The 118,471-nt window shown below is 41.7% G+C and overlaps 16 protein-coding genes, 1 long non-coding RNA gene and 1 other non-coding gene across 35 annotated transcripts; 8 read left to right on the top strand and 10 right to left on the bottom strand.

Annotated features, from left to right (window-relative positions):
• The first annotated feature begins 970 nt into the window (after positions 1–970).
• On the top strand, positions 971–6,799 carry LOC127782785 (uncharacterized). Its single transcript, XM_052310053.1, has 14 exons — positions 971–1,367; positions 1,629–1,774; positions 2,286–2,389; positions 2,512–2,578; positions 2,806–2,898; positions 2,978–3,142; positions 3,241–3,381; positions 3,473–3,550; positions 4,577–4,689; positions 4,780–4,840; positions 5,463–5,630; positions 5,722–5,823; positions 6,291–6,380; positions 6,462–6,799. Exons 1-14 carry the CDS (start codon positions 1,091–1,093, stop codon positions 6,522–6,524), a joined length of 1,668 nt encoding a protein of 555 aa, XP_052166013.1. The 5' UTR covers positions 971–1,090; the 3' UTR covers positions 6,525–6,799.
• Positions 6,800–15,356: 8,557 nt separating this feature from the next.
• On the top strand, positions 15,357–16,289 carry LOC127781620 (serotonin N-acetyltransferase 2, chloroplastic). Its single transcript, XM_052308606.1, has one exon. It carries the CDS (start codon positions 15,484–15,486, stop codon positions 16,084–16,086), a length of 603 nt encoding a protein of 200 aa, XP_052164566.1. The 5' UTR covers positions 15,357–15,483; the 3' UTR covers positions 16,087–16,289.
• Positions 16,290–16,598: 309 nt separating this feature from the next.
• Positions 16,599–17,399, bottom strand: LOC127781369 (casparian strip membrane protein 2). Its single transcript, XM_052308316.1, has 2 exons — positions 17,044–17,399; positions 16,599–16,956 (listed from the first exon to the last, which is right to left on the bottom strand). The coding sequence occupies exons 1-2, from the start codon at positions 17,397–17,399 to the stop codon at positions 16,599–16,601; spliced, it is 714 nt and encodes a 237-aa protein (XP_052164276.1).
• Positions 17,400–18,754: 1,355 nt separating this feature from the next.
• LOC127781119 (uncharacterized) lies at positions 18,755–23,704 on the bottom strand. The gene is made up of 2 exons (XM_052308025.1): positions 22,930–23,704; positions 18,755–20,240 (listed from the first exon to the last, which is right to left on the bottom strand). The coding sequence occupies exons 1-2, from the start codon at positions 23,263–23,265 to the stop codon at positions 18,837–18,839; spliced, it is 1,740 nt and encodes a 579-aa protein (XP_052163985.1). The 5' UTR covers positions 23,266–23,704; the 3' UTR covers positions 18,755–18,836.
• A 5,179-nt stretch (positions 23,705–28,883) lies between these two features.
• On the top strand, positions 28,884–29,898 carry LOC127781595 (ascorbate-specific transmembrane electron transporter 1-like). Its single transcript, XM_052308576.1, has one exon. It carries the CDS (start codon positions 29,002–29,004, stop codon positions 29,716–29,718), a length of 717 nt encoding a protein of 238 aa, XP_052164536.1. The 5' UTR covers positions 28,884–29,001; the 3' UTR covers positions 29,719–29,898.
• A 3,878-nt stretch (positions 29,899–33,776) lies between these two features.
• Positions 33,777–37,912, top strand: LOC127782310 (single-strand DNA endonuclease 1). Its single transcript, XM_052309463.1, has 14 exons — positions 33,777–33,999; positions 34,101–34,258; positions 34,341–34,402; positions 34,492–34,625; positions 34,690–34,741; positions 34,827–34,899; positions 35,036–35,109; positions 35,657–35,716; positions 35,867–36,014; positions 36,127–36,226; positions 36,449–36,531; positions 36,651–36,751; positions 36,824–36,954; positions 37,219–37,912. The coding sequence occupies exons 1-14, from the start codon at positions 33,932–33,934 to the stop codon at positions 37,895–37,897; spliced, it is 1,923 nt and encodes a 640-aa protein (XP_052165423.1). The 5' UTR covers positions 33,777–33,931; the 3' UTR covers positions 37,898–37,912.
• Positions 37,913–37,957: 45 nt separating this feature from the next.
• LOC127782311 (molybdate transporter 1) lies at positions 37,958–39,466 on the bottom strand. The gene has a single exon (XM_052309464.1). The coding sequence runs from the start codon at positions 39,323–39,325 to the stop codon at positions 37,958–37,960; it is 1,368 nt and encodes a 455-aa protein (XP_052165424.1). The 5' UTR covers positions 39,326–39,466.
• Positions 39,467–41,121: 1,655 nt separating this feature from the next.
• LOC127782393 (uncharacterized) lies at positions 41,122–47,301 on the bottom strand. 4 transcript variants are annotated; one of them, XM_052309569.1, is made up of 11 exons: positions 47,146–47,299; positions 46,881–47,078; positions 46,514–46,612; positions 46,254–46,342; positions 44,093–44,209; positions 43,714–43,819; positions 43,476–43,560; positions 43,274–43,383; positions 42,631–42,761; positions 42,274–42,370; positions 41,122–41,596 (listed from the first exon to the last, which is right to left on the bottom strand). In XM_052309569.1, the coding sequence occupies exons 1-11, from the start codon at positions 47,224–47,226 to the stop codon at positions 41,303–41,305; spliced, it is 1,407 nt and encodes a 468-aa protein (XP_052165529.1). In that variant the 5' UTR covers positions 47,227–47,299; the 3' UTR covers positions 41,122–41,302. The 4 variants fall into 4 exon arrangements, with proteins under 4 accessions (XP_052165529.1, XP_052165530.1, XP_052165531.1 ...); XM_052309571.1 differs by lacking the exon at positions 42,274–42,370 and having other exon boundaries at positions 41,422–41,596; positions 47,146–47,301; XM_052309572.1 differs by lacking the exon at positions 41,122–41,596 and having other exon boundaries at positions 42,294–42,398; positions 47,146–47,301.
• Positions 47,302–52,477: 5,176 nt separating this feature from the next.
• LOC127782498 (high mobility group B protein 7-like) lies at positions 52,478–53,885 on the top strand. Its single transcript, XM_052309702.1, has 5 exons — positions 52,478–52,638; positions 52,730–52,812; positions 52,900–53,026; positions 53,116–53,287; positions 53,378–53,885. The coding sequence occupies exons 1-5, from the start codon at positions 52,541–52,543 to the stop codon at positions 53,510–53,512; spliced, it is 615 nt and encodes a 204-aa protein (XP_052165662.1). The 5' UTR covers positions 52,478–52,540; the 3' UTR covers positions 53,513–53,885.
• Positions 53,886–57,623: 3,738 nt separating this feature from the next.
• LOC127783361 (B3 domain-containing protein IDEF1) lies at positions 57,624–61,635 on the top strand. Its single transcript, XM_052310620.1, has 9 exons — positions 57,624–58,032; positions 58,399–58,755; positions 59,155–59,273; positions 59,371–59,493; positions 59,803–59,895; positions 60,003–60,103; positions 60,447–60,493; positions 60,575–60,651; positions 61,180–61,635. Exons 1-9 carry the CDS (start codon positions 57,909–57,911, stop codon positions 61,225–61,227), a joined length of 1,089 nt encoding a protein of 362 aa, XP_052166580.1. The 5' UTR covers positions 57,624–57,908; the 3' UTR covers positions 61,228–61,635.
• Positions 61,636–61,777: 142 nt separating this feature from the next.
• Positions 61,778–61,850, bottom strand: TRNAA-CGC (transfer RNA alanine (anticodon CGC)). The gene has a single exon. It is a non-coding gene; the product is annotated as a tRNA-Ala (tRNA).
• Positions 61,851–61,866: 16 nt separating this feature from the next.
• Positions 61,867–66,700, bottom strand: LOC127783362 (uncharacterized). Of its 3 annotated transcripts, none has more exons than XM_052310623.1 (8): positions 66,200–66,700; positions 66,015–66,114; positions 65,569–65,634; positions 65,114–65,231; positions 64,087–64,163; positions 63,926–63,987; positions 62,891–62,987; positions 61,867–62,433 (listed from the first exon to the last, which is right to left on the bottom strand). In XM_052310623.1, exons 1-8 carry the CDS (start codon positions 66,448–66,450, stop codon positions 62,410–62,412), a joined length of 795 nt encoding a protein of 264 aa, XP_052166583.1. In that variant the 5' UTR covers positions 66,451–66,700; the 3' UTR covers positions 61,867–62,409. The 3 variants fall into 3 exon arrangements, with proteins under 3 accessions (XP_052166583.1, XP_052166581.1, XP_052166582.1); XM_052310621.1 differs by having other exon boundaries at positions 61,868–62,433; positions 64,087–64,178; XM_052310622.1 differs by having other exon boundaries at positions 61,871–62,433; positions 64,087–64,175.
• A 284-nt stretch (positions 66,701–66,984) lies between these two features.
• On the bottom strand, positions 66,985–71,287 carry LOC127783360 (uncharacterized). 3 transcript variants are annotated; one of them, XM_052310618.1, is made up of 9 exons: positions 71,070–71,287; positions 70,715–70,997; positions 70,128–70,253; positions 69,862–69,904; positions 69,651–69,733; positions 69,193–69,270; positions 69,037–69,090; positions 68,783–68,917; positions 66,985–68,699 (listed from the first exon to the last, which is right to left on the bottom strand). In XM_052310618.1, the coding sequence occupies exons 2-9, from the start codon at positions 70,985–70,987 to the stop codon at positions 67,230–67,232; spliced, it is 2,262 nt and encodes a 753-aa protein (XP_052166578.1). In that variant the 5' UTR covers positions 70,988–70,997; positions 71,070–71,287; the 3' UTR covers positions 66,985–67,229. The 3 variants fall into 3 exon arrangements, with proteins under 3 accessions (XP_052166578.1, XP_052166577.1, XP_052166576.1); XM_052310617.1 differs by having other exon boundaries at positions 69,862–69,907; positions 70,715–70,992; XM_052310616.1 differs by having other exon boundaries at positions 69,862–69,907; positions 71,070–71,286.
• Positions 71,288–71,521: 234 nt separating this feature from the next.
• On the bottom strand, positions 71,522–78,396 carry LOC127782436 (uncharacterized). Of its 3 annotated transcripts, XM_052309619.1 has the most exons (9): positions 78,292–78,396; positions 78,047–78,209; positions 77,328–77,451; positions 77,164–77,207; positions 75,403–76,976; positions 74,609–75,281; positions 73,517–73,621; positions 73,224–73,398; positions 71,522–72,486 (listed from the first exon to the last, which is right to left on the bottom strand). In XM_052309619.1, exons 3-9 carry the CDS (start codon positions 77,436–77,438, stop codon positions 72,271–72,273), a joined length of 2,898 nt encoding a protein of 965 aa, XP_052165579.1. In that variant the 5' UTR covers positions 77,439–77,451; positions 78,047–78,209; positions 78,292–78,396; the 3' UTR covers positions 71,522–72,270. The 3 variants fall into 3 exon arrangements, with proteins under 3 accessions (XP_052165579.1, XP_052165578.1, XP_052165580.1); XM_052309618.1 differs by lacking the exon at positions 78,292–78,396 and having other exon boundaries at positions 71,523–72,486; positions 78,047–78,285; XM_052309620.1 differs by lacking the exon at positions 78,292–78,396 and having other exon boundaries at positions 71,525–72,486; positions 77,328–77,468; positions 78,047–78,269.
• Positions 78,397–79,114: 718 nt separating this feature from the next.
• LOC127782435 (ENHANCER OF AG-4 protein 2-like) lies at positions 79,115–89,258 on the bottom strand. 2 transcript variants are annotated; one of them, XM_052309615.1, is made up of 13 exons: positions 88,751–89,258; positions 88,581–88,657; positions 85,386–87,278; positions 84,799–85,303; positions 84,584–84,692; positions 84,394–84,506; positions 84,136–84,323; positions 82,814–83,462; positions 82,250–82,727; positions 82,086–82,181; positions 81,797–81,899; positions 81,441–81,637; positions 79,115–79,969 (listed from the first exon to the last, which is right to left on the bottom strand). In XM_052309615.1, exons 1-11 carry the CDS (start codon positions 88,859–88,861, stop codon positions 81,829–81,831), a joined length of 4,290 nt encoding a protein of 1,429 aa, XP_052165575.1. In that variant the 5' UTR covers positions 88,862–89,258; the 3' UTR covers positions 79,115–79,969; positions 81,441–81,637; positions 81,797–81,828. The 2 variants fall into 2 exon arrangements, with proteins under 2 accessions (XP_052165575.1, XP_052165576.1); XM_052309616.1 differs by having other exon boundaries at positions 81,578–81,637.
• A 2,495-nt stretch (positions 89,259–91,753) lies between these two features.
• LOC127783354 (probable E3 ubiquitin ligase SUD1) lies at positions 91,754–99,007 on the top strand. The gene is made up of 8 exons (XM_052310610.1): positions 91,754–92,574; positions 93,128–93,724; positions 93,819–94,024; positions 94,114–94,407; positions 96,780–96,937; positions 97,025–97,188; positions 97,271–97,417; positions 98,348–99,007. Exons 1-8 carry the CDS (start codon positions 91,843–91,845, stop codon positions 98,732–98,734), a joined length of 2,685 nt encoding a protein of 894 aa, XP_052166570.1. The 5' UTR covers positions 91,754–91,842; the 3' UTR covers positions 98,735–99,007.
• Positions 99,008–99,493: 486 nt separating this feature from the next.
• Positions 99,494–108,020, bottom strand: LOC127783356 (uncharacterized). Of its 6 annotated transcripts, none has more exons than XR_008019298.1 (5): positions 107,821–108,020; positions 106,177–106,275; positions 100,283–103,722; positions 99,994–100,182; positions 99,494–99,891 (listed from the first exon to the last, which is right to left on the bottom strand). It is a non-coding gene; the product is annotated as an uncharacterized LOC127783356 (long non-coding RNA). The 6 variants fall into 6 exon arrangements; XR_008019297.1 differs by having other exon boundaries at positions 99,494–99,888; XR_008019300.1 differs by having other exon boundaries at positions 99,494–99,888; positions 100,283–100,386.
• LOC127783355 (zinc transporter ZTP29-like) lies at positions 101,221–106,708 on the top strand. 3 transcript variants are annotated; one of them, XR_008019295.1, is made up of 13 exons: positions 101,221–101,364; positions 101,565–101,623; positions 101,754–101,846; positions 101,915–102,001; positions 102,088–102,184; positions 102,976–103,037; positions 103,554–103,610; positions 103,871–103,911; positions 104,005–104,072; positions 104,291–104,347; positions 104,428–104,545; positions 105,744–105,846; positions 106,112–106,708. XR_008019295.1 is itself a non-coding variant. In XM_052310611.1 (12 exons), exons 1-12 carry the CDS (start codon positions 101,301–101,303, stop codon positions 105,787–105,789), a joined length of 849 nt encoding a protein of 282 aa, XP_052166571.1. In that variant the 5' UTR covers positions 101,221–101,300; the 3' UTR covers positions 105,790–105,874. The 3 variants fall into 3 exon arrangements, 1 of the variants encoding a protein (XP_052166571.1); XR_008019296.1 differs by having other exon boundaries at positions 106,060–106,708; XM_052310611.1 differs by lacking the exon at positions 106,112–106,708 and having other exon boundaries at positions 105,744–105,874.
• Positions 108,021–118,471: the final 10,451 nt, after the last annotated feature.

Here is a 118,471-nt window from a genome sequence, read left to right as displayed (position 1 = left end):
TGATTACACAACCGGGACTATAAACAGTTGCGAACCGGGGCTAAAGTCCCTTTCTCCATCAGCGAGTTTGAAAAGCGTACTAATAAAAATCGAGAAGTAGCTAAGCTGAAATAGCTGAAAAGAATACAACCTAGGGCATGCACTAGGGTAACTCTATTCACTGCTTGCATGTTTTGCAAACGTGACGGTGCGAGTGATTAAATTACCTTGTGTTGCCTTGTAGCTACTCTCTGACACTCTATCTCTCCATATCGTCACTAGATTATCGTGGTGACCCAATGTTTGTTGTTTATAGAAAAATAATTAGGAAAAAGTATATATAACCGTTATTGGGGTTGGTATACTTAACCCCATGAAGTATGGAAACTGGATCAAATAACCTCCTAGAGTGGTTTTATAGGTAGTTTTAGTATGTAGGTGGTGACGTGGTATTTGTTTTGCTTTCATGGCACAAATATTAGTCAATTAAATTTAAGTTGGCCCACCAACTTCTTCTCATTGATTGACATGGATAAAAGTTTCATAGTAGTACCAGTAATGTATATTATTATCAAGCCACTTTCACTTGGGAAAAATAATTACTTAACCGATTCTCTATCGTTATATCCATTACCCTCCGTTTCACGTGGCCAAAACCATCGCCACATCATCGCGTACATAGGGAAAACCACATTATGGGTTATTTAAACTGGTTTTTATATTTTAAGGGTAAAACATATGGTTTCATTTAAATAAAAGAAAGTATTGGTTCCATAATTAGCGAGGTTAAGTAAACCAATCTGAATACTTAAGGAGACTTTTTTTTTCAAAATGATTAACATATACAAAAACAAACTGTTTTAATTTAATATTATAGACGTTAATTATATTATTGTAAGAGCAATTCCAAAGAAAAACATGTTTTGAAATGAGAGGAGGAAAGAAGAAGAAGAAGAAAGACTAGTGCAATCTAGAAGCCTTTCAACGGGGAGGAGAGAGAGGGTAAAATCCGGGGAGTAGGACTAGACTACTACTACTAGTACATGAGATCGATCGATCGGCATCTGCATCTCCGCCCCCGCCCCCGTGGATCTGAAGCGGCGGAAGAGGGATGTCGTCGTCGTCTCCCTCCGGCCACCTGCTCGCCTCTGTCTCCTCCGCCCTCGCCGTCCTCCTCCTCCTCCTCGCCTGCGTCGAGCTCGGCGACGCTGCTGCCGCCGTCGGAGTCTACCGCCTCATCCAGTACGACCTCGCCGGCGCCCCTCTCGGCTCCCGCGCCGCTGCCCTCAACCACCACGCCGCCGCCCTCCCTCTCCCCGCCGCCGCCGACCTCTCCCGCTCCGCCCTCGTCGCGCCGCTCCTCGATCTCCCGCTCGCCTTCCTCCGCGGTACATCCCTCTCCTCTCCTCTCTCTTCTACAATTAATAATTGTTACCCACCTTAATTCCCTTCTCAAGTCAATTCTCCATCTCATCTCATCTTGCTTAGTATTACCGATCCTTCCTCTAATTTACTCTCTACACTAGATAGATAGAGATCGGATCTCGTCTACCATGAGCTCACCTCTGCTCTGTTTGGCGTGCGCTGTTTGCTTTAATGGTCTTTGTCACTGATGAACTGCTGCTCAATTTCATTTACATCATACTCAGACTACTTGGCGGACAAAAAATATCTGGGAGGCTTGCTCATTCTACTGCCTAAAAAACTAAACCATGAACCCAACAATGAAGACAAGGGACAAGTAAAGGCTTCTCTGGCTGAGCTGGAACAGTTGCTCTTGCATCAACAAGTGCCAGTAAGTCTTAACTTTCTCTCTCATTCATCATGCAACCAATTCAATACTATTCCATACTCCCTTCTTTCCTACACTTACTTGCCAACTCTTCTTATGTTTTACCAATTCGGTTTGTAATTACATACAGTTTTGGTTTCTTCGAGGCAATATTTTCAGCCGTGCTCCCTTATCAATTGATTGCTAAATGGAGTAGGCATACCAACAGCAGCCACAAATTGCACCAAAAACTATAACCTATTAAATGCTTAATCAGTGTGCCTGATGAGCTCTACAACCACAAATTACCTTACACTGGAGATAGTATCTGCTCCATGTAACAACACTACAAATATGCACATATGGTCTCAGTTATATGTATGACTGATACGTTATATCATCCCCCCTACGAATTAGTTTCATTCCAAGTGTTTTCTTCATGCTATCCATTATTTTCTACTCCACATATGTCTTGTCCCCTCTTTGTTTAATAACTATTCTATAGTAGCTAACTTATTTCCATTACTCCGTGCAGTATCCGGTCTACTTCGCTTTCCAGGATGACCACTTTGATAACCTGCTGGCAGATATACGTAAAATTGCCTCTTCAGGTCAGCCAGCCTCAGCAACAACAGGAGGGTAATACAAGAATAAGAAATCGAGCCTACTTTAGCGTGTCTGGCATGTTGTACTTTCAACAGTATAACATGATACTACACTGCATGTTGCCTTCTTTTAATTGCCTTTGTCTGCATTTGTAGTTACAAGCTTGTCGTGTCTACGCCGGAACCTAGAAAAGTGGCATCTCCGACCATTTCAAATATCCAGGTACCCTCCTCGTACCATTAGTTTACAGTTTGGTTCAGTGTTTATTGTTTGATTTTTATCTACATTATACTTTAATGTATCGATCCTTTTCTCTTTCGGAGATGACTGGATAAACCATGGCCCTGTGGCTATTTGTTGGAAGTGATTGTTCCAGCTGATATTTTACTAAAGTAATACTGTTTATCTGTGAGAACGAACATACCTGAGATGAATACTTTGATCTGCAGGGATGGTTACCTGGATTGAAAGGAGAGGGTGAAACTGAACAACTTCCAACTATTGCCATTGTTGCAAATTATGATACTTTCGGTGCTGCACCAGTACGTCTTCGTGAAAAATGTTTCTAGTGCCTTCTTTAATATTCTTCTAGATATTTTGCATAAATGCATATTTTCTCAGGCACTTTCTGTGGGAAGCGACAGCAACGGGAGTGGAGCTGTGGCTCTTCTAGAGATTGCAAGACTGTTTTCACGCCTCTATTCAAATCCTAAGACCAGAGGCAAGTACAACCTTCTGTTTGGCTTAACATCTGGTGGACCCTACAATTACAATGGAACTAACAAGGTTAGTTACTCTCTTCAGTTTTTTTTTTAAAAAAAATCTGCTTTGTGGCATCTGTTTTTATCAACTCATGGCTGTATCTTTTTTGAATTTTGGTACAGTGGCTTAGAAGTTTCGATCAGCGTGTGCGTGAGAGCATTGACTATGCAATTTGCTTGAACAGCGTTGGTTCCTGGGACAATGAACTCTGGATGCATGTGTCAAAGCCACCAGAAAACCCCTACATTAAACAAATCTTTGAAGTATGTTGACCATTTCAAGCATGTTGGTGCATAACAGTTATTAGTTGTCAAGGGCAGTCACTTTTACACCTCTGAATTCTTTTGCTTTCAGGATTTCTCTGATGTCTCTAAAGAGATGGGTGTTTCAGTTGGAATCAAGCACAAGAAGATTAATGTCTCAAATCCTAGGGTATGCACTTGTCACCTTTTTAAAGAGTATATATTACCATTAGTTCTGATTAGGAATGGACATGGTGATGGTACCCACATAATATATTTATGATCCTTATAGATTTTACTACATTCAATGCAATGTGTTACATGTCTATCTGTTGGACTCTGTTGTCAACACGGCACTCTAATATGTACCAGAAGTATTATCAATTGTTGATGATGTTAAATACTGTACATATTGCTTTTAATTGTCATGTAGGCTAGTATTGGACTGTTCATCATAGTTTTTCTTACTCAAATGGAACTGAATGATGGATGAAAACCTTGTGGAGGTGCATACAAAAGAAACAGAATTTTTCCACGAGAACTTTTGTGAAAGCTCATCGTCTTAAATCAAATTTGACTCAGAAAAGATTGCCACAAGAGAGACCTCATTAAAAGAAAAATGTATTCTAAGGGCCCCTGTGAATTTTTTATTTCTTCCTGCAGTGCCATTACATGGTTTTATTTGTTTGGCCCTCATATTAGCTTCCCTTGTTCGACTGTCTGAATGGTTCTTAGTTCATATGTCCTAAGTATGCATAATTAAATATTTATTCTGCCCATTGTTTTCTCAACCCACTGATTTGTAACAGCAGAACTTTACTAACTTGCCTGTTTCATGACCATCACAATCCTCACAACCACTATTGCATTTATGCATCATACTGTGCAATCTTCAGCACATAGTATGTACCAACATACTAATTTAGTTTGCAACTTTGCATATCTTCTGCTGGATGATTTGCTCCTTTTAGCATAGTAGTAGCATGGCATGGAATAAAAAAAAATGCATGATCAAGAATTAACTGGTAATTGGCATAAGGGCCAGTTTATAAATTAGTTCCAAACAAGATAATATCACTGGATGTTATCCTTGTTTACTACCTACCAATTTTGAAGATGTAATTTTGGAACTGTATTATTTGGACTGTTCAGGGGTCCTATTATATTTAGTCTTATGTTTGTAGCTTGCCAAGTAACATGCTTTCAAAACTTCCAGGTTGCGTGGGAACATGAGCAGTTCTCAAGATTTAGGGTGACTGCACTAACACTTTCGGAATTGTCCTCTCCTCCTGACTTTTTAGAAAGCACCGGTGGCCTTTATGACACTAGGTAAAGCACTTATAATGTTTTCCTTTTACATCATTAATTTATGTGTCCATTTTTTCTAACCTTTTGTTTGTATTTGACTTTTCACTGCAGAGAATCAGCAGATGCTGAGTCAGTAATTAGAACTGTCAGATTAGTTTCTGAAAGTCTTGCGGTAAGCTAAATCATTGCTTGTAGAAGTTCTTCATTTTGCTTTATACACTAGTTCATTGATGATGTTTGTTTTATTATTTGTTCTAACATGCCCCCCTTGGGTCAGTCTATTATATACAGCTGAAATAATTTTAGAGAATGTAGGTTATTTCAGTATTGTATATTTACATTTATTATTGTTTTCTGGATGATCTGTACTGTTTGTGGGTTTCTGCTGTGTAAGAACTTGCAAAGCTGATCAGTGGTTACTTGTTTTAGATTCTAGTTGTTGCTTGAACCTGGTAAGTGCTTTTATTCTGATTAAAGAATAGTTTGACTGTCCCTGTGGCATGTAGGGTAGAGTGTTCAACTGATTTCCCACTTTGCATAAAACTTACTGTGTAGCTTTGTAAAATGTCAATGGAGAACCTCACATGGTTATGATGGTGCATCAGTTTTACATGCATATTACAATGCTTTTCTGTTCACGCTATTTAGGTTGCATTCTTAAATGTGATAAACACAGGGCATCGTGGCTTCAAAATAGCTACTATGATTAATGAGTGATATTAAAGCTGACTAGTTGCCTCTTTGCCTTTCTGAACTGAAGTTGACCAGTTCTTATATACTAATTCCATTTACAGAGACACATCTATGGACTAAAAGGAAAGAATATTGATGTTTTTGCGGAGAACAGCAGTTTAGCCATCAACCCTCACTACATCCAGTCCTGGTTGGATCTTTTATCACGAACACCACGGGTTGCACCGTTTCTTCAGAAGAACGATCCCTTTATAGCAGCCCTAAAGAAGGTTCGTTTGCCTTCTATCAAATAGAGTATTCATCTAGTTCACCTAGTTCGTAGTTTTCTTGCAAACCATGACATTTCATGCCCTGTTGCAGGAACTATCTGAGCACACTGCTGATGTCCACGTTCAAAGCGATGTTCTTGATGGCATGTTCACTTTCTATGATGCAACAAAGGCAACTCTAAATGTATATCAGGTAAGTGTTTAGGCTTTGTGTCATTTGTTCACGTTTGAGTAGAACAATTAAACCTTGCAGCAGAATGGTCTAATAAGCTTATTGTGAAGAGCATATGCCCTGCTTTGTGATTCCTTATTTTTATGCTCGTCCGTCTCAAAATATAGCTACTTATGCCTCTTTTTTGGAGGGATTAAGGCTGAGATTGGAAATGGTTGTGATTGATTAAGATGAGAAAGTAGGTGAAGAATTAAATCAGGGATAGTTGTGATTGGTTGAGATGGGGAATTAGGTCGAGAAGTACATTATGAGAAATTTGAATGCTAGATGTAGCTATATATTGAGACAGAGGGAGTATTATAATATTCTGCTCATGTATTCTGTTATGAATTGCTTAACAGCAACAAAGAATTCATTTTAAAGGGACTTATGCAAGATATGAACACATTGAAATATTCTCATACATTCTTCGAATTATCAATTCACAGGTTGCAAGTGTTACTTTTGATTTACTGTTCCTTCTGGTGATTGGCTCCTACCTAATTATTCTCTTCAGTTTCCTAGTAATCACTACACGGGTATGTATCATTTCAAGCCTTCAAATATAAGACAGGAAGCTTTGTTTTTCCTGCAGTTGAGAATTTATTTTTTTTAATCAGGGTCTTGATGATCTCATCAACATATTCCGGCGACCACCATCACGCAAGGTCAAGGGGGCATAATAGAATAGATTGTGCTTTGTGTATTAGTATCCAGGAACGCTGCTAGTTAGAAGAGCTAGACACCAGGACGACAGGCGAGACGACCCAGCTCTCCACAGCAAACAGACTTGTAATTTCAAAATTTTCATGTTCGATAGCCAATGTGAGTGGCTTCAGATACTGCAAGGCAGAAACATCACGAATTTTGACTGATGAAGCTGCATTTTGTTTTATGTTATTTTTGCTGGTGCTCGCCATTTTGGCTACCATGGAATCAAAGGGCCTCTTTTGCAGAATTATCGATCCTGTCTGTGGGCGGGCTCAAGATTTAGAGGTTGGGTATTCGAAATAGGTAAGGGGTAAAACAAATTTACACCCAAAAGTCTAATAATTGGTTTGTGTAATATCATATACAAGTAATATATTATATGCATGTAGCCCAAAATTATATACTTAAAGTTCATTAAAAAATTTTAAGTGTTAGCAAGACCATGTGTGATAGTGTATGACTGCTGCACTGCTACCTGCTTGTTTTGGGCTGTTTACCTGCCGGTTCTGGATTGTTTAGGGGAATAAGTTCATCCAAGGTCCCTTTTTATACTTGTCAACGAATTTGATTTTCATCCTTCAACCACAAAATCAGATACAACGGGTCCCTCAACTATCAAAACCGGTGCAATATAAGTCCCATGGTGGTTTGGGTGGCGGTTTTGGCTTACGTGGCGCCTATGTGGCTAAATTGATCCGGTCTTCATCTGACGTGGCATCGATGTGGCATTGACGTGGCAATTTGATTTGGAAATTAATAAAAAGAGTGACCCCACATGTCAGCTACACCAAAAGAATTAATTAAAAATGGTGGGGCTCACGTGGGCTCCACTTGTCATTCACTCCCCTAATCTTCTTCCTCCTCTCTCTCCCCATCTCCCCTCTCCTCTCTCCAGGAGCTGGCGGTTCGGCGACGCGGCCGGCCAGCGGCAGCGGAGCCAGGGATGACCTCGGAGACGAGGACGCCGGGGAGTTGCGCCTGGACGGGGACGCCGACGGTGATTGTTGTTACTGGACTCAGAGTTGGTGTTGTTGTTGAGCTCACCGTGGTAGGAGCTGAGAGTGGGAGAGGGAGAGATGGGGCGGCCGCTGTGCTGCGAGAAGGCAAACGTGAAGAAGGGGCCATGGACGGCGGAGGAGGACGCACGCCAAGCTGCTAGCGTACACCTCCACCCATGGCACCGGCAACTGGACCTCCATTCCTCAGCGAGCAGGTCTTGAAAATCAACGATATCGCCGTTGCTGCTGATGGGATCGAGCTTGAGGTGCATTTGATCATATCAGATCAGATCAAAATATGGTGTTTTTGTTTATCTCTTCTTTTGCCCTTTCGGCGATGCGGCGTCAAGGGAGGTTCGGCGGCCGGCGACGCCGCGGCGACCCCCCGTCCGACCTCCTCGCCAGCGTCGAGTCGGTCGCCTCCGCCACCTCCCGCGGCATCCACGTCTCCAAGTTCTCCGTCGGCTTTCCCTGACGACGAACCGGACTCCGGCTTCTTGCCCGACGACCCGGACCTCTTGCGCAACCGCCCCGTCCCCGACCGGCTCCTCGTCGTCTCCGCTGGCGTCGCCGCCAACCTCCTCTTCGCCTTCCTCATCGTCTACACCCAGGCGCTCACCGTCGGCATCCCCGTCCAGGCGCAGCTCCCCAGCGTCCTCGTCTCCGAGGTCATCCCTGGCTCCGCCGCCGCCGGCCGGCCGGCCGCGTCGCCGAACCGCCAGCTCCTGGAGAGAGGAGAGGGGAGATGGGGAGAGAGGAGGAAGATGATGAGGAGAGTGAATGACAAGTGGGGCCCATGTGGACCACACCATTTTTAATTAATTCTTTTGGTGTAGCTTGAACGCGCAGAGATGTAGCCTAGAGGGGGGGTGAATAGGCTTTCCTGAAATTTTCTCAACAATCGCAGCGGTTAAATTAACAGGGCCCGGAACCTCCTGGTGAAGAACACCGGAACTTCCTGGCAGTGATGAGCAGCCCGGAACTTCCGGAGTTCTTTGTCACGCCCCGAACTAGTCTCGAGCGGAACTAGCCCGTGACGCTCCAAATTAACCTGTTAATCGATAACAGTCCCAGGAAACAGTGCTGGTATCACAGGAAGACATAATATCACAGCATCAGAGGTCTCTTTATTATAGAGTAGGAGTACAGTCATGTTGGGCTGCGGACAGATCCCGAGCTCACAACTGCATTACAAAAGGGAAGCGGAAGCCAAGACTTGGACCAAACATCACAGGCGCGACTTGGGAATTAGGCCGAAACCCTAAAACTCATCATAGCCGGCTTGTTCCTGGAAGAACTCCTCGTCAGCGGGATCCGCTTCATCTTCTTCAGCAACTGGGGGGGATTATTTATATAGAGCAAGGGTGAGTACGGGAGTACTCAGCAAGCCATGGGAAATAAGTGTTTAATGCAGGCTTCAAGGAAAGGCTGTTGTTTTTGCAATTGATTTTATTTGAACTCTTTTCTGAAACAACTAAGTGAGTGCTTCTCAAATGACACGGATGAGACAGTGCGTCTCGTCCGGTCGGAGTATGTGCAATGTATCAGTCTTTTGAGTTGATTAAGATTGGCACCCGGCCAACAGCTTTCAAACGGCCACCCGGGCCTGGCTGATCCCATCAGCCGCAGATTTTCCAAACATCAATCCCGAACCACATCAGCAAATTTCACAAAGCAGTAGTCAAACAAAACTACGCTAGGAATCACCTCACATCCGCCCATGACCGTGGGCACGGCTGTTCAAACAGTTTAATAACCTCTGCAGAGGGGGTACACTTTACCCACACGACATTACTAACCCGGATCATCCAGCCCGTGCAGAACGGCCACGACTAGAGACCTTAAGGCTTTCATGACAAGGCATTTCGAAAGCCGACACAGGTTCACCATATGCCAACGAGAGGAGTCCCAGACCAACACCAGATTAGGTCTCAGACCATACTGTGCCAGGAAGCCCAGGGGTCCTCCCCGACACCACCCCGGCGAATCCACATGTCTCTTGGCATCAAGGCTCCCCCGATTAGCTAGTTACTCAGCCAGGGGTGTCCCATTCCACCCATGTGGTTGTACTTGTCTTATGTTCGGATGAAATTCCAAGGAAACGGTCCTTAAGTGCAAGAGCGGGAAACCGTACACCCGGTACGTTCCCCGGTCCGCGACTTTGGAAATTCATTTAGTTCGCAAGCACCGACCCAGGTGTCGGGTTTTCCAAGTCTTTTGTAAAACCCAAGTTTTACCCAAGATGTTTCTCAAATTTTAAGTTTGAAGGCGACCGTCGATACTCGTGCGGAGTGCATGATTACCGAGATGCAACTAAGTGGTTACAAGGGGACATGGTATAACAATTAACAATGGAAGGATCAGATGCAACAAGTTAGGTAGGTCCGCCAATCTGCCTTGCAGACGGGACAAGCAGATTAAGTGGAATCCTATCAATGCATAATATTTTTCAAGCAACATAATTAAGTTCAAATATAGGCTCAAGATGTTCAAAGGTGGCTTGCCTTGCTCGAGATCTTGAGCTTGATCCTCGAAATCCTCGCACTGCGGGTCTTCGGGCTCCGAAACTACACGCAAAACGGGACAACTCAGCAAACGGCGAAAATAAAGCCCTATTATTGACCTCTAAGCGTGCCATTGGATAGATCTCGAGATTTGAGGAATTTTGGAAGTTGAACGGAGTCAAACGGACTTACGGTTGGGAAGATATTGAATTTCTAAGATTATTGGATTTTTGGTCTAAAGGAAAAGGATTTATTTAAATCCTTTTTGAAAAAGAAAAGAAAAGAAAAGAAGGAGGGAGGGAAATTAGACTTCCCTCGAGCGGCTAGGGCGCGGCCCGAGAGAAAGGGGCGGCTCGGCCGAACTTAATGGGCCGGCCGGCCCAAGAGGGCGGCCCAAGGCACGCGCGGGCGGGGAGGGGAGAGAGAGAGCCGCTGGGCCGGGTCCATCCCGCGTGGTCCCGGGTGGGACCCGCTTGTCAGCGACTCGGCTCACCGTGAGCGAGGTGCACGCGGGGCGTGCTAGGGTTTGGGGAGGGAGGCACGGCGCATGCGCGCGGTTCGCGGAGGACGCGGTGCGGCGGGCCCACGCACAACCTCACGGCTCGCGGTGGACCGCGTGCACGGGGAGGGAAACGGAGGGGGGCGGCTGGCCGGGTCAGCCGATCCGGTCGCGGCCGAGGTGGCGCCGACGTGGCGCCTACGTGGCAGCCACGCGGGCCGTCGAGAGGAAGACGAAGGCGTCGGCCGCGAATGGACGGCAGGCGGCGGCGGTTTCTCCGGGACGCCGTGCGACGACAAGGGGCGACGGGGTGTACACCGGAATGACGAGAGAGAACGAGAGGGAGCGAGCCAACGGCTTGGATTCGCCGGGGGATGCTTGACGGCGGCGGATTGCGGCGGCGGCAATCGGCGGTGGGAGAAGGGGGAAACGGCGATGAGGTCACGAGGGGCCGATTCCCGGCGGTGAGAGCATCTACGCGGCTACGGGAATCCACCCCTTGCGCCGGATTAGGAGGAAACGCATCGAGGGAGGCCGGCGACGAGAGACGCTTCCGAGCTCGGGCGGCGACGGCAGCGAGCACTCGGCGAGCGACGGCAGCAGTCGGGGCGGCGCCGGCTAGCTACGGAGAGGCTACACATGCTACTACCGGAAACTAAGGGGAAGGGATGGATCGAGGAGGGGGAACGGGGGGAGACACTACCGTGCGGGGAAGGGGCGCAGTGACGATGGGCCGGCGGCACGGGAGCGATCTCTCCGGCCTCGGGCCGGGGAAGAGGAAGGAGAGGGTACGCCCGGAGCCCTCTTCCGCGTCCTAGCGCGCACCGGCTCCTCCGGCACACGCGACGGCGGCGGTCGGCGAGAGAGACGGCAATGGCGCGGGCGAAAAACGGGGAAGATTGGGAGGGGAAAAGGAAGGGAGGGCGCCTGGGTTTATAGGGCGGCGATGTCGGTTTGGAAACCGACCTTGGGCGGTCAAGGCGCGAGCTGGCGCTCGGCACTCGCGGCCAAAACGGCGACAGAGGCGGATGACGCCAGCGATGAAGAGAAAAGGGGAAAAAGGAGGAGGGGAAAGGGGGCTTGCCCCCTTGTCACTTCGGGAAAAAGGGGGAGGGAGAGAGGGCGACGCGGCAGAGGGGGCGGAGGGCTCTGCCTCCGTCCCTTGGAGGCACGCGCGGGGAGTGGCAGGGCCGAGTCGATGTCGACGGCGGTGACGGCGGACCGGTTTGGAGTGGAGCAGCGACACGGGCGGCAGACGCGGGGCAGGCGCGGCAGGCGCGGCAGAGGCTAACGGCGGCGACGACCAGGCGGTCGGCCACCACGGCGCGCGCGCGCGGGAAGCAACAGGCGGCGCGGCGATTTGGGCGGCGTCGGCGGGAGGCGGCAGCGAGGGCGGGGGCGCTCGACTCGGCGCGGCTCACGCGCACGCGTGCGCAGCGCACAGGCAGAGCGGGGAGAGGGAGAGAGAGAGAGAGAGAGAGAGAGAGAGCCGAGGAGGGAGGGGGAGATGGGTCGAGAGGGATTCGGCCCATCGAACCCGAGGGAGGCAAAATAGACTTTTGCGGAGGGATTTGATTTGGGAAGGATTTGGATTCGGGATTGAACTTGACGATAGATCAGGGCTTTGAGATTTGAGATGGCACGGACACTAGACAACAAGCAAAGAAACAGATTTCGCAATTAGGGCTTTTAAGAGATAGTTTTCCCGCTAGGCGCCACGACGGAACGGGCGCTACATTCTTGGGCCAGGAACTTCCGGGCAACAGAGAAAATTGAAATCGGGGACGTAAAACAGGTCCTAGCTAGAAACAATCAGGCACAAGGTAGCACAAGATGCAAATCACAAGATACCAGCAGATTCAAACACAGATCATGCACAAGTGAGACAAAGGCGATTTTTTCCCGAAGTTCGGATCACACGGATCCTACTCTCCGTTGAGGTGCTCAAAGAGCCGGGTCTCGATTAACCCCTTGCCTCACTTATGCAAAGATCCCAGAAGAAGTCCACAGCCTTCAACTCAACACTTCTAGATCATTTTCTAGAATTGAGTGACCACCAAGATCCAACTCACAATTCCTTCTAGAAAAGACCACAAGTGCAAGTTGCTCTACCTAGGACAACCTCTGAAAACTCAGCACAAGATTCTTTACTCACTTACCTCGTTTCCTTGCGGAGATGAGGAAAACCTTCACAAACTTTCCCGGAACATCCACAAGATCTTTGGAAGCTCACGGGCGACACCTAACCGTCTAGGAGAAGATCTCCAAGAGTAATAAGCCCAAGTGACAGCCCACAAGGTATCCAAAGTGCTCAAACAAATCTAATCTTCAATCTATCTCCAAAACACTCCTACACTCTAATCTAATCTCTCAATCTCACAAGATAGGCTCTAGATTTGAGTGGAGGAAGCAAAGGAAACTTGGGAGTGGCTAGAAAACCCTAGAACATGAAAGAGCTGAAGTGGAATGGCCAAAGGGTGACCTGGGGACGAAATCCATATATATAACGGCTAGGTGACGTCATCTAGCCGTTACTCACAAGTTTGAACTGGAAACCTGCCAAGAGGTTCCGGGCAAAAGTGCCAGGAACTTCCGGGCAGCACTTAGAAAAAATCTAACTAAACTTCGGTGCCCGGAAGTTCCGGCCAGAACCTCCGGGTAGCCCTCTCTGTCCCGGGGAGAAAGTAAACTTTGGTGTCCGGAGGTTCCGGCCAGAACCTCCGGGTAGACCTCTCTGTCCTGGGGAAAAACATTTCCAAAAAAATGATTCCAAAAACCTTTAGACTCATGGATATGACTCAGAGCACTTTGAATACCCTAGAACCACACTTGAAACCCCTCTTTATAGTACGGTTTTTCCTAAACTCAATTTCGAAAGTGAAAGACCTAGTCTAATCACCTTTAGTGTTTTTCGCACTTAGGAACATTCAAATTGGGGGGTCTCCTTGCATTCTTAGCCATCACAACTTGCTTTGAGACTAAACTCCTGTGAATAAACTTAATAAACACGTTAGTCCCCTTTAACCACCTTGTCATTAATCACCAAAACCCACTAGGGGGTTTAAGTGCACCTTCATAGCTGACATGTGGGGTCACTCTTTTTATTAATTTCCAAATCAAATTGCCACGTCAATGCCACATCTATGCCACGTTAGATGAAGATAGGTCAATTTAGACACGTAGGAAGCCAAAACCGCCTTCCAAACCTCCATGGGACCTATATTGCACCGGTTTTGATAGTTGAGGGACCCGTTGTATTTGGTTTTGTGGTTAAGGGATGAAAATTGGATTCGTTGACAAGTTAAGGGACCTTGGATGAACTTATTCCTTGTTTAGGCTAGTGAATTGGGCCAGGAAAGCAGGGAGGAGGCAGGCAGGCCCAAGCAGTGAAGAAGATGAACTGAATATGGCATTTTTTTCATTTTCTTCATACACATATACATAGTACATACTATATATACATATTCTTTTGTCAAAAATCTTGGGTATTCATCTGAATACCCTTGAATTGAAGTGGGCCCGCCCCTGGCTGTCAGTGTGTGTGAGACGGGTAAAGAAGCACGATGTAATTCTCGCATCACGACTTTACTTTCCCAGTGGAAAACAATGTCTTTATAAATAAATATGCGGAAGGCAAAAGTGCATGTTTTCATATGCTTACACACAATAATAACTTGCTGCTGTTGGTCGTCAAACCCCCCATGCCTTCAGTTGCATATATATTACCGTACGTACTTGTGTAATATATATGTGCAAGATGTTTGATCTGTAGCAATTTTACCATTGTATTGCTGGGTGTTTGTTTCCCTTGGTAAGGTGTGAGATGGTAAAATATGACGTGCAGTGAAGTAAGCTATTGTTGGCAAGGTTTGCTCAATACGGTATTTGCAGTTGAGGCATCAACAATCTTCCTACCGATCCCGTTTCCGATTAATATTTCCTTCCAATTAATACCGATGATCTTCGATTGTTTCCAATTAATACTCGTCCAAAATATTAGGCCCAAAATCTTCTTATATACTATCCAACAAGAGGATATTATATTACTCCACCATTTTGAAACCCAATTGAGAATAAATTTGCAGTAGGGACTACACTTACTATGAAAACGGATGGGGTGTCTTTTGGTCCAAATTGGAGCTACCGGAACCCAGTTCATCGGTCATCACCACGGTACAATTTTTCACAGCGCTCCGCACTATCCTCCTCAAGTTTTGGTTGAATCGATCTGAGCTGTTTGGTTGGGTTTCAGTTTATCCAAGACACTGGGTCAGTTTTGTTCTAGCCACACTTTGTCACCATTTGCCAATAAATGTTGTTACACTTGTCAAAGTTGAGGCGCCTAAGAGAATCTTGCTACATTTTTATGAGCCAATGATGCGTGGGACCTAATTTGTTATAAAAGACCCTTGCCACAATGTGGTTACAAATCAAACAGCTATTAACGTGATCAAACATGCCTAATCTTGGAGGTGGCAAATTATGGTAAAATGTGGCTAGCAACCAAATACCTTGTAAATGTTGAGTTGTTCTGTGGTGAAAATATTTTTTATTACCGATGATGTATATAATATAGAGTATGCTCAAGGAAAATGTCATTCAGTTTAAAAAAAGAAGCAAAGCATTGGAAGGTTGAAAATACAAATTCATTGATCATTGGTAAACAATATGTAGGCCAGTAAAAGAGCACTAGAGATTAGATTAGGATTAGAGAGGGATGAGCATGCCATCCATCCATACATACATGCATAAAAAGAAGAAAGAGTGTTTGTTTGTTTGTTGAAAAACAAGAGGATAAGCAAGCCATCCATGGCCACCCAAAATAGTTGTTGTAACGCACACCCAGCCCAATGGGTCCGGTGATCTGAATTAAGGAGGTGTGTTGTGTGCACCACAGGACATTGTCATGCAGATGCAGAGGTAGAGGCAGATGCAGATGCAGGCGGCGCGGCCCCGCGTTGGTGTCCGTCCTCGCGGTGGCATTCGGCCGTTTCCACTGCCCACCTTGAGCTTCAACAACAACTCCAACAGGAGTGCGTGTGCGTGTGCGTGTGCGGTGTCGGTGTCGGACTCTGAGCTTGCGGCGCGCGGGTTCGCGGTGCGGCGCAGCTCGACGGGGCTGGACGTGGGGGCGCTGAACGAGGTGTTCGCGCGGGTGGGGTTCCCGCGGCGGCAGGAGGAGCGGCTGCGGCGAGCGCTGGAGCACAGCGAGGTGGTGTGGCTGGAGGACTCGGCGTCGTCGTCGGCGGGGCGGCCGGTGGCGTTCGCGCGCGCGGCGGGGGACGGCGTGTTCAACGCGGTGGTCTGGGACGTGGTGGTGGAGCCGTCGTGCCAGGGCCTCGGCCTCGGCCGCGCCGTCATGGAGCGCCTCGTCGCCGACCTGCGAGGCAAGGGCGTCTCCAACATCGCGCTCTACGCCGAGCCCCGCGTCGTGGGATTCTACCGCCTCCTCGGCTTCGCCATGGACCCCGACGCCATCAGGGGCATGGCCTTCTACCGCTCAAGGCAACAAATACAAAACACCTCCTCCTAGCTCCTTTTCTATCTTCTTCTTCTCCGATCAATATATCCAAAACACATATTGGATTGCATTTTAATTTGCATGTGTATGTATGTATGTATGTATATTCAAGCTGATTATTATTGTCTAGACACACACACACACACATGCAGAGTGAAATTAACTCATCAAATACATATGTAGTTGCAGCTGATTGCAACCAGTAATCCATTCCATTCATCACACTTGCTAATTACACTTCATTCTTGTTTCACCTCTCTCTCTCTCTCTCTCTCTCTTGAAGAAAAGAAAAAAAAACAAGAATTTTCTGCTTGCTTAGCTTGTTGCACATTGCAGAAGAATACATACACATATATAGTATAATGCACACAAGGAAGGAACTAAAACAGGACACATGCAGCACATACCGGAGGGAACAGAGAAATGCAATCAAACCACCAAATCAAATCAAACTTGACGCTTTTGCTCTGCTTGCTGGAGCTCGTCATTGGATCGCGCGGATGAAGAAGCTAGAATATGATGTATTATGAGGCGGTGTGGTGGGTGCGGCGGGGCATGGTGAAGGCGGCCATGACGATGAGGACCATGAGGACGAAGACGGCGAGGAAGGAGGCGATGACGGCGCCGCTGGTGCGCTGGCAGAAGCCGTGGAATTGCAAGCATATGGGCACCCAGTTGGCGCGCAGGTTGCCCTCGTGCGCCACGTACACCATCGCCGCCGCCGCAGACGCTGCCGCCGTCAGTAAACCCACCATGATGGTGTCGCAGATGAGCAGCAGAAGCTTGACACCGGTGGCCTTGGAGCTCATGATGGTGGCGGCGGAGAAGGGCAGCGACAGTACCATGTACCCCGCCGCGATCGCATTCGCCACAATGAAGAACCTGCATATATATTTTTTCATTTCATTGATTGATTTATTACAGAATAATAGTAATAAGCTTAGTAGCTCAAATATATATGATGATTACTCGAAAGCCGGGAAGTCGTCGAATCTGGCGCGGAACTGGAAGTAGTTGGTGAAGACGGAGAGCCTCTCGTCGGAGGTGCCGATGGAGATGGCGGCGGCCAGCGTGGGGCCGAAGGCAGCCACCCTCAGCACAAAGTCTATCAGACCCAAGCACCGCCGGAGGCCGTCGCCACCGCTGCCGCCGCTGCGCAGTAGGAACGGCACGTCGCTGCTACCACTGCCAGCCTTGCGATGCCCCTGGAAAGGCGCCGGCGCCGGCGCCGGGGCACCAGCACCGTCGTATGACGATGAAGCCTTGCCGTGCCCGTGCCCGTGCTCGTCGACGTGGACGCTGCCCGAGGTGTCGCTCCCGCTCATGCTGCCTGCTTAATCAATAATCTCTTCTGCTTTCTTAATTTACTACTGCTACTATTTGATCGATCTATATTATCTTGGTGTTGGCAATCTATCCCCCTATGTATGAAGGTATATATAGAGTGCCCTCTGCTATATATACATATTACTCTATTTGCAGAGGAGTTGTAGTAGTTGTTTGGGTCATCAAATCATACTACTAACTGCTTAATAATCAAATATTATCATTGACCTGAGATCTTTGCTGGTTGTATATATATGTAAGGACTCAGCCTAAATGATGAGTTTCAATTCATATATGTGAGTGAAGAAAAGAAGTTGAGAGTTGTTGTTGCGGATGAAGTTTGCTAGCTCCATTACATTCAATCCACTATACATTGGAGCAGTTGTTTCATTGCATTAGCTGCCTGTTTGTGCCTCCTTTCTTTCTAACTGCTCACTCACTCACTCACTCTGCCATTTGCAATCCATCATGCATGCTGCACCATTTTGCTTTCTACCTGATCGATCAATGTAATGTACTACCAACTCCCTGCACTAATTATAGACTTCTCCGACGTTACCCAAAAATGTCCTCCCAAGTCCCAAGTTTCAGTTCTGTATTGTATTTCTTCAGCATTCTCAAACTATCAGAGATTCAGAGACGGCACTCCAACCCATTACCTGAACATCAATAAAATCCGTCACGCCAGCTGATCCCCGGGAGCTACAAATTAATCATTTCATCACACTCCATGTAGTAATTCAACACTTCACTTTGGGCAGATTTAATTTCCCTTTCTTCCAAAAATTGATTTATCGGGATAACGACATTACTCATAAACCATATTTGTATATTCTCTCCGGAATATTACATGACATTCGCTTTATTTAAGGAAACGGCACACAACAGCACTCATACCAGTGGCACAAGACAAACCCCCAGCTCATCATCAGGCAAAACCATCCAATTCATGTGCAAGCACAACGGTACAGAAAAGTCTTAGCCAACACCGGGAAAATGATTTCATCTCTCGAGAAGATATACACTCGTTTTGTGTATGCCATCTAAATAATCAATTAAAAATATGAAAAAAAAATTGGTAATATAGATTAATATGAAATATATCACTCCACAAACATACAAGTTTAAATTTAACTTGTACAAGCTGTAAGAAAAATAAAAAATATAGTTGCGAATGTGCGAAGGAGCTAGCCAGATCTCGGACTCTGCTTTATTGGCAAACTAGCTAGCTATTGTACTCCGCTTTAATTTGTTCTCCTCTGTTTAATTAAGTGTGCGCGCCTACATGATACAATAACTGAGAATGGATATTCAATTTGTCATGCTAAATCAACACTAGTACAGTAACAGCACGTGGTAATATATCATATTTATTTATGAAATGAAGGAAACAATTACAGCAGCAAGCACATAATTAAGAAATATGTTATTATTGGTTAATTGTGCTTGTCCTCCGTTATGATCATCTTGTCGATGTTGCTGAGCACCTCGGCATCCCTGTGGGCCATGTTGGTGGCGTCATCGGCGGTGAGCGGCGGCGGTGGAATGGTGCAGGGCTGGTAGTCGGCCACGTACTGCTCCCTGGACTGCATCATGAAGTCGCGGTCGCGGCCTCGGCGGGGGCACGCCATGGACTCCGGGCACAGCTCCACGGCGCGGTCCGGCACGGTGGGCTTGTAGCGGAGCAGCGAGGCGTAGCGCGTGAGCACGTGCAGCATGTAGTCGTAGACGTAGTCCATGGCCATGTCGTCCGTGGCGAAGGCGCTGCCGGCGAGGCCCATGCGCTGCGCCTGCGCCGGGTGGGCGTTGCCCCATCGCACGGCGAAGCGGATGTCGCGGCACAGCTTGGAGCGGGAGGGGTCGATGGGCCAGTAGTGCTTGCCGGCGGCGAGGCCTCGGGAGAAGAAGTCCTGGTAGGGCGTGGCGACGGCGAGGACGGGCGAGTCGCAGGCGAGGATGTACTTGCGGCTGACGGACCAGGAGCGGCCCTGCACGTACAGCTTGTAGCGGTGGCGACACTGGCGGGCCAGGTTGGAGTCGCGGAAGGCGTTGCGGTTGGCGAAGCCCCAGTCCTGGCGGTACAACCTGACCGTGTCGTCGGGGGGGAGGGAGTGGTTGCAGCGGAGGAGCTCCTGCCGCAGCGGCGACACGTCCGGGTTGCCCTTCCAGTAGGCGTAGGGCTCCCTTCGGCTCCACGGCAGCCGCGCCTTCTCCTCCGCCATCTCCGCGAGCAGCGGCGCCCATGGCCGGATGTTCACCTCCGGCCATCCCCAGAAGGACCAGTCCGGGAAGAGCACGTCCAGGGTGGAGGGGTCCTTGCAGTAGCGGAAGAGGGGCGGCGCGGCGGCCCGGTCGGGGTAGGCGGCGGCGCGCACCTCGGGCATGTCGTCGCAGTTGAACATGAGGTCCAGGTCGGGGACGCGCCCCGGGTAGCGGCGGAGCAGCTGGAGGATGCCCCACTGCGTGAACACGTCGCGCGTCTGGAACGCACGCCGGTACGTCTCCACGTAGGCGCGGCCCCCCACCACCAGCAGCCGGAAGTGCGCCTGCCGCCGCCCCCGCTCCACCGCCTCCCGACTGATGCCTGACGCCACCCACGCCGCCAGGTCCAGCTCTATGTGCCGGAAGTAGGACGGACAGTAATCCACCGTCGACGTCTGTGGTGGCGGCGGCGACATCGATGCAGGCGCCGGCGCCGGAGCTGACGCCGCATAGCGGGGGCATGTGCCCGTGTCATTGCCGCTGCCGCAGGTGAATGGAATTGGAATGGAAACGAGACTAGTGCGGTGAGGCCTGTGGCGCCGTGCACCGTCACCATTGCCAAACTGCAGGAACGACGACTGCTCCATCCATCCATCATGCATGTACAGTACAGAAAATGATTAAATTTATTAATTAAATAATATATAATCGGTCAGATACTAGCTAAGTATAGACGATTAGGTAAAATAACCAGTACTACTATTTATTACTTAATTAGTGAGGAATGAATTAATAGTCTAGTTGTAATTCCATTGATGCAAAGCATGACGGGCGACCAAGACTAGCTAGTTGTAAGGAAGAGTGGTTGTAATTCCATTGATGCATGCACGACCAAGACGACGAATCGACGAGCAACAGGTACAGCTATACATCTCCATCAAATTTATTAAGTTGCCGTATGGAAGCCGTTGTTTGTCGATCTCCATCGGAAGCGCACAGCTTCAAATATTGTTAAATTAAAATCACTTTAGGTCAAGATGATAATGGCCTAATGTATGTTTATTCAACCATCATCGATTGTGATGGATTGGACACGTACTCACTAGCTCGCTTAGCTATCTAGTTCTTCGATCGCTCAAAGTCTGCGAGCCAAATTAAAAGTCGAACAAGTTTTTCCACATGTTGTGGCGCTTAATTTCAACGCGCGGTTTTGTTAGTAAATGAATTATTCCAACCTGAGATCGTACAGCGGTGAGTAGTAACGTCATGCATCCTTATATATTCTATGTACTTACAACGTACGCAGTTGACTCAACTCAACAGCTAGCCTCGAAGAACTTATATCATTCATACACGTATATATATACTTATGCCAAAAAAAATCAGCTATTTTACGATGGCTAAAAACAACCAACCATATACGCGCATTACGTAATTATTATACTACCCTTAATCTTAATTTCACTATAAATTCTAACTAATGAGGGGTTAATTAGTCATAAGTAATGAAGTGTCTCCTTTTAATTTTGTATCTCTAATGGAAACATATACTCCTAGCTCCGTCTTAAATTATAATGTCTATATCTTTTTACACGATCTTTAATAACATACTTTGACCATTAATTTATTTCAATCTATGTTTTCAACAAACATGCAACTAGCATCATAAGAAAGTACTTTTAAAATATGAATCTAGTGATATAACGTGCATAATAATTAGTATATGTAGTACATAGTTAGATTATTAGTTAAAAGTTACCGAGTTTAATTTTTCTTAAAAATAGGACGTCCTACAATTAGAGTTCTATTTTTTTAATCAATAAATATGTGTGTTCAAAATTAAGTAAACTACATGCATGCATATATGTACTACTACTGTTTTTGGCGATTTATAGTGCGTTGTGATGCATGATCATCTGGTTTACTTTCCTTGTGAAAAACCAAGGCGCGCGGCCGCAGAACCATAGAACCACTAGTAATAGTAACATAATTATATGTACTAGTAGTGTTTTTTCGCTCGTTATAAATATATCTGATGCAGTAGCCTTTTGATAGGATTAATATATACTCCCTCCGTATTTTAATGTATAATACAATTAATCTTTTATCAGTGTTTAACCATTCATTTTATTTAAAAAAATTATGTAATTATCATTAATTTTATTGTGACTTGATTTATTCTTTAAGCATGGTATTTTTATATTTGTAAAAAAAATTAAATAAGATAAATGTTAAACATTGCTTAAAAAATCAACGGCGTTGTACATGGAGGGAGTACTACTAAGCTTAATATCCCCAGGAGTTAATCAACTACTCCAGCTTAGCTTAACAAACTAGCTACAGTGCCGTGTATCTCGTGATCAAGCACTTTCGACGTGAACACGGACCATACTGCTTGCATGGCTTTGCTTGCTTTCTACTGGATCTATATATCCATCTAGCTATCTATATTATATTAATTGATCTGTCAGTCGTCTACAAGTACAGTTATAAGCCCAACTATATATGCATGCATATATATGCATACAAAATACAATTTGGGTGAAATTAATTAATTTAAGATGCATATCCATTGATCGAAGCGTGTTGATTCAGGTGTATACATGTGTAAATTAATATAGAGGGTGGAAAATGGAAATGCGCACTAACAAGCAGCGCTAGCTAGTTTCCGTGGATCTGTAGCTAGCTATATATGATGTGGTCATTTGTTGGTGGAAAGAAGAATTAAGCTAGTCAACATTCAATGCGTGACAGCATGAGCATGCTGTAAGTTAGTTACCACTAGTAATTAGCTAGTAATCCAGGTGCTAAACCAAATAAAACTAGCTAGATTGTATTGGGTACGGTGTTTGACGTCAAACTTGGAAATTATGGCCGGCCGGTCGGCATGTGTTCACAACTTTACCAAATTTCATCGTTACTAAATTTTGGTAGAGTAAAAAAACTAAATATAATCTCGATCACAATTAATTATTACATACCTTATATAATATAATTTGGAAAGTTCTTTCTCTCAGAAGAAAAAACTCCACCAAAATAAATTTGTTAACCCCAATATATGTTGAAATTTTAATTGAGGCTGATTTGAGCGACAAATTAAAGTTTCGTATATACTAATTTCAATTTCATCAACTAATAAATAAATATAACTCCTGGGCCTGTGGTCGTGCGTCGTACGTGCATCGTCGCTAGCTGCTAGCGGTAAAAAAAAACAAGTGGATCGATCGCATCGGAGTTGAATGAATGAATTATATAAGGTATATGCATGCACGATCGAATTGATATATTGAAGAAAGAAATGATAATTGAGCGAGGGACTTGACTTACAACGGCGCCGGTGAAATCGACGAGTTGCGGCCAGGTGGTGGTGGTGGTGGTGGCGACGGCGGCGAGCAAGGCCAGCAGGACGAATCCGCCGACGACGACGACGATACCCACGCGACCCGGCGCCCGCACTCGCTTCTTCACCGCCGACGACACCCACGTTGACCACCAATTGCTGTAGCCGTAGCCGGCCTCCTCCTCCTCCTCCTCCTCCGCCGCCTTATTTGAGTCCGGCTGCTGCTGCTGCTTCGTCGTCGTCTCGCCCTCTTCCGCTACCTGCACCAAGGCCACGCCTTCCTCCTCCGACTTCGACTTGTGATTATTGCTACTTCCCCTCATGATCGATCGATATATTGTATTTGATCGATCTTAATTTGGTTTAACTAACTATATATTAGTAATAGTATCCCGATCGATACATGCATATGCATGATGCATATCTAACTATAAACCGGCAGGCGATCTATATCGATATAGATATGTATATATGAGATGACCGGAGAGGAGAGGAGATCCAAGTATATATGCATACATGAGTGAGCTCTACATAGATAGATAGATCAGCTGCTTCTAGCTGCTGCTCATCTCTCGCCCTCTCCTAGCTAGCTAACTCCTTCGTCTTCCCTCTAGCTAGCATATATATATATATATATATGACTTGAGCGGCTAGCTAGCTAATTAAGCTACATCTAGCTATCTATCTCGTCTCTTCTCTTGCCATCCATCAATATATATAATCAGGAGGGAGCTAGCTTAATTAGCTCTGTTTATTTATATGTTTATATGTGGAGTAGCTAGGAGCGAGTCAGCTATAGCTTGCGCGGTATATATAGACAAGTCTCCAGTCTCAGTAATAAAGTCAGTCGTACGTCGTCGTCGCCTGCGCAGATCGTCGATGTACCAATTAGGAGTACTAGACAAATTACCTTCTGATGATCGATTTCCTTTTTTCTTTCTTCAATTAATTATTCCATTCCCCTCTTATCGATGGATTGACCGGCTGGCCATAAGGAGGATGTTTCCTAACCCTTAGACAAAACCAAATCCTATTTTTTCCCCAATCTTTTTCAACAATACTATATATGTACATGTACTATATATGTGAAGCAGTAATCCAATATTAGTATTACAATACTAGAGAAGGGAAATTTTAATTTTGACACAGTGGCCGCCCGGTTTATCCATTATCTTTAGAAAAATATATAAATAAGGGGAAATTAAATTGGCGAATTGTTTACTTATATATAACACTCAACTAATTAAGCTTGCGCAACTATTAGTTATTGATATCTCAGTCAAAATCCAAGTCCATCATGGTAGCATATAGTTGCACCAATATGCAGTGAATATTTTTTTTAATAACAAATCTCAAATATAATTTGTTTGAAACTTAATTTAGTTCACAGGTTCCGATACAAAAACATTGACTTACACAATCCATACATAATTCTACGCTAAACTTACACACGTACGATCGAAATATTAATGGAATTGCTAAAAAGCGTTTGACAGTTTCTGTCGTAAAACTTTTAAATACATATATGTCATCGTCAGATTGCCTTGAGATTTGTGTGGCATGCAAGGAAAAAATAATACCCTCAAAACTTTAGAATTTGTTAACATCGGAGGATTGCCACGACAATCAATTTGTGCGGCCTGCAAGGAAAAGTGGGTTGCAAGCTTAGCTTGTGGCGCTAGGCACAATGTCCACACGTGAGTTTCGATAAGTTATATACAAGTTATCTATAAGTTACATCCTAATTACAATAAATTATAATGTAATTATATTATAATTATATCAATTATAATATAACTACATTCTACGAGGATGAGCTGCTGGTGTTCATGATATACAGTACGTGGTTTTATTTTATTCTTTTTTTTCTAAACCAAAGCCGCCATGCAGTACTGTATATATGTAGGAAGGTTGATTTGGCTCGACGGCCTGGCAATCAATTTGACTGCAGGGTCAAATTAGCTCATGTGCTTAATAATATAATTATCCACTCGACCGATCGGCAAGGTTACGCATATGTTACGGCTGTGTTCAGCACCCCTTTTTCCAACCATTTCCTTCGTTTCCTGTGCACACGTTTTTTCAAGCTGTTAAAATGTGTGTTTTCTAAAAAGCTTCTATATAAAAGTTGCTTAAAAATTAAATTAATTTATTTTTAAAAAATAGATAATACTTAATTAATTACGCGCAAATAGACCGTTCCGTTTTTCATGCGTACTGTTTTGGTTGGTAACAAGAAATTGCGAACACACACAAATACATTGTCCATATTTTAATGTATGACGCCGTTAACTTTTTAACCAACGTTTGACCCTTTATCTTATTCAAAAAATTTATGTAATTATCATTTATTTTATTGTGACTTGATTTATCATCAAATATTCTTTAAGCATAACATAAATATTTTATATTTACAAAAAAATTTGAATAACATGAATGGTCAAACGTTGTTTAAAAAGTCAACGGCGTCATGCATTAAATATGGAGGGAGTAATATATAAATAACCAACGGGCTTATTTAAGTTTGTCCATCTATATGATCTGGCTTGCTAGCTTATTTATGTGGGTTTATTAACTGTATTATCTTAATTAGGTATTGGTTTCGTGCAAACGGCGAAAGGTACGGATGTTACGTTCGAAACACGTTGCGTACGTACTGTGCTATCTAGCTAGCCAAGTACTCCCACGTACTACTACATGTGCCGATCCCGATCATGCATCCAGCTCCCTCAAATTTTGACAACTTGATCTTTTAAAAAAAAACTATTTTTACAAATGAACTACCGCCAAAACTTATTTCAAAACCGACCCATTTGTTCAACACTAAATCGTGTGGCGCTGAATTTAGACACCTTAACGCTAAATAGCATGGCGCTGAATGTTCATTGGCACGCTGACTTAGCCTTTTATCCGTGGTAGCACGGCATTCAGCTCCAATTGACGTGGCGTTGAAGTGTTTATGTTCAGCGCTACATGATTTGAGGCTGAAAAATAGGGTCATTTTTTAAATAAGTTTTTGCGACGGTTCATTTGTAAAATTAGCTTTTTCAAAGGGATAAATTGTTAAAATTTGTGCATCCAGCTACCTAACTAGCTACTCGTCTCATCTCATCTCTATAAGTATACTCCATATAACTAACAAACTACAGTAATTAACTAATTGTCTATGCCTACATGTGTACGTACTACATAAATATAATAAGCAACTGATCATCGAAGAAGTTGACAATTTATCGAAAATGATTCTAATAGGTCACCCGATCACACAAATTTTTGACAATTTGATACTTTAAAAAACTAATTTTACAAAAGAATCGCCATCAAAACTTATTTAAAAAATGACCTTTTTTCAGCACTAAATTGTCAAAATTTGTGGCCCAATCACACATAAGCACATATATGCTCTGTCATCTTTTCATGCACGTACATTTAACTTTGAATGGATTTTTCTCCCAAACTATTTATCTAATCTATTGCTCTAATTTATATCATTGTATTTATTGTAATTAAATCTTTATATTCCGATAAAATAAAAACATACGTTTCAAACCATTAAAACTTAATGTTTCATATGTTATAGCGACATGTTTCAATATGTGTTTTATCATGTTTTACAAAATTCACACCACTACCTACCGCTCAGTGGCGGAGGCAGCGTGGGGGCTGGGGGGTCTTTAGACCCCCCTACCCCCTAATGAATCATTAGGGCCCCTATTAATACCCCTACAATTTAAATCCATATATTTATTGCAAGGGGACTAAAATAGATTTTGTCTGAAATTGTTAGAAGGCCCAAAAGGCTAAAGAGCCTCCACTATAATTTTATCCTGGCTCCGCCACTGCTACCGCTACTCTGATCTCTCTTCTCTCTCCACTCCATACATGCATACATTTTAACAGAGCAATATATTCCAGCAGATCTCGTGCTAGCTGACGGTTTCAAAAGGAAAAAAGAAACATCTAAGCTACTCCCTCTGTCCTAAAATTTAAGTAATTTTGATTGGATGAGACGTATTCTAATATTACGAAGGGATTCGTAATATTAGGATGCATCCCTTTCATCCAAATCTATTATATCTTTGGGACGGACTGAGCAGTGAACTTATTTCGCGACGAAAGCTTAGAGAATGGACACGTCTTGGGCACTTAACCCTCCCGTCATGCCTACATATATACGATGAAGCAAACAAAGAAAAGCAAAGCAAAAGCTAGTCCAATCGATCCAATTGATTGATCGAGCGAGGGACTATATATGTCGCTATACCACGAATTAATTGAAAGGTACGTGTTGAAAATCAACATTGACTGTATAATTGTTGCTTTGTGTGCAATAGCTTAATTGGCCAAGTATTAATTAAGAGTAGTATTTTTTTTTAGACAGTGTACACTATAGCTAGCTAGTCAATTAACACAGTCTCTATAAAGTGCAACTAATTTGATAACTAATTACTACTCCACATGATATATGTAGACTATTACAATAAATTATTATCAAGCATCTTGATTATACATATAAAATACAATTTTATTTCGTTTTTATTTCTAGGCAAATAAATCGAAATTTTAATTTGCTGCATATATACTCCCTCCGTTTTTTAATAGATGACGCCGTTGACTTTTTCTTATATGTTTGACCATTCGTCTTATTCAAAAATTTTTATGCAAATGTATAAGATATAATCACACTTAAAGTACTATGAGTGATAAAACAACTCATAACAAAATAAATTATAATTATGTAAATTTTTTAAATAAGACAAATGGTCACACGGCGTCATCTGTTAAAAAACGGAGAGAGTAGCATGCAATCTATGTTTAGTTATAAGTAGAGCTAGCGTGGTGAGGATGCGGTGCATGCAGATAGCCACAGCCACACCAACGTATGGTTGCCTTCCTATTCAGGGAATCTAGATAGATACCTCATATAGATGTATCACAATTCGATTAGCGTTCATTTGGTTCAAAGGATATAATAGGGTGTGGATTGGTTTGGGTCAAACTTATTTTTCAGTCTGTTTTGTTTGAGAAACGGTGAGATGAGTAATCCCTAACAAGGAATATTCCTAAGTTAGAGTTTAATATATAGGCTCTGTTTTTTTTCTCCAACAAAAGTTGGATTAAATTTTGGATACTTGTGGCACGCTTTTCAAACTGCTAAATGGTGTGTTTCGTGTGAAAACTTTATATATGAAAGTTGTTCTAAAATATCAGATTAATCTATTTTTCAAGTTTGTAATGATTAAAACTCAATTAATCACACGTTATTACAACCTCGTTTTGCGTGAAATACTTAATATTTGTCTTCATCTTCATCTTCAGAATATTCAAACACCACCTATATATTCTTTTTTTTTCTTATAGTTTATACAGATAGAAATTGGAAGTAGTAAAAAAAATTGTAACTTAAAAAAGAATGAACATACCGTATTGTTGTGTCAATTTTATTAAATATATAGTGAGAGAAAAAACAATATTTACATATTCCCTCCGTTTCAAAATGTTTGACACCGTTGACTTTTTAGCACATGTTTGACCGTTCGTCTTATTCAAAAAATTTTGTGAAATATGTAAAACTATATGTGTACATGAAAGTATATTTAACAATGGATCAAATGATATGAAAAGAATAAATAATTACTTAAATTTTTGAATAAGACGAATGGTCAAACACGTACTTAAAAAGTTAATAATGTTAAATATTTTGAAACGGAGGGAGTAGTAACTTTAGTAAGAAATGACTGGAGATGATCGATCGAGGACATATATCCGCTCGAGGGCTCTAGGGGGGAAAAATCATTGTCAAGAGATGGCCGGGGGGGAGCGGGTGATATGATATATCGAGTTGATGTGGATGGCTTGGCTGGCTAGCTGTGGCTGCGGCTGCGGCATCTGCGCGCGCGGCGGCAGGGCGTCCACGTAATTGTAACCGCCACCCAACTAACTAAACTAAACTAGTGCTTTCTTTTCTTTTCTTTCTTTCTTGCAGTTGAGTTGGGGAACACATACTAGTGCTACGCACTAGCTACTCAAGTGCATGAGCTAGCTCAAACAATCGATCGATGGCGATGAAGGCGGTGATCAAGGGCGGCGATGGCGGAGGCGGGTGCATGGTGGTGGTGGCGCACGTGCTAGCGGTGGCGGCGACGGCGATGGTGTTGGTGTGGTGCGTTCACTTCCGCGGCGGACTCGCCCTGCGCTCCCACAACAAGCAGCTCATCTTCAACACCCACCCGGTGCTCATGGTGCTTGGCCTCGTCGTCCTCGCCGCCGAGGCCATCCTCTCCTACCGCTCCCTCTCCATCATCGTCAGCAGCAGGGACGCCAGAAAGAAGGTGCACCTGGGGCTGCACGCCGTGGGGCTCGCCCTCGGCGGCGTCGGCATCTACGCGGTGTTCAAGTACCACGCCGAGGCCGACATCCCCAACCTCTACTCCCTCCACTCCTGGATCGGCATCGCCACCATCTCCCTCTACGCGCTCCACTGGCTCCTCGCCTTCCTCACCTTCTTCTTCCCCGGCGCCTCCCACGACACCAGGCGCTCCGCCGTCCCGTGGCACGCGCTCCTCGGCCTCCTCGTCTTCGCGCTCGCCGTGGGCAACGCCCAGCTCGGCTTCCTCGAGAAGCTCACCTTCCTGCAGGCCCCGCCGCTGCGCCTGTCCAGGTACGGGGCGGAGGCGCTACTCGTCAACTTCACGGCGCTGGTGGTCCTCCTCCTCGGCGTCGCCGTCGTCCTCGCCACCGCCAACGTCGACTCCACTAAATACACCGCCATGTAATTCCATTTTATTATACATATATTTCATCATCTTTTCTTTATTACTCTACATATAATCGATCGATCTAGCTACACACCCGTAGTACGTAGTGTCGTACCATATATACATGCATCGCGCTGAGTGTGTGCGCGCGCGTGTCATGTGGCTTTGTGTAATTAATTAATTATTATTATTCCTTAATTCCATCGTGCATCTTTAATTACCATGCATGTATATATATCTGGCCGAGTGTAAATACTATATATATGTATGTATGTATGTATGTATGTGTGTATGTATGTATGTATGTATGTATGGATACACACTTACGTCCTCATCTGTAAAATACATAATATATTGCGTCTCATCTGTGTACGTATATATAGCAAATTGTTTTTGCCGTCTGCTGTATAGCTTGTTATATATCGCGATTATACTATCATAATTTTACCGTGAAATATAGGAGTATATATATGGGCGGGCCTTGGCTTTAATTTCCTTGCTTTTTTATACAAAGCAACATATATAATATAATGTTCTTTTTTTGTTGCACGGAAAGGATTTACTGGTTGGGCTACTATACCAGCATCAGTATGAGATGCAAAAATAAATAAAGCAAAAAGAAAACGACAGCCTAATCGAGAGAGATGTATCCCCAAAAGTTAAAGCTAGGAAAAAAACAGCACTTTAAATAGTCATCAACAAAATATTTTGTTAAGTTAAAGCTAGGAAAAAAACAGCACTTTAAATAGTCATCAACAAAATATTTTGTTTTCTACTTGAAAACCCAAACAATTAACCTGCATAACATGACTATGAGACACATATGCATGTTAATATAACTAACTAGTGTTATGTCCGTGCGTTGCAATAGGATTTTTTTCTACAATGTTAATATAGGTTTTTTTCTATATGTTTCTTTTTGTTGATTTTCACATGAATACATACTAGTTATTTTGGTGCGGTTGTTTTTAGAGACAGTTTTTTTAAGTGGGAAACTATGATGATAGAGAAAGAGTTTAAAATACTGACAATTTGACATTCTCACTATTTTCTAAAACTTATTTTACAAATAGCCGTAGCAAAAACTTTAACTAAAACAACAAACGCCCTTTGTCTCAGCGCCAAACACCTTACAAGTATATTGATTATTTCCCCAATAAACGAAAACTTTTTTTTTGTAAATATTACGTATTTAATTCCATTCCATATATGCATCGCGCTGGGTGTGCGTGCGCGCGTGTGGCTTTGTAATTAATTAATTATTACTCCTCAATTCCATCGTGCATCTTATACCATGCATGTATATATATATGGCTGAGTGTACATACTATATATATGTACGTACGTACACATCTGAAAATACATAATATATATTGCGTCTCATTTGTGTATGTTTATATACGGATTAAGTATAGCAAATTGTTTTTGTCGTCTACTGTATATCTGGTTATATATCCCGATTATACTATCATAATTTTACCGTGAAATATGGGAGTATATATATGGGCCAGCCTTGGCTTTAATTTCCTTGCTTTTTTATACAAACCAACATATATAGTCCCTCTCATTCATATTATTCATATTGATATTAATGAATCATCAATATGAATATGGAAAACACTGGAATGACTTATATTGTAAAACGGAAGAAGTAGTGTTCTTTTTTGTTGCACGTACGGAAAAGGATTCTACTCGTTGGGCTACCAGCATCAGCATGAGGTGCAAAAATAAATAAAGCAAAAAGAAAACGACAGCCTAATCGAGAGAGATGTATCCCCAAAAGTTAAAGCTGGGAAAAAAACAGCACTTTAAATAGTCATCAACAAAATATTTTGTTTTCTACTTGAAAACCCAAACAATTAATTAACATGTATAACATGGCTACGAGACACATATGCATGTTAATATAAATAGCTAGTGTCATGTCTGTGTCAGTGCGTTGCAATATGATTGAAATTATATATAGGTTTTTTTTCTATATGTTTATTTTTGTTGATTTTCACATGAATACGTACTAGTTATTTTGGTGGGGTTGTTTTTAGAGGCGGTTTCTTAAGTGGGGAACTATGATGATGGAGAAAGAGTTTAAAATAGTGAAAATTTGACATTCTGAAAATTTTCTAAAACTTATTTTGCAAATAGCCGTACCAAGTACTTTAACTAAAACGCTAAGCGCCCTCTTTCTCAGCGCCAAACGCCTTGCACCGAGATCCAACGTCTCAGCGCTAGAGGTCTTGGGGCGTAGAGCATCCGCCGTCTGTTTATAGACAAACCAATGACCAATCATTTCGAGTAGCTCAGTTGTGGTACAATGATTTCTGTGCTTTTGATGGTCCAAACCATCCAACATTTCCCTTATTTTCTCCACAAACTAGTACCTAACCAGAAAAAAAATATAAAAAAGCCAAAAATGTGTCGCTGCTGTTAAGATGCAAACTAGGGTTGCTAGCGCTACCGAAGGCAAGAGCTACCATCACACCGCGTTCACTTCCATGCTATACAAGGCATGTTAATTCTTTTTAATCCGTGGATGCATGTTAGTGCCAGCGAGCTCAAAAGGTCCCTGTGTTGAGAAGTTTGCCCTTAGCACCAAGAAGTTTAGCGCTAAAATTTGGTTCATTTTCTAATATAGTTTTTGCCATGATCTAATTATAAAATAAGTTTTGTAAAAGGGGTAAAATACTAAATTTATGGTTTAAAGTAGTTGAGAAATACTGGGTTTTGGGTAGGGTGGTTTTATTATGAGGCGGTTTTTTAGTGGGGATTTCGATGGCGGGGAAGGATGACGATGACTCTACTTTTAAATTAGTATACTAGTGTTGTGACCATGCTATTTTACTGTAATCAAAACAATGTAGAATACATAAAGCGTTGATACATGAATAGCAGATAGTGGGGTCATAGCAGATTCTCCTGCGAATATTGTATAGCAAGCGATATGGCGAACGTTATATATTCCGATAGCGAAATAAGAAAACCACTCAATTCTGCATATTTGTGAGGTAGAGTAGTGCTTAATTTACAGAAACAATATCATATTATAGGCGACATATGAGTTATGGAGATAAGTAAAAAAATGCGGTACTCTTCCTTCATGTTGAAAATAATTATCTATTTAGACAAAACTAATATCACACTTTAAAAACATTGACTACCAATAACTTCTAAAATATTTGTCTTTATAATCATGGAGACCATATAATACACAGATTAATCTTCAAATATACTTAAGTAAAAGCATATATTTATTGATATTTCTACATACATTACATACATTGTAGAAGATCGCAAGCCAAAGTCATCTGCCACATTGTCGGGAGCATACCTCTCATCAAGTTATCACATTTCATATTGTAGCCTTTAACAGAAATTAGGAGTTAATGCATTTTTTTCACCGTGTACCTATCCAAAACAACAATTATTTTTAACAATTATTTTTAACCTAAAAGGATTGTATTTTCTATAATATGTACCAAATAACACCTACTATTTTTCACATAGCAGACGTAATATTCCTCCACCATTTTAGTAGCACAGCATCACCATGGTAATATAAAAACCACGATACTGCTATTTAGTACCATCATGCATGGTTATAACATAGGGGTGTATGGGGATAGTCATGCTATACATATAAAAAACTTACTTAATACTAGTTAATTTTCTAGTATTAGTATAATTTTTATTTAGAAAAATAGAATTGTGATAAAGGGCTGGTTTGGTTTGTGGCCTAACTTGACCTTACCAATTTTTGTCAATACCAAATTTTAGCAAGTTTTAGCATATGCAAAGTTTTGTTTGGATTGAAGCCAAAATAGCCTAAGTTAACTATTAAAATGGCCTATTTTTCTAGGTTTGGCAGAAATTGGCTTCAAACCAAATAAACACTTAACACTATTGAAATTATCAAATATTGGTAAGGCCAATTTAGGACAAAAGCCAACAGCTCAAAACTCGGCTGGAGTGTTGGGCCGGCGTGGGCTTGTTATACGTAACCGTGGTTAGAAAGCGTATTTTATGGGTTAAGGAGGCGCACTCGAAGAAAGGCCCCTCCCCCCGTTTTCCCCTTGTCTCAAAGCGCATTTTGGAGATTGGAGTTTGGAGTTTGGAGAGAGAGAAATGCAAATCGGAATTTGAAGTTTGGAGTCACCGCCGCCGCCGCCGCCATTGAGGTCCGTCGTCTCGTCCGAGTCCGGTCCGGCGGAAGTAGGGGCGGAAGTGCGGGCGGGAGATGGGGGTGAAGAACTTGTGGGACATCCTGGAGTCGTGCAAGAAGAAGCTCCCGCTCCACCACCTCCAGTGAGTCCCCGATCGATCGATCGATCGATCCGCCATTAAAATTAAAATTAATTTCCGGGGAGGGTTTGCTAATGGATTGGGAAATGAAATGGTGGAGGAAGGAACAAGAAGGTGTGCGTGGACCTGTCGTGCTGGCTGGTCCAGATGTACAGCGCCAACCGCTCGCCGGCCTTCGCCAAGGACAAGGTCTACCTCAAGAACCTCTTCCACCGCATCCGCGCCCTCCTCGCCCTCAACTGCACCCTCCTCTTCGTCACCGGTAATCCCATTCTCCTTTTCTACTTTTCATTTCTAGTATTTCTCACACTCAGACGCCAGATTGAATTTTTTTTGTTTGTCAGATGGGGCTATACCTTCACTTAAGTTGGCCACTTACCGCCGTCGCCTCGGATCCATTTCTCATGTCTCTGCCACTCACTCTCTACTTCTGCACTGCAAACAACCTTTTGCTTAATTACTTGTACTACATTGCTTGCTTCCCCTGTTGTTTAGGCTGCTAAAGAATCAGATCAGCCCAATTCACACCCATCCATTTCACTGCGTCGCAACAAGGGTTCCGATTTCTCCTGCATGATTAAAGAGGCCAAGCGTCTCGGCATGGCCCTCGGCATCCCTTGCTTGGACGGGTACATACATGCTTTCCATTCTCCAAATAACTAAACATGGTCTCACCTTTATTTTCTTCAACAGATTGGAGGAGGCTGAAGCACAGTGTGCATCCCTAGATCTAGAGTCACTCTGTGTAAGTATGATGATACTTGTCCTAATCACATCAATTGTACCTGCCCCCTTCTTTATTTATTTATTTATTTCTTTTCTTCTTTCAGGATGGCTGTTTCACTTCAGACTCGGATGCTTTTCTTTTTGGCGCTAGGACTGTTTATAGAGATGTTTTCATAGGTGAAGCTGATTGCTTATTGGCTTGCATCACAACTCATCAACAATTTTGTTGCTGCCTGCTGCCTTGTTCTATTATCAACTAGTCTTTGCTTATATATTTATCTGGAAATCCTACTCATGTTCTCAATCAAATTAGGGGAGGGTGGCTATGTCATTTGCTATGAAATGGAAGACATAGAGAAAACTCTTGGCTTTGGCAGGAACTCGCTGGTAAGTTGCAATGAATTTGTTCTGCCCGAGTTTCAACTTATGGGATCTCTTCTGAACAAATGTTTTGACTGCTTGTGACATATCACAAAGATGTAAAATAAACTTACTTAAATATGCCCCTTATGCTCCTAGAAAGATCACTTAGACTTTTGTCAGTTAATGGCTTAACACGGTCAAAGCAACTAATAGATAAAGACCTTTAAGAGTAGACTGCACTGCAGGCACAACAGCTTAGTAAGTGAATGCAATGTGCTGATTTAAAACAAGAACTTGCAAGTTGTATGCATAGAGCAACACCATTTTCTCAACTCTGATATCACAAGAAAATGTCTCAGCGCACTCTTAAAAATCCTTTGGGTAATTATCATGTATTAGTCAGAGATTACGGGATGTTGCATGTAATTGCTGATGACTTGTATGACAATATGATGCAATAACAATATTACATCTCCCACCAATGACTTTTTTTTGGGCTTCTGATTCTCAGGATTTTTTTTTGTGTGATAATGCGTAAATTCTTATTGTCCTGACTTGACAACCTTTCCAGATATCACTTGCAGTGCTCCTTGGTAGTGATTATTCTAATGGAGTTAATGGGTTTGGCCCAGTAAGTACAAAAAAAACTGTCATTTTCATTGTCTTAGTATAACATGCATCTGTTCTTATATGTTTCTATATGAAATCTGACACTCGACGACAAGATGGGAATCATGGAGCTTATCATTATATTTGTAATGACGCTCTTTTAATGTTCCAGGAAACAGCATGCCGGCTTGTTAAGTCTGTAGGTGACAATTTAATTCTTGATCAGATTTTGTCTAATGGAGTTAAAGCTACTAGAAAATGTAAAGGGAAAAATAGTGGAAACAAGGTGGACGACATGTGCCCCAAAGCAAGTTCCTGCGGTAAGCAGACTCTGTGGTGCTTTTCTCTAAAATTTAAGTAATTAGCTATGCCATAAACATGTTGTGGACAGGGAATACGCAACATCATTTATGTAATATCCTTGTTTTACAGAGGTTGGCATGACTCAAGACTCTGATGGTCAATTTCGTGACGTCATAAATGCATATCTGGAGCCAAAATGTCACTCACCTGATTCGGAAGCTGTGCAGAGGTAAAAGAGTTAGTGGAAAACTACTTCGCTGTATAGTTTATTTGTCTCGGATTTTGAGGTTCAGCCCCAATTGCTGATATGATACTTTGCTTTCAGTATGTGTTCACCTTTTTATATTTTTCTTGTCATTTTTGGGTGATTCTGTGGAAAATTGATCAGGGTGTTAAAGATAGGGGTTGCTTAAATTGCTTTTCTGAAGGTTCGTTTGTTCTATCTCCATAGGGTATGCGGACAGCACCCATTTCTTCGGCCACAGCTTCAAAAAATATGCGAGGAATATTTTGATTGGAGTCCAGAGAAAACTGGTACTCTCTGAAGTCCTCGACTGTTATGATGATTAGCATTATTAGTATGTGCAAGAGGAAGGCAGTAACATGTTTTAATAGGTATGGATCCTGACTTGTTTTCTTCTGTATGTCTGCAGATCAATATATACTTCCGAAGATTGCTGAGAGAGAACTTCGGAGGTTTTCAGACCTTCGCTCTGCGTCTTCAGCACTAGGAATAAAACCTTTGTTGAGTGAGGTAAAAACTTTGGTTTGTCTGAAGCAAACGTTTTACATGTACCTTTCTCAAGTCTAAGTATCTAATTTACAGATACCAGTACCATGCCCTGTACTGGCGATTGTGAAGCAGAGGAAAGTTCATGGGAATGAATGTTATGAGGTTTCATGGAGAAATATAGAAGGGCTCCAAGTTTCAGTAGTCCCTGGGGATCTTGTTAAAAGGTAGTAACACTGTAACAGTCCTCTCTTATCCGGCAATAGCAACAGTGATTGTGTGCTGCTGGCACATTTTTCTGAATATTGCGAGGTGCGATTATGCACAGAAAGCATGCATAAGACACATATTAGGAGTTCAAGTAGAAGTCTATTGAATCCAGAAGTTAGTTGCTTGATGCAACAAACCATTGCCGCTCATGCACTTTTCATTTTACTCTTAAGGAGGAGGATTCTTGCCCTTCCTAAATGCTTTTGCCTGTGCAATTGCAGTGCGTGCCCGGAGAAAATAACAGAATTTTTGGAGAAGAAGGGTGAAGAGAAGAAGCAGAAGAGGAGAGCAAGGCCAAAGAAATCAGGGCAGGCTGCAGTGAAAGATGTTGATGAACAGCTCCAAGAGTTGCTGCTTGGTATTGAAGCTGATAGTGGTGGCATATTGGGTGCTACAGCCAGTGTGTGTCAGACTCTGACAGCAGCCTACACTGTGGCTGTGGAAGATGTAGTTGATCTGTCGTCTCCTTCTCCTCCTCTTCGGAAGCTCTCCAAGTCCCAAAAGAAGATGATGGCCGAGGATGTCAATGTGGCTGGTATGAACATGAACAAGATGGAGTCAGAAAGTAGTTTTAGCACGCAATCAAGTACTAGTGATGTTGACAACCAGCTGATTGATCTGTCTTCACCCCTGGCTGGTGGTGATAATGGTATGAAAGGTGGAAGAAGAGCCCTGGCAGACATAAGCAATGTTGGTTCACACAGCACTGAGACAGACGGAGGAGGAGGTGGTGGTGGTGTGGCATCGGTCGGCCATGGAACCACCATCGACCTATCTTCTCCGTCGCCGGCCATAGGCGACAGATCAAGGGTTCATCACGATGATGATGATGTAATACACGAGAGGAAAGCAAGGGACCTGAGAATGTTCCTGGACAGCATACGGAACGAGCTGTATTGAGTGATTATTTATGAATGTTTGGCTGGCGTTTTTTGAGATGATGGTGAAATGGAATTGGAATTACAAATCCGTTTGAGATGAGACGATGCGTTCCCTGAGCGCGCAGGCCCTGAGGTAGAGAAGGGCGTGGGCGAGCATCCCGCAGAGGAAGCCGAGCGCGGCGCTGGAGCCCACCAGCGACACCGCCGTGCACAGCAGCATCACGAACGCCTCCGCCCTCGTGGACATGTCCCTCGCCGCCGCCGCGAGCTCCACTCCGGCGAACAGCAGCAGCGCGCCGAGAAGACCGACGGGGAACTGGACGAGGACACGCAGCATGGAGCCGCCCAGCAGCAGGCCCAGCGCCAGCTTCAGCACGCCCAGCGCCGCCACGCACCCGCCGCTCCTCCCCCCGAACTTGTACTGCCCCGCCAGCCCTCCCGCGCCGTGGCAGCACGGCATGGCGCCGAACCAGCACCCCACCAGGTTCATGGCTCCCATCGTCACCGACACCGACGTCGGCGACTCCTTCCGCTCCGGGAACAGGTCGCGCGTCAGCTTGCACACCGCCACCACCGAGTTGAGCACCGACAGCGGGATCTGCGGCAGCGCGCCCTTGATGAACCCTTGCTTCCACGCCTCCCGAGAGATGTGCACCACCCGCATCCGCGACGGCCCAGCGCGCAGCTCCCTCACCGCCGCTGGGTGACGCGCCACCGCGAACGCAACGCCCACCACGAACACCACCACAGCCGAAGGAACGGAACCCAACCGACGACGCCACCACTGTTGCTGCTGCTGCTGCTGCTGACGCTGCTCCTGCTCTTCTCCGGCCCCGTTGACGAGCACGATGAAGCAGACCGCCGCGATGGCGAGCACGAGGCCGTCGAGGCCCACCCAGGGGCGCCGCCCGAGGGACTTGCCCTTGCCCAAGTCCTGCTCGTAGCGTATGTACTTGACGGCGGCCATGGCGAAGTTGAGGCCCTGGGCGAGCTGGATGCCACGCACGACGGAGAGCGGGACGAAGCGGTAGACGAGGTCCATGAGGCGGGTGAGGCCGAGGAAGAGGACGAAGGCGGCGGTGAGGATGCCGGCGGCCATGATCTCCGGGATGGCGAAGGAGGGGTCGGCGAGGGCGGCGGCGGCGATGGACTTCATGGGCTGGACGGGCATGGGGACGCCGTAGAGGAGGCCGGTGATGGCGTTGTAGATGCCGGTGAAGACGAGGGTGGTGCCGAGGTCCAGCTGCCGGGACAGCGCCAGCGACAGCACGATGGGGATGTACGTCCCGAGGTCGCCCATGGCGCCGTTCACCTCGCCCCACACCGACCGGAACCTCAGGTTTTCCACCGCCCGCCGCGCCAACCCTTCCTTCATCCGCCCATCTCCACCTCCATCTCCACCGCCGCCCACCGCCTCCGGATCTACTACCACGCCCACGCCGGCCATCACCGCTGCTCGTCTCTTCTCTTCTCTTCTCTTCTCTGCTCGCCGCGCAGGATTTATAGGATCCTACCTGTCTCTAGTATTTGTCACTGATGATGTATTTCTGCCATGGTCAACTAATACAGTATAACTTCTCGTCAACTACACCCTCCAAACACAAGTATGTCCTCCTAAATTTCGTGAAAATGCCGTTAACAAATTTATTATTAGAAAAACTCTCATAACTGTTACATTTATAGAACTACTATTTCCAATTTATGGGAAATGATTTAAACGGTGAAAAAGAGTTTATATATGTATCATAAAGAATATTTTTTTACCTTAAACTCGTTCGTCCATCCATCCCATGCCCTCGTACTCTCAAAATGTAGATCGAAGATCTTAGAACTTGTTTAGAGCATGTTTGAGTAGCTTCTGGCAGCTACAGTTTAATCTCTAGCTACTAGAACCTTCTTTAAACAGTCTAGATCTTTATCCAGATTCTGAGAATACGTAGTTGTGAAATTCAGCAAATGAATTAAAAACCAGAAGTTAAGTTTTCCGGCTTCTCCAAATTAAACTCTTCCAAACAGCTCTTAAGTGTGTTATTTCGATCTCAGTTTACCATGATTCCAGCGAGATCTTATGTGGCAGCGCGGCGCTGATGTGTCATGTCAAGTCGTGGTTGGAGATGGAGGGCACGAGGATGTGCATGCCGAGGAGCTGATCGTGGCCGGAGTCCAAGGAGGGATTGGCCCCAGCGGCAACAGTGGAAACTGGAAAGGAGGATAATCTAGATTATCCTGTCCAGCCGGATAAAATGTCAAACGTACTCCTGTGTAGTAGTGTCTACGTAATTTAGAGTAGCAGTATTGTAGTGTCCCATTCATGCAACCAAGGGACGAATGAACAGACCGGCCTCATTCTCTCAGGTAAAATCTTAAGTACTCTACATAAAATATTGTCTTTAGTACTTCCTATGTTTATAAATATTTGACACCGTTGACTTTTAAGCACACATTTGATCGTTCGACTTATTCAAAAAATTTTATGAAATATGTAAAACTATATGTATAAATATAATTATATTTAACAATGAATCAAATGATAGGATAAAAACTAATAATTACTTAAGTTTTTTAATAAGACAAACGGTCAAACATATTTAAAAAAAATAACAGCGTCAAATATTTACATATATAAGTATGGAACAGCATTGTCCCTTTCCTTTCAGTTTGGCTGCAACGGCATGCACCGAGATTTATCCAGGTCATTGTCAATATATTCCTCTCTTCACATCTCGAAATCCTAACATATACAGACGACATGATGGTAAGCAAGCAGCTGTTTGCTCGCTGACTTTTGATGCCAAATTCCCCTATCAATTCATAGCTGAGAATTGCTTCTTTCTCTAACATATTAATGTTATCTTCCGATACAACTAGATCAACGTGATAGAGATTATCTGATACCGACGGACAGCACCTTCAAAGGAAGAAGATAATTTTAGGGGAATGCATTTCGATAGCAGCTTCCCCAAGGTGAAAACGTCACATATTCCTTGATTATTAATTTAAAATAACCAACAGAACTAATGCAAAGATTAGGAGGGGGACACATTCGATGCCAAAAGACAATCTAACTAACATGTGCCGTCCATCTCTTGTCCGGAATGAGTTGGGTGGAAAGAGAGCCACACGAATCTTGCATTCTTGCTACTTAGGACCAACCTAGCGAGCTTATAGTAACTTACTAGTACACAGTTGTCACTCTCATCAAAGAGACGGATCATCGATGTGCGGCACATTCTACGGTTCATGTTATGGGCATTAATTAGATTTCACCCACAGCTGTCACACAAGATAGATAATTGTTGAACACCGCACAAGAAATACCAGATTTTTAGCGATCTAGACGTCCACTATTTTCTTCATCATACTCCAGGAGTTAATTCTTTCTGGACAAAACAGAAAATATGCCATATCGGTCGATTTGACATGATCAGGTCTTCAAGGTGGCAGACAATGTGAATATGCATCCAACCAACACGGCAATCAGTAGAACTACAAACGCCATTAGAATGCTGAAACTGCTGCCATGCGTCTTCCTCGAGCCATTCTGTCCAGAGTTCATCTCTTTCAGACCAGGCTCTGAAGGCGCTTTTGACAAAGCTCCAGGGACCACATCCCAAAACGATCCTAGCGTCGCAGCCGATGCACTTTCTGGTTCTACGATCGAATAGTTTCCCATATCTGCTTCAAGCGACATCACTTCCTTGCAGCGCTCCATGGCATCCTGCACATGTCACACATAAGGGTGTCAAGCAGCCAAACCAAACCTTATCATTTATTCTAGCCGATCATGGATATGTTAGACAAACTAACATACCACAAACCAACCAGCAAACAACATATAGAATACTACTTCCTCCATCCCATAATATAAGGGATTATGTAATTTTTGGTAAAAATTAAGGAAGTAGTGAAATGACGTGATAGTACAAAAGGTGAGAGGTGAAAGAATAAAATAGTATAAAAGTTGGTAGATTGGGGAATAAACTAGTATAAAAGTGGATGGTGGAGAATAAAGTAGGGTCTGGTTTAGTTCCCAACTTTTTCTTCAAACTTCTAACTTTTCCATCACATCAAAACTTTCCTACACACATAAACTTCCAACTTTTCCATCACATCGTTCCAATTTCAATCAAACTTCCAATTTTGTCATGAACTAAACACACCCTAGAGTGCATAAAAGTTGGTAAGTGGAGAATAAAGTATTGACTCTGAATCCTAAAATCCCTTATGTTTTGGGATAAATTTGAAGGCGAAATACCTTATATTATGAGACGGAGGGAGTACTATATAAGAATAATGTGTTCTAGAAGAATTGGAATATTACTAGTAGGCTTTGACAATTAAGACAATTAAAAGGCCCCTTGTGCATTCAGATTAGCTACACGAAAAAACAAATACCTCCATTGTTTCTGATTGTTGCAAGTAGTCACAAATATAGGAGCCAGCCAACCAAGGTATCAGAATTCTACTAGGGAATGGAAAACTGTAAGGTGCTCTGTATGCGAAAAGAAGGATGTAATCAGCTGCATAAAACATTGCAAAGATCATGAAGAAAACAACAGACTAAGTGGCAACATATTTGTTGTTCTATCTATTGTAAATACAGGAAAGCTTAATGCTTTAATTTAATATCATCAAGATATGTTCCATTGGACCATAACACCAAACAGGCCTGACTTCTTGAAAATGTAAGACATGGTTTGTGTACTTTGATTCACTCCAAAATATAAATGTCCCATGGAAAATATGAAGTACCTCAACTCATGAAAAACAACTTGAGTGGCCTTCTGAGACAGTGAATTCTCCAAATTGTTAGTAGTAGAGTCATCATCTGCCTCATCTAGTATGATGTCCAATCTGCTTCTCAGGCTTGTGATGATGTCCAGCTGAATACGCACAGGTCGACAGACAGCACAAAGCACTAATTAGTTTGCTGAACAGCGACAAGTGTTCGAGTAGTTCTATAAAACGATGGTTGGGACTAGAAATCAACCAATGCAAGGGAGATTCATGATATGAACCCTTTGGACATTATTCACTATTCAGTACCATATAAGGGAATCCCATCTTTAAAAAAATTATACCTCAGAATCAAAATTCCAGTAGCCATAAAGCTCCTTAACTCAAGACATGTAGCTACATTACAGTCACAACTCAAGTTTCAGTATTTTTTTTCCAGGATCAGATTCTTGAAATTCCCAATCCAGTGCTGAAATCCTAACTGAAGAGCTTGCTCACATTTTCACCACTAAATGCATATCCACTTCCTTGATAATCAATCAGATTCAATCATAGAAGCTTAGCATGTGAAGGTGGTTATAAAGTTCTGGCTAGTCCATCATGGGAAAAAGTGACAAGGTGCAGTGATAAATAATGGAAATTAGTATATTATAACTACCTTTAGATCAGATATAACTTCTGCAATGGACTCTTTTGGGCCCAGGTATGCCAAGGCGCTGACAGATCCAGCAAAGAGAAGTAGCCCAGCAACACCCTCTAAACTGCACTCTTTAGTGCAAGCATTTACCATAAGGCTCCCATAATGACATAAAGAGAAACTGATCATCCCATATAATAGGAAATAGCATTAGCTAGGGCACCTTCGGCAGGCAAATTGTTCTTGAAAGGCACAAGAAATTCAACGTTATGTGGCCCCTCCAAAGTGTTGTCCATGCCATCCAAAAACTAGTTGAAAATACATTATAACTATGAGAGGATGTCAAGCACAAACAAAACTAGAGGACTCCAAAATTCTAAGACAATGCAAATTATTCTGACTCATAGTATCTTTTTTTTCACTTCTCCAGCTGAATAAGGGCTAAGAAGTTGTGTAAATACCAGGACTCCATCAATCAAAGCTTTGGCATTCTGCACTTGCTTCGTGAGATGACTGATTGCCTTCGAAATAACCTTCTTAAAAGGCTCAGCTTGAACAACTGGCAGTCTATGGCAGTATGCAATGCAAATTGTATGTCATCAGTCAGAATGTGACAGAAGGGATCTCATTGCAATACAGGGAAATGTACTATTGCCAAATGCATGGATTAACTAAAGTGCATGTGACACATTAAAACTGATATGCATAGTTGATTTTTTATGTATCTTTAATGTTTGATAGTCCAGAACACTTCATCGAATGGTGTTTTTCTAGCTCTGTGACATAAAGTAGACAAGAATTGTTGGATCTAAGGATGCGTCAGAATTCAAAAAGCAGTACCTTATCTCAAAATTATATGTGCATCTGAAAGTTTGAAGAGAAGCTAATAGTTTACTATACTTGAAGTCACATGGCCTTAAACGTCCTGAGCTCATATCACATATACGACAGGCCCACCTGTAACACATCAAAATTTTCATTTTGTATTATGAGGTGTGCATGTCAGCATGTACTGAGAATTTATCCTAAAATATAATAGCTTAACTCAAAATGCAGTTGAGCAGGGCAGAATTTGAAGAGCAGCATCATCAGTTGGCATACAAAAGAAGGAGAATTGTAATACCAGAACCACCATAACACTGAACTACACTAAATTTTCATTTATGTCAACTGATTTGGTGACGACCAGGCTCACCAAGTGATAAAGCTTGATTCAAGTGCTAAGCGGACAACTGACCCCATATAACTTACTTGGAGAAGAATACAAAGTACAATAAAATCATCAGGCTTTAGGCCCAACCAAGTTGGGGTAGGCTATAGACAGAACGCAAGCTGAACCACATGAAGCAAAAGGAAAAAAGAAGAACTAAGAAAGTAGAAATGGTACTAGTTAAAGAAAAAAGTGATTTTCTAGCTCATGGTTCTAGAACATGGACAGTTAAAGAAGGAACCAAAGTAATGTAGGAAAAAATAAGGGAGAATTGTATTTGTACCCCCACTTTCAATCTCAATTGTGATTTTGCCCTTACTTTTTAGGGTTTGCATATTTACCCCTGTTTTTTTCTAAACGAAGTCACTGTTTGCCCCTACTTTAAACGGTAGTTTGGTGGTCCCACAATATCAAGTTAAAGAAATATAAATGAAAAGGGAAAAAATATTTAGGAAATATGGGATTCCCAATCTACCCTTGAGTAAATATGTTTGGTCAGATTTGTTATCCCACACCAAGGAATCCCCAAACTCTAGGGGAGAAAGAGCAGGTGGCGGAGGCGGCTCCGGCGAGCTGGCTCGACAACGCAAGCAGCAGGCAACAGCGGCGGCTTCTCAGCGTGCCTCGACGCGAGCAGCAAGCCCCAGCGGCCGCTCCTCGGCGCGGTGTCACGAGAAGCAGGTAAGCGCACCTCGATGCAAGCAGCAGGGCGCGGCGGCGGCTTCACGAGCAGAAGGCAGCAGCGACATCTCCCCGACGCTAGCAGCAATTTGCAGTGGTGACTCGCGGCGGCGCAAGAAGCAGGCCACGGTGGCCGGTCGTCGACGCGTGCAGAGTAAGCCTCCTACTTCTTCAGTCTTCCAGCTGCTATTTGTTCTCTTTTTCTTCCAAACATACTTTCTTGTGTGCACATCTTGATTAATCTTAAGAACAAACAAACTATAATATTGATGTATGTATCAACATGGTTTTGCAGTTAGAGAAGCATTTGGACCGGCAAATACGGCTTGGAGTGGAGCACATGAGCAGGATGTAGCCGCATCGCGAGATGACAAGAGATTAGTCAAGAAAACGTTGTGTACAAGTTAGTGTGGAGATTATGGGTACCCCATACCCGGTTATCTGACTGGTTATAGGGGATAACTTATATCTATGAAATATGTAACGGATCATGACTTGGGTATTATGTTTCCTTGTATATTATGGAACGGCCTAAAATCCTGGTTTGATAATATTGTAAAGTAGATTTAGGAAACCGATACCGTATTGGTTAAGGTTTCTATCTTGTAATCCTGCCCCCCATCCTATATAAGGTGGGCAGGAGGCCCTCTAGGGGGCATGATTCACAACCAGATCGTCAGATCAATACTACATCCGGCGGATTCAAATCCTCAAACAGGATTAGGGTATTACCTCTCATTGAGAGGGCCTGAACCTGTCTAAATCCTTGTCTCCGCATCCATCCACTTTTAGGTCTCGTGCGCTACCCCTTTATATTGCCGAAATCTTGTTTCGACAGTTAGTTCCAAGTTTCATGTATAAGGGGTAAAAACACAATTGTTTGTTCAGAAGTAAGAGAAAATCTGCAATAGAAGCAAGGATATAAATGTCTTTTGGTACTCGACTTAACACCGTTAACACAGCCATCCAAAGTAGGGGCAAATCTATTCTTCATTTCAATAAAAAAACAAGGGTAAAAATACAAACCCTAAAAAACGAGGGTAAAATCACAATTGAACTTCAAAGTAGGGGTAAGAATGCAATAGCCGCAAAAAATAAATAGTGGAGCACCTTCTTGGGCTGTAAGAAATATGAATGAGCAGCCTCTCATCAACACCAGTGCCATACAAAGGAGCTACCTGAGAAACAGCTCTAAGAACCTGGAAAATAGGAGAAGCAAACTATCCTTTACATTACAGGTCCATGCCACATTACAAGGCATCATTGGGAAAAAAAAGGCGTGGATGCGAAAACAAAAGAAAATGGCATGATATAAAGATGAAACCTGACTCCCAAAACCCATATTATCAATGGAAGGAGAAGGTTGGTACCTGTGATAAAACAGCAGGGGAAGTCGCTTTGAATGAAGCTTCTGACGCCCATATGTAAATACCTATGACGGTCATTCCTCCAAGAAGCATCCTCGAGACCTGTGATTGATAGAAGGTATGTATTCAGATGTTTCCAAGACAAAATAGGGAAAAGGGGGCTCGCATCTTACCCACGTAAAGTTCATGAGTGAGAGAGACTAAGGGGGTTCCGATTTGCAATACTATTATGGGGGTTGTGATTGTTACATCAGATTTTGATATATGAAAATATTGGGTTTGTGCATCTGATATAGGAGGAAGACAATAAAAGGATTTGGCATTGTGATGAGGTAGCTTAGCTAGGTTGGGAAGGAACGTTAGTTAGTACCTGGCGCGCGTGCTCGGCGAGCCAGTCGACATCGAAGTCGAGCGACGAGGACGCGCCGGAAGAGGCAGCTTTGGCGGCGGGCTTGGCGCGGAGGAGGGAGCAAGCGGGAGCGCCGGAATCGGTGGGCGGCGTGGGGATGAGGGAGTAGGCGAGGGCACGGTCGGAAGAGGCGCTGAGCTTGCCGACGACGAGCCCCACCTGCGATCAAGATCAAGATGAATCTGGCCATGGCTGCGGCTGCCGGCGATGAGAGAGTAGGGTAAACCTGAGCTGGAGAGGTGGAAGCGGAGAGGGTTTCCTCCGATGCCTTGACCTGCGCCTCGTCGCCGACCACCGTCTTCACCATCCTCGATCTCCACAATCCAGATCCCGCCTCTTCTCTTCTCTTCTGCCGTTGCCTTTTCCCTTCTCTCTTTTTTCCCCTTTTATTGTAATTAACTACTCATAATAATAATAAAAATTTTAAAATAAACCCATATATATATCAAACTAGATCATATATTTTTTTAAAATATGATTTCACTTAAAATTTATTAAATAGCTGTCTCATTGTCTTAAAACTTTGAAAGACCAAACCTTATCATCCTCGTGTTTCTAATTATATACTCTCTTCGTTTCGAAATGTTTGATGCCGTTGACTTTTTATCACATGTTTGACCGTTCGTCTTATTCAAAAAATTTAAGTACTTATTAATTCTTTTCCTATCATTTGATTCATTGTTAAATATATTTTTGTGTAGGCATATAATTTTACATATCTCACAAAAGTTTTTGAATAAGACGAACGGTCAAACATGTGCTAAAAAGTCAACGTTGTCAAACATTTCGAAACGGATGGAGTAGTTTTAAAAGTCACACCAGTTGCTACCTCTTATGTCATCTCCTTCTTTATTTTTTTTCGTTTCCAAGAAAATAAAAACAGGTTTACTTCCCCCTTTTAAGCTTTCAAAAAAGATTAACTGATCTAAAGAAAAACAAAAAAAGAATTCCATTGAATTGTATTTTTATTGATCAATTAGAACTGCCTTCTAGAACGTATAATTATCTCAAAAGGGCTAATATTCATACACTATTGGACCTTTTGAGTAAGACGGAAGAAGATCTGATGAGAATTGACAGTTTTCGTATGCAAGATGGAAAACAGATATGGGACACTCTAGAGAAGCATCTCCCAATGGATTTACGTAAGAATAAGTTCTAGTTTTAAATCCATTGCAATTTTTTCCTCTTCTTCTTTTTCGAGTTAGAATAAAAAGAAAAAAGAAAACAATTTTGCATCTTTGGGACAATCTATATTCTACCACTATTTCAATCCATTCTTCTCGGAACCTTTAAAAAATGTATTTTATAGTTTTTAGAGTTTATTGTCACGTTGGGTTTCGTTTTTATAATTTCTAGATGTCCCGTCAAATGTTGCCATTATACTCTTCTACGACCCGTCCACTGTGTCTCTTCTCTTTATTGTCATTGAGATTTTAAAAATCGAACATAATTATCGTATGGGTTCATTTTTACTTTCTAGAAGCCCCGCCAAAGTCCAAACCGTCAACGGCTTTGCCATTATACTCCTCTACGGCTCGCTCGTTGCCTCCCTTCTTTATTATCATTGAGATTTTAAAATCAAACATGATTATCATTCGTTTTTTTACTTTTTAAAAGTTACAAACCTTTAAAATTTGGACTTGTAGTTTTATTTTTAATAATTTTTAAAAGTCCCATCAAACGATGCCACTATGCCCCTCTACAGCCTGTCCGCCGCTTACTCTTTATTGTCATTATGATTCTAAAAATTGAACATAACTATCATTGGAATTCATTTTTTATTTTCTAGAAGTCCCATCAACCATCGGCGCCTCTACAACTATACTCTTATACACCCCGCACGCTGCTTCTTCTTTTTATTGTTATTGAGATTTTAAAAATCGAAATGATTATCAATGGGGTTTTTTTTACTTTTAGAAGTCCCGGCAACCGCCTTACTTGTTTGCTTCACGGCATGCCTGACATCCCTCATTTTAATCGTCATTAGGATTCTATTTGGTGTTTTATTAACAATTTTTATATGTCATATCAACCGCCACCACTCTACTCCTTTATAGCCATGTTACTTAATTTATCTCGTCATATGTTTTAGATGGTCTTTTCGTTCAATAGTCTTTATTTTTATCACAAATTTTAGTTACTTATAAATTGTATTCCTAATTGAAATCTTATTTTTCTTTTCCTAATTTCAGAATTTATTTTTAAAAAATTTTAGTTGATATTGTATTGTGTTGTTTTAATGTTTTTATTTTTTATTTTCAATTTCAATTGTTTCAAAATTGTATTCCTACTTGAAATCTCTTTTAATTTTTATAATTTTGGATATTATTTTATTTTTTTAGTCTAAATTTTAATTAATCTCGTATTGGGTTCTTATATGGGTTCTTCTTTCAATATTGCTTATTTTTAATTCTGAATTTTAGCAAATTTTAAATTGTATTCCTAGTTGAACTCTTATTTTATTTTCTTTTGCTAATTTCGGGTTTATTTTTACTTTTATTTCAAATTTTAATTAATTTCGTATTTGGTTCTTATATGAACTCTTCTTTTAATATTCCTTATTTTTAATTTCGAATTTTAGCTATTTTTAAATTGTATTCCTACTTGGACTCTCCTTTCCTTTTATAATTTTAGATTTTATTTTATTTTTATTTCGAATTTTAATTAATCTCGTAGTGGGTTCTTATATGGAAACTTCTTTCAATATTGCTTATTTTTAATTCCGAATTTCAGCTATTTTTAAATTATATTTCTACTTGAACTCTCCTTTCCTTTTCTAATTTTAGATTTTATTTTATTTTTATTTCAAATTTTGATTAATCTTGTATTTGGTTCTTATATGGAAACTTCTTTCAATATTGCTTATTTTTAATTCCGAATTTCAGCTATTTTTAAATTGTACTTTTACTTGGACTCTTCTTTTCTTTTTTTTCTTTTTCTCCGAGTAATGTGGGAATTTTCAGCCTCCACAGCGAATGTGGTGCCTCCTTTCAAAGCTGTTTTAATAATATAATAGATAATACCCATATAATAATAATAATAATAATAATAATAATAATAATAGTAATAATAATAATAATAATAATAATAATAATAATAATAATAATAATTGTTTCATCAAAACTCCCCAGACTTAAAAAGAGGGAATAAAATAGATTGAAATTTCCTGACAAAATTCTCCAAATTCGAAAAACCCTAATTTCGGGTAAGAACCCTAAGAGTCAAAATCGAAATCAATTAAGCTAAGGGTTCAGGTTACTTACCGGGTTTGAAGCCTGTAAGCTCACCAGAGCTTTCTGGGAAGCGGCACCACCGCACCTTCTCCTCCTCGCAGTCACGTCGAGTTTCCCGTGCGTGCGCTGTCCTGGAGCACCCTTCCACCGTCCCTTGCCGGAGACGAGAAGCGTTGGCATTGGCGTTGCCCTACCGACGAGATCTGGGCCGCTCGGCGCTCATCACCGTTTGCGCGCCCGCCTTGCCGGACCGCCGATGCCGTGGCATGGCTTGGTGCCCCCCAGCCGGTGAAGCAGGAGCCGCTCGGCGGTCGTCACTACCCACACGCACCAGCTCGCTGGACCACCATCGCTGCCTTCGCCATCGTTCCGCTCGCTCGTCGCCGAAGAGAAAGCTCGTCGCCGGAGAGAAAGGGGATCGGGAGAGAAGGATTTAGGAGCTAGGGTTTTGCTCCTCTCTCCCGGTCGGCGCTTCATCCGGCGCAGGGACGATCGGAGCCGTCCATCAGATCGGACGGTTCAGATTTGCCCCGTGTAGGGCCGCTGCCGCCGCTGATTATGCAGCCCAATGGGCCACGGAAGTGCATCGGGCCATTGCCGCGTATGTGGGCCGCGCTCGGTTGCTCGGCTTGCGAGCCGTCGAACTGACTTGGCTCGCGCAAAGACGGGCCGGCCCAAGTTTGGGCCGGCTTCGGAAGCCCTAGGCCGAAAGCAAATTTAACTAAATCCTGTCAATTTTAATGCTTATAATGTTAAGAAATTTGTTTATAAGCCTTCTTAGCCAAATAAAGTTGATGAAAAATTATTTTAGCCTCTAAATGAAATTATTTCAAAACCAGACATCGGCTTTAATGGCTTCATCTCAAGTCAGAGAATTAATTTTCGTAATTGAAAGGTGATTATTTATATGCTAAAAGAATAAGATCTTGAATTAGAACTCCAACATTGTGGTATTAGAGCTTAACTTTAGCCTACTCAATTCCTTATTCACATCATCCTTGTGATTAGAAGCCATCGGTGTCATCTTGGTTCGACATGAACAATTTCGAGTCAAATAAGCCTAATCTAATCTGTTTAGCTTCTTATCTTTATTGCTTAGTGAAGATTAGCTCATATTCATGTTCAATTAAAGTTAATAAGATTGAATTAGGGTTCATGATGCACTGCATTGAATATAAGACAGTTTAGCTGAGTATTAAGTTGTGGATGAGAAGTACTCAGGAAACTAACCCAAATGGCTTTGCTACTATACATTCCAGTGAAAAAAGATGAGCCGTGTACATATGTGTGAAGATACCTTTTGTGGTTTGGTGAAAAGGGTGGCATTTGTGGTGAATTGCTGTAGTGGTAGTAGTACTACTCCCTTTGTTCTATTTTAACTGCAACCATAAGTTTCCGCGCTCAACTTTGATCGTCTATTTTATTTATTTATTTTTATAATTATGAGTTGATAAAACATGAATAATACTTTATACGTAACTTATGTTTTTAAATTTTTTTAAATAAAACAGACAGTTAAAGTTGTGCACGGAAAATTATGGCTGCAATGAAAATGAGACGGAGGGAATAGTTCCTTGAGTTTGGATCGTTGGATGAAGAAATGAAATTGACAGCAGCTGGTGTTGAATTGGGATTTGTATCATGTGCAGTTAGTACTATCACTGCAACTTATGCAGTCCACTGCCACATGTTAGATCCGAATCTAACGGTTCACATGCATCCGGATACTGTAGAACACTGTAGCAAGAAATATTCAATATTTTTGCGTCATACTGTAGCGGAAAATCTGGTCCATTCATCACCAAAATGAACGGCTGTAATCGCATGCAGTAGTTTAACTTGCGGTCGCTATTCCTACTGCAGGTGATCCCAATCCGTTGAATTGATGTTTTGTGGCTGTGTGGTGTCGAGAAATGAAATTGGTATAGCTTAAGATGTGCACTTGAGAATATAATATTAGCAAGCCTTGAAAGGGAACCAAACTAAACTGAAAAGGAGGGATGGAGGGAAAGCCGACCTGAAAATGAAAATGCTTTCAGTTTGGCTCCAAACCAAAACGAAGCGGGGATTTGGAAATTTGGATGGATTTGGGAATTTGGGTGGGCGCGGAGCTCCTGATTCCCAGCGAGCACTGTGGACCGTCGGATCCAGCGAGATGGAAGGCTCAACGGACGAGATGAGCGGCTGGAGTGGCGCCAAGTAATGAATGTTGTTTCGCGGCATCCAAGAGAAGAGATTGCGCGCGAGCGGGGAGCGGGCAAATAAAATTGGATTTGGGTCCCCCAATTCGATTCGATTATATAAGCGCGTGGCGGTCGCCGACTCGCCGCCAAACCTCCATCTCCTCCAAATCCATAGCCCTCCTCTCCTTTCATCTCCTCTGTAATGGCGGGGAAATCCGGCGCACGCACGAGGAAGCGCGTGGAGGCGACGGATTCCGCCGTCCTGAAGCGCGCGCGCGACGGCAGCGCCTTCACCCGCTGGTCAGTCCGTTTCCTTTTTCTTTGATTTCCCCCTTTCATTTGCATTTCCAATACAATCCAAACATGGGAGTGAGTTGGGTTTGGTTTGCAGCGAGGCTTGCGGCAAGAGCGTCTCCGTGGTCCTCATCGACATGCACAACTGCAGCCTCGACGACAAGATCCGCATCAGCCTAGGTTGCTGCTCATTTCTCTCTCTCTCTTTGTCTGCCTACGAATCTGCGATTCTCATCGTCATCTTCTTCCTATGATCTGTGCTTACAGAGGCTCAGGTGGTGGAGCAGGCCGTGGAGGTGGCGGCGAGCAAGAAGAAGAGCGGCAAGAACAACAACAACAATGGCGAGGGGGCCAAAAAGGGCAAGCGCCCACCCACCGCCTTTTTCCTCTTCATGTAAGTAACAAACATTCCTTCCCTTCCCTTGGCTTCCATTCCCATGGAAGAAGAAGAAGAAGAAGATGTATGATATGCTTAATATGCAGGAGTGACTTCAGGAAGGAGTACAAGGCGGAGCACCCTGACAACAAGAGCGTCTCCGCTGTCGCCAAGGAAGGAGGGGAGAGGTGGAAATCCATGTCTGACGAGGACAAGAAGCCTTACTTGGACAAGGCTGCAGAGCTCAAGGCCGAGTACCACAATGGCGAGCGCAGCGACGTATGCTCTTTTTTCCTTTCTCTTTGCCTTCCCTCCGGTCCTCCCTCCGTTTTTTACTGGACAAACAATTGATCAATATTGTGATGGCAGGAGAACAATGTTGGTGGCAACGCAGGCGAGCAGGAGGTAGATCAGCCACCCAAGAAAGGCACTGATGAAGACGACCAAGAAGATGAAGATGGTGCAGAGGAGGAAGAGAAGAACGAGCTAGACGACGACATCTAGGCCACCGGTCCAATGGATGGATGGATGGATAATTCCTTCTCTTTTTGTAAATGGCGGATCCATCACATTGCTAGTATGCTAGTGGGAGCAGCAGTATCGATTGATTCTGGTGGTGGTGATCTTCTAGTACTAGAACTACTAGTGCTTGCAGTGTGACCTGCACATCAAGTGAATGAATGAATGAATGATTAGACGACTTAATTATCCCTCTTTTTTTTGGATTCGATTGGAGTGCAACTTCTTCCCCATTCCATTCTCAAGGGCTTCCTTCCTTTGCTGCTCTCTGTCTCTATATGTTGCTTCCTTGGTGAATTGACTCATGACTTGTATCTGATTTCATCAACTTAATTGAAACAACAAATGCTGATATACTATGGTTATGTTGTTTGTGGATATTCAGAACTGCTCTCATGTCGCTTCTTCACACTTCAGTTTGTCAAATTAAATCATACTCTCCCTTTTTTAACTTTAGCCGCAATCAGTTAGGGGTTACAACTTTGGCTACCAAAAACTGTTTTTTTTTTGTACATAAAGAATAGCCTGCAAAATCAATACCTGTAGAGGGATAGTAACTGAAAGGAAATTTGCTTCGATGTCATGCAGTTGAGCGGTTAAAATGAAAATTTTATCTAAATTATCTACTCTCTTTGTTACCAAACACTTGTCACAAATTGATTGGCACTTTTTAAATTTTGGCCACTAATATTTATAAAATGGTTAGACTAGGATGAGTGAAAACTTAACGCTTATGTTTAGGATACAACACGTTTTGATAATATGGTATCTTTTTGTTTTTTTGTTTTTGTTATTTTTTTTGCAAAAAAGATGAGTGATCAAAATTTATACATGAATAGTGTTCTGTGACAGTCATCATGTTTGTTTTTCATGTTAGAGTTTAGAGAGGAATTACTATGTTGTCGGAGAATAAGGAAAGTTGTGCGATATGTTATATCGCAATTTTGTATTTATTTTTTCTTATTAGTTTTTTTCTTGTGAATAACTTATACTCCCTCTGTTCCGTTTTAATCATCATATTTAAAAAAAAGAAAATTTCCATTTGATCGTCGTGTTAGGTAGGGTTGTGTTGACGAAAAATCCGCGCTTAGTCAATGGTGCCGGAATTGTGTTGGCGCGAACTAAGTCGACGAATATAACGGTCTGGGAGATCTGTTTAGCTCCAGTGTAGGTCTAAAGTTTGATGAGATGCAGGCGTGCCAGTCTGTTTGATCCTGAAACTGACAAGATAGATAACTAAAGAGCCGATCGGCTGACAAGCCGATGGAGTAATTCCAGCCGATAGGATTTTCAGCTATCGGCTATATGGTTGATGTAGAATCTGACACTTAATGTAAATAAAGACAATCGACTAATGATAATGTAACAAAACAATAATATAATCCAATAGAAACCAATTGGCTAATAATATGATAGAATAAGCACTGATTCAAAAGTTAAAACATACATCGGCTAGAAGTCCGATGCCATTAAATCCAAACGATTAGATAAACAGTGAAACCTTTGTTGTGATTAGCTAAATCCAACTTGTATATAATCCTTATAAGCCGATGCAATGTCTTGATAACTCATCGGCTAAAACCCCGATGAAACCCTCATTGGCAATCAAAAAGCAGGCTAGAGGTTATGATTCTAAGCACGAATAGGGCTGATGCAGTGCAAAGTATGAAAAGAAACATAATATCTAGACAATCAAACCCTTGACTGATTTTTAGAGTGGTAGATATCTTACTTAATCTAATCTGGTAAAGTAATTTAGCCGGTACCCGGCATAAACCGTAAAACGAATCTTAGCCGATACAAGTAAATTGAATTACCAAACTAGATTAACTAAGATATATGATAGATAAGTGCTTACATTGACAAGATCAGAGTGTCGAAGTCTTAGCCCCGCCGATGCAAACAACCATGACAATTATAAACTCGTCGAAAAAGTAGAAAAGTAAAAGGGTGGCGATGTGCCAAATTTGTATTGATCGTGGATATAGTTTACAATGACCCCGTGCGTACATATTTATACTTATGGGTAGATACTAGTCCTTGTTGGACAAGAAAGAAACTTTCCTAAAGATAAAAGGAAAACATAATGTCCTTATGGGACACTAAAGACGCTTCTCTAAATATAAAAGGAAACAAACAGACTCTTCCCAATTAATAGATAAACTGCCATGCCACATCCTCCTTGAACTCGGTCTCTTCTAGATAAGCTTTCATATGACGGTTGGAACGATGGTTGTGGAGGTCAGTGCACCCACAACCGTCATTGGGAGGCTACGAGGGACGTCCACGTGAAAGGCCATGATGAGGGGAGCCAGTGGAGGTTCAGTTAAACCCCCTGTTCGGCCGACCCCTGGGTCCCACCTCCTAGCCACTCCTTTAACCAGGAGACTGACTGGTGGGTCCTTATAGTGGTAAGGATGGTTTGGCCCCACTTTAGGTCAGTTTCAACTGTCAGGTGGGCCCTCCAATCCTTATACTCGCGCATGATTGCCAAGAGGTTCATTTTCGTCGTATGGTGGGTGTATTTTCTCCTTAAATGACCTGTATACAAATGTTTACCAAAACTAGTGGAAATGATTAGTAGTAAACCCCCACCACTAAGTTTTGACAGTATATTTCATTTCTTTTATGCAAAAGTTGATGGTTACAGTTTGCACTTAACGACCGTCAACAGCGGCCTGCAAGGATATGAAAGGCTGATAGTGCTGATTGATTTTGATTAATTGATGTGCTAGATTATCTTGGTATTGCTGCACAAATCAAATATGATGATAGAAAATGAATGGAGGAAGTACATTAGGTTTCACATTATTGTTTTCGAGAAGAAAACCGCTCCTTACTGAAGATCGAGCAAAAACCAATGACTTTTAGTCAACTCTATACAAAACCACTTTTTTTTTTTTTTTTTGCAAACTGACCCTAGCGGTTTCATAAAATCGAGTAGTTTTCACCATTTTCAGTAGGAAAGGAGAACCCTGCTTATGCCCCTTTTAAGTGAAATATCTTGTATGCCTTGGAGATGCTGCAGTCCTTGGTCTCTCGATATGATGTTCTACTTCTATACTATGTAATTCAACTTGGTAGAGTGGCTACAATTGCCTAGCTAAGCTTGAGTCAAGATTTTACCCTCAAAAGCTCACCTTAAATTCTCCCCCACCCCAAAGCCAAAAGATTTAAATAAATAATTGTGAATTTTTAGGATAAAAACTTGCCTAATAATAGAATATTACTAATACTTTAAGAGAACTACTATACGAGACCCATGTTTGATTAAAATTTTACCTATAAAATTTTTGTGTCTGGCCTCAAGGTTAGACTTAGTATTGGCCTTTTTAAGATTAGCCTCTTTCTATGTCCAACGCAATATTATATTTGGTCCATCTATTTTGTTGACTAGCTAATGAAGGTTGTATAGATTGAATATCACATATTAGAGCGTGTGGTGAAGATTGTATTTTTAGTTCTTTCCATATTTGATACGATATCCAACTATCTTCTCTTAGAAGAACGACCCATGATATTAAATAAATTATTCTATCTTGGATATGTTAGATATACATATCCTAATTGAACCTTTATTGCCTGAGTTAGTAGTCAACTACTGTGTTTCTTTTTTTTCATGTGTAGATACCGTAGAACATCCTAACTTTCAAATAGTCAAAGATAGAGACGATTAGTGTCAATATCAGGATGTGAATTCTATGATTAGTGGGTCCACTTATAGGTAATGACATGTATGTTTTAAAGTAGTTCAATTAGAAATAAATCAAAAGAACTGGTAAAATAAATTAAGATGATGAATGGGTGACAATCTTTTTTTTCTTCTTCTAAATGTTACAGTACCTCCTAAGGAAAATATACAATAGATGTTATCCTACATATAAGAATAGCAGTGTATAGTTGGTAGTGAGGGGGGAGTGGTCCAAAGAAAGTGTGGTTAGGAGGAAAACAAGAGAGAGATGATGAGTGTAATTAGTGAGGAGAAGTAGTAGTAAGTAACAAACTGTGTGTTGGTCCTGATAGATGGAGGGTCAGTCGCTCACAGTTAGAGAGAGAGGACAGGAATAGATGGATGGATGGATGGATAGGTACTCCAGATAGATGAGATGAGATAGAGAAGAGAGAGAGAGAGGCAGGCTGGTAGAACGGGTCACCTCACCACCTTCGCCTCCGCCTCCTCCTTCGCCTCCGTCTCCACCTCTCCTCTTCCTCTTCCTCTTCTTCCTCCTCCTGGGGCCTAGCCGCCTAGGGGGGGTTGTGGCCTGCGACTGCGACTTCTTCTTCCTCTGCCTTCTGCTCTCTGCCTCTGAGTATATGGAATATGGTGTGTGCGTGAAGAGAAATTAAGTGAGGGAGGGGAAAGCGAGCGAACAGGGCAACAATGGGGCAAATGGACGGCGGCGACGGCGGTGGCGGCGGCCACCCCTACCACTACCAGGCTCTCCTGGCCGCCGTCCACCAGCAGACCGTCCCCTTTCCCAATCCCTTCCCCGCCCCCTCCTCCGGTACTCTCTCTCTCTCTCTCTCTCTACACCTTCTTCTTTCTTACCTCAAGGAATGTTAGGGCAGCAGGTAGGCAGGCAGACCACCAAAATTCAGATCTTTTTCTTTATCTATTACTACTATACTATACTATTATTAAAAAGGAACAAGAGAATCTTGAGGTCCTTGTTTACCATTTATTAATCTAGAGATCCCCTCCCCTCCGCTTCTGCTTGATTGATTTCATTTTGGGTCTACTCCTACTATGTATGTATTGTATTTAGGGTGATCAATCATTCCTCACTCTGTCTATTCAATTCATTCACTTCACTTAATTGGCCCATCTATGTATGTATGTAAATGTAATTGACCATGTGCTTGGATTGCAGGAGCCGAGCCCCCCCACCCGCACAACCACAACCACAACCACAATCACAACCACAATACTCACAATTCTCACAATCACAACCACAATCACAATGCTGCTCCTCACCCTTGTCACACTCCCACTCCCACTCCCACTCCCAGAGGTTTCGCCGACTGGAGCGCCTCCACCAGCGCCTTCACCTCCCTTGCCGCGCACTCTTCTACTGCCCCCAGCAATGCCGTTCACTACAGCTTCTCCCCCTGCTATGCCTTCTGGACACATTACATGCTCAACAAGAACGCCTACCCCACCTCCTTCCCTGCGCCACACGACGACCACCTGCGCCTTGCCAACAACAATCATCCTAGAGACGCACCAGGTACGTTAAAAGCTATCTCCTTTCCAACTAAACCAGCATGTACTGCATTGCCTTTTTTTTCCTTTTCCTTTTAAAGCAATAACCAAAATTAATCTTCCGTTGCATTGTTCAGAGCTACAGATGTTGCTTGTAACAACTAGGAATTTTTACCGACCTAGCTCATTTTAATTATTCATGTGCCTCTGATGTTGAACAAGTAGGTCCATGAGGCATTTACATTATTCCTCTCCATGCTTCCATCAATATGGGTAGTACATCTAAGCTACTGTATTCCACTTTGGCATTAGCTAATAGCCAGGTTTTCTCAGTCATGTACATATGGGGCAGCTATTTGCGTCCCGCCAAATTCTTTCACCCAGCCATCCTCACTTTTTTCCACATATCCTGTTTTAATTACAGGTCCTGCATCCAGCTACGGGGTCGAGTCTTTTACTACACCGTCCATGGCACCGAATATTTGCACCCACATGCCTCCCATAGAAGGACCCATATCTGCCAAGGAAGATAAGAAACCAGAGGTATATACATCAGAACATTCAAGATTTGGAAAAACCCTTCCAGTTTTCATCATCCTCCATAACACATAATCTAACTACCGTAATGGATGCTAACCAGATTTTGCCTAGAGTGGTTAAGAGCAGTGATGAATTGGAAACCAGAAACAGCAATGTTGAATTTCACTCTGAGACAGTTGGTACTCTCCCTGAGTCGAAGCAAGGCCATGACAGTCGTGCTACTGTGAGTAACACACTACACTTAACATGCTGTCTGTATCTGATTTACTACACAAATTTCTATCTTGCATTTAATCTACATTAGGCAAGTACATAGCATAAGTAATGGAGCAAGTATCTATCAATTACTCAATGCCGATATAGTCATTTGAGCAGAAGGGCAAATGAAGCAGCAATTCCTTACTAGTTTAGTAATTCAAGTAGCTTGTAAAGATGATTAGCCAAAACACTGATGCAGTACACAGGCACATACTTCTGTCATAATTAGCAACTTCATTTCCTTTGTGTTCATGGGAGTGTGCTTTTATGCCAGAAACTACTCAACTCGGGAGAATACCAAGTCATTCTGCGCAAGGAGCTGACAAAGAGTGATGTTGGAAATGTTGGAAGAATTGTGCTACCCAAGGTGTGTTCCGTATTTCTGTCTCTTGGAAGTTCTCTAGTATCATTCTGTGAGAACTTTCATGTGGTCTAAACTATGCTTCATAATGTAACTGTCTGAATTTATTTCAGAAGGATGCAGAGGCTAGTCTTCCACCTTTGTTGCAAAGGGATCCTTTGATACTGCACATGGACGACATGGTGCTCCCAGTGACATGGAAGTTTAAGTACAGGTGCCTTTCCTGCCATCTTATGACATCTCTCACATGCGATTTCTGAAAGACAACAAAGAAAAAATGGTTCTGAATTGCAATGACTTAACAAGATGCCTAGATTAAGAAAAAGTGGGAGGTTGAAGGCACTGTATGCATTAAGTTCCACAGCATGTTTAGGAATCTGAAATTTGTAAAGCAGTTCATAGGTTCATACATCTTGTGGCAGCTGCCTGATTGCTAATTCTGGTTCGGTTACATGATCAGTTTTCACAGCATGGAGAAACCAATACATTGCTGCCTAACCTAGATATACTCTAGCACTTGCTACTACTAATTCACAGAGTCAACGATGCTATTTCAGGTACTGGCCAAATAACAAAAGCAGAATGTACATTCTGGATTCTGCAGGTATGATTCAACATGGAAAGTATTGAGTATTTCCTGCGGATGTGGACATGGTAGATTGATATTTCGTATTCATATTGGCAGGTGAATTTCTGAAGACACATGGTCTTCAGGCTGGGGATGTCATCATTATCTACAAAAACTTGGCTCCTGGCAAATTTGTATGCAACCCTTTTCTTTCCTGTTTCTTCCTTTTTGTATATTGCATATCTGACGTCAGCATTTATGGCTTGCAAATCTCAATCATCGCTTGACATAACTGATAAAAATGCTCAGTACAAAAAGTTGAGAAACCTTACTAAATACTACATCCGTTTTTTAATATATGACGCAATTGACTTTTTGACAAACGTTTGATCATTTGTCTTATTCAAATTTTTTGTGCATATATATATATATATAAGTGATGCTTAAAGAACATTTCACAATAAATTAACTCACAATAAAATATATGATGATTACATATTTTTTTGGAATAAAATGAATAGTCAAATGTATCTCAAAAAGTCAACGGTGTCATATATTAAAAAATAGAGGGAGTAAACCAAAATGACAAACATATAGATCACCACTCATGAATATTCTGTGGGATGCACTCAAAGTTGCCATCTCCGTTCATTTTCCCTGAAAAGTATGTTAATAACGATTCTTCGCATATCTTATTGGACCCTTGTGTTTTTTTTACAAAGATTATCCGAGGAGAGAAGGCCATTCATCAGCAGACAACAAATCCCTAGATGCATTTGGGGTTAATTGCAACAGTGTTAGTTGATGCATTTGAAGGGAAGGACGTGGACTTACCATAAGTTGGCAATCCAGGAGAAGTTGAAAGTGTCATCGATTTATTATATCACTGGTGGCCACCATCACATGGACAAAGATTAAAGCGCATGCAGCTTGGACCTGTTTAACTCTGAATGAATGAGGACGAAAAAAAGACAAAAGATTGGTAGAGTATTGGAAGTGTTGGCAATTGGCTTCTACAGCTTATCTTGGGTTGAGAAAAGCACTTGTCAGTTTATTTAATTCAGTTATGTTGGGGAGCTTGACTTGTAGTTTTCAGAACAATATATTTGCAGCTTCTGTAAATATTTTTGGATCTATAAGATAAAAGAGAGTGGTGTGTGATTTTGCTTTTGATGTCATCCATCTATTTCTCATACTAATACCATGAATGTCTGTTCATTGTCAGCAGTACCCTGTATCCACAACATTCACCGTCCTGGTTGTCTGTGGTGCCTTTCTGCCAGTAGAAACATCAGCCAACAAAAAAAAGAAGTCGAGAACTGGAGGTGCGGGAAATCGAACCCCGTGCCTCTCGCATGCGAAGCGAGCGCTCTACCATATGAGCTACACCCCCGATAGTTCAAGTAAACACAACTATGTCGTATATACCCATGATGACAGCATTATAGGCATAATATATAATATGATCAGTTAGTTGTATGTTTTTCCCTTGGATGAAGAATCAGTTGTACCGAGAGAACAGACGTTCTTTTACATTAACAGCGGCCTTAGAATACCAACCACCACCACACCTGACCCAATATTTACAGACATACCCTTTCTATTGAATAAAGTGCAGCGGCAGCATGTACTCCACTTTCTTGCAGCAACCAAGAAAGTACCCGCATACCCGCCTGACTGATGGCATGTTCTTCCCCAATAATCAAGGATAGACACACGGCAGCTAAAACAATTCAAAGGAAAAAGAAAAAGAAAATCCTCAAAAAACATTACTTATCCCGTGGCACCTTGGTTAGTCTAAGCTCTAGCATCCTTTGGTTGTCTTCATGCCATTAGTACAAATCAGGCAAAGGCTCCTCTCTGTCAACTTCCCCGATAGGATGCTATGCAATACATCTCTCCCCCTTTCCAAACAGGATCTTTTACATCAGTCCCGCGTCCATATGGGAGTTTCATGGTATACCATAGGCACCAACCTACAGGATAAAACAACAATAACAGATTAATCATAACAGTTCCAAACGCAAAAACAACTCAAACTCAAAGCTGAACCAAATAATGAAACATTACTGGTGATAAGCAGAGTCCTTATAGAAAAACAAAACCCAAAACAAGAAGCAACACAGTTAAAAAGAAAGGATCTAACTAAAAGAAAAAAAACGGCTGAAGCTTCATTTACCCTTTTTTTTTCTACGTCCCTTTTTGGTATAGCATGTTTCATATTATTAACATATGTATTAGTAAGAAATGGCTTCAGTTCTCCAAACTATGATAGAAATATTAATTTTGTACTTGCTAGTAGTTGTTACCGTATAATAGCCGGATAAGACCAGGCACAATTTTAACATACAACAATGGATACTACTTAGGACAACAAATCAACAGCTATGCATTTAGTGGGGGTGTCCTACAGACATGTGATTATAGCCTTACCATTCTGTCCATTTGGAGAAGTGTATTCAGGCTGCCTTCATTTACAGGTACTGGCAAGGGAGGCATCTGACCCATGATACCAGGCGTCTCACTCATTCTACAACATTTTTTTTATAAACAAATTAGCTAACTTAGACAGGGAGCGATGAAATATGACGGTAAAATGTTCCGGCTTGATCATGCTTACTTCTGCATCTCACTGCATTAATATACGAAAACACTATGCGTTCGATGTTAGATACGATTTTAAATTTTTAATACGATCAAACACCACGCTGTCCACGTGGAGCGGTGGAACCAAATTTTCTATTGGACCAGAACTTGCAGCCATTAATAACGCTAGGAGAGGAACATTTGATTGTACAACCATAGTAAACAGAAGATTGTAAGTATAGCGGTGCTCGTTAATATATGTGGGGCATAGTGGCAGACTCCTGCAAGCACAAAAAAGGAGTCTCCTTGACTTAAGATTAACGTGCACAAGTGGTGAATGCAAGACTCTCTAGGGAAGCACCATATTCTCCACCCATCAGGGTTCAAATCATGGTGTCCACATGCTGCATGCACCCTTAATTGGTGCACAGGCTGGAAGTTAACTTTCTTCGTCCAAGAAATGCAAGACTCTCCAATCCAGGGTTCACAAAATCGTTCACTGATCGAAAAATCCAAGTGGTTTTTGTTGGTTTTTTCAAAAACCGTTTGGAAACTGTAAAATTAGGATAAATTGTCAACATCTTGAACTCAGTTTGATTTTTTCTTTCGAATGACCAGTTTACCAAATGGTTTGTTAGCTTGAGCTGGCTCAAAAACCTTGAAATTTCATGAAAACTAAGCGGTTTTGTGAACCCTGCTCCAATCACATTCATATTGATAAAGTACAGGCAATGGCAAGGTGCCAGGAACACACTGAAATTAAAACAGATGACAGGAAAGTGACACAACCAACTTATGCATGTTGCGTGTTGTGTGTACCTAAAGTAGCATGCACGAAGTAAATCAAACATGAGCAAAATGCAGCATATCACAATATCATACCTTTTAAGAACTGTTCTGATATTATTATTCGTCCGCAGAAAGAGATCCATATTCTCCACCATCTGTAAGTAATTTGAAATTTCAAGCATGATTACAACAACTTAAGCTTTCACCTATCGATGGATAGAGAAATAAGGGATAGCACATATCAGTAAGAAAACCTTGAAAGTTTCGATATTTTCGGCAATCTGGCTTAGTAACTGGTTATTTTCCTCCAAAAGATGCTGAGTTGCACTATCTAAAACAGGGACTGCTTCAGAATGGGAACAAACGAACATCATCAGGGCCAAATATAACCAGCAGGAAATAGCTACAGGATATCTCATAAGAAAAAAAAATAAGCTATCTTCTCTAAGCAGAGTTATTGCTACTACTCCATGGTACAAAAGAACAGAACCGTGTCAACAGAACAGATACAAGCATCAGGATTGGCATGTAACGACTAGGGTAATAATAAAGAGCACCAACTTCACAACCATGATCAAATCACGAATTCACGATTCTGTGTTTTCAAATAAGGTTGATATAATTTCTCAGTGTAAACTCTCAGATAATTAGTGAAGCCCATAGATCTAGGCACACAAACTTAGGAGAAGCCGATAGATCCTAGCCACTGGGTGCTAGTACTATCAGGTGCAACACTAAGCTACCAGAGAAAAAACTCGATCAGCGGGGGAATGACCGCCCCCATGGCTTTCCATTAAGAAGAAGCCTCAACCAAACCGGTCGAGAAAAGCCACGAGCCCTAGCCCACCACATGCGGGCTCGCTCCCTATGGATCAGTCCTTAACCTGTGCTTTGAGGCACCTACCCCCTACACGAGGGCCCACCCTCCATAAGTCGATTCTTAACACGTTTTTACGAGGGGCCAGCGAGTGACTTTTTTTAACTAGGCCTGTAATTCGCTTATGTGGGGAGTTGAACCCAAGACCTGGAGGTGCTACTTGAGCACTGTAATCGCTAGGCTACAGGATTAAACCAAATCACTAGAATTGAACTACCCAAAGTGAACAAGAAGAAATAACCTATCTACACCATTTATCCTATCGACAATATCAATGAATTGCTCTTCAAACAACTTTGGCCAACAGCTTAAGTTCAAATATGCCATATAAAGCACTAGCACAAAAACAAGTGATCACATTTGAAGGAACAAACGTAATATGTTTAACTGTGGGACTGACTGACCTTCCTTATGAAGCAGGCTGTTTTGACCCTGATAATGCATTGATATTGAGAATGGTACCATATTGTTTGGATTTTGGATTTGAATATTAGCTGCCAAGGTAGACGAAACCATGTTGTCCTGCAGTTATGTCCAAGCAACTTCATAATGCAGAAGAGAGGGGACAGGAGGGGGTGAGCAGAAGTACAGAAATGAACTAAAGGATCTTGACATCCTAAAATAGTGCCCGGGTAGCCGCCATGATTAGGCATTAGATGGTGCATTAGGCAGCTGGGCTACATTGGGTGGTGTTTCAGTGTTATGTAGTCTACTTTTTTTTATGTAATATGCTTGCTAACTTGTTGGATTAGACTAGTTGGTCTGACCTAGGCGCCACGCGAGTAGCGCCTAGTGCTTTGTTGAACCACGAGTAGCAGATGAGATGTCTAAGTAGAACAATCGTTGAATGAAAGAATACCTTCAAGCCCCTTATCATTTTCCCCGTGTAGACTTGGTCAAGTTTTCCACGCCTACTTTCGTTGTCCTGGAATGGCAGTTGAACAAAATAGGCAATGGCAATTACACCTGGTAAGTTAGGAAGAGTCTATAAACAGTGTTAAGAAATATAGGCCCTAGGGGCAAACATTGAAAGCTAAAGTGAGATATGATATGTTATTCCAGCTTGCAATCAAGTTGTGTAGGAAGTTTGCATTTGGTAATTGGTTAGTTCCAGGTTGGGATGAAAGTAAGAGAAAAAAAAGAGGCATTGATATATAGTTTGTTGTCATTCAGTTAATAATCATTTATACTTGTTAGTTGAAAGGTAAGTTAGGTGGAAGAGAAGCATATGCAGTGGCATGGTAGGTAAATGGAGCTAGGGAGGGAAAAAGGAAGTAGTAGCATATATACGGACGGAGTACTTACTTTAGTCCATCGGCATCTTAAAGCGACATCCCTGATAGTCCTAGTAGGCAGCATTGCGGCAATCTTGGTGTACTTGATAATATTGGGTTCATGAGCATATCTAGTAAGGAAGGAGAGTAGAGTAGAATTGATTGAGTTAATGGAAAGAAAGAGAGGGTGAATTGCAGGAAAAATCAAGGAGAAACCTGAGGAGGCCGTCGTTCAAGATAGCGAGGTCGTGGTGGGGCCAATCGGCGGGGGAACAGGTGACGAACTTGTAGTTGCGGAAGTCGGAGGAAGAGGAGGATGGGGCAAGAAGCATGGTGGCGGGTGTGGGAGGTGGGGGGATGGAGGAGGATTGGAAGGAGAGCATGGACTCTATCTCAATCTGGTTCTGCTGCTGGTGGAAGGGGACGCCCTGGTACAAGGTCATGGCCGTGCTCGAATCGGCGGCCATCTCCCCCGGCCCACCTGCAAACGAAACCCTAGCTATGCTATCTGGACGTCGTCGCCATTGACGACACACACACACTCTCTCTCTCTGCTCTCTTTCTCTTTGTGTGTGTGTGTGTGAGAGAGAGAGTCTCAAATAATCTCTATCTCGTCTCGTCGTCTGCAAGAAGAAGAAGAAGAAGAAGAAGAAAGCAAGAAGAGCCAACAGCTCTCAACAGCAGCACTCCGAGTCCGAGTCCGACTCCCGTGAATGAATGAATGAATGGAATGTGTAGTCACTCCTCTATTCACATTGTGAAATGTCCATCCTGCCCCCCCTTCCCTTTCTAGCCAAGCGCTTCTCTTCTCTTCTTCTATCCATCAGTCAGTCATAGCAGAAGATGATGAACTACACTACACAGTACACAGTACACACACAGGTTTTGCATTTTATTTCTGGAATCATCAATCATAGCAAGCACAGCAGCAGCCGCTAGCATAGCATAAATAATGCATCAAAGATTTTCCTTAATTTTCTCCAAACAGGACAACATAAGAGGAGGAAACAAGACATTACGATGCTTTAATTTCATCATCGATCAATATACCAAAACATACAAGTGATCAATAACAGACAAACAAACATTCAGTCATTCTTCTCTTCTACTATCCTTTAATGCCAAAATTACTCATCCTATACTCTTCTAGTCTAGTGTAGTCTAATAAAGTCAACTAGTAGCAAATGAACTCTTCTCAAGAAAGAAAGAAAGATCCCAACTCTTCTCAAGAAAGAAAGAGCATATGTCACTTGACACCAACGGACGCCATGAGATCCTCGTACTCAGCCTTGTCATCCTCCGTCTTCCTTTTTCTTCCTCCTCCACCTCCAGGTCCTCCTGACATTACTGCACCACTCGGCACAAATGGATCGTATATTGGCTTCTGTTGTGCTTGTGCCAACACATGAAACGGCCGTTGTGCTTCAACTGCCGCTGGCGGGAGAGGGAAAGCTCCAACAAACCCCCTTGTCCCTGCCGATTGAAGCGCAGATGCAGCTGGATTCCTTGGGAGGAAGCCTCCACCACCAAAGTGTGCATGTGAATGTGGATGTTGATGTGGATGCGGTGGACCAGTGGCATACGCCCGGCCCTGATGACCCATATCAATAGGCCTTTGGAAACCTTCAACTCGCGCCATAGGTGGTCTCTGGTTGCCAGGATGGAATAATGGCACTTGACTGCCTGATGCTCCAAGCTCTGGTGTTGGTGAAGCTGACACAAGAGGCCGAAAGGTAAAATCACCGCTGCTTGGGCGTGGTGGCCTCATAGCGGTCATGTTTCCAGAACCAGGCACACCAAACCCGCCAGCAGGTGGCATGCCAGGAGTTGGCCCAGCCTGAGGGAAAGGTGAAGGCGGGCCTCTCATTTGAGCAGGTGTTGCCATGGGAGGACGCATTTGCATCGGCAGCGGATAAGGTGGCTGTGTTGTTAACCCAGCAGGAGACGACAGCACTGGCATTGAGGAAGGACCCTGAGGTGACAATTGGGGGGCACCAGGAGGTATGGAAGGCATTGTTGCTGAAGGTGCAAAGCTTGCGCCTGATGGATGATGCTGAGTGCCATAGCTCGTGGAGATATTTGATTGACGAGGAAACGATGGAACAGCGGCACCTTCCAGCTGTGGACTTGAAACAAGAGGAGACACGGAAATAGGAGGTCTCACTGGCATAAAAGCTGGTGAAGGCCTCTGAGATTGCACTGGAACAGAAGAAAAATTTAGCCATCCTCCAGATGCATGGGGTGTTTGAAGAGGTCTAACAGACCGCGGCAATGTGGAAGATGGAGTTAGTTGCGGGCTTACAATTCCAGGGGGTCTACCAAAGGGAGGCCCAATTGAGGGGTTTGCTTGGAATTGAAGCGGAGGTTGTTGAGCGTTTGACACCAATGGCTGAGGTCCAGGAATAGGCAATGGGTTTCTTGGCATGATATTCATAAGAGGTGGTGGTCCTGTGTATGAAAGCGTACTCAAAGAACCGCCAGGAGGCTGAAGCGGAAAAGAATTGTTAGGTAATGCACTCGGCGGAGGCTCAGAGGAAGGAATTGGTGGAGCATTGGCTTGGGAAGTAGATAGCCAGTGAGCATCATGTGATTGGTACTGAAGAAAACCTGGCTGAGAACTGTTGTTCTGCACCTGCCGCAGGTCAGCTAAATCTGCACCGCCTGAGCTAACTGCTGATGAAACAGTAGCATTTGCTTCAATAGCCCTTGAATTTATCTGGTGAGATAGAAATTTGAGGTGGTCAACTGAAAGCATACTATAATAATTCGTCAAGAGGAGGACCAAGTTGATGGACTTACAGAGACAGGAGTAAGAAGCAGCTCAATCAGTGCAGTCGCAGCATCTACTTTGTCATGAGTGTCAGCTGAGACATTTATGTACAGGTCTTCATAAGCACCTTGCACTTCACCTATGTCTGCTTGGCGAATCTCACTCTGAGCAGAAATAACAATTTTAGGTTCCCTAAGGTAAACGCACAAGAAACAGATGTGCTGTAGAGCTTGAACAACGGAGCATGGAATAAAGATTCAGAGAATCAAGAAAACCAATTTACCTTCTCTCCGTTGGTTCTCTTAATCCCATATACTCGTATTTTAGCTCCGGTTTCCTGCATACATAAAAGTAAACACAATCAGTTCCCAATAGATATAGGAGTGCTGTTATCGTGTAAGTTTCGATAAAATAAAACTATAAGCTGTCTAGTTCATACTTCCTGTAGTCGCTTCTGGGCATTGCTCTCAGGTCCCATAAGAACTCCAATTATATTATGCCCTGGATATGTTTTTGTCTACAATAGGCAACAGCACAGAATGCACCATACTTTAGTCATCCAAATGTTGTATCTACGAAGATTTGTTTAAAGATATAAATTAATTACTATGTATCATAAATGAGTGGATGGCACGCTACTGTAGCACACATTCTGCTGAAACTGCCACACATTTGTACCAAGCAAGCACTGGTAAAAATCACTGTAACAAATTGAACTAAAAAGAAAGAAACTCCTCTTGGTGCGCAACAATTCATGGAGAAGCTCAAGATTATACAAAAGATCATCTTGAGGTAAAAGTAAATAGATAAGCAGTAAGCATGTCCACGAACAAGGAAACAACTAGTGATGCAAATGCAAACCACTAAATAAGCATTGAGGGGCAATATTTTACATACAGGTAAAGGGATTTTTGTTTCCTTGAGTAAAGGCTTGTAGTCTTCAGGAGCCTTATATCCTGGATTTAAATGGAGTATTTCACCTAAAGATGATATACAATCGAGTTAAATAACACAAAATATTTTTGAGACATGGTACAAATCTCTGTATCACATTCCCCACAAAATATGAAGCAGTAAGATGGCAATACGAAAGGAAAACTTCACTGACCAATAATTTCTCTTCTTTCAAGTTCCAAGAGCTCAACCATTCCCTGCTGGTACACGAAAAAGGAAAGAGAGACTTATCAAATAAGAGCGTATAATTGTTCGAAATATCTTATCATAGCCACAAACCAGCATGCCTTCAATAGAAAAATTGTGATACAATGGAGGACGAGATCCAAAATGCTTCACACTATCAGTAGTAGTTTATAGACGGTAGGGAATGAAAAGAAGAAAAAATTTAAAAGGGGGCCTAAGTAAGTTTAGTAGTACCACATTCTCTTTCTCATTGTTAGCACCATCAGAGTTTGAGCCCCTTGCAGTAGATATCGAGCCTTCATTTTCACTTATCTCCAGGGATCCCGATATCAGCTCCTTGGTAATTTGCTCCAGTCGACTCTGCTTATGCAGTAATATGACTTAATGACATACGGCAATTGAAGCTGCCAGCATGAGAGAATTACGAGGATAATATTACAGGAAACTCAATAGGTTACTTTAGCATTCATTGTGTAGTAACAAGATCCCCGTAAAAGGATGAGAAACGGTTGGTTATTTGAAGGACACATGATCCAAAGTTATAACCCTTACAACAGAAGGCGAGCAGAAATAACTTGCATTAAGCCTGAGGCAATTTGTGAATAATACTAATATCAGAGAGGATTCTAGGGATTGATTAAAAATGCCTAAATGGAGGGATCCAACTAGAGTCAAGTCATGCTAGGTATTAGGGGTAAAGATTGCTGCATTGCAATAATATTAGGGATGCATGGTGGGTTGCATATAGTCAAAGTAGATAGTGGTTTTACAAGCTACTGATAGCAAAGCAAATATAAATAGGAGGAGTAGAAGCAAGCAACCTGGTAGGCCGAAGCTCTGGATTTTCTGACGGCAGGATCCAGGGTGAGATCCGGGCCCCATTTAGTGTTTCTTTGAGTAGAGTTGTTGTTGTTGTCTTCCTTGGACTTGGAGTTGGAGGAAGCAGCAGAAGAAGAAGAAGCAGTAGGTGATTCATTCTTCGCGTTGGAACTGGAACGGGCAACGAGTGAGCCAGGGAGCTTGTTCTTGGGTATGAGAAATCCAGCTTTGGCCCCGAAAATGGAGATCTTGGAGGGTTTCGATTTTGCGGCCATCTAGTCTAATCTAGCAGTAGCAAAAAAGAAAAGTTAGGGTTTCAAAGAAAAAGAAGAAGAGGAGGATGAGGGGAAATCCTACATCTCGGCGACGGTAGGTTGAGGCAGAGAAGAAGGAGAAGCAGGGCGCCTTCCGCCTTGGGCTTGCTCGATTTTGATGTGGAGCGGAGGAGAATCGAATCCCTTCCCTTCCCTAGCCCTAGTGTGGTAGGGGAGGAGTACTAACGTGAAGAGGAGTACCCGGACGGAGGAGGAAGACGACGACGGAGGTAGCATCAGAAGCTGCACTGGGCTGGGCTGGGCCGGGCCTGGCCTATACGAATTTCCTACTGGCGTACTCCCTCCATCCCAATATGTAGCAAGCTAGTATGGGATTAGAACTTTAGAAGTTCTAAGATGATCTAATCCCATCCTGGATTACTACATATTGGAACAGAAGGAGTAGTAAGTAGTAGTAATTATATAATTAATTATTGCCAACAGAAAGAAACTTTCGATTCCTTGTTTTTTCAGCTTGTTTAAGTTTTCTTTCGACTGGGTTGTTCAGTCTCCACTGCCAAAGAGTCGAGTGTACGTGTCCACGACTTTGCAGGTCCGTTGTTCATTCGGTTTCAGAATTCAATTCAGGGGTAACAGCAAGCATCAAGCAGCAACAACAATAGGAGGCTGAGGCTCAACTGAAAGCAGCTACTACTAGTATACAGTGGCTTTGCTTCTTCTTCACATCATTTGCATTGCACCCAGCTTCTGTATGATTCTCATACACAACAAACAAAAGTGCAAAACAACGCAATACAAACCAATAAGGTACGCCAGCTTCAGTATCTCTGTATGCATTCTTTTCATCAAAGCCCCCAAATGTACACTAGCTTGTAGCTACACAACCCCAACTTTCCTCCTTTTCCTTCTGCACCCTCCAGAAAAACCAAAAACACAAAATCCCTTGCCATACCCCCCCCCCCCCCCCCCAATAAAAAAAAAAAACATCTTGGACACTGCCAATCTACCAAGTCTAAAACTCTGGTAACGGTTTGCACTGGTATCAGGGTTAGGTTATGTTATGTCGGGTTACTAGTCTGTCTGTCTTTCTATACAAGGGAGGCCATTGTGCTTGTGCCCGCCCCTCTCTCTCTCTCTCTCTTCACTTCTTCTACATGTTAGTGAATTATAAGCTAATAATACTATAGCCGGCCTCTGGTTAGTGAATTATCCTACCAACAATCCCCTCTCTTCTTTTTTCTTTTCTGGGGAGTGGATCGCACTTTCTTTGGAATGCCTGTGCCTTAAGTACATCGAGACAGGAAGAACTCATAGTCTGGGTGGCAGTTCACGGATTCCCCACCTCCCTTGGGAACCACAGCCCTTGCTGCGGCCAGTGCACCCCGCTGCAGTGTCCTCAGCCTCTCTTTCAGAACTTCAGCACGGCTGCCCTTTGATGACTCACCATCTATTTGCAGTTGCTTCGAATCTGGACGCCTCAGCTGAAACCACTGCTCTCCCTATAACACAAGAGGTTAGTCAAGCTGAGTTATTATGCATCAATTTCCAAAAGGAAAACTAATAACAAAGTAAAGCAAGGTGCTTTTTTACCACTACCACTCAAAAGTAGGTAAACTTAACAATAAATTCTCTCATGTAAAGCTCGTGTATCAAGTTGTGCATCTGTTTCCAACCAAATACCACACATAGGTCTGATTTTTAACATCTTTGGAAGATATGGTTTTAAAAAGGAGACCGTTGCAATTCACTCTTGTTGGATAAACAAAAAATGAATGAAAATTGATTCTAAATAATTCCATCATTATTAACATATTTACCTATATCCACATCAATTTTCCTCTCTACTTTTAAGCTTTGGCTTTTACCACATAGTTCTTTATAATTAATGCGATGGTTTCCTCACCGCAAATACATCCCTTTTTCTACCAAATATAGAATGAGATCATGATAACGAACACAGAGTATTAAAAAACTCTTTTGGTGAGTAACCAAGGGCATATAGCGGGAAATCAACCAATCAATAGTCTTTTTTGCCGAGTAACTGATAATTCAGTTACATCTGTATTCTCTGGACTTCTCAGTTTGATTTGCATCTGTATATTGGCAGATGGCTCTCAATTATCTTGATCTTATTTCAAGATCCCCATCGTATCGTATTAATAATAATAAAGTCAGGAGCTATATGCTAGATACATTCAGTAAAGTTGCTACACTCATAAAAGGAGTCGAATGCTACCTTGTCATTGTAACTCTGCAGCCCAAAAACTGGAGAAACAATACGGCTACCTAGACCAGTCAAATCTGGGGAGCCTTTCTGTGGAACCAGTTTACCCAGTGAATGGTAGGTCAAAAATGCTGCACGCAATTTCCCATGAGGTACACGGTAAACAGGATACCAGGCAACACTGAACCTAGAATTGAACATATCGACATGATCAATAGGTGCCAAATAACCAAGGGAATAATTAACACCAACAACATTAGAAGTTCAGTATGCATTGCAGAGCACATTAGGTATCGGGATCAAACCATGAAGCCGGGTGAAGATCACATAATTTCACATTTTGCAGCTTTTCAGGATCCCCAAATATTTGATGGCCAGATACGTTTACACTGCTAACAAGCTCCTTGATCCTACATTAGGTTGCAGCAAGATTAATACAGAAAAAGGTAGACCGAAACAACCATGGCTGACGAACAACAATTCAATATCCAAATTGGTTCAAGAGACAAGCGCTGACGTTAGAAAGGCAGCACCAAATATGAAATTATGGACTTGCCCAGAAGAATTAAGAAGTTCCCTCCGGGTTGATAATACTTGTCGTTTTGGACAATGGCTGATGTCAAACTTTAAATCTTTGACTATGAATTATTTCTAAAATATCTGTCTTAGAAATATGGAGACCATATGTATATATTAGTCTTAAAAAGTCCTTCAATATACAAAGTATATGTATATATACTTTGTTTCCCTTATTGTTTTCAAGTTGGAAAAAAATGGATAATTTATTCATGAGTGATGGCATTTAGTATTTATTTAGCAAGATCAAAGAAGGAAGAAAAGAGGGTAATGTGCCTAGGAAGTTCTAGGATAACTTAGACTTCAGAAAAGAGGTGGAAAAGCTAAAAACAACTAATATTTAGAATCGAAGTGAAAGCTCTTTTGAATAATCCATTGGCAACTTATGATGTTAGGTAAGAAGCAGTCCAATCAATTGAATCACTTTGCATCACCACAACATGTACTCCATGTTTCAGAGGGAACCAAAATGCCTCCACCCACTTGAATGGGACAAAGCGTCATTGTTCACAAACCCAATAATAGTTTAAAATATCATACTGGTCATAAGTCATAACAGAAAACCATTGAGTTTCCTTGCCTGAATTAATCACTAAACTTTCTTTCCTGTTTCTAACAAAGTTAATGGGGATCATTTACAGTCATGAACCCGGAGAGCATTTTTGAGGCAGACACCAGATTGAAGAGTCATGAAATTATTTACAAGAACTACAATGCAACAAACTTACGGAAAAGGACAAGTTAAGAAAGCGGCCAAACTCTAGTATTTGGTTCCATGCTTAAGAGTTTGTAAATGTACAAAAGACATGAGCAGAACTTACTTTTCAAATAATGGAGGCCGAAAAGAAGGCTGCTCTGTTTCAAAGTACTCAAAAATGACTTCTCCATGATCTTGTATAGAGGAAAATGATTCTGACAAGCGCATACTTTGCTCAAATGGTCGGAGCAACCTTGCAGATACAGGGTGAGAACACAGAGAGCTTCCAGTATTTGATGTCTCACCCCCACCAATGCCGAAACTGTGATTCATACTTTTCCTAGACCACCCAAACAACTGAACAGCAGATAAGTAAGGTACAAAGTATGCACAGAACTCTGAACTGTTGCAGAATGATGTCTCTGGACTGAGATCATTACAAGCTCTCACTTCCAACCCATAGCACCCTGGCTCTTCATACCATTCCCATATGCTCCTCAAGGAAATATTAGACAAATTTTGCTGACAAATGGAGTCATTAACTAATTGGTCCTTTGAACAATTGCTGCCCTTCATGCAAGGTACATGACCAATGACTGGAGTTGCCAAATAGATAAATGTATCAAGATCAGTAATTGGATGACCGGCAGCCAGGTGGGCATCTGCAGAAATTTGCACTTGATAGGCATCACCAACAACCCTGAACATCTCAGTCAGAAGCATCTCAGCACTGCATAACTTTTGGAAGCTGTGATTCCATTCAACAGCCACTAAGTCAGCTTGGGCAGACCCAGAACCTACAAAAGGCGAGCATTAAACATGTTCTGTGTTAGAAAGTCTACCCCCAAGTAGTATTTCATTTTTGTTCACACGGCTAAGAGAGAGAGACAGAGAGAGGCTCTTGAGATGAAGCTGTACCAGGTAACAGCGGTCCAGGAGTGGTGCCAATGGCATCATTGGTTTGACGCGAAGTTCCTAGTCCTCTTTTCTGCAAGGGAAGAGCTCCTACAGTACAATTTGTTGATCTACCAGATTCTGAAGGACAATTGCCCATTGTAAACTTTGGAGCTGTAGTTTCAGAAGGTGAATCCAACCTCATCTCACAGCAATTTGATTTTATACCGTGCATAGCATTTGGTAGCTTTTTATCTGAATCAATGTTCCACTTGTTAAAATCACTATTTGATTTTCTGCTGCTGTCCTCTTTTGGATTCGAAGAATGAAGGAGGATTCTAGCATGTTTGGAAACCTTCGATGCAACTCTACTATGGGGCTCTACCTGCATGCAAATATTACTTGGCTTATGAATGGTATTCTTGGAGTTCTTTAACACAACTCCATGTTGAAGATGTATACTGCCAACACGGTTTTGTCTACAGGACAAATCCTTAGTGTTGAGTTCCTGGAAAATTTGCCTAGAGGAACGGCCAACATAATTGTCATTTCGACCACATGTAGCAGCAGATAAACGCTCTCCATTGGAACTCTTCCAAAGTGCCATTTTCTTCTCTTTTCTAGCTCTCTTTCTTGAAATTACTAGATGGAAATCGCTGTCACTGCTAGTGTCACTGCACAAATGGACTGCCTGGATTCTGTTACGCATACCAACACCATTCGGGGAACAAATACGACTACTGCAATTATCACCAACTCCATCCCTAGAACAACATTCTGTCGTTTCACATGGATCAGATCCACGCTCATTCTCGAAACTCAGCAGAACCTTGTTATCATCCCAACAGTCCCCGCTGCTGCCAGCACAAGTCTCTTGAGATGAATGAACAAGTGTGGTATTACAATTATTATCCAAACACCTGATGTTACTCTTGTTGTGCTGTCCAAACAATTCCAGGCATGCTGTTGTTGGTCTATACAGTTCTGTCTCATCACAGTAAGAAACACTTGAAACTGAAGCAACTGAACAGGCCGGGTAATCATCATCATTTTCACTGTCATGTGCCTCTTCAGAGGCTTCTTTCACTGATGAACTGGGTGAGAAAGTGTCCTCAAACAGTATGTCACCAACACACTTAGGAGAAAGTGTCGAATCTTCACAATCAACCATACTAATTGCAGGGGTAGGACAGTTGTTCCCTTTACATTTAATTTCAGATCCAGCTGTTGGCTTCCTACAACGTTGCTTGTGCTTCTTGCTTTTCTTTTTGCTCTTCCTTCTTACAGTATGTCCTGCATTCATGCTTGTTTTGGTAAAGCTGTTGCCTAAGAAATCTGAATTGGAGATACTATTAGATGCTGTGGATTTCTCCCCTAGCAGCCCTGGTGAAGTATCTGCCCATGATTTGTTAGATTCATGTGGAACGTTAAGACGAAGGAGAATAATTGGTGGCGAGGATGATGATGATGAAGATGACAGGTCAAGGCTATCTTCTGGAGATGCCAGTTCGGATGAGCTATGGCTACTTCCATCCGTGTGTTGGAATGGTTTGAAATCACAACAGATGTTATATGGAATTACTGTGAAGATACGACACCTGCAAGATACACAGGCACACAACTAAATATACATGAAGCCACAGTTGCTAGCAAAATGGAAAATTTAGCAAAAGAAGACACTATAAAGGAAGGTCACGCCAGTTCAGAAAGGAGAATAACCCATAAGCATCTGGTATTACGACATAAAACCCATGCATACACAGGTAGAAAAGAAAAGGACTGTACCTCTGGTGCTGCTGTCTTGATTCAAGACGAGCTACTTGACGTTCCTGGAAATCAGGTAAGGAGGCAAACGTTGTAACACACTAGCAAAGATGGCATTGCTTCTCAGAAGAAGAGGAGGAAGAAAAAGAAAAAAAGAGGCGGGGCTTCAGATTTATGGTACATACAAATTGGACATTGAGTGGGTTCTTCCTTTCTGATGATCTCCCAAACAAGCGGGGAGACCTCCTGTTGACAACACCATCTGTTGCACTAGCAATTCCATGTCGAGGTAACATTTTCGCATCAGTCCTGAAATATGTGCGATCCTTAGGAAAAGGAAAAGGAGCATATGCATCCATTTTCCGTACAAGCACAGCATCAACCACAGTAGTAGTCAAGGGGCATGTTTTACTAACTACTCCATAATGATTATACTCATGACGCTCATCAAATTTTTGAGTTGGACTCTATTTTTCTGGAGATAAATGAGTGGCTTGCTGCAACATTGCCGAAATAATAAATAATCCTTTGAGATGAGACCTAACATGGGGGGGTTTCAGTTGGATCCCCCTCCCCCAAAACATGAAGAAAAAGAAAAGGCCCAGTGATACTACTACACTAGGCAGAAAACAATGTGAGAAAACCATGGTTGACCAGAGCAGAGCATATCAAGTTGCATATAGATTTGAAGTCGCAATATTATTTTAAACCATACAACATAACATACCCTAGCCTACCTACCTGAACCTGAGGAATAAACTAGTGTACTGTCTGTATTATGGTATTTCTACAACCTTTTTTTGGGTGCGGGTAGTAGTATTAAGGTTTAAGACGGAGAGAAAACCCTAGGGCACCTAGGTTCCAGATCTAGAAGAGAAAAGAAGGTAAAGGCGAGAGGGATTACCGGAGGGCGGCGGAAGCAGCAGCAGGACGAGGAGGAGGAGGGGAGGCGGAAATCGGCGCAGGATGAGGGAGGGAGTCGAGGGCGAGAAGACGGCAAAGCGCGGCGCGACGGCGCACCCCCTCCTCCTCCGGCTCCGATCCCCTCCACTCCGCCGACCCGACTCCTCCAGAAAGAGAAAGATTCTGTTTCTTTGTTAAGAGAACAGTACCGAATATACTCCACTTTGTTCTAGTAGTAATTCGAACCTGTGCTACTCCAGGAGTATGTGTATGTTTTCTCGTCACGCGGGTGGTGGCCTTGTCTCCCTCCCTCCCTCCTGTTTATTTTTTTCTCTTGTTGTTTTGGGTTTCGCACTTAGAGTTTATGCTCTCTCTCTCTCTCATTTGTAGGAGTATTATTATTACTGGAGTAAGTACTACTCAAAGGTCAAAGTGCAGTGATTTCTCATTTTCTTTCTTCCTTCACCACACTAGTACTCCTACTCCCTCCATTAAGACACAGCCACCCTTAACTTAAAGACCAAAAATTAATTATTATCATCTTGTAGTTTAGATCATAATAATAAATATAATGCATGCATCCAATAAAGTTAGAGGATGTGAGAGTGAATGATTTAAAAAAGTAGTAATTTAATGAAGAATATGTTATAGTTAATGGCATTCATACATGCATACCTTATATTATATTATAGAACATTAAAAAATTATGCATTATATTATGGAGTGGAGGGAGTACTTCACAGGACGGAATGCAGAGCACATATATATATCCCCTCAAAAAAGTAGAACTATTTCCATTCAAACTTTCTTAATTCCGACCATAAAAATATTTCTCATATACTACTTCCTCCGTTTCTCAGTATAAGACTTTCTAGCATTGCTCACATTCATTTAGAGGTTAATGAATTAGACACGGAGGGAGTACTTTGTTAAAAATAAACAAAAGAATATACATACATATGAATATCACAAACTTAAGCTGCTTGGACCTCAAATTAAATTCACGCACACTTCCAAAACACAAATACAATTATCAACAAAGAGATGTACGCCACTGTAGATGCATGAATGAATGAAACCTAAACCCATTTGGGGTTGGGGATTTAGCAGACCACACTATTATAGCAACAAACCTGCAGGTTAGGTTGGTATGTCCATCACAATTTGATTGCAAAACATCAACCATTAATTAGTTTCATGTACATATAGAAACCTACTTTTTTTTCTAGCTACATGCAGACCTTCTCACAGAATAATCAAGACAGACCACATATCTCACACAAAACCATAACCTTTCTTTGGTCAAAGTCATAGCATTTCCTTCTTTGGTTTCTGCTAGCTGCATCAGCCTGACGAATATGGTATAACATCCAAGCTTACAATTAGATCAGCATAAGTACAGCCCCCAGGGGCCAAGGCCGTCCCCCAGTGCATGCAATGACATCATGCAAACCTTCTACGGAAACTTAAAGCAGCACAAGATAATCTATGAGCACAGCACATATGGGGGATTTCAGCAGTCACCTGCGGTGCTTGCCAGTTGAATTGGAGCTTTCTTTGCCTGAGAGGAACTGGATGCTTCACATATTGAACACAACGACGATCCGGAATACCCAAAAATTCCATCATTGCCTCTCCCAATCGGTTAGCATTTTTTTTTTTGCAGTTATCCAACCAAAAAAGGTTAAAAAAAATCATATCCATCATCCCTAGCTTGTGCCAAGGGACTACAACGCATAATAATGTTATCAACTGTACATGGAGTACCCTCTTTCTTTGTACAAATCTACATTTTGCCTCTTCAATCCAGCATTGGCATTGAACTTGCCACAGAAGCTCCCCTCAACTTCATCAGAGTAACCAACGGCCATACCAAACAAGCCAGAAGAAACCCTTGCCTTTCAGTAACAGAAATTGTTTAGACCTGTCATAGTGACAAACGAAGTTAAGCTAAGCAAAGGCAAATTCCAGAAAATATAGCACCATGATTACCAACAAGGCAACAAGTGCAGTTTAGCCACATATTAGCCCTCTATACTTCTTTGCACACATGAAAATGGAAGGAGCAATGCTTTACAGAATTCAGACAATGCTACCAATTTGCACAAAGACTAAATTACAAACCACAAAACCAAATAATAGCCATGTGCATCAATGGAAATTCGGAACAGGACATAAATCAGACTTGAAGTAAGAAGATATTGATAGTTCAAAGTTCCATAACTTTCCAGCAGCTTTTAGTTCTGTTCAAAGGATAACATAATCAAGTTAATATATCCTGCAGTGCCCCTTGATTTCAAGGATAGAGTATGTTATGCGTATATGCAAAATTCCAAGGTTCAAAATTTTCCATAATGCAAAGAACCATTTAACACAAGTGGTGCTTGATGATGTGTTTTTTTCCCATTATTATGTTGAATGGACGAACTTTACCATAAAATTCAGTATGTTTGCAAAACATCAAATGAAAGCATCCAATCAATATTTTCAGACTTTTTGAAGCATGCATAATGCACTTACAGGCACCAAACAGTTTCTCTATGAAAAGATTATCAGCATACAACTAATTCCAGCCATCTTTTAAAACTTAACTCGACCTTGCAAATTTCCTCTTTATTGTTTTTTCTGCAAATAAAACACCCCACCATTTCCCCTCTAATAAATTCAAACATATTTAGAGTGATATAATCATGCCTGCCATCCCATCATTAGATAAGATAAACTTATGGGGTTTAATATATAAGAGGGATTTTCAGTTTGGACCCCTTCTTCATAGTTTCACATTGGACCCCCTTTGGTCCATATTTTCCCTTCGGACCGCTTTTTCTTACCTTTAGTTTTCACTTTGGACCCTTTACACTCTTTTTCTCAAGGTTAAGTCCGGGTGCCATCAGCGATCTCCTCCCTAGCCATGTCTCCACCACCGCCTACCCGGAGATGGCAACAATGTTGAGGGAAAGGGTCCAAAGAGAAACAAACAAGTAAAAAGAGGGGGACAAAGTGAAACTATGGGCTAAATGGTGTCCAAAATGAAACACTGGCAAAAAAGAGAGGGTCCAAACTGAAATTCATTGAAAAATAAACTCAAGGAAACTCAATACGGTAAGAACAGTGTGCTTGAGATTTTTATTGTGAGCTTAGATATGTCTATCTAGTTGAACTTAGTGATGATTCACAGTGGACACAATAGTCCAAGTAAAACTGCATAAAATACCATAGATGGAATGCCCTGGTATGATTAACTTCCAACATTTCTACTGGACTCGCTGCTTATGACTAATGCCTTCTGAGCATGATACAATAAACAGTTAAACACAGTTTGCAGTCCTCAAAAAGAACACACCAGAAGCAACATGAACAGAGACGACTTTGTTTCATGTAAAACATGTGCTTACACTAAGATTAGTCTGCTGGATGCTGTTGCCAAGACTAATTACAATGTAAAACGTTCATTCCAAATACTATGTAAGATTTCATCATGCCTTCATAAGCAAAAGTGCATCTTCATCACAAAACAGACTAGCATAAGCACCTCTTGTTGCAAGTTGAATTGAAACGGCTTCTGGCAATCCCAATTTCCCATGTGAAAACCCTGCATACAACAAACAATAATTGAGAAGAGGGGATCATAAGTTTATATTAGAAAAATAAACTTACGATGGAGGACTCTTAGACAAATAACCTGAAGAGAGGATTCCTAAAATAAAAGAGAGAAATACAATAAGAATAAGAGAGGAGAGTATCCGCATACCACGAGCAAGGAGTTCAATTTGTGAAATTTCATTACGAAGGCCTCCAGCAATTAAATGTGTGAATATCAGGTCTAGCCGGCAGCATCTGAGGAACAACATGTCCTGCATAAACAAGAATAAAAATAAAAGGTTTTAGAATATATCGGTTCATGTATCAAAGGAACTACACTTTTAACAAATTTCAAAAGATTTTGGCAAGTAGGCAACAAGCAAATTAGCGTTCAAGGGGGACCATGGCCTTCAGAATGAAGTTATTAAGCAAATGTAAACTCTCAACAAACCAATAACCTGGTACAGGTGCTCCGGATGGCATACGGTTGAGTACAGGACGTTGATGAGTCATAGGGTTCATTGAAGATCTGTCAATGTTAGACCTTGGATATCCTATTGAAGTGAATAATTAATGTTAAACCTGGGTTAAAAAAATTAAAACAGATAAAAGACAAGCTTACCATCCTGCATGAATGACCCCTCTGCACAAGATAATGCTCTGGCGCCTGGTAACCAAGTATTGCGCTGATCATCTGGGCTGAAGTTACCAGATGTCATTCGCCATTGCTCATCAGATGTATATTGACTTTGATTATTTGGAAAGGACTGTACAGCATAAGGATTGCACGGAGGTACAGCTTGTTGGCCCACTGGGTTCATTTGTGTAAGATGAGTGTGGGGACGAACTGGTGGTGTTTGTGCAGATGGAAAAGCACTGAATGTCCCTTGCTGAAAAGGTACACCAGTTGGTCGAAACTGAAAATTACCATTAGAACCTTGTGGTTTTATATATAGATTGTTATTCCCATAATCTGGTGGCACTGATGGGGTAAAATTAACTGCAGCTTGAGTGTTCACTGATCCACCAGGAATGAAGTTTGTCATATTTCCAATTCCTTGAATTGATGCATTCCCTGCCATCTGGTTAAGTTGGTTGCTCTGCATCAAAATCAGTTTATTATTTAACCAGGAATACTTCTGGATCTGCAAACCAAAGTACGTTGGAAGAAAAAAAAAAATATTACATTTGAAGCCCTGAAATATTCGGGTGCAGGAGGCTGATAGCCCAATGATGACGGAGATGATGGAACAGGTGGGGGAGGAATAGGTGGGGGCTGGATTGGCAGGGGTGGTGGGGCAGGCTGAGGAGGTGGGCCAGATGGTAGAGGTGGGGGTGGTGGCGGAGGTGGCAAAGATGGTGAAAGTGGTGGTGGCGGTGGCGGTGTAGCAGGTGGTGGTGAAGGAGGCAAAGGAGGCTGGCAAGGTGGTGAATCTGATGGAAGCGGTGGGGGTCCCTCAGGCAGAGGTGGGGGAGGTGGTGCATCTAATGGAAGCGGTGGAGGACCGTCAGGTAGAGGAGGAAGTTCATTCTGATCAGCCAATGCCTGCTCTCGATCAATTTCATGCTGTAATTCATGCACAACAGGGATAGCTCCATCTGTCTGTTGCTTATCTCTTGGTAAAAGAGAGGCATCTTCCATTGGAACATCACTAGTCACATCTTTTGGTAACCTAATGTTTTCCTCAACAAAATTTGGTGCAATAGCTTGTTCATTTTCTTGCATCCTGCCACTTTGAACTGGCAGTGAAATAGCTGGTGATAATCCAGGGAAATCGTCATCATTTTCAAAGACATTGGATGATAGAATCCCAGAGAGCTCAAAGTTTGCATTGCTGACCCCCCAAAAAAGAAACAAAACAACAAAGCATACATGAAAAATGTCAATGATAAGTTAATAATGATGGTACAAAGCATAATCCAACCACAATTGCAGATGACTTAAACCAAAAAGGAAAACAACTCCAAAAGATTGAGAAAATGGAGTGTTTAAAAACTGAGTTGGGATCCTATTTCTTCGAGACGTGTATTCTTGGTTCCTACCAGCATATTCACTGTGATTAATAGGTTCATATTCAATTCCACAAACTTTTACAATATCAATGGGCTGTGCTTTGTTCTCATAACATAAAGCATGGTTTGAAAATAATGCTCATATGCAGGTACCACTTCATTACATGTGTCCCTATTCACTAACATGCTATGACACACAAGTACCATCACATCTAGAGATTAGCACATACATCAAAAAATAGATGTGCACTCTACTAAAAATTTAATTTAACCACACGTAGTACGTATTGAATTGAAAACATAGTTTTCTGTATTCAAGGCAGCTCAATTGATCTAACACTCAGCTATACTAGAGAACTTCAAAAAGTGCAAATGTATCTGAAATGTTGTTATTATGTACCAAAAAGGTGCTTATTTGAGATTTATGCCCCCCCAACACACACACACACAAAAAAAAACATTCTAGTATGGAATGTATATGAGATTACACAATACCTTCCATACTCATCAACAAGCATGCCTTCCATCTCCCTAATAGGATCATCTACAGAGCGTTCAGCTCGAGATGGTCGCCTCAGCAGAAAACCTGTGTTAGCATCATCATTTGGCACCTCAATATCATCCATGTATCTTCGAAGTATGCCTTCTGGCATAATCTTTCTCTCAAGCCATAACCGTAAAACCTACAAAGCCAGAAGATAGAAATGATTGACCATTAGGAGGTAAAATAAGAACATGTAATTAAGTCATTACTTTGAGGCACTGTCGTCGATTTTCACGAGCACCGGGTCCTGGTGGAGCAGCAGCGCCCAAGAGACGAGGTAGCGCAGCTTGAACGGTGGGAACATATGAAACGCCAGCAACACCTAAACGTTTCAGAATTCAGATAAATTACTACACATTAGCTTGTTAAGAACAAATAATTCTGAGGATAGCACATTACCTTTCTGAGAGTGAGAACACTGAGTTATGGAGTCTATAAGAAAAAGGAGGTCAACTCTTCGATGCAAATTAGGCTCATTCTCTAATTTCAGCACAAGAAGCTCCACAATCTATTGGGCAAAATAGTAAGGATAAGTCAATTAACTATGAAAAAACTAGATTCATCAACACATGGATTTTGTGTGTGTGTGTGTGAAAGAGAGAGAGAGAGAGAACCTCTGCAGCGATGCCATATTTTGAGCACTCTATTGCATGACGTGTAGCACGCCCTATACTATCCTTTGTCCTTGAAAGCGTCTCTATCATACCCTCCAGAGCATCACGTGCAATCGCTGCATCTGTTCCACCACTCAATGAATCGCTCGATTGCCTAGTTTTGGGGCTCTTTCCATGTTCATGCTCAATTTCCAGTAGATTTTTCATAGCAACTTGTTGACCAGGTTCAGTAATAGCACAAAAGGAGTCCGGAAACTGCATGCCATCACTCTCTGGAATAATTCTAGATGCAGATGGAATGTGAAAAACAGGACCAGGGCTTAGTCCAGGCAAGCCATATGGTGTGGAGGAAAGAACAGTATTATCAGCAGATAACCCATCAGACTTTCCTTGAGCAGCCGCAATAAGATTCCTTCTTGCTTGAGCAGCTGCAATGAGATGCTTCATTGACTTGACAGGATCAGAATTAGGTTCAGCAAAAGCTGCTTTATCAACAAAATCTGATCTGCATTAGATGAAATAAATCATTAAACAAAGAGTTAAAATGTTACAAAAAAAGGGTGCTTCCTTGGTTTAAAGAAATATACCTTTGCTCTTTGGAGTGGTCCATCTTCCCAATCCGTTCAGCTTGCATAGCGGTACTTATCCGACTCTCAACAGTTGCAGTTATCTGTGTGCCAGATTTAGTCTTAGCCTTAGTGTTTTCCGATTTAGACAACAGTGCATTCTTTTCCGAGTCATCAGGGTTTTGAGAGTGCAAGTTCCCCGGTGTCTGGTGCAATAGTTTAGAAGAACTTCCTTGTGTTTTCTTCACTTCAGAGGATGCTGCCATTCTTAATTGCCCAGAGGATCTGCGATCTGCCAGGTTAGTTTTGTTACCCAGACTAGCAGAAGTGTCAACCGAGCTTGTGGTTGACCTTTTCCCCATTATCTGTAGTCTACCATGCATTTTGTCTTGATTTGGTGAAGTATAATCTGGCTCATGCTCCACAGGTGACCTCCCAATGCTTTTAGGTTTCTCTTCTCTTGCCACACCAAATTTCATTGCAGAAGCATTGCCAATTTGGGATGAAGAAATCCCACGAACCCCTGTCTGTGATTGGAACTTCTCTGTGGGGACTCCACGCATGGGGATGGATTTAACAGAAGATTTATGAGGAGGTGTCCGTTGTTCTTCCTCGTCATCATCACCAAAGCGGCATGCTCTTCTCCTGGGCTTTGCCAATGGCTTACCAACACGCGAGAAATTCTCCTTCAAGCTGGAGACTTTTTTAGCAGTATCAACAGCGCTTAACTGAGTTGAACCAGATGCTGGTTCTGATCCCTGAGAGTGCAGCCTTGCTAGGGGTGATAAAAGACTACCTGATCTTCGGGTCCTATCATCACCCACTCCAATCTTAGGAACCGAGTTACTTACAGCTTCTGCAGGAATAGATTTTTCAATTTTCAAGGCACTATCTTTTTCATTATCAGCATGTAAGCTGGTCTCGCTCTTTGCTTCTGTCTTAACTGTTTCATTGGCCCTGTCCATCAATTTTGGCCTCTTTGCTGGACGCATATCAGTGCTATTGTCCAGCTTGCGCTGCTCGCTACCAGGGAGAGGTTTCTTATTGGAAGAGAAGACTGAAGATGATTTCCTAGCCAACAGCTTGTCAGATTTGTCTACCATTATTCGTTTATGGTCTATTTTCTCTGATTCATTGGAAACTGATTGTTTCATCATCAATTTAGACTTTTTAAAACCCTTGCTATCCTTCTCGGCACTCCTTTTAAGTTCGGTGTCAAGTACAGCTCCTGGTGTAGTCCTCCCTGAAATATCAGCAACATTAACACGTTTGTTGTCCTTTCTTTCAGCATTCTTTGACTGTTTCGCGGCTTTAGATTTCTTGGGTACTTCAAGGGCGCACACTATTTGTACAGTGGGGTCCAAGGTCAAGAATTCTGATGGATTGATCTCCTTTTCAGCTTTTGGTTCTTCAAGCTCTCTTTCTGCATGGACAGTGGTTGCTGAACAGTCTTGTTCAAGGTGCATATTGATGGCTGACTTAGAAGTCACCGGTTTCTTTTTCTTGGGTTGATCAAGATCCTTAGGCTTTTTCCTTTTAACAGCTGCCAGAGAGGAATCCCTTATGTCACGAGAACCATCTTTTATGTCCACCTCAGTCCCTGAACCTAACCCTGATGTATTTAAGTTGTCACTAGGACTATCACCTTCCATTTGCCCCGATCTTGGAGCCTCATCATTATTGGGTGACTTTACAAGGTGCTCTGTAGGTTGTTCACTTTGATCATCAGGCAACATACAGGTCGTAGTTTCAGATGATTTTGGCAGATCATCATAGGCCTTGCAGATCTCCACGACAGCTTCAGCAAAACTGTCGATATACTTTTTGGGGCACTGCTTGTTCCGAGATCGATCCATCACCTCACTCTTTGCATTCTCAGTAAACGGCTGAAGATCTGGCAAAGCGATGTGAGCGCTGCACAATGACACCTATTCATTAGAAATCATGTGATGCTAGTACTTAAGGATGCAAAGAAGATAGATTTGTCATAGTAAGCTCAGCACAAAAAAGAAGGGAAGAGGGGAAAAGGCAACAAAGCAACATCAAGTCTAGTGGAAATGATATAGGATTTAACAGGCAAACAAACATGGCGTTACGGAAGAGATTTACGAAAGGCTCGAGCCGAAAACAAGAATAAAATCAATTATTATTTTAGAAAGGCCTTAGAAGTGGGTCTGTGGTATTGCAAGGTTACATGGATAAAAGAAAAGACTTAATCGTAATTCAATACAAGCAAAGAGACTTCGGAAATCAATTCCTGCTTCCTAATAGTAAATGTTTCTTTCATCTCTCTGTGTAGTTTAAAAAAACTATACCTCCTAGACAGACCATGGAATCAAATGAGCAACAATCACATGATCTGCACGTATATACATCAATGGGTAGACTCGGTATAGATCGAGAATAGAACATCTATTACCTAACCACCTATGCAGAAATTGTCACCTGAAACCCCACAGGCTAAAGAGGTAGAATTGAAAAACGCAAGCTATGCAGTGAAATCTGTTATTGAATCAGAAATCAAATGATTATTCCAATTACTTACCATTATGAACAAGCACAGAAATCGAATGGTTATTTCAACTACTTATCATTATGAACAAGTATAGCAGGTCGGAACCTTAAATTCAACTTGTCTAAATCTCTCCTCTATTGGATGAGCAGATATGTAAAATATATCTTGCCCAAAATAAATAGCATGATTTCCGAACGCCATGCACGGGACCAAGGTACAATAAGCACAAACCTAAGTTACCCACACGTGTGTCAGAAAGGGTGTTCTCCCTGCTGTTCAGGAGTTGTAATGAAGGTATAAAATTGAAGCTGAGATAACAAAGCAGGAATAAGTCTATATATTGAGGTTTTAGTTTGTCCTGACTCTCGAACGTGATCTGAAATGTCTTTTTTTTCCTTCCCTTTTTGGCGGCAAGACGACAACATTATAAGGAATTGCATGCTAAACGTGATACAATCTACACACGTGTATTATGCGTTGCATCCATGCTAAGAGCAATCCCTGAGTGAAACAAAGAAAGGCAGCGAGTGCTAGATTTAGGTAGGGTTATTCCTTACTAAACAGTTGGAGTGAGTGTTTCATTTAAACGGCGAATCGCATAGCATTTATGTCATCTAAGATAGGAATAATGATGATGATAATAATAGCGGGCGGAAAGCGGGATATGTAATGTAACAGGTGGGAGAGTTGAAGAAACTAACATCTCTCTGGTACCAAAGAAGACAACAAAGACCTTGCGCGGAACCGGCATCTGGTCCCAGTCCTCCGGCTTGCTGACCTGCGGAGACAAGCAAACAGTAATCAGGGAGGAAAGGAAGGGAAGGGAAATATACATGATAGAGGAACCCTAGGAGGAGAGGAGAGGAGGGACCTTGGCCGGCCATGGGGGGTAGCCCTTGACCTTGGCGAGGACGAGGTCGCCGAGCTGCGGCTGTGTGGTCCACTTGTGGGCCTTGGCGCCCCGCCTACCGGCGGGAGCCATTCCCAGGCTAGGTCTCCCCCAGGGCGGGAGAGGGCAAGGAAACCAAACCCTAAAAGAGAAGGAAGGAAGGAAACTCTAGCGCCGCACGCGCGGAGCAAAGGAAGGAGAAGGCGCGCGAGGGTGGAACCCTAGGGAATCCGGCGGCGGAGGCGGAGGCGGAGGGCAGATTGGATTGCGGCTTTTCTTCCTCCTCAATCCATCTCCATCTCCATCTCCATCTCTTGCTGCTGCTGCATCTGCAAATCTGCAATCATTTCCCTTGTCTACTACTCTCTACTTCTCCTCACCACTCTTGTGCCTCCTCCCTCCCCTCCCAAATAAAAAGGGACAATTTTTCCTTTTCTTGCCCGCAAGTTTTTTTTTTATTTTTCTCTTTTTCCTCTTCTGTTCGTTCTTCTCTTATACTCCTCCCCCTCCCCGTTTAAACCTAGACTTAGATAGAGAGAGAAATGAACAAGGATCAGGAGGAGCACGCTGCCCGCCCCACCAGCCGTCTGATCTCATCGGGACGGACGGGACGATACCACAACATCTACTGCATACATACTCTTATATTGGTCGTGTTCAGTTGTTTTGGCAAAAAAAGAAAATGACATATACGTACACACATTTGAAGTATTAAACGTAGACTAATAACAAAACAAATTACAGATTTCATCTGTAAACTGCGAGACGAATCTACTAAGCCTAATTAATCCGTCATTAGCAAATGTTTACTGTAGCACCACATTATCAAATCATGGCGTAATTAGGCTCAAAAGATTCGTCTCGCAATTTACACGCAAACCGTGCAATTGGTTTTTTCGTCCATATTTAATGCTCAATACATGTGTCCAAATATTTGATGTGACGGAAAAGTTAGAAGTTTGAAGGGAACTAAACACAGCCGTTGATTGATGATATTAAAAATTGTAAACATAATCATCACTTCAAAATATCTCAAAGTCATATGTTGGGCTAGGCATTGATAGGAATTTTTATTTTGGATCAGATTTTTTGTTAAAAATAATCTTTGCAGTTTGAACCAGTGGCTCCATACGTCAGCCGCCATGATCTTCTTCTTCCTCATTCCTCTCCTCTCTTTGCACAACGTTGCATGCTCCCGCCTCAGCCGCGGGAAGCAAAGGACTACTTTGTGTCACTTGTAACTACTGTGTCGGAGCATGTCTCGTCATTTCCTACCGTCTCCATGCGCCTTGATTGACATTTGAGAGATGGAGACGTGGTTGAGAAAGAAGTATCTATTGATTGAAGTTTATCAATTCTCACGACATAATTCATGTGAAGCACAAAACAATGAAATATTAATATCAATATCAACGTTAAATTCATATTCAACTAGAACTATTAGCCTCTTGGTCAGGCTCATGCACCAAACGATATAGAAGAGCTTTCAGTGGGGATCGTCGTGTGACTGCAAAGATGGAGGTGGTGATAGCCAACCTCAAGTATGTGTTGCCTCTGCCACCTAGTGCTCTAGCTTTGCTAGACGCCAACACTGGTGGAAAACATGTGTGCGGAGATCGAGCTTGAGAGGGGCAAGCACCAGCGGGGCTCTAGGTTGAGCAGGAAATAACGAGGGCGGAGCAAGGGGCTAGCATACTAGAGCATTGTACCGTATAGACAACTGTGGCCGACAAGGAGTCATGGTGGAGAAGAAAGAGTTGGAGATACTAGGAGGATAAGTCAATCCAAGTGCAACACAAAGCAATATTACTTTTCCTAAAGTGAAAACACAAGCTACCTAAACGTAGGTAACTATATGTAGCCTAAAGGTGCAATTTACTCTTTCTTTTAAAGATATATGACATGATGAGCCATCGTCCAAATTAAACTATATTGTTTTACACCATATGTTTGTCTTAAGCTAAAACTTCACAAAGTGCTCAGTTCTACATATCGTCTTGTATATTTAAGCTGTTTGTGTAGGAGTATTATTTTCCTACGCGATGGGTTATTTTCTTTGTCGTTTATGGGAGTGTATTAGCACAATGATATATGAGTTTCCTTATTAGACACGGTAACATATCATAGCATGTTATACTCTCATATTCTCTTCTGATTACACGTAAGATACGTTATATTATTGAAGTTTTATGTTGCACGAGTTCCTTGAAAAATTCTATTTTGGTTTGTGCCTTCTCATGGAGTACTCAAAATCTATTAGGCCTAAGCCTGGGTTTACTATTTTCCACGTTAAAGTTTCTCCATTTAGACTAGCTTATATGTGTGTGGCGTTATTCGATTGTTTTATGTTTGTTCTTATTATTCGAGGTAGGTTAATCATTTCCAATCGTGGTTCGTGCCTTCTCATGGAGTGCTCAAAATTTATTAGGCCTAAGCTTGGGTTTACTATTTTCCACATTAAAGTTTCTCCATTTAGACTAGCTTATTCATGTGTGGCGTTATTCGATTGTTATATGTTTGTTCTTATTATTCAAGATAGGCTAATCATTTCCAATCGCACTTTAATAACATGCTACCTCTATCCTTAAACTGATCCTGTTTTTAAAATATTTAGATTTGTAGTCCCTTCTCTCTACTCCATAAGCGGGGATAGGGAAACGTCGAGGATGGAAAAAATGTAGCCCCATGGTAGTTGGCGGGGGTGAGGACGGACGGTGAATTTTTAGCACAACGTGGATGTAGACATAGAGATGACTTCCGACGGAGGTTTTCTCGTTACCATCTCTACCCGCTCCATATGATTATTACTACATAGGTGACGTGGGGATCAATGGCAATCATCTAGATGAAGATCGGGCCTGCACTGGAGGCAACATTGGGACCCGTATACCCTAATTTATTATTATTATTTTTTGTCCATTCCTCTTATCTCAGTTTTTCTTGAGAAAAAAAGAAAGAAAAGAAAAGGAAAGAAAAGAGGAAGGAAAGAGAGAAAAAAAAGGCTGCAGCAGCAAGGGCAACAGAGGAGCCGTGGAGGTGGCAGGCGCTGCCGGCCGCGAAGAGAGGAAGCAACAATGGCCTCTCCGCCTCCGCCGTTAGGGTCAGAGACGGCGATCTCCCCGGCGTACGGCGAGGAGGAGGAGGAGGAGGAGGAGGAGCAGTGCCGCATCTGCCGCGTCCCTGCGGAGGCGGGGCGCCCCCTGCGGCACCCCTGCGCCTGCCGTGGGTCCATCCGCTTCGTCCACGACGACTGCCTCCTCCGATGGCTCGCCACCCGCCGCACCTCCCACTGCGAGGTTTGCAAGCGCCTCATCTCCACCTGCCCTCTCTACGCCGCGAATGCTCCTGCAAGGCTCCCCTTGTCCGAGTTCATGCTCGGCCTCGCCAACAAGCTCATGGGCTGGTTCTTCCTCCTCCTCTCCCTCCTCGCCGCCATGTACATCTGGGAATTCGTCATGCCCTTCACCACCCTCTGGATATGGCGCCTCGCTCTTGCTAGGAGCTTTGCTCGGGTGCGCCACCTGCTCTCCCTCCGGATCTTCGCTCATGCTCATGGACATGGCGCCCCCCTCTATGGCCTTATGCCTTCTCCCGACGCCGTCTTCGCCTGTGTTTCTATCAGAAGAGCCTTTCTCCGGGACCTCCCCCACTTCAGGGACCTCAATCCCCTTGCCAGATTTGCTGCCCATGCTCTTGCTCCCTTTGCACTCTGGATTGCTCGCCTGGAAACTCGTCTCGACCGAAGGTTTGGAGGCTTGGATAGCTTGCAAGTCATTGCGCTACATACCGTTGAAGCTTCCTTGATGGTATATACTATATCTCTTACTTATATACTCCACTTCCTTCCATTAATTCCATCTCATCTCATCTCACTATATGTAGTTATATATGCTCGTTTCTTATTATAAGCTAATATAGCAGTCAAACACCTATGCTGTTTTAAATCTTTTCTGAAACTACAATTTATTACCACACCTACCTATACCATGTTTTTTTTGCTGATTTTCCAAAGCTTATGGACCAGGGTATTGCCAGGAATAGCAGTCATGATTATTCTTATGGGTTTTTCTGTCCTAGTGTATGGGATGGTGCTCACTTCTTTTTCACACTGCAGTAGATCATGAGGCTGTCCATCTGATTGGCTATATACACCGGTGGTACTGTATAGGTGTAGGATTTCTTCAGGTTATGATACCAAGCGTACCTAAGCTTGTTATTTTAGGTCCTTTTTTAGTTGTTTTGCTATTGAAGTTGTTCTAATTCTATGCTGGCTTTACCTATGGTTTAATGAATTCTTCCCTTTCTTTCTTTACTTATTTCCTGAAAAATTCTAACAATATGTTGTCTTACTCTTATCAGGTGGTACTTCTTGATGTGATGCTTGCTTGTGTTTTTGGTTTTATCCCCTTCTCACTGGGGCGGATAATCCTATTCTGCACATCGTGCTTCAGTTTTGGAAATAAGGATAGAGTCCACTCCTACACTTCAACATCTTCTATCCTTTTAGTTGGATATGGATTTATCTTTTCACTGGGTGTACTTTTCACTGGGTTTCATACTTTCGACCAGTACTCGAGGGGAGAACGCCTCACAATTGCAGTTTTCTTCAAGGTCTTGACCAATGGAATGTACAGACTATTCAGCCCTCTTAGAAGGTTGCCTGGTATACATGTAATGGTCCAGATGGCATTGTCTTTCTTGCGACTGTTCTTCAGAGGGATCATAAATCTAGTCACCGTTGCCAATATTTCAGTTAATCTCATTAATGTGATTGCAATATGCCCGTTGTTCTTTGGCTGGTCAGTTGATATCTGTGCTTCACAATTGTTTGGTGAAACAATATATCAGAAGCTTGAACTTCTATTTGCCTCATCTTTTGCTTCTACTGCTCTTCATTGGCTCATTGGATGCATCTATTTGATGTTACTCTCAATATTTTCCAGTCCTCTTTGTCTGGTATCTATCATCTCACCATCTCAATTAGCACGTGCGGTATCTATGATCCAAAAGTATTAGTAGCAAGTGATGTCTTATTTTTTTCTATTATTAGGTATTGGGTCCAGGAGTTACTATTCCCTTTGTCCACTTTTCTGGAGAAGAAAGCTTGATACAGCTCTTCCGCGAACCATTCTACAAATTTTCTTTAAAGCTGCTACCTGGTCTTTTTGTCAGTGCTGTAGATGTTGCTATGGTCATTCTTGTTCCTGTTCAAATTGCTGGCCAATTGGCACCTAAGGTGTTCCCATTAGATATAACGTAAGCATTCCACTCATGTGCTTCGTTACAAGATGTATCTGCCAGTCTTGGGCAATTCTCCACATTTATTTTAATATCTTGAATTGCAGCTACTTTGATCCTCCTACTAAGGGATCAGCATTTTGGCAAGCACCACGGAACTATGCAGAGTTACTTTCTGGTGCCCTTCTTCTGAGGTTTCTCATCTGCAATACACTCAAATACCTTCAGCGTGGTCCACTATTGCAGAAGTTACTGCTGTATTGGTCTGCCACCACTAGACGTGTTCTTGGTCTGCTTGATTTATTGATTGCCTGGTCTGCTGGAGATGGTGAATGCGAGGATGGAAATGCTTCCACACGAAAATTCCACCATGGTAGCACTTCTGAAGATGAGTACAAAAGGTAACACTACTGGCACCACCATGACACTCAATGCTCTCTCTCTCTCCTACTCTCTTCCTCTCTCCAAATTTGTGGCTTGATATAGGTTAGTGCCTGTATGCTTGCTCATTCAGGAATTTCGCCATTTAGCCTGATTGCATTCACTTCCATTTCAATCAGATTCGCCTATTCGCGTACACCCTCCATTTTCATTAAGTGCACATAACTAGGCAATGGTTCTTTTGTGGGAGTGAACAAAAGTATCCTCCAATATATGTCGAGCACGTAAAATGTGGTAAAGTTTATCTAGGAGTTGTAAGCATGCTAAGTATTTAGAAACAATATTTCAGTCAAGACTCAATAGTGCAAGTATTTAGAAACATAGGGAGTATAATACTCACAGTGTGCGTATATACTCAACCCTAAAATAATTGTATGATAGTTTTATAATGTATATCCTAAATCCATTTGCATTTTAAACCAACATCGATGGTGGCATATTTAAGTTACATTGTTCTAGCTGCAGTATCTAATTTAAACTAAGACCTTTCCAAGGATCCAAATTGAAAATATCTATGATGCGATTTATCTGCATATTATGCATTCCCCTATTTCGTGAAATATTGCAAGCATCATTGCCAGTTCTTTTAGATTTCCTGGTCAGAATCTTACTCATTCTGCACTATTCCATGACAAACAGGGAGACATGGACTTTAACTGAAGTTAAGCAATATAAGCATGGTCGGGATATTTTTTGTTACTTTCTGCAGTTGGTTTCTTATTGTTCACTGTGTGCTTAGAGGTACACTGCACATAACTAGGTTTCACGATATCAATAAGTACAGTTTTTAGAGGTACCAAGTAGGCAGGGGTGAAGACAGGGAGAGGCGGAGGGAGTCCTGGCCTCTCCCAATGATGCATTATCTGTTTATGACCTGCTAATTATCTCTCTAATTACGTGATTAGTTGAAGCACTTTGGTGTAGGCATTCAAGCTTTCAACACTAACTGTGTTTGCATGCCTAAACAAACTAGGAGATATACGCCTTTTTCCATGATAATTAGTTGATTACTGCATCCTGTGCTTTGGGTAGATGGTCTTTGCATGCTCCTACACCAAGCTAATACATAGAAATGCAATGGCATTAATTTAGACGGCTTGGCTGTTCTAATGCCCTCATATCGTTGTTAACTGCTAATATCTATTTCTACATTAGCCTCAATTCATTTACCTCTTCACTTTAATTTAGAATACTAAAATATTTAAAAATAATATATGCAGCCAATTATAAATAATAGGCACGGAAATATTCTTTTGCTATCCACATAAAATACTTTTATTTTACATGTATTGTGATGCAATTTTTTATGGTTCGATCATTTTCACTCAATATATAGCTCAAATTGACCCCCCCCCTCAAGAGCAAATCCTGGCTTTGCCACTGCACGAAGGGTATCTTAGTTATATTCATCTTTTTGTTCTATGGGTGAAAAAAATATGCCCTATAAAAGTGAATCGAGGTACAGATTTAATAAAGAGAAAGGAATCTATGATTGGAATGTTAAAAGGAGATATGGTGCTTTTATTTTTCTCAAGAGGCCATGCTACATCTTACACTCTCTTATCGAGCATACATTATATGTGCTTCTCTTTCTTCTTGCGAACATAATAAGCTTCTTATTTTTTTCGATAGCTCGCTCTTGACAGTTCATCTTACTATGTTGCTGGTAAGGCTTAGATTTCTAATATGATTTGTTTATTTCTATTTTGAATTTCTTTCTTGAAAAATTAATTATACCCTGTTTCCTTAGTATTCTTGCAGCCTGGTGGGTGGTGGGTAGTCAGTAGTGTTGGCATGTGTTCCATTTGCTCCATTTTGCCTTTAAAGGGATAATCCATCTCAGTACCTCTCGCCAAAGTATGCGTCTCATCATAGGACGTTTATACTTTTTTTGTTCTATGTAGTGTGTATTTATTCAGCGGTAACATTTTGACAGTCTGACCATTCTTTTGGTCGAATTGACAGTCTGATCCTTCATTACTAAAGATAATCATTTGCAGTTTTCAGTTGGCATGCAGATCAAATAGATATCAAAGAAAGAGTAAATTGCACTGTTGGCCTCTAATTCTCTATGCTTGCATAAGTCCCAGAGCTATTGATCGCTAAACCTGCACAGGTCCCAGAAGTAGAAAGTTGCATATCTTATCCTTGAACTCGTAAAACTGAATTAACTAATATTAAAATAAGGTTTTGCTGTCTGACTTGTTAGCTTGCTATTCTCGGCTGCCTGGCTACTATTTTACCATTCAAATAATAGTTCTCTTTTTTCGTTGGCAAACCAAGAGAGCTTGACTGAAAACATAAATGTTACTTTTTTTGCACTCTGTACCAGGAGATTTGCTGCGGTTCGCCTGATTCTACTTGTAGTGCTCTCATCGTCAACTCTTGTGATATTCAATTCTGCTGTGCTTATTGTCCCAGTCTCTATTGGCCGTGCATTGTTGTTTGTCATCCCTAAGTTGCCAATAGCAGGTGGATTGAAGTACAATGGTAATGCTTGTTCACAGATGATCATATGACTTCCTTCTGTTAATCAAGTAAATATTTGTTGTCAACTTACAAAATGTTTTCTCTTAGATCTGTTTGCTTTTGCCATTGGATTTTGCATCATATCAACTATCATTGCCGCCTCTCGAGATTTATTTGTCTACATGGCTTCTGGGAGAACACACCTTCTGGCTTCCGTTATCTACAAGTGGGGTATAACTGCTTTGAAGGGTTCTCCACTGCTGTTCATATGGGTGAGCAGTCTATTTGAGGTGGTTCCTTTGTATTTCCTGATTATGCCTCATGGTTCATTGACTTAAATCTATCTGCTGTCAGATTGTCATAATCCCCCTTCTGATTGGTCTGCTGGTTAATTTTCTACTTATATCACCCTTCCTCGTGACTGCCAATGGCATGTTCGTTATCGACCTCTTCTGTACTTGGTTCCTAGGGCTGCTATTGCTGAAGTTCTGGGTGAAGTTGGTAAGTTTGAAAATTTCTTTTGCTCTCCTGGCCTTATAGCTTATTATATTGCTTTCCTCTATGCACCTATTTCAGCGAAATCATATCAACTAATTTTTTTGGGTCCATTTGCAAAATCCCGCCTTTGCTTGATGCCGCACCAAATTACAAAAACAATATTAGTATAATTTAGTCTATCTCGCTTCAAAAGGTTTGTTTGCAGCTCACTTTGGGCCACATTTTATTACCGATGTTTCGCTTTGGACTACCCTTTACCTGATGTTTTCACTTTAGATTGGGTAATATTACCTTTGTGGCACTTTGGACCACCGCTAACTCTTTTACCCATCTGCATCCAACTTGTCATATGTCAAAGAAATGTTCTACATACAACTGTAGAAGTTCATTGATGAGTAGGAGCCGGCATACTTGAAATCATTCATATGCTTGAGTAGAGAGTTGTGGTGGTTCAAAGTGCATCAAAGGTAAAATTACCCGGTCCAAAGTGAAAACATTGGTTAAAGGGTGGTACAAAGCGAAACTTCGGTGATAAAAGGTGACCCAAAGTGAAATTTACCCTTATTATTATTTTTGGGTTGTTTAGTTCCATGCCACCATAAGGTTCTTAATTCTTGGATATGCCACTTCCAAGTTCTGGCTTTGACATATGTCACTACTAAGTAGTAGGTGAATTGGAAATATGTCATGGTTATAAATCATTCTGTATGCAATATAAGCAGACATTAACAATATCGATATGTCAATAACCCTTTCATTCAACTTACTCTAGCCCATCCTTATTCTGACATCATCCCAACATATAATTACATTATTGTCAATATTTCATCCCTACTGTCAATATTGTCTGCATTATTTGTTGAGTTTTAGTTCATTTCATAATGAGGTTCATTTTGTGGAGAAAAGTAACTGGGTGGGTTTTTATTATTATAGGTTCATTGGACAATGGTCACACCTTTCCTGGTGTATTTCATTGATGAAAGGTGGGACTGGAAGCTTACTCGGGCAAGAGAGGACGGGTTTTCGGGGCTGAGGGCATTGTGGGTCTTACAAGATGTATTGATGCCTATCACCTTGAAGCTTCTGACTGCTCTCTGTGTCCCATATGCGCTTGCGAAGGGTGTCTTCCCAAACTTTGGCTACCCTGATGCTGTGAACTTAACAGTATACCGTTTTGCATGGTTAGGCGGCTTTGCCTTGTGTGTGCTGTATGATCTAGCCAAGGTATTCTGCAAGGTCCTGGTTAAACTCCATGATTCTATCAGGGACGAGCGCTATCTTATTGGGCAGAGGTTGCAAAACTACGTTGACAATAGCTGAAGACCGTTTCTTTTTGAGGCAACAGAACACCGTTTCTCGTAGTAGTTAATACACCGTTTAAACGATCGAGGATATATAGCTAATTGCCTGCAGTTCATATAGGATATATATATGTTTAGTGACTGATATTAACAGTAGTTGAAAATGATGGAAATATCTTGGTGGTATTACCGTCAACAAGAACACTCTGAGATCCCAGAAAGATTGTCCGCTGACGGAAATTGTAAATATGGATGCAATCTTCTATGAGAATTTGCATTTTTATTTCTTTCAGTTTCACCACCCATTAATATGCATGCTTATGAAGCTATATTAATAGGCATCTTGTCTAATCTTCTATAAACTTACTCATACTAAAAGAGCGTCTTACGGTATGAAACAGGGAGGGAAAATGGAGTAGAAAAGAGAGCTCCGTTCAATTTTGTTTGATGTTATCAGCAGTTAATTAATTACACGAAGCGTAAGATATGCGACCTTGACAACCACGTGGGCTACTTTCTCTAAATGAAAATATTAATACTCTGTAGAAAACAAACTAAAATTGCATAGTACTAATACATCTACAATATCATATTAATTTATTAAATCTAACATCAAATAAATATAATACATTCTCATAGTATGTTTGTTTTGTACTGAAAATATTGCTATGTTTTTCTTTTATAAATTTGATCAAATTTAAAGAAATTTGATTGAGAAATACCAGAAAATGAGTCGTGCATGTTCGATTCGATGGTGGAAAGCTATAAGCACAGATACTGAGATACATCCAATAGATCATCACAGATCATTGATGCAGATGACACACAGGAAGCAGAGCAGTAGTACTATTGTTGTTGCTACAGCCTACAGGTAGAGGAAAACTTCTTGTTGCTACAGCCTACAGGTAGAGGAAAACTTCTTGTTGCTACAGCCTACAGGTAGAGGAAAACAAGAAGCAGAGGGGTAGAGGAAAACTTGTTGTTGCTACAGCCTACAGGTAGAGGAAAACAAGAAGCAGAGGTAGAGGTGTAGCTGCGGCTGATGATCTCATCTGGAGCAGCCCTGCCCTCGATCTTCTTGCTTGGGCATCATGTCTCCCTGAATAATTTCCTTAAGCCAGCATGAATGCATGCACATGTGGCAGGAACATCTTCCATCGAGCTAGAATCCAGCTGCTGACCAAAGCAGACATAAATAAAGGCACGCACAAGAAGGAAAAAAATGGCTGCAAATTAAGTATATATATATAGAGATCATGTATACTATGATGCACTCACTGTTTGTCTGCCTCTGCCTGGTAATCAAGTTAGATTACGCCAAGCACGCCAAGCCACCGTCTTCTTAGCTTGCCGCCTCACTTGTCCTCTTGTCCTCCTGTGCTTTTCTCATCACCACTATCGATTTTTTCTTTTCAAGAATATCACCACTATCAACTTGCGCAATGCTTGCGAGGATGGCATTCATACCTGCAGGATTAAACATCGATTTGTGACGAATTATTCTGTTCAATCATACCATGACGCAAGCGGCACATAAAAGACAAATACAGTATATCTGTCACCTTACCGATCTGCCAGAACGAAATTGAATCCAAGTTTGTCTTGGAGGCTTGTCGGACCAAGATTCGTCCAATGCAACTTCAGCCATTCCCTGAGATCTCCTCCGTTTCACTGTAATATGGTAGGGTATGTTATAGATCTGATGCAGTTGCCTGTGCACATCAACTTTGCAAGAGGACAATACACAAAAAATATTATTAAGCATTACTTTCACCTAGCTAGCTAAGTTTTTTTTTTTTGGCTGTTTTGAACTCCCAAGTTTGTAAGCTCTATTTTTCTACCAAGGATGAGTACACAGGGGGCCCAAGATGAAGCAACAAATTGCATTGGAAGAGCATAATACATTACAAGAATAACGGGGGTTACTTGTCACCTGTTGGGTTACTTATGCCATATATCACCTGCAGGCACTACTAGTAACTCTCACTTCACACAATTTTTCAGGAATTAAATAAATATCTCTCTACTATTTACTAAAAGAGGCTTGGAGTTCCCAAACTCAGCCCTAGCTACATACCTTCCCATCTTTACAAGAAAGCTAGCAGAAATTACCTTACCTGCAGGCATACCTCAAGTGAAACATAGCTTAACTATGAGGATACCCACGAATTACATAAGTTAGCAAGCAAGCATGTGCCAAGTCATTCCAAACGTGCCCCACTCAACTTAGCTGAACTAATGCATCACCCAGTAGTTATCCCATGCTCCACTTGATCACCCCCCTCTCTACTTTTCATATTAAAATCAACTGATTAGCCGTTAATATACATGATCAACTATAAAACAAGATCCATAACTATGTAACGTCATAGCCACCCAGCCTCGCTTGTATATAATGGTGCATCCATCTCCATCACCACAACAGAAGTTATTACTTTACCTTTCACATCCGTCCATCCTCACTATCATTAGTACTACTGGTTCTTCTAGTAACAGCATACATTCATTTTCCTCCCATAGTTGCTGTAGACGCCAAAGCTCACATATACAGGGAGAGATAAATCCATCAATCAACAGATACACACATGGATCCCAAAGTTGCTGTTGCTCTCGCTCTGTCCCTTATTGGTGGCCTTAGCACCTCTCTTGGTATGCATATATGCACTTCCCATCACTCATTTTTCTTAGCTGTATGCACAGCCATGCAATTTTGTACCTCAATTGGACTTTTATGGTATTTTCTCTTGAATTATTTTGGGATCAATTTTGTAGTAATTGAATGAGTATGTTATACCTCTCGATAGCCATCACCTTCCTACTCCCGTAATAGCTGTGTACTATTTCATCAGGTGCATTGCTGGCTATACTAAACTGTGCCCCAAACAACAAAACACTCGGGATGTTACAGGTAGAGTACAGCCATGTATTATGTATTACGGTCAAACAACACCAGTTCATATTTGCACTATGGGCAAGCTCATAAAACAACATAAGCTCATCTTTGCACAAATCTAACATTTTTACATACTGTTTTTTAGGGTTTTGCTACTGGGCTCATGTTAAGCATGTCTTTCTTTGACTTGGCTTATGATGCTGTCAACGCGATTGGTTTTCTAAAAGGAAACCTTTGGGTGAGAGTAACCAATAAAAAGTCAAGGAACTGTAACCTCTTCTTGTCTAATTAGCTTATGCATTGCAGTTTTTTGCTGGGGCACTCCTGTTTTCCACTATTGCTGAGGTTTTCCCTGAACCAGATTGCAATTTAGCAGATGAGAATGACAAACATGTATAACCTCTCAACTTAGTTCGCTAGCCAATTTCAGTTAGCCTTGGCTCAGAAACTAATATAGGATTCACCATTCTATTTTTTAGTTGGAAAATAAGACTGGTAATAACAACATAGCAGGGAAGGAACTTATGATGAGACACCGCCGAAGAGTAATCTTTAGTGTCGTTGTCACAGCAATAGGTAAGTCCAAAATGTACCTTATGTATTTTAATAGCTTGATAAAGAATATGCTATAATAAACTAATTATACATTTATTGTTGATGCCATCCTAGCAAACTATGAATTGATTGCATCAACACTTTGACACATTTATATACAGCCAACCTTGTGAGTCACAACAATTTATAGCATGAAAGCAAATAAAATTTTAATATTGAACCTAAATTAAGATGTATACTTATTGAACCAAGATTAAGATGTACTTATTCAATAAAATTATAATATTTAACCTACATTAAGATATACTTAATAATGATGAATATATCATAACATTTTCCAGTTTTCTAACAACACACAGATGACATATTTCTGGATTGCATTATATATATAACTAACATTTTAGTTCTGAACTCCAACATATTGACTCTTAATTATTCATAAGAGTATGATTGCTAATATTCAGCATAAAAAAATCTGTAGCTTATTGGATAAGAAAAAGAAAAAAGAGTAACATGTAGCTTTATATAAACAACAGCTCAGATTGAAGTATTGAACATCTAGAGGCAACTCAAAATTAGTAGTTTGTTTAGCCGTTAATACAGAAAATGATATTTCACAACTTGTTCAGTACAACAATGGATTTCTATTTAAATAGCTTGGATTCAAGTACACATAATTTTACACAGTGAAAGAAATGACATATAAGTAAAATATATGCATACACAACTAACTGTATGCCCTTTTCCTGCATGTTTGTTTGGTTTTAATGGTTGCACTTATGAACAAAATGTTCAATTGTTCATATCAACAGTTGCTGGTGTGAGTTTGCAAAACTTCCCTGTGGGTACCGCGGCATTTCTTGGAACCACAAAGGTATTTTTTTCTTACTGTTTTCAATATTTATAATAACTTATTCAGTGTTGTCACTATGCCCAACAAAGTTTCTCAATGATGGCCAAAGGCTTTTGAGGCATGGAAGAAAATATATAACCAAGTACAACATAATTAAACAAACAAGCTGTATATATTCATCTTTGTGTTAAGTTGAACAAACATTCAACAATTAAATAGTAAATATGGTACAAAAACTATTCATGTATGTACCTTTACAATTATATGCATTGTAGAGATATTATTTTCCATGTACCTTTCTCATATTATCCATATTGACTACAGCCCACTCTATTTTATTGATAAGTATTTTTAGTCTCTCTAGTATTTTCATAAATGGATAGTGTGTAAAGGATACCTTGCATGCTAATGTTGACATGCATTTTATCCAGACACATGTTCATTTAGTGTATAACATCACCAATATATTTGAATATGTAACCAGAAATGAATAGTAAAGGCTTATGATAAAGTTAATTAATCTTATCTGCTTTTCAGGGCTTCCGTGTTGGCCTTAACTTGTCTCTTGCTATAGCTCTACACTACATCCCAGAGGTAATTGACTTTGTGGCGCCTTTTGGGTGGAAGTGGGACTTGAGAATAGGTGTTGAAATTGGGAAGTGTCTTCTCACCCATCCGCCCATCCCCTCTTTTTTGCCCATGGCCACTGTAATTTTGCATTGAAGATACACAATATTATACTTTCATGAATTTGTAGAGCTAATTGCAAATGGAGTGTAATTATATTTTCTCCCACCACCCTGTTAAGACCAATTGAATACTCTAATAGTTATCGATATTTTGTTCACGTGCAGGGTATTTCAGTAGCTCTCCCTGCGTACTTTGCCACTTGCAGGTACTAGTTAATATATTTAAGTAGACCTGTTGTACTTCTGAAAAAAATAGCCCTGCAGTTCTAGTAAAATTATGTTTGTCATGTCTGATGCAGCAAATGGCAAGCCTTCAAACTAGCGACGCTATCTGGTTTTGCAGAGCCACTAGGTGTAATTATCGTAGGTAGGTTCACTGATTTAAATTATTGCACAATAATACGTGATTTGTGCACATAGATGTTACCAATTACCAAAACTAGATGTGTTCTTAAATTTTAACACTTCCATATTAACTATAACCAGAAATACTAACATTGACAGGCTGAGTTCATACACTTCTTCATTCTATTGCCATCATTCTATGTATTCAAATAATGCATATGAAATGTAAGTTTCTTGCAGCATACCTATTCCCAAGCAACTTGAATCCTGAAATATTGGAAGGCCTACTTGGATTAGGTAACCAAATTAACAGAAATTTATTTTGAAAAATAGCTCAACTTAAGTGTTTAATAGTTTCATAAATTTTCTTTGCACAGTGGGAGGGGTCATGGCGTTTCTAACGTTATATGAAATGCTACCAATAGCATTTGAATACGCAGGACGCAAGGATGCTGTGAAGGCTGTATTTGTTGGCATGGCTTTTATGTCCATGAGGTGTGTTACAGTCTTACTACTGCGGTGAACAATTAATTTTACATAAGACACTACCAGTACCGGTTTATAATTTTTCTGTTCAATAATATGACCGCGATACTTATTTCGGCCACCCAAGATACCTACCGCACCTTGGACAGAAAAAAAATAATTTGATAGATGTTGGTCAATGTGGCTGATTTAGCAAGAAATATTTAGCAGAGATTGGTTATAACAAAATATTGCGTTCAAAATTTGGGTTATGGCATAGGGGGTGCACATTCGCTAAGGCAGGCATGAGCGCATGAGGATGAACACATATGGATTAGTTCCACATCACTTAGCAGCACTGCAGCAGTGACCAACATATAAGCCCAAGAGTACCATACCCCAGAGTTAACAATTTTAACAAGTGAAACAAGGATGAAAATACTAAGCAAAGTTGGTGTAAGTGCATGGCTTATTTGACACGGACCCTAGGTGTCACAGTAGGCCAATATGGTATGTATGTATATATGGATCAGGAGTTATTATCACAAAATTTCCAGTCAAAATCAGCAAAGTATTTAGAAATACATGGTGTATAAGATCTTAAATTCAATGAACTGTTTTTGGAAGATTGTAATATAATGTAATGAATGTTATTATATCATGAGCCTACTTCAAGAATGGGCAACAACTATCAGAAGAGGACATGCAACATGGCTTGAGGGAGAAAGATCAAAGAGAACAAAGGGACGGGGCTTAGTGGAGAGGAATAAGCTAGATTATGAACTTTTTAATTCATTATTATTACTTGCACACTCAGAGGGAGATGATAAGCCTCCTTTATATAGAGCATATCAATGACAAATCAAAGCTGGAGATAGGGAGTCTCCATTGATAGACTTTATTGTTATCCCCCAAGCATAACTTTATAAGGAAACAGCTAATTTTCAAATAATTTAAACCCTCAGCTTAGGCAGCCATGGAAGCTAGCTGCCTAGCTCAGCATTCTTGCTTGGCCCTCTGCTGTCTCCTTGCATTGCATCTAGATGATTGGAAAGCTTCATGGGCATGGCTACATCTGCTATGAGCCTCAAGGTCTCATGGATTCGTCCATGAATTTCCCTGCAGCTTTGTGACAATTATATCAGCTGTATTTCCTTAATGTGATTACAGCATATAAATATTGATAAATGTCTACATTTCCAATTTATAGCTCACTTGTATTTTGCAGCTTGCACTTCCTAGATATTAGTCTTCCAAAGGAGATGGGTGCATAACATTTGAGTTGAATTCTGATGTGGACAAGAGTATTTCATCATGGACTTTGCGCTAAGGTATCTCACCTTTTCTTGGAATTACTATTGCTGCAGAGGATGTATATTTAAGTTTCATTGGTCCTTTTTTAAAAAAATGATTTCAAATTTACTAGAAAGAAACAAGTATATTTTGACCTGACAGTGACTGCCATTTAAACTTAACTTCTTTCATTTATAAAGCATCAGTAAGGTTCTGCATTAATTATTTTATGCATCTTCTTGCCAATCAAGACAATAGGAGGGGAAGACAAATTAATCATTTTGCCTCTACATTCCATCACAGAATTGCCAAGCCAACATAACCAAACTGGAGCATCGCATTTAATGATGTTGGTTGGAAAGACATACCTACTGAAGGTTTTAACTTTTAAGCAGTAGTAGACAGTAGAAATTTGAACAAGGAACCTCATCAATGTTCTCCCCAGGTGCATGTTTCTAGGAAATTTACTATCAGAAAACAAGATAAGTAGGTGACCAACACATCTGTAAATAGTGGATGAGACTGTAATTCATTGAAAAAGGAGAAAAATACTACTCAATGATGTAAATAAATTAATTGTCATGTGATGAATCATATGATTCTATCCTTTACAAAAATATATTTGTGCCTCATGGCACTTCGGCAGTCGGCAGCCTATACATTGAAGTTTATTTAACGAAAAACGGAAATCTAATGTCTTGCTATTGAGTATTAATTTAGCAACGTAAACTGTATGGATTTAGGCCATACTCACGAGAAATAGAGTAATATTTAGAAGGCCGAAATTTCAAGATTAGATGACAGCTGAATCTATACTAAAAGGTTATTAGACAAACTTACAGCACCACTAAAGAACCTGTTTAGGTCATGTTAGTTCTAGAACCCATCCTAGGGTGATACATAATGGACCTAGAAAATATTCATAAGCAAAATACAGTACGAAGAATTGTTTTCACTCAATTTCAGAGGTGCAAGCAGGGATCTGGCTGATTCAGGCTTTTTGTTGATTTCTCTTTTCTTCCTTTTTTTTTCTTTCTTTCAGCTTTTTTCCCCTTAAATTCTTTTGTTACCTTATCTTGGATAAACATTACTACTAATATTACTATATGAATAAAATTTAGACATTCTCCTTAGATTGTAACTGTAAGTTCATCTGATTATGGGCCGTTTGCATCTGCAGAGAGGTTCTCAAAGAGAAAAAGAAAGACCTCCAGAGAATAATGTGGCTATGCCAAGCCAGTCTAACCAAAGTGGCCCTTTTGGGCTATAAGCCTATAACCCAGCGCGGCAAGATTGTTTGTTTGATTCATTTTTTCAGTTGTGCCTCTTTGCAATGGAAATGATAGACCAAAGGGCTGCCGAACTATTTCTTCCTTGCCCTTTCATGTTGCCCTAAACCCTAAGATATTAACATGGCGCTAGTGAACAACAACAGTATATGAGGAATAGAAGTATCATTTCAAAATCGCTTGCCCAAACAAAAGACTCAAATCACTGAGCGCCATCGCCATGGATGGGTGATGTGCCCACGGAAGGGACCATTACCTCCTGTAGCCTAATGGCTGCAGTGACCTAAGTAGCATCCCAAGGTCCTGAGCTCAAATCTCCATAGGAGCGAATTTCAGATTGGGTTGTTTGAGGGGCTAAGTTCCCAATTTAAATGGCTGCATATATCCGGTTGGACGTAGAGGGCATGTAAGAAATACCCTTCTCTAAAAAAATGCCTCGTCCACGGCCAGCACATACAGTGATGCTTGCAGATTTCATGTCTCTGGCCAAACATACAGAGAGGCCAAGCCTTTCTTTTTCAGATCGGCAATCGATGGTGAGCGCACCAGGCCGAGTTGATCAACGTGATGATCGAAGTATCTAATCTACCTAGCTAATCAGTGTAACTCGGAAGTTAATCTAAGTCAGCAGATTCGGCAGTTCCAATGCAAAAAGTAGAGGCTCTAATGAAAAGAAAACATTCACATTAACCTCAACTAGGGGAGGGGAGGGATGAGGAGTACCTCATAGCTTGCATTTGAAGGTCGCGAATGCGAGGTGGCGAGCCGACTCCTCGATCCCTCCCCGTCCCGTCGATGCCGCCGCCTGCTAAGCCCCATCCACACGGTCGCCGCCGCCTCTGTCCTCCGCTCGAATTCGGAGGAAGAAGAAGAAGGGGGAGGAGGAAGGAGAGCAAAAGAGAAGATGAAGGGAAAAACGAATAAACGAAACTCACGGGGGCAAGAAAAATGAGAATTGGGAAAATAAATGGAAACGGAAATTAATTGCTTGTTGGTAGATTCCAATCTAGAGGTTCTCATCACTATTTTACCTCTTTCGTCACTTAAAGTTGATATTTTACCTCTCGTAAGTCATAAGCTATTTTGTGAGTATCTATATAATCTTTTATATAGGTTGAAAGCTCCCATTAATCCCGGTTATACCAATCGTAACCAACAAATCGAAACTAAAATTTTAGGTTATACTAATCGTGACCAACAAATCGAAACTAAAGTTTTATGTTGAAAACCTGCATTAATCCCGATTATAAAACCGTGACCAGCAAATCGAAACTTAAGAAATAACCGGAAAGTTTTACGTTGAAAACCCGCATTAATCTCGGTTATAACAACCGTTAGCAAATCAAAACTAAAGATTTTATTTAATACCGATTGAAATAACCGGTAATACATACCAAGTCAAAGAAAAAATGTGGATGTGAGATTCGAACTCAAGACCTCTCACCTTAGCCTCCACACATGCTACCATCTCACTTACTATACACATCTGATTTAAATAGAGATGCTTTATGATATTTACTAAAATCAAATACTTCTTGGAGTATAGTCACGACACTTTTGGAAGATTGCACGCATAGAATTGCTGGTGAGAGCTTAAATGATATTGCATTGAGTTTTGCTATATGAAAAAAATAAAACATGAAGAATAAGTCTAGCGCAAATACTTGGACGTTAGGCTAGCGCTTAGCTTGTGGTGGCTCTACGTTAGCGAAAACAAACTGATCCAGTTAAGCACGCGTGCCTTGGGGTGTTTTTTTTTAACAAAACTAAGTACGGAATGGGCATTTGCAATAAAATGGTTTATGAGGTAAATATGAAACTTCAAGTGACTTATGAAATATTATTGTAATTTCTTTTCTTATATCTGTATCTAATAAAAAAATACCAAGAGATTCCGATTTTCTTTTGGTTTGTCGGTTTATTTTTTTATCGCCGTTTTTTAAGCGGAATGGTTTTTTTTCACCACACGTGGTAAGGGAAGTCCTTTTTTTCGACCTCGCGGTCTCCTCACTAGTTGCTGCCGTTTTTAGGACCGACCGACGCCTCACCTGCATGCACAGGTACCTACGTAGTGTAGTGTCGGTCGCACATTCATAATAGTGTTCGGACTCATGTGCCTTCCTGATCCGCACGTGTTAGGTCCTTTTTTTCCATATTTTTTACTATCTCTTATCCGATCCACACGCGCCCTGCCTCAGCCGCCACCGGGCTAAACCCTAGCGCTGCCGCCACGTCTCTACCTCCCCGTGCGTTTCCTCCTCCAATTGATTGCAAAAATCGATTCCCCCCACTCTTCCATCACCATTTCCCCCATGATTTTCTCTTTTAATTCGGCTTTAATTCGCTGAATTTAATCTCTATTTAAAAGTCACTAATGATGGGCGGTCGTCGTGCTTGATTCGCTCCAATTTTGGGAAAAATGGAAACAAGAGTTCGAGTGGATCCAAAGCCCTCAACCAATTTTGGGAGATCGAGAAAGATTCGATCAAATTTGATGGGAAGGATCGGCTCCTGGATTGTACGGGCATGGGACTACCTTTCGGAGGTTGAAGGCGGCAATGTGCGAGGTGGGCCTACAACTCCACATGTGAGCTGGGTCGAAGAGAGGCAGGCCGAGCGGAGGGAGGTAGTGGACTGGGCTGGGCTAATATATAGCGATTTCAATGTTTTAGTTTATTGTTCAACTTTTAATAGCTGAAAAACCGTCTTTACCTGTGGCATCACCCGGACATTTTTTCTAGTATATATAAAAGGTTAAGCAATAAGTTATGGGAAAATTGCTCATTTGATCATGTTTTGAAGGCTCTACTTTTTTAGTTTTCTTATTTGACCCCGATTTTTAAAATCAAAGATAAAAGTTGACCCTATCCCGTTAAGACGAGTTAATAGTGTTAAATGAGGGGCAAATAGTCCCTTTTGCCCTTTCGTATTTGACCCTATTATATCAAAACGTGCATATATTCAACGGGGATTAGGAAACCGGCGAGTTTCCGAATCTCGGGTGAAAAATTCCTTGTGTCTTGTCTCTTTTACCTATTGCATTTACTTTGTGCAATTTACTTTCTGTTAATGCCAAAATGTGGTAAGATTCTTCAGTGGATTTGGTTAAGGAAATAACACAATCAGTCGATGGAAAGCTTATCTAGAAGAGTACGAGTTCAAGAAGGAATCATGGAGACCAAGTCATGGCAACTTAATTTATCTATTAATTAGGCAAGTTTTGTATTTAGGAAAGTTTGAGTCATGTCCAATAAGGACTTTATGTTTTTTCTTTTATTTTTAGGAAAGTTTGTTTAGTGTCCTATTAGGACTAGTATCCGCCCATGGGTAATCTGTTTCTCGATCAACACAACTTTGGCACATCGCCACCCCTTTTATTTTCATCTTTCTCTACGAGTTCTTGTTTTGAGTTGGGTTGCATCGGCTTCGATCTCCGACGAGGGGTAAGGCTTGTTATGGCTATTTGTATCGGTGGGGCTAGGGCCTTGACACTCTAATCTTGTTGATGTAAACACCTATTTATCATATATCGGTCAGATCTGACCGATATAGGTAAATTGAGACATCGATTTAGACTTTATGGTTGATTTTTAGACTTTATGCTTCTTTTCATACTTAGTACTACATCATTTAGGTTTGACCTACTAAGTCGTGCTTAGAATCATTAAAACTAACCCGCCTTTAATTACCAATAAAGGTTTCATCAGGGTTTTAGCTGATGGGTTATTTGGACGTTGCATCAGCTTACAAGGATTACATACAAGTTGGTTTTAGCTGATTGCAACAAAGGTTTCACCGATTATCTAATATTGTGGATTTAATGACATCGGAACACTAGCCGATGTATGCTTAACCTCCGGATCAAGCAATTATTCTATCAACATTATTGATCAATTGGTTTCTATTGGATTATATTATTGTTTTATCACATTATCATGAGCCGATTATCTTTATATCATTATTTATTCAAGTGTCAGAATCTACATTGGACATATAGCCGAATGCTCAAAACCCTATCGACATCGGCTAGCATTGCTATATCAGCTTATTGGCCAATTGATTCTTTGATCTTCAATTTATACTTCTTGTTAGTTGTAGGATCAAATTGACTTGCATGCCCGTATCTCATTAATATTTTATACCTGTACTGGAGCTAAGCATATCTCCTAGGCCGTTGTGTTCGTCGACTTAGTTCACACCAACACAGATCTGGCACCATCGGCTGAGCACGGATTTTTCGTCAACACTTTCATAGAGACATACTTGAGCCCTTTTATCACTCTAGGATTGCAAAACATAATCTAGATGCTTAGTTGTATCTCTAACCTAGGTTAGTTTTAATTATAGTGTATTTTTTTAATATCACCTATTCACCCCCTATAGTCGACATCTCAATCCTACAAGTGGTATCAGAGCTTGGTCTCTCTTGATATTGGACTTTACCGCCTAGAGAGAAGATGTCGAACGAGGTGAACCATGTAGGGAAGGCTCCCATGTTCAGTGGCAAATCTAAGTTTTGAGACAGACCTTTCATGGGTTCAAAGAAAAGAAGAGTACGAGTGGGTGATGTGATTGACTAATAGGAAAGTGATAGGAGTTGTGATCGGGTTTCTTTCTTTTTTTTGCCAAGGATATTCTTATTCACTGCTCAGAGAAAATGAAAAAAAAACAAACTAGGATTCTTCCGAACTCAACTCCGTGGCCAAAACCATCTTCTCACTCTGACCCTCACATATCAGATCCCAGATGCATAGGAAAAGCGGTATCAAGAATAGTAGTATAAAGAAATATAGTACAATACTCAAGTAGATGAATTCGCCTAAGGATCGATGGAAAGATCAAGGTCCCCGTGAAAAAGTAGATACTAGATCGATATGATACTCTCATCTCTGGAGTAACTTCTTCCATTATGCTGATCTCTAGGTCCGTTCCATCATCATCGTAATAGTATGGTCCCAGGTGTCCGAGCTATAGATCAAGATCATATTTAGTCACATTTCTACTGGTGCACTTCTCATGAAATAATTCCCTTTCCAAGGAAAGGAAAACAAGAACTCGAATACTTGTAATAGCGATCCCGATCCACCTACTTTTTTTCTATTCTTTGATTCGAAACATGCTAAAGCACAAGCCATTTTAGTGCATTATTCCCTTGGGAAATTAAGATGCCTACTCACCTTAAGACTACGAGCTTCCACATTTGGAGCATCGTTGATGTAGGCTTTGCTATCACCAACAATGACTTGATGGATGTTGACCATTGCAATCTCCAACTCAATGCCCAAGACATGAATGTCTTGATCAACACATTGAGCCAAGAAGAGTTTGATAGAGTTAGCAATCATAGGACCGCTTATGAGATTTGGAACAAGCTGAGTGAAATTCATGAGGGCACAAGTGAGTACAAGGATACCAAGCTTCAATTTCTCAAGATACAATATGAGACTTTTTTTTGACGGGAAACAACGGGAGAGACTCCTATTGGAATGCAATTACCAAAAAGAGAGTATTTACAGCAGATAATGGGGGTGGGGGGGGTGGGGAGGGGGGGGGGGGGAGAAATTTTACAGGGTGTCAATCCATGATTGCCATACATGACGGTCTTGTACTTTTCCCTATGCAAAAGCAGGGTAAATTCCTCTCTAAACAGGGCTTCCCATAGGTTGAAAGAGGGGAGAATATTGTTGAAAATGTAATCATTCCTCCTCCTCCGGATGTTCCAAAAGGCTACTGCAATAACCTCTATAAAGAAGTTATGATGAAAATTCCTCTATGCAATACGAGACTTTTGGCATGTTGCCCGAAATTATAGAAGATACCCATTAATTTATTTCCAAAAGTTTAATACTCATGAAGCTTGGCCGAAGGCAAATTGTAGTTAGACATGGAAAAAACATGATTTTTTTGTTCTGAGGTTAATACTCCGGAATTTCATGTCCAACGTTCCATATCTAACACTCATGAAATTTTGGATGGAAGAAAAATATTCAGGCATTTCCCCCCAAGGTCAAAGCTCATGATTTTTTTTCCAAAGGCTATGACTCATTAAATCCTAATGAAGGGAAAAATCATGATTTTTTTGTCCAAAGGTTAATATTCCTGAATTTGGTGCCCAACGATTGCAAGGCCAACACTCATGAAAGATTGACCGGGAGAAAACTATTCGTGTGTTTTCCTCAAAGGGTTAATACTCATGAATTTCGACCGAAGGCTTCATGAAATTATAGGCCGATGGGGAAAAATAATGAAATTTTAGTGGCAAGCTTAGTATTAGTGAATTTATTACTCAACGATCCCAGGGCTAACACTCGTGAAACTCTAGGAAGGAGAAAAATGTCCATTCATTATTTTCCAAAAGATTAATACTCATTAATTTTGACTAAAGGTTATAGCTCTCGATATTATATGCTCAGGGCGATAAATTATAAATTTTTTAGTCCTAAGATTAAAATTCGCGAATTTCGTGCCCAACGATCCCAAGGCTAACACTGCTGATTGTTTTCACGGGAGAAAAATATTTGTGTGTTTTTACTCCTAATGTCAATACTTATGAATTTTATCCGAAGGCTATAACTCACGTAATCATAAGACGAAGGGGAAAACCAGGAAATTTGTTTTCGAAAGGTTAATATTCATGAATCTCGTGCCCAACAATCCAAGGCTAGCACTCATGAAAGATTAACCAGGATTCGTGCATTTCCCCCCAAAAGGTTAATACTCATGAATTTTGGCCGAAGCCTACTCACGAAAGTATACGAAATTATAGGACAAAGGGGAAAATTCCTATTTTTTTTGTCCTAAGGTTAGTATTTCTGAATTTCATGCCCAAGGATCCCAAGTCTAACACTCATGATATTTTGGGTGGGAGAAAAATATTCATGTGCTTTCCCAATGAAAGTTAATACTCATAAATTTATGCCGAAGGCTATAACTCATGAAATTATAGGTCGACGGGAAAATCATGAAATTTTTAGTCCAAAAGTTAGTATTAGTAAACTTAATGCCCAATGATCCCAAGGGCCAAGAATAACACTCATGAAACTCTATGAAGGAGAATGATGCCCATTAAATTTTTTCCAAAAGGTTAACACTCATGAAGCTTGGCCAAAGGCTAAATGTTAATACACATGAATTTTGACTGAAGGCTATCACAAACAAAGTTATATAGGCTGACAAGGAGAAATCATGAAATTTTTGGTCATGAGGTTAATATTACTGAATTATGCTCAATGATACGAAGGCTAACATTCTTGAAACTCTAGGAAAGAGAAAAATGTCCCTTCATTTTTTCCCAAAATATTGATACTGATGAATTTTGGTCGAAGGTTATAACTCTCGAAATTATAGGCTGAAGGCAATAAATCAAGAAATCTTTTGTCCTAAGGATAAAATTCATGAATTTCATGCCGAACAACCCCAAGGCTAACACTCATGAGAATTTTGGATAGGGAAAAGAGGGCTGCTACACTACGAGATATCGTTCTGATGGGACATCTTTTAAGTTCATGGGACCGTACTCGTCCTCATGATTCGAATTCCCCCGCCCGACACTAGGGGGTGGGCAGAATAAGACCGAACCAAATAACCGAACCGAAAAGACTGAGACCGAGACCGAGAAATTCGGTCTCAGCCATCGAAAGAATGAATTTTTTTCGGACGATTCGGTTATTGGCTTCGGTTAACCGAATTAGCTGAGAAAACCAAATTGTGGTCCATTAGGCCTAGGAGGCCCAATAAACCCAGTAAAAACACCAAACCCTAGAGGGCAGCAGGGAGGGAGTAAGTCACGCCCGCACCGCATCCAATCCAATCCCCACTTCCCACCCTCACACCGTCAGCCCGTCATGCCTCCGCCTCCGCCTGCATCACGCCGGCGCCGCCCCCGCCCTCCGCCTCCATTGTGTCAGCGTTGCCTCCGCCTCCATCACGCCGCCACCGCGTGCATCCATTGCGCCGCCTCCGCTTGACCGCCTCGGCACCTCCATCCCGCCAGCCGCATCCGTCTCCATCGGGGAGGTAGTGAGCCAGCGACTGTGAATCCGTGACGACCGCTACATCCGTGGATTCTTGGCTTCTTGCGATGTAAGTATTATGCTTATTATTTGATCTACTCCTCCGATTTGAATCCAGTGCATAATTCGGTCAGACCGAGACCGAATTTGTCAGTCCTGAGTTTTTTTGATGAAATTCGGTCCTGAGTTTTCAAGGACCGAAATGACTGAAAGACCGAAGACTGAGACCGAATTTTTCGGTATGACCAAACGCCCATCCCTACCCGACACATCGGACACTCAACTCATATTCCTCCCGCTTGTCACATTGGACCATACAGCCTCCTAGTGCAACCATCCTTGCATGCATGTCTTTACTAGCCGTGATGGTACGTAGGGCTAGTTGGGCTTGTGTACCTGGTCAGGTGTGCTCATGAGTCACGAGGAGGTAGGTTTGGATAATTTATTTGGACTAGTTTCTCTTCTTTTAGCTTTCTCTCTCTCAAAATTTCAGTAAATACACGCTTTTATAATGTGATCATGAAACACAAACTGTCAGGGTTATGGATACCACATACCTAATAGTAGTTGACTAAATCTCGGTAGGACCCACCACATACTATGTCTTATATGGACACTGACCTCGGATATAGGAGGAGTTCCGGATAAGGAAAGACAACCAGAGTTCTACATGGAAACGACAAGGACTACTCGGATTGTATCTATATTGGTTTCCCTAGTTCTACTTGGATAAGGGGACACCTATGGGTATAAATACAAGGCCCCCTAGGAGGAGAGGGGGACAATCAACATAAACGGAACAATAGATCAAGACAGAAGATCAACATACAAGCCAACATACGCCAAGACAAGACGCCGGATATCGACTTCAGAGATAAGCACGGCTAGTCCCCTACGGTGTCTCCGGATACTGTCAGGAGAGACGAAAGCGCTATCTCTGATCTCGCTAGGCACGGATTCGAGGAGAAAGACTACCCTGTTGTCGACTACGAGTCAGACCTTCAGACTGTCATGTCGACAACAGTTAGATAGGCTATCCCAAATATTGTACTGGTGTGATTATGGTGAATAAGAGCAATACCGGCTTCGGCCAACAGGATGTAGGGTTATTACCTGACAATTCAGGGGCCCGAACCTGTATAAAAATCCTCGTCTCCGTCTCTTTTACCTAAGTCTCGTGTATATCCTGGTACCAACGATCCCCATACTATGTAAATACTGGAATCGCGACATCAAACGTCGATAGTGGCGCGCCAGGTAGGGGGATTTTTGGTGCTTCAAGGTTTCGACGAGATGAGTTTAAAAGATGGATTCTCCAACAACAAGCTACTCGATGACTTCAGCTGTGGGGAGATCTAACCCGATCAAAGTATGACTTCCGACGAGATCGGAACCATCGTCGTCAATAACTCGATCCCCCGAGATCATCCAAATTTGAAGACGTCGCCGCCACAGAGATATTTATTCAGTATTGGGCCGGCCGCCCCGGAGCCAATGCCCACCATCAGAGCTGATCAAAGTCCGATTCTTATCAGGTCAACAGGTGTGCTCGGTCGTTGGTCTCCTGTACACCCGCATGGTGTCACGTGGCCATGCGGCTGCATGACAATAAATGGCATATGTCACCGAAACGTGAAGCTATAACATCAAAGGTGATTAGTAGATTGATTTATTAAATTCATCTACTAATTACGTAGATACATCCGGCATGTATGTATAAAGGTACGCAATATTATATACACAATTTACTGTACCTATTTTTTCAGATTTATACAATATTGTCAGATCAATAATTTATTATGTTTACCTAGAGCGTATTTTTTATACAATATATATTATGCAAGTGTCCTCGATGTTAAATCAACTACGGTTTAACGCTGGGGGCTCGCTCTATTTCCTTATGTATAAATCATGCTTGTTTACGGTTTACATAATACCTGATATTTACATCTGCTCGTTATATCCTAAAAATGCTAGAAGAACCGTGCAGTTTTTTGAGTAGATACTCGATATTCTCTGCTATATGTCTTGCCTTCTAGAAAATATTTTTCAGGAACAATTGAGCACTCGAGTAGGTTGTGGTCGAGTACACTGCATTATCGAGAACGATCTCGACAAATGCAGAGTCGTTGCGCCCAACCTACCAACGAAGACCGACGACCTGTCTCATAGCACCGGCCGTGGCTGGACTATTCGAGAAAAAGTTGTTAACGGATAATTCCTCGTGAAGGTTGTCGGCTTGATCACCCGACATGATTGCGAACGGACATCCGGATATGCTACAAGTTGGGTGTGTGAGTCATGCTGGCCACATGAGATGCACATGTAATAAACCAACTCTAGCGTCTCCATTGGTGTTTGAGAGATAATTCTACTCGCTCGCTGGTTCTCAAACCAGTACGTAGCAATCTCTCGCACCGCAACTCCCATTGGTGTTCTCGAGATAATTCTACTCGCTCGCTGGTTCTCGAACCAGTACGTAGCAATCTCTCGCACCGCAACTCCCATTGGTATTCGAAAGATAATTCTACTCGCTCGCTGGTTCTCGAACCAGTATGTAGCAATCTCTCGCACCGCAACTTCCATTGGTGTTCGAGAGATAATTCTACTCTCTCGCTGGTTCTCGAACCAGTACGTAGCAATCTCGCTGGTTCTCGCCCGCTATAATTGAATTTTCCTGAAATCAACACTCAGAAAAGAATATTAGATACAAACCATACATCTAAGTTTTGGGCCATGTGCTTAGTTTGACGACTATTGGCCAAACGATTGATCGATACTAGTGCAATATCATAATGAGATCTCTATGATACCTTTATAATATCATATGATCCTTGATACCTGTATAATATTTTGAGGTATCATCTTGTACCCACAAAGTATCATTTGATACCTCGAGGTATCATCTGGTACGGTACCCCTTGAGGTGCCATTTTTTTACTGAAAGAACTGCCAGGGCTTTGCCTAGTAGTGTATTTTCATTAAAAAGCAAGATATGTACATATAGTTAATTTACAGAGAGAACCCAAAGTATTACAAAGTTTGTAACTATTGATGCGAAGAACACATACTAGCCTGGGAGATCTGCTTAGCTCCAGTGCAGGTCCTAAATCTTGCTCTTGGGTTCAAAGACGTGCCAGTTGATTTGATCCTGCAATCAACAAGAAGGAAAAACAAGGAAAATGAGGTTAAATCCATAAACGATAGCCGATCGGCTAAGGGCCGATGACATATTGTTAATCATTGAGCCGATGTTACTGGCATTTGATCGGCAATGAAGAATAAAGCAATATAGAGTTAAATTTACTTGATCGGCTGTAGATATCAACGATATATAATCCTCTTCTCGAAATATATTTAAA

This window comes from Oryza glaberrima, chromosome 8, assembly GCF_000147395.1.
Source record: "Oryza glaberrima chromosome 8, OglaRS2, whole genome shotgun sequence".
In the NCBI taxonomy this organism is placed as follows: Eukaryota; Viridiplantae; Streptophyta; class Magnoliopsida; order Poales; family Poaceae; genus Oryza; species Oryza glaberrima.
The sequence above is the reverse complement of the archived record's forward strand: the minus strand, read 5'-3'. Positions and strand labels throughout refer to the sequence as shown.

Bases quoted from the DNA above. Each gene is read 5' to 3' on its own strand.
- LOC127782436 (XM_052309619.1), bottom strand. From the start codon at position 77,438: ATGTTACCTCGACATGGAATTGCTAGTGCAACAGATGGTGTTGTCAAC. The intron at 73,622-74,608 runs GTAAGTTCTGCT...AACCTAATGTAG, and splicing joins CGGCCTCCATTATTTGAAAA to GATCAAGGAGCTTGTTAGCA. The intron at 72,487-73,223 runs GTAGCATTCGAC...CTTGTGTTATAG, and splicing joins TGCAGAGTTACAATGACAAG to GGAGAGCAGTGGTTTCAGCT.
- LOC127781119 (XM_052308025.1), bottom strand. From the start codon at position 23,265: ATGAGGGGAAGTAGCAATAATCACAAGTCGAAGTCGGAGGAGGAAGGC. The intron at 20,241-22,929 runs GTAAGTCAAGTC...TGGATGGAGCAG, and splicing joins TCGATTTCACCGGCGCCGTT to TCGTCGTTCCTGCAGTTTGG.
- LOC127782435 (XM_052309615.1), bottom strand. From the start codon at position 88,861: ATGGCTCCCGCCGGTAGGCGGGGCGCCAAGGCCCACAAGTGGACCACA. The intron at 88,658-88,750 runs GTCCCTCCTCTC...TTGTCTCCGCAG, and splicing joins ACCCCCCATGGCCGGCCAAG to GTCAGCAAGCCGGAGGACTG. The intron at 84,693-84,798 runs GTTCTCTCTCTC...TTTGCCCAATAG, and splicing joins AATATGGCATCGCTGCAGAG to ATTGTGGAGCTTCTTGTGCT.
- LOC127783360 (XM_052310617.1), bottom strand. From the start codon at position 70,987: ATGGCCGCAAAATCGAAACCCTCCAAGATCTCCATTTTCGGGGCCAAA. The intron at 69,734-69,861 runs GTCAGTGAAGTT...TATCATCTTTAG, and splicing joins TGAAAGAAGAGAAATTATTG to GTGAAATACTCCATTTAAAT. The intron at 68,918-69,036 runs GTAAATTGGTTT...ATTTCTGCTCAG, and splicing joins AGAGAACCAACGGAGAGAAG to AGTGAGATTCGCCAAGCAGA.
- LOC127782393 (XM_052309569.1), bottom strand. From the start codon at position 47,226: ATGGTGAAGACGGTGGTCGGCGACGAGGCGCAGGTCAAGGCATCGGAG. The intron at 43,561-43,713 runs GTATTTACACAA...ATTTTCAACTAG, and splicing joins CTTTGATTGATGGAGTCCTG to TTTTTGGATGGCATGGACAA. The intron at 43,384-43,475 runs GTGCCCTAGCTA...CTTGCACTAAAG, and splicing joins GAACAATTTGCCTGCCGAAG to AGTGCAGTTTAGAGGGTGTT.
- LOC127783355 (XM_052310611.1), top strand. From the start codon at position 101,301: ATGGATCCCAAAGTTGCTGTTGCTCTCGCTCTGTCCCTTATTGGTGGC. The intron at 103,611-103,870 runs GTAATTGACTTT...GTTCACGTGCAG, and splicing joins CTCTACACTACATCCCAGAG to GGTATTTCAGTAGCTCTCCC. The intron at 104,546-105,743 runs GTGTGTTACAGT...TGTATTTTGCAG, and splicing joins ATGGCTTTTATGTCCATGAG to CTTGCACTTCCTAGATATTA.
- LOC127781369 (XM_052308316.1), bottom strand. From the start codon at position 17,399: ATGAGCGGGAGCGACACCTCGGGCAGCGTCCACGTCGACGAGCACGGG. The intron at 16,957-17,043 runs GTAATCATCATA...ATATATATGCAG, and splicing joins GACGACTTCCCGGCTTTCGA to GTTCTTCATTGTGGCGAATG.
- LOC127781620 (XM_052308606.1), top strand. From the start codon at position 15,484: ATGCAGATGCAGGCGGCGCGGCCCCGCGTTGGTGTCCGTCCTCGCGGT.
- LOC127782310 (XM_052309463.1), top strand. From the start codon at position 33,932: ATGGGGGTGAAGAACTTGTGGGACATCCTGGAGTCGTGCAAGAAGAAG. The intron at 34,742-34,826 runs GTAAGTATGATG...TTCTTCTTTCAG, and splicing joins TAGATCTAGAGTCACTCTGT to GATGGCTGTTTCACTTCAGA. The intron at 36,752-36,823 runs GTAAAAACTTTG...TCTAATTTACAG, and splicing joins TAAAACCTTTGTTGAGTGAG to ATACCAGTACCATGCCCTGT.
- LOC127782498 (XM_052309702.1), top strand. From the start codon at position 52,541: ATGGCGGGGAAATCCGGCGCACGCACGAGGAAGCGCGTGGAGGCGACG. The intron at 52,813-52,899 runs GTTGCTGCTCAT...CTGTGCTTACAG, and splicing joins CAAGATCCGCATCAGCCTAG to AGGCTCAGGTGGTGGAGCAG. The intron at 53,027-53,115 runs GTAAGTAACAAA...CTTAATATGCAG, and splicing joins ACCGCCTTTTTCCTCTTCAT to GAGTGACTTCAGGAAGGAGT.
- LOC127783361 (XM_052310620.1), top strand. From the start codon at position 57,909: ATGGGGCAAATGGACGGCGGCGACGGCGGTGGCGGCGGCCACCCCTAC. The intron at 59,494-59,802 runs GTGAGTAACACA...CTTTTATGCCAG, and splicing joins GCCATGACAGTCGTGCTACT to AAACTACTCAACTCGGGAGA. The intron at 60,652-61,179 runs GTATGCAACCCT...TTTTTTACAAAG, and splicing joins ACTTGGCTCCTGGCAAATTT to ATTATCCGAGGAGAGAAGGC.
- LOC127783362 (XM_052310621.1), bottom strand. From the start codon at position 66,450: ATGGCCGCCGATTCGAGCACGGCCATGACCTTGTACCAGGGCGTCCCC. The intron at 66,115-66,199 runs GTTTCTCCTTGA...CTTCCTTACTAG, and splicing joins TTGAACGACGGCCTCCTCAG to ATATGCTCATGAACCCAATA. The intron at 63,988-64,086 runs GTTTTCTTACTG...AATTACTTACAG, and splicing joins AAAATATCGAAACTTTCAAG to ATGGTGGAGAATATGGATCT.
- LOC127783354 (XM_052310610.1), top strand. From the start codon at position 91,843: ATGGCCTCTCCGCCTCCGCCGTTAGGGTCAGAGACGGCGATCTCCCCG. The intron at 94,408-96,779 runs GTAACACTACTG...ACTCTGTACCAG, and splicing joins TCTGAAGATGAGTACAAAAG to GAGATTTGCTGCGGTTCGCC. The intron at 97,189-97,270 runs GTGAGCAGTCTA...ATCTGCTGTCAG, and splicing joins CTCCACTGCTGTTCATATGG to ATTGTCATAATCCCCCTTCT.
- LOC127782311 (XM_052309464.1), bottom strand. From the start codon at position 39,325: ATGGCCGGCGTGGGCGTGGTAGTAGATCCGGAGGCGGTGGGCGGCGGT.
- LOC127782785 (XM_052310053.1), top strand. From the start codon at position 1,091: ATGTCGTCGTCGTCTCCCTCCGGCCACCTGCTCGCCTCTGTCTCCTCC. The intron at 2,390-2,511 runs GTAATACAAGAA...CTGCATTTGTAG, and splicing joins GCCTCAGCAACAACAGGAGG to TTACAAGCTTGTCGTGTCTA. The intron at 3,143-3,240 runs GTTAGTTACTCT...ATTTTGGTACAG, and splicing joins ATTACAATGGAACTAACAAG to TGGCTTAGAAGTTTCGATCA.
- LOC127781595 (XM_052308576.1), top strand. From the start codon at position 29,002: ATGGCGATGAAGGCGGTGATCAAGGGCGGCGATGGCGGAGGCGGGTGC.